This window comes from Lepus europaeus, chromosome 14 (genome assembly GCF_033115175.1).
Source record: "Lepus europaeus isolate LE1 chromosome 14, mLepTim1.pri, whole genome shotgun sequence".
Lineage (NCBI taxonomy): Eukaryota > Metazoa > Chordata > Mammalia > Lagomorpha > Leporidae > Lepus > Lepus europaeus.
This window is the reverse complement of record NC_084840.1, coordinates 74,011,149-74,155,327: the sequence shown is the minus strand read 5'-3', so window position 1 is coordinate 74,155,327 and position 144,179 is coordinate 74,011,149. Positions and strand designations below refer to the sequence as shown.

Here is a 144,179-nt window from a genome sequence, read left to right as displayed (position 1 = left end):
TTGTGTCGTAGAAGGAGAAAGTGGTGTGGAGTTTCTGTTTACTGAGAGCTTCAGCTTAATTTCTCACACTGTGGGCTCCCATAGAAGGTTCTTTGTCGGATCACGGCTATCCTGTGTTCAGCTAACAATAGGAGTTTCAGGAGCTAAAATGACCAATGTGCTATATTGGTCAGGGTTCACTTGCAAAGAGCAAGGTCTGCTCAGGTTAGTTTAAGCAGAGAAGGATTTATTACAGGGTTTTAAATGGACTCACAGAATCATTGTAGGACAGAAGAAATTGAAGAAAGCATAGGGTGAGTTTTCAGGAACTGCTCTCAAAGCCACACCACAAAAATGGGCCACCAAGAAGCCCTAATTCTGGCATCATCTGAAAGTGACCTGCCATTGTTACAGGAAATCAACTGTCACTGCTTTGTCCAGTAGCACCAAGATGCCTTCTCCTCGACTCTCCTTTCTCTTTATCAGTTCAGAATTCCCAGTTCCAAGCAATTGCTTCTGATTGGTAAAACACAAAATATATTAGCTATGCTCTGTCAGGGTTCTCAAGAGAACCAAAGCAAATAGGATATTCATGAATTGATTAACAACAGAGATAGATTCTGAGAAATGCATAAGTAGTCAGTGTTGTGTTCTTTTAAAAAAATTATTTTATTTATTTGAAAGACAGAATTACAGATTACAGAGAGAGAGAGAGGTCTTCCAGCCACTGGTTCACTCCCCAGTTGGCCACACGGCTGGAGCTACACTGATCCGAAGCCAGGAGCTTCTTCCAAGTCTCCCATGTGGGTACAGGAGCCCAAGGACTTAGGCCATCTTTCACTGCTTTCCTAGACAACAGCAGAGAGCTGGATCAGAAGTGGAGCAATCAGGACTTGAACCAGTGCCCATATGGGATGCTGGCACTGCAGGCGGTGGCTTTACCAGTTACGCCACAGCGCTGGCCCCAGGTGTCGTATTCTTACACAAACTAATAGAGCTATGCTGTTGCTAGGTAATCTTATGGCACCACTAGCATATATGCACTTTTATCATTGTTATGTGGCACACAACTATAGAGAGAAATGATTTCTTACAGGGATTTGGTGCATGTGTTTATGAAGGACTGGCAAGTCCAAATTCTGCAGGGGTGGGGTGGGGGGTCGGCAGGCTAGAGACCCAGGAGAGCTGATCATGTTGCTCCAGTCCAAAGGCCCATCTGGTGGTAGAATTCCTTCTTGCTTGAGGGGGATCAGACGTTTGTTCTATTTAAGACTTCAGCTGGTAAAGCCCACCCATAATTTGGAGAGCAATCTGCTTTACTCAAAGTCCACTGATCTGAATGCTAATCTCATTCAAAAGCCATCACAGAAACCTCCAGAATGATGTTTGACCAATGTCTGGTCACTGTGGTCCAGCCAAGTTGACACACAAAATTAACCATCACACGCTCATTCACAAGGGAGTCCAACAAATGTCTCTCCTACCCACTCCCTGAAGTGTAGGATGCAACCCCAGAGAGAGGCTAGAATAGGTGTTGTATGATGCTGGCATCACAGGAGGTGACTGAACCCACTGTGCCACAATGCCAGCCCCCTGGGTATAACAATCTTAATAATTAAGGTAATAATAATGTTAATTTAAGGTTGTAAGCTCCTTAGAGGAAGGAATACTGGCATTTATTTCTTTGTATTTCACATATGTAATGTAGAATGGGGTTAGCTAATGCCTGCGTGATAGGATAGTTGTCTTTGAAATAAGTGATCACTTGGGGCAGGCGCTTTGGCATAGTGGGTAAAACTACCTCCTGCAGTGCCGGCATCCCATATGGGCACCGGTTCAAGTCCCGGCTGCTCCCTTCCGATCCAGCTCTCTGCCATGGCCTGGGAAAGCAGTAGAAGATGGCCCAATTCCTTGGGCCCCTGCACCCATGTGGGAGACCTAGAAGAAGCTCCTGGCTCCTGGCTTAGGATCAGCACAGCTCAGCTGTTGCAGCTAACTGGGGAGTGAACCAATAGATGGAAGATCTCTCTCTCTCTCTCTGCCTCTCTGTGTGTAACTCTCTGGCTTTCAAGTAAATAAATAAATCTTAAAAAAAGAGAAAGTAATCACTCAAATACTTGTTCAATGTCTAAAAGAATGAATGAATGAATCAATCAATGATAGTCCTATAAGCAAGATGAAACAGGAGGATCATGGACCATGCCTGTTTCTGTTAAATGATTTTTCAGCCCTGAAAGCAATGCCCAGCTCTCAAAGCTTTGCCTTTCCCACTATTACAGCCACAACCCTTGCTTTCTATCTCAATGCCTCGGTCATCATTTTTGGGATACCCTGGATCAGCGGTTACTCCTCACCTCTGTAGTATTACTCACCACTAGAGCTTTAGGAAATTCAGACATCTGGGCCTCACTCATAGAGTGAGTTCAGCAGGTCTGAAATGGAGCAGAGTGTCTGCAGGTTTCATGGTATTTTTGATGCACAGGAAATGATAAAAGGCACTGTCCTAGGTACAAGACCAAGATCTCTGCTCTGTTAAAATTTTCAAGACCTTCAAAGTAGCTTTATTTTTGTTCTTATTCATGATATGCTTTATACTGATGGAAAGATGAGTCTATATTTTGTTTCATATCCTACAATGGGAGCACTTCCATCATACTCGCCCTAGTGAGGTCTTTCAGGGAGTATTTCAAACTCTCTCATCGGATTGGAGGTTGCCTAATTTTGATCACATTGCTGAAATACACAGATACTCACTCTTTGTCACACTGTTTTTACAGGATATTAGAAGGAAATTCTAGAAAGTTACAAAAGACCTGAAGAAATCCTAGTGTTTCCTCTGCAATTCAAAGCAATATTCCCTACCATCCACTGAGCTCCAACTGTGTGTTAGACCTTGTACTTGTCATGTAGCATTTTCTCATCTAAGCTTCATAACAATCCAATGGGTAAACTGTCATTTAATAAAGATTATTTATCTGAAAGGCAGAGTGACAAGGAGAGAGGAAGAGACAAAGAGAGAAGAAGATTTTCTACCTAATGATTCATTCCTCAGATGGCTACAATGTCCGGAGCTGAGCCAGGCTAAACCCAGAAGTCTGGAACTCCAACCAGGTCTCCCACAAGAGAGGTAGGTGCCCAAGTACTGGAGCTACTTTCTACTGCCTTCCTAGGCACATTAGCAGGAAGCTGGATCAGAAGCAGAGGAGCCGGGACTCAAACCAGTGCTCTAGTGTGGGATGCTGCGGTCACAAGTGGAAGCTTAACCTGCTGAGCCACAGCATTGGCCACTAGTGGGTAAGTTGCCTTATCCTCTTCTTAAAGATGAAGAAAGATAGGCTCTCCAAGCCTAAGTAATTTAACCAGGGAAAAAGGACACATGGCTCTAACTCCAATGCCCTTAACCACTCTGCCATAACTATTGCCTACCTAAAATTCTACTGGAAGGAGAAGCCAAGCAAGTATTAACTCAAGCTTCTTTTAGATTTTCTTTGGAGTTTGTTGTCCCTTTCTGTTAAGTGAATAGAATAGCAAAAGCAAAGCAAAACAAAAATGTGTAGTGCTCTAGTAAGTGGATAACTGTTGTGAGTTGCATGTTGGACCATTCTTCTATGGAAAGGGATTCGGACACCATCCTGTTATTTTCAGATTAGGACTGAATTTGAATTAAATTCCAGCTTTCCACATAGATCCTATCAATCAGGAATGTCTCATTGACACTTGCCAAGGTCTCCAATTTTCACGTAACTAATTTCTTTATAGTCATCTTCCTTAAAAGACAAAATATACTGAAGGTTTGCAACTGGTCTTGGCATCAGCACATCAGGATAATGGAAGAACACACAGAAACTTGCCAGTGGAAGTATTTTTTGGTGGTTGTTTATTTTGATGCAAAGATTGATGTCTCATCCACCAGAGACATGTCTATGAAAAAAAGACCTCATCCACCAAAGACATGTCTTAGAAACTGCCAAGCTCAAGAGGCCACAGCAGTAACGTAGACACAGCGCCAACCTCACAGAGCCAGAAAGAAGAGTATTGATAAAAGGAAGTAGATCACTCTTTCTAATGCAACCTATGTGAGAAATTTCACCTGGAAAACAAAATTATCAGCATCACTGCAATTGAAAAACAGTAAGTATTCAAACAAATGTCACTTCAACTTCACTGGATTTTCAGATACTCTGATTTCTTGCTGGAGTTTTCCCAGGACTAGGTAAATACCAGGTAACAAACCCCTCCAAAACACAGAGGTTGAAAACAACAAAAACACTTATTTTGCTCTTGAATCTGTAATTTGGGCAGAGTTCAGCAGGGAAGGACTTACCCCTGCTTCACTCGCTGTCAGCTAGGGCAGTTTGAAGGCTGGGGGCTGCAATCACATGGAAGCTCATTCACTCTTATGTCTGGTGATTCATGATGGTTACTGGCTTACACATGAGCTAGGCTTGTCTGCCAGAGCACCCACGTGTGACCTCTCCATGTTGCCAGGACTTCTTACAACATGGCGGCTGGATTCCAATGGTGAGTGTCCTGAGACAGAGTAACGAACAGAAACCATACCACTGGATACCATTTAGCCCCAGGAGTCGTGCCGCATCCTTTCCAGTGCAATGCAGCCCACAAAGGCCTGCCCAAATTCAGTGGAAAATGGAAATAGATTCTACCTCTTCATGGAGGCAGCAGCAAGGTTCTAGAAGAGCAGGTGGGGCTAGACACATTGCTGTGTACATTGTTGGAAAATACAACCTGCCCCAGGCTCCATTGTGCAAGGCCATGTGGAAGTAGCATCATTCTTTGATGGAAGATGGACACTCTGAAAATCATGGTAGTGTATTGCGCCATCAGTCTCCAAAGCCAATCTTCCATCTGTTCGAGGAAGAGCTTTATTCTCACAGTGGGTGTTGAACGTGTCTGTTTCTCCTCTTAGCTTCTGCTATGCCACCATAGTTCAAGGCTCATCCACACTACCCCCTAAGACTTTTCTGGTTGGTCTAGTTTACCACATTCTTTCCCTTCTCTGAACTTTTACTCTCTGTATCACTGACGGGGCCCTATACACATTTCATCCTATTATGAGTTAATTTTCTTGTGTGCATGTTTTCCTTTCCACTAAATACTAAGCCCTTAGCATCTCTCACAATGGTTTGCACAGAGTGGGTATTCAACACATAATTTTAGTTTAAACATTAATGACGTCACCATATAGTTAGTCTCCCTGGGTTACATATCAACAAAGAAGAAAATTGCAGCCCTATGACCTCTTATAAAAATGTGACATCTCACTTGAGTGATCAATTGCTCATCAAAAACAAGAAAATAAATGTCAGATTTGTCTTCTTGTTCTTCTGATCTTTTTGCAACCATGGCATCATATCACTGGGAATGGGAAAAATTGGATAGTTGCATAATTGCTTAAAGTTAGACATAAAACATACCGAGACATTTAGATCTGGAGGTGGTAAAAATGAAAGCAGCGGGGAAGGGTCAGAATTAATGGCATCTTGTTGGATACTCCTCACTTTCTCACTTTGTGTGGGAGAAGAACAGGTCATGGGAGGGTGGAAGGAATGGTTATTTCAAGTTGCTCCAAAAACTGGGAGTGGATGGGAATAAAGTCACTATTGGGTCAAGTTAGTATTGGTTAGAGTTAGTGAAATCAGTGAGGAAGGGCCTTGGCATTTATTTGTTTGGAAGGAGTTTAAAAGACCTTCCAACAAAGCACAGCTCTATCTAATGCAATGCTTATGATTTGTCACAAGCAATATCCATTGACTTACTGATGCTCGGATTTTTTTCCCTGTGGGTTGAAGGTTGCATGTCTTTCTTAATCTGAATAGCTCAATGTGGAGAGAATTTGTGTGCATTCTCCTCCCATGTCTTTGCTTAAGAATAAAACTCCCAACTGGTTTCAGTAATGCCTTCAGCAGAGGAGGTAACAGACACACCCTCTCTCCCACTCCCAAGGACTTGAAGAATGTGCCCTGCTTAGAAGTATGAAGCAGACCATGGGATGTGCTCAACAGCTGTGGACACCCTGGAGCTAAAAAGGAAAAGGATTGAGTATCTGAAATGAATCAGAACTGCAACCGACTTGTAGAGGAATGAAGCAATTATATCACATATCTAAAAGAGTGGAAAATCCAAACCTTGGTTCTTTTTGGTTCCAAATATAGTGTCCTATTTTCATGTCTAACTTTCCTTTTCAGGGTGTGTTTTACTTACTCAACATTACAATTTTCTTGGTATTGTCTAAAGCATACACCAACCTGTGGCAGTAAAATGCACCCTGGGAGTATGTTGGGCTTAGGAGAGATACAGTTTCATACCACCTGGTATCCATTCACAGATAGCAGTTTTGTTTTTGCTTTTGTTTTGTACCCTTAGATGACACACAATGGCTATGTGATTGATTAGGAGGGGGGAAAATATTTATCCTAATGTTAGATGCATCATTTCACTCCCTCCATACACAGGTATTTCTAAAAGTTCATAGAAAGATGGAATCAGAAGATAAGCTAATTTTAGTGCAAAAAGATTTGTAATTCCATCCATAGTTTTTCCATAATATGCATTTTCATGAACTTTTTGAAGACCTCTCCTATGCATGAATTTTACAATTTATTACATCAAAATAAACTTATCCTTTAATTCCATTTTCCACAAACTTTTTGAAATACCTTCATATTTTTCAATAGCAGATTGAGTTTTCAAAGAGAAGCCTCATTTGCTATTTTTCACTTTTGAAGGCAAGCTCCCTGAAGGCAGAGAGAATTGATGTCATGAGAAAAAAACTCTATGACATGTCCCACAACAGCACACAATAGCAGGTGTGTGGGCCAGAAGGACTCAGTAATGTGCCAAGGACAGCATAAAATTTCAACATAAAGTCTCCTTTTTTAGCCAAGAAACAAAAGCATATATTCAGTACAGATGAAGACAGAACTGGATTACACCATCCATCTTTCTCTTTGTTATTTCCCAAACCTACAGGGGTGGCTTTTGAGATCTTTATACTCTTCGCTGTCCAAAGGCCATGGAGTGAAATTCCTTGATTGAAGAATGTCAACTCTGAGGATGGCTGGTCCTTAGCAGTGATGTCTTGAGCACACATTCTGCCAGCTGTGGAGGCATGGCGTGTGCTCAGTGCTGTTACCATGGCACCATGCAGTGTTTCCATAACACAGCCTTTCCACATTCTGGGAAGCCAACTTGGACAGTTTACCCTGTATGATGCTACTCAGTCTGGAAAGTGAACAAGGACCCTCTGGGACTCTGATTTTTGTGTGTAAAGTTTAACTCTGGCTAAAACCAAGCATAAGCAAAGGCCAAGATCTAAAAGGGAAAGTCTTGAATATGCTCTACCCTTTTTCCTTTCTGTTGGGCTTTTATGAATTCAGGGTGTTTTGGGAGTCTTGGCAGTCAGGATTTTCATGTCCATGAGATTCTGGGAGAGTGGAATGAAAGAGAAAAGGCAGTGAGCTAATTACAAGTGGACTGGAAGGAATAATTTTTGTGGCTCAAAGTTTTAGAAAGTGATTTGCATATTTTCCTACTTTACTTTTTCTACAAAATAGCACTCAGGAATTCAGAAACTTAATTTGCACTTGAGTTTAAGGAGATCTTTTGTTTCTCGACAGGGGTCAGTCACCCACCATCTGGGGTTTGTATAAGCCATTGAAAAGAGAGTCCCCAGCTGTCATCAGCACAGCCTGGAATGCATGTGTGGGCTCCTGTCTCATTGTAGTCCATGATTCTATTGGAGTACAAGTATCCAGAGAGTGACGTACTGCTACTCCTGATTCAGAACCAGAGAAAACTTTTACTTGGCTGCAGAGTCCCTCCGCTGAGCAAGGATTCCACCTGCAGAAGAGATGAGGCTTCCAAGAAGACAGGGTCAAGGTGTGGCTGGCTTCCATGGCTGCCCTTGCTGCTACTGTAGGAATATGCTACTACTTCTCTATGTGAGGGGTGACTTCTTCCCCAGCCAACCCCAACTCATCATTCCTCCCCTAGTCTTGCTTGACTCCATCATCTCCTAATTTCTGAAATGCAGGGGATATTTGAATATTTTTTCAAGCTTCCCCAGCTGATAAAGAATGAAATAACTGAGGCTGGTGTTGCGGTGCAGTGGGTTAAGCTGTTGCAGGTGGCACTGATAGGTACCCCATAAGAACTCCAGTTTGAGTCCCAGTTGCTCTGGTTCCAATCCAGCTTCTTGCTAATGTTTCTGAGAAATCAGCTGAAAATGGCCCAAGTGCTTGAACCCTGCTACCAGTACGGGAGACCTGGATGGAGTTCCAGGCTCCTAGCTTCGACCTGGCCCAGCCCCTGCTGTTGTGGCCAATTGGAGAGTGAACCAGAAGATGAAAGATATTGCTCTCTCCCTCTCTGTCTGTAACTTATAGACTCAAATGAATAAATAAATCCTTAAGAAAAAAATGAAATTGTATATTTGCCTTTCTTATCCATTTTCTAGTTCATTTTCTGCTGCTAACACAGATTGAATAATTTATAGACTTATTCCTGGGTCCCATGCTGTGGTGTAGTGGGTAAAACCACCACCTGCAGTGCCGGGTTCCCATATGGGCGCGGGTTCGAGTTCCAGCTGCTCCACTTCCAATGCAGCTCTCTGCTGTGGCCTGGGATAGCAGTAGAAGATGGCCCAAGTCCTTGGGCCCCTGCACCCACATGGAAGAAGCTCCTGGCTTTGGATCAGCGTAGCTCTGGCCATTGTGGTCATCTGGGGAGTGAACCAGCAGATGGAAGACCTCTTTCTCTCTAACTCTTTCAAATAAATAAAATAAATCTTTTAAAAAAGAACTCATCTCTCCTTCCCTGTTAGTTATCTAGCAATCCCAATGTCATTTAACACCTAATCTTTGTTTCCACGTATTTCATGGGTTGGTTGTCTCACCCAAAAAAAGATAGATTGGTGTTCTAACCCCTAGTACCTTGGCATGTAAATTACTTGGAAATAAGATTGTTACAAATGTCATCAATTAAGATGAGGTCATACCATAGTATGGGCTCCTAAGCCAACATGACTAATGTCTTCCTAGGAAGAGGGAAAGAAACACAGGGATGACAGCTGTGTGAAAACAGAGGCAGAGATTGGAGTGACACTGCCACAGGTCTCTGGGGTCCACCAGAGATTGAAAGAGGCCAGGAAGGATATGTTGGCGACAGCCTTCAGAGGAGGCGTGGTGCTGCCAGTGCCTGGCTTTCAGGCTTCTGGCCATGAGAACCGTGAGAAGGTCTCTTTAAGCCCCATGCCTACAGGAGGTATGCTATGGCACACCCAGGAAAGTAATACAGAATGGACATGGTTTTGGATTTTTGGTCTATTTTCTTATTCCTGTGCCTTAATGCTACATTTTAATCTTTTTAAAGATTTATTTATTTATTTGAAAGTCAGAGTTACACACAGAGAGAAGGAGAAGCAGAGAGAGAAGTCTTTTATCTGCTGGTTCACTTCCCAGTTGGCCGCAACAGCTGGAGCTGTGCCAATCTGAAGCCAGGAGCCAAGAGCTTCCTCTGGGTCTTTGCACAGGGGTCAGGGGCCCAAGGACTTGGGCCATCTTCTACTGCTTTCCCAGACCATAGCAGAGAGCTGGATCGGAAGTGGAGCAGCCGGGACTTGAACCAGCACCCATAAGGGATGCCAGTACTGCAGGTGGCGGTTTACCCGCTACGCCACAGTGCCAGCCCCACTACATTTTATTGATCAACAAATGCAGTTAGAAGAAGAGATGTCCAGCATTCCCGTTTGTCCCAACAGAAAATTTTTGAGATAAAATTTCACATCTTGATACCGAAAGTACTAATTCAGTAGCTGCTATTGGCTATTGTAAATTTTTTTGAAAGATTTATTTATTTATTTGAAAGCCAAGCTACAAAGAGTGAGGGAGAGACATACAGAAAGAGAGGTCTTCCACCTTCTGGTTCACTCCCCAAATGGCCTCAATGGCTAGAGCTTGGCCAGACTGAAGCCAGGAGCCAGGAGCCAGGAGCTTCATCTGGGTCTCCCACGAGAGGAGAAAGGGCTAAGTAGTTGGGCCACTGCCTGCTGCTTTTCCCAGGTCATTAGCAGGGAACGTGATCGGAAGCTGAGCAGCCAGAGCTTGAACCAGCGCCCATGTGGGATGCTGGTGTCTAAGAAAGTGGCTTTACATGCTCCGGCACAACGCCAGCCCCCACTGTAAATATTATCTTATTTTCTTGAAGGTCTGTGTCATGGAGGCCCCTGGCAGCCCCTCTTCTTCCTTGATGGCCCCAAACACTGAGTTTCTTTCCGCTGTGAGGCTCAGCTGCCAGGTCTCTCATGAATCGATGGAGGTTTATACAACGCAATGGCATACAGCCGATGATTAACAAACTTACCATCCACAGAGCTGAAGCCTGCGTTAGTGCCAATCAAAAGCTTTATTCCGTGGCTTACACCAGCATTAATTGTTTTTTAAGGACTGTTGGTGGAGTTAGAGAAAGAACGTGCCAATGCCAGGTTCTATTTCACTTGAGTGAAGAAAATCAGATTAAAATAATGAATGACAACCCAGGAACCGGGAGGCTTCCTGGGGGAGATGGTGACGGTCCTCTGGGTCTTAGCGTGAGACCTCCTCTGTAGCACAAATAGGGATGCATTTCATAGCAGCCCAGTGTCAGCAAATGTGCTTTCAATTACCACTTAAGATGTAACCTGTCAGAGATATTAGTATCACTTGGGTTTAATGAGAATTGATTTTCAGATTGCATTACCCAGGAAGCCTAGGATAATGGAAAGCCCCAGTTCTTTCCTGAGACCTTTGGTCACCGCATGTCTCTCGGTGCCCATGCTCCCCCACATCAGCAGCCACCGGATACCTGAGCTGCCACATGTGGCCCAAGGCAGAGGCCTGCTTTGCTTGAAAGCGATTTCTGATGAATGAGATTCCACGGAGCTGAGCCTGGCATGGGAGTTTTGTTGCAAGATGAGGGAGTCTCAGGAAAAAAAAATACGAATTAAGGGGTGAATTTTTCACTGGTGTCCACAGACTCTCCTTGTCAGTGCAAGGATACAGGGCAGCAGCCGTATCACCCTTGTGCCAGATGCCCACCTCTGGCTCCCTCTTCCTTTTCTGATCTGGCCAAGCAGGTCCAGGAGGAGAGGCCGCTGTAGATATGAATCAGGTAGTATAGGGAAGGAAAACATGTTGGATTGCTCAAGCGTTTCCCAAATTCAGATCATTCCTACACGAGCTTATTTTTTCCTTCCGTCATTTTTATTGGTCACAGACTTAGGCTACTTTGACAGTGTTGTACCTCATATTTTCCTTCACACTATCGTGGTTACCTGCAGACGTTTATTTTGCAAAGAGACCTTGAATCGCTGCTGAAAACTGAGTATTCTTACTGGCTGGACAATAGAATGTTTTGGGACTGGAGCTCCTCTTCAATCCAGCTCTCTGCTATGGCCTGGGAAAGCAGTAGAAGATGGCCCAAGTGCTTGGGCCCCTGCACCCACGTGGGAGACCTGGAAGAAGCTCCTGGCTCTTGGCTTTGGATTGGCCCAGCTGCAGCCTTTGTGGACACTTGAGGAGTGAACCAACGGATGGAAGACCTTTCTCTCTGTCTCTAATCTCTGTCTGTAACTCTACCTCTCAAATAAATAAATAAAATCTTTAAAAAAAAAATAGAATGTTTCCAGTTGTAGATGGCTCTTACAGATGGTTGGGAGGCAAGGACCCTGTGATTCCTTAGTTATACCAGGTAGTTGAGAGGTGTTCAAGGTATAGTAACATGATCTAGGGCCTTCTGGTTTTTTCTTGTCAGAATCAGGACTAGAAAAGAATTAAAGAGGCACTGTGGTATAGCAGGTAAAGCTGCCTCCTGCAGTGCCAGTATCCCATATGGGCACTGGTTGAGTCCTGGCTGCTCCACTTCTGATCCAGCTCTCTGCAATGGCCTAGGAAAGCAGTGGAGGATGGCCCAAGTCCTAGGGCCCCTGCACCCGAGGGGGAGACTCAAAAGAATCCTCCTGGCTCCTGGCTTCAGATTGGCAGAGCTCTGACCGTTGCAGCCAATTGGGGAATGAACCAGCATATGGAAGACCTCTCTCACTCTGCTTCTCCTTCTCTCTCTCTCTCTGTGTAACTCTTTTTTTTTTTTTTTTTTTTTTTTAACTTTTATTTAATGAATATAAATTTCCAGTGTACAGCTTATGGATTACAATGGCTTCCCCCCCCCCCATAACTTCCCTCCCACCCGCAACCCTCCCCCCTCCCGCTCCCTCTCCCCTTCCATTTGCATCAAGATTCATTTTCAATTCTCTTTATATACAGAAGATCAATTTAGTATAAAGATTTCAACAGTTTGCACACACATAGAAACACAAAGTGAAACATACTGTTTGAGTACTAGTTATAGCATTAAATCAAAATGTACAGCACATTAAGGACAGAGATCCCACATGAGGAGCAAGTGCACAGTGGCTCCTGTTGTTGACCCAACAAATTGACACTCTAGTTTATGGCGCCAGTAACCATCTTAGGCTGTCGTCATGAGTTGCCAAGGCTATGGAAGCCTTCCAAGTTTGCCGACTCTGATCATATTTAGACAAGGTCATAAAAGACAGAGTGAGGATAGTAACCAATGATCCTAAGAGTGGCATTTACCAGGTTTGAACAATTATACAGCATTAAGTGGGGAAGAGGACCATCAGTACACACATGTTGGGAGTAGAGCCATTGGTGGTAGAGTAGAGGTTATGATTACAAAGGAATGAGGCCCAAGTGCACTAGACAGGGCCTAGAACAAAGGACAGAGTCATTATTAGAGGAGCTAAGAAAGGTGCTGTCTAAGCTACAATTAAGTTTTCTGATTGAGAGGCAAATAGAACCTGACAGAAGCGGCTTGATAATAATCTGGTGGGCTTTAGGCCTTGTAAATTCAGAGGCCCAGACCTATCTATCTCTTCACATGGGGTATATCCTAAGGGAGGTGTGAACCTCCTAGGGGAAGGCACTCTGTTGACTTTCATTACTTGGCTGGCCTGGGAGGAGAGCTGGCCAGGTAAAGGCAGGTGGCATCTCTAACAAGAAATTTACAGTTCTGCCTGCAATGTTGCTGACCCTACTTGACCATCCCCTCAGCTGCAGTGGTCACTTTGGAAGTTGGGCTGAGTGAAGGGCTTTTCAGCTTAGAGCCAATAAGATCTGTGGCTCTGACCTGGGCATCCTTCGACTCCAGGGCAGGTCCATTTCCAGTGATCCAACTCTTGGCAGAGCTGCCAGGGCTCTTCACAAGCTGACTTCTGCTGAAGCCCAGGCTTACCACATTGAAAGCCACTGCAGTGGACTGGCCTGTTGGGTCTCCTTGAGGGCAGATCACTGTACAGATCAGCCATTAATAGGCCTGCCACCCATTGCTTCTGATGCCGAGCTTTCCTTTCCTCCTGGTTTGTGTTAAAGCAGACCAGAGGATGCAAGTCAAGGGAGTGCCCGTTTCCCATCTCTAATCTTCGGTGGCCTGAACTACAAGTCTATAGTCACAGGCATGTTCTGTAGTAGTTTTTCTAAGGTAGACAATGCCCATGAGGAAAATTATATTCTCACTTTAAAACTTTCTTTCCCTTTGGTCTGAAAGGGAGGTTTTTTCTACTTACTGTATACTTCGCTGATGGCGAAGTGAATCTAGCTATGAGATTATTATTTGAGTTCTTATTTTGGCTATGCTATTGCAGAAAAATGTTAGCCATCTCTTTTATAAGGTCTAAAGATTAAATTGTGCATCCTACAGATTCCTTCATAATAGAATTAGTTTCCTACCTTGAAGAGAATAGAGAAATGAAAGAACAAGTTGGGCTTAGAATAGAGAAATGAGGGAGCAAGTCCTAGATCGCTTGCTGACAATAGCAATATCACATGAATACTTAGCAAACCGTTTCAACCATTAGATAACAACTTAAGAAAACATTTACCAGAAGGTCCAATGCCTTCTATAAATTTTAAGAATCATGTATTTGAAAACACCTCTTAAATATCTAACATGGTGTAGTTTGTTTAGCCAGTAAACTTAAGCACGACCATCTAAAATATTTTTAGTTTCTTTCTACCAACAAGTCTAAAACATATGATACACAGATTCAGGTCCCACAAATTAAAATGTATCTTTGATTGATTTTAGCAGCTTAAATTTATGGACAATCTTATCTATAAGCCATTTAAAATAAAACTCTTAATAAAATTTTCCCATGTGGACATACAATATGTACACACATATAATATAGCATAATAGACCAATATAGCAATTTTAATAATAGCTTTTAAAATCTTTAACTCTTTTTGTAGATTGCCAATTGATTTGAATTGCTTTTTCTTTTTAGTAACCTCAGTTAACCATACTTTCTCTCAGTTGGTACTGTTAATACATTATTGGCTTCATCTGTTTATAGAGCCATCCCAAAGTACTGAATACAATAAAAGTGGCTGGAAAAAGTCCATAGGAACCTATAGGAGGACAGCTAAACACAGAACCAACAACATTTAAACAACAAATTTAAAGATTAAAGATTAAATCTTAAAGGTTTATTTATTTATTTGAAAGTCAGAGTTACACAGAGAGAGGAGAGGCAGAGAGAGAGAGAGAGAGAGAGGTCTTCCATCTGATGGTTCACCCCCCAATTGGCCACAATGGCCGGAGCTGCATCGATCCGAAGCCAGGAGCCAGGAGCTTCTTCCAGGTCTCCTACGTGGGTGTAGGGGCCCAAGGACTTGGGCCGTCTTCTATTGCCTTCCCAGGCCATAGCAGAGAGCTGGATCAGAGGAGGAGCAGCCGGAACTAGAACTGGCACCCATACGGGATGCCGGCGCCTCAGGCCAGGGCGTTAACCCGCTGCACCACAGCACTGGCCCCAATAAATAAATCTTTAAAAAAAAAAAAGAATTAAAGAGGGAATAACTTTTCACTATGATATCCCACTTTATTAACTTCTGTGTCTGCATACAACCTAAAAGAATGGTGGTGTGTGCCCCTTGATGTGGGAAGCAAAGATTAATCCAGGCATAATTGTGTGGGGACCATACTGAAAGATTATGCAGGAGGAAGTTAGAGGAAAGTGGCCAAAAAAAAAAAAAAAAAAAAGAGGAGACAAAGAAGCAAGAGCCAGCAGGCCCTGCTGATCAAAGTGTTGCTTCTCTCCATTGTGTAAAAAAAATTGGAATGGGCATAGGGTACAATGGTTTGGACACCTCCTGGGAGATCAACAGATCGTACTAGAGTGGCTGAGTTGAAGTCCCGACTCCATTTCCAATTCTGGGTTTCTGCTAATGCGCACCCTGGGAGGCAGCTAGTGACAGCTCAAGTAGTTGGATCCTTAACTTCATAAGAGAGCTGCATTGAGTTCTAGGCTTCTGATTTCAGCCCGACCCAGCCTCAGCTATTATGAGCATTTTTAGGAGCCATCAATGAGTAGGAGATCTCTCTCAGTCTGTTTGTTTCTCTGCCTTTCAAATAAAAATAAATAAATAAATAAATAAATAAAAAACACTGTGGGGCCGGTGCTGTGGCACACTAGGTTAATCCTCTGCCCGCAGCACCAGCATCCCATGCCGGCATGCTCCTCTTCCGGTCCAGCTCTCTGCTGTGGCCTGGAAAAGCAGTAGAAGATGGCCCAGGTGCTTGGGCCCCTGTACCCACGTGGGAGACCAGGAGGAAGCACCTGGCTCCTGGCTTCGGATCAGCACAGCTTTGTCCTTTGTGGCCATTTGGGGAGTGAATCAACGGAAGGAAGACCTTTCTCTCTGTCTCTCTCACTGTCTGTAATTCTACCTGTCAAATAAATAAATATATATATTTATATATATAAAAGAAACACTGTTCTTAAAAGAAAAAAAATGATCAGAATCAAGGTTAGTCCTACCCATGTCTTTCAGTCCTCCACTCAAGGTTGTTTTTCATCCACTTGGTGGGAATTAATTGCCTCCAGGTGTCAGATACTGTGTAAGACACTGGGCACAGAATTGCTGTCCTTAAGGGCTTTGACTGGTTCAAAAGACAGACAACAGCATGGAGGGTGCATGGAGAGCTACAGGATCTACCAGGAAGTCATCTGAAGTAGATTCTGAGGCAGGACCCAAGAGAATAAAGAGGTTCTCGGGGTTCCACCATAATGGAATATTCTGATTCTTGGAGAAATGGAAATTAGTCCCCATTAAGTGAATACATTTGGTTTTTTTTCTTTTAAACGTTTATTTATTTATTCAAAAGTCAGAGTTACACAGAGAGAGGAGAAGCAGAGAGAGAGAGAGAGAGAGAGAGAGAGAGAGAGGTCTTCCATCCGATGGTTTACTCTCCAGTGTGCCACAATGGCCGGAGCTGCACTGACCCAAATCCAGGAGCCAGGAGCTTCTTCCATGTCTCCCACGCAGGTGCAGGGGCACAAGGACTTGGGCCATCCTCTACTGCTTTCCCAGGCCATAGCAGAGAGCTGAATCAGAAGTGGAGCAGCTGGGATACGAACCAGTGCCCATATGGGATGCCGGTGCTTCAGGCCAGCACATTAACCCGCTGTGCCACAGTGCCGGCCTCAAGTGAGTACATTTGAGAAAACAGCACAGTTTATGCCTCCTGACTTCCTTAACAGATGGGAAGGTATTATTGCTTACTGTAGCATGTTTTTTGGACTGTATAAAGAGATATTTGGTATTTGTAATGAGGTGGTACTGGTCATTAAAATTTGAAAGCCCCGACATAATGATGTCTCAATAATTTGAACTTTCAACTTTCCAGACAGTCTCATTGAAGAGCCTAGCATGAGTCTCTGAGTGAACACACTGTGGGTATTGTCAGTGACCCTCAATGGGCCCATTCTGCTCTCTCAAATGACACTCCCCAAGCTAAGACCTGAACTGAGCAGTGGTTGAGAAGGTGGCCACCAGCCTTGTCCTGCTCAACCCCTGCTGGATTATGGGAAGAACCTGGGTGGCATTTCTGGCGGTTCTATAGGTTAGGATTGAAGAGGATGTGGGGTTTAGCCACGAGAAAGGTTGGATCTGGCCAGTGCATATCCTTTAAGCACTGATACATATTTAATGTCACTGACATATTTAATGTCACTGACATTCAAACCATTCTCACATCCATCAAGCAAACTTGTACTGATCCATTTTACTTATGGATTTTTTTTTTTGGCAAAACATAATTTAGGGCAGCAAATGAAACCTCAGTAGAGTTCATCTGAGGCTGGGAGAATTTCATGGATTTCAGGAGTTACCTCTTTCCTCCCCTTGCAATGAGTATTTGAGAATTGCCTGTGCTGGCTTTTGATTTCAAATCACTTGCCCCAAAGCGCCACTCCTCTGTTTGCCATATGTAAATTTGAGTCACATGCTTAATATTCATGTTCCTTCATGTTTCTGACAATGGGCAGAAGCAGAAGGGGATTTTGGCTTCCCAGGGAGAGGGCTGCTCCACCGTCAATGCCTGAGCTCCAAGGATTGATTCTACTCCATTGTGGTGCGGTGACTTTGCCTCCCTGCCACAACGCGTCAGAAGGTTTTATTGGACTGCATCCCAGACCCTCAGCTGGAGCTGATCCTAAGGATGCACAGTGTGTTTTTCCTTGTCAACATAAGTGCCTACAGAAAGATTTCTAAGAACAAAATGGAGTCACACAGCCAGGCACGCAGGCCAGGGCAGGAAACTGGTCTTATGATTCTCTCAGCACAGGATAGGGTGGAGCAACAGAACTATGCATTATCCTTTGCAAAAATATAAGTTTCTCTAGAACATTTGACTTCTTCCAGGACCTTAACACAATATTATAATAAACCCTTCAGGTTAAGAGAGAACCACTGAATGTGTCTACAAGGCAGAGGGTGGACCACATGAGCTGCAGATCTGTGATGTCTTATACAGGAGTTTGCTCTGTTTGTCTTCAGAGTATTCCCCCTGGAGCATGTATTTATCCTAGTTTTCTGTGAAATATCTGGAAACTTGGGTCACTCGGAATGCTGTCCTGCTGCTTCCTGTCCTTGAGAGCCAGCCACCAAATAATGGAGACACAGAGGGAAGTTTAGACTGTGAGAAGACTGGTGGATACCATTTGTGTGGTTCAATTAAAGGACAGGAAATGGAAAATAATCTGTCTTCATTTAAGTCCGAAATGCATCAGTGATAGGAAACAGAATGATTCCTTGGGAACTGATTAGAAGGTCAGGATATTTTTGCGTTATGCACCTTACCAACCATCATCTTCCCCAACCCCAAGTATTTTCAATCAGAAAATATGCCTCCGTTGCTATAGCGCAGTGGGTTAACACCCTGGCCTGAAGTGTCAGCATCCCATATGGGCGCCGGTTTGAGACCAGCTGCTCCACTTCTGATTCAGCTCTCTGCTATGGCCTGGGAAAGCAGTAAAAGATGGCCCAAGTCCTTGGACCCCTGCACCTGCGTGGGAGACCTGGAAGAAGCTCCTGGCTCCTGGCTTCGGATTGGCGCAGTTCTGGCCATTGCAGCCATTTGGGGAGAGAACCAGCAGATGGAAGACCTCTTTCTCTCTCTGCCTCTGCCTCTCTGGAACTCTAGCTTTAATGGACATGACAAGAGTCCAAGCCTCCTGATTCCTAGATGAATGCTTTCTTTCTGTGGTTGGTTGCCTAAAATGCTGCTGGCCTCAATATTCCATGAATTCCATTGACTTAGAGATGTAGAGGCTTGAGTTATAACCTTACAATGGAAGCTAATAAGAAAGTCATAGCAGTACATATGAGAAGTAGGCAGGAGGTTCATGGAGGCATCAAAGCTCTAGCTGTAAGAACACAACTAAGAGCTCAGTGACTTCATTCATACAACAGAAATGCATGTGATCAGGTAGAGCCCAAGTCAGGCACAGATAACAGGGCTTCAGTGTACCTGTTCATACTCTTTCTCCAATCCATCCCACTCTCCCCAGTTATGGAGTGTCAGGTTGTATGTATTTCTTCTTTGCTGATCACTGGACAATAGATCTGCTTAGTCCTATCACTGGATCTTGGTTTCTGCTGCTGGCCGCAGTATCATTTGGAACAATATGTGGGGATAAAGTATCTTCCATAGAGCTCAGGGCAGCAGTGATCCAGTCATTCCCCCCTTTGTGAGAGGCACATTCTAACTCTCTCTGGCATACAGTCCAGAGTCATACTTTTCACATCCAACAGAGCAGAAAGACAGAAACATGATAAGGCTTTCTCCTCCTCTACAATTCACACCTTTCCCCATTTCCCAAGCATCCGATAACAAGAGGCAGGATCATGTATTTTTTTTTTTTTATAAATAGACCATCTGGGAATGAGCCGATCACTCGTTGGATATACTCAGGTCTTTGTTGTTGTATTCAGAAAAGTGTTAGGAACCAGTATCCTGTTTACCTAAAGGCTTTAGTGATGATTTAAGGGGTATATTATACATGTTTGTTTGGTAGAGAAGTTCAACAGATGGAACGTGTGTTGCAGAAGTAGTTATCTCTTTTAAAAACTTAATATACCCAGTGTGGCCCCAGACCCTCTGCTTGTATTGGCTCATTGATTCCTCTCTATAACTGAGAGTCAGGCTCAAGAGCTCTATTGTTCAAATGAGGAATCAGATGTTTTCATGGCATTAAATGACTTTCCCAGGTTGCATGGTCAGTTATTGTCCAGCCAGGACTAGGATGCTGGTCCTTCAATGCTTGTTGAGGGCACTTGTCAATATGATGCCTTATTCTTTCTCTTGAGGATCAGACATTCACTAGTAAGGTACAGGACCCATCTCCCTTTGTGATAAGAAGAAAAGCCAATAATAGTAGAGTACCAAGACCCAGGATTTTCTGTTTTGGCCAAATGTTCTGATTCTAACTTCGGAGAATGCATTTCTTGCTTCCTCAAACTTTCAGAAGAAGTATTTTATTCTGTAGACATAATCTTCTGGAAATAGACTCTCGAATCTTTTTTTGCTTGTTTCAAAGAGGACCCAAAAAAATAAAAAAACTAAAATTCAAAAGAAATTGGTTTTTGTGGTCTTCTATAATTTCCAATGTTCTTAAAATTTTTAAAATTATTTATTCAAAAAACAAAGAGAGACAGACAGTCAGAGATCTACTATCCACTGGTTCATTCTCCAAATACCCACATTGGCCAAGACTGAGCCAAACTGAAGCCAGGAACAGGAACTCAAGCCAGATCTCCCACATGGACAGCAGGAATCCAGCTACCTGCATTGGCAGGGAGCTGACACTGGGGGCCGGAACCAGGTATTGAACCTCCGTACTCCAGCTAAGAGTCAACCATGTCTTAGCTGCTACGTCAAGATTTTGCTTTTTAACAATGAATATGGGGGCCGGCACCATGGCTCACTAGGCTAATGCTCTGCATGCGGCGCCGGCACACCGGTTTCTAGTCCCGGTTGGGGTGCTGGATTCTGTCCCGGTTGCCCCTCTTCCAGGCCAGCTCTCTGCTATGGCCCGGGAGTGCAGTGGAGGATGGCCCAAGTACTTGGGCCCTGCACCCGCATGGGAGACCAGGAGAAGCACCTGGCTCTTGGCTTTGGATCGGTGTGGTGTGTTGGCCTCAGCACACCAGCCGCGGTGGCCATTGGAGGGTGAACCAACGGAAAAGGAAGACCTTTCTCTCTGTCTCTCTCTCTCTCACTGTCCACTCTGCCTGTCAAAAAAAAAAAAAAAAAAAAAAAAAAAAAAGAAGAAGAAGAAGAAGAAGAAGAAGAAGAAGAAGAAGAAGAAGAAGCTGTTTGCAAAGGTTTAGTTGCAGTGTTGCAGTGTTTTGGGTTTATGAATGGAGTCTCATTCGCATCCACACAGATACATGGAAGCTTTGCCCTCACAGCAGTGTGTTAAGCCAGTTGCGGACTGCAGGCCACATCAGAAAAGTGGAAACTGGAAAAATTATACCAAGCAGCTTACATGCAAGCACGCTGGTGACTTATCAAGGTTGGGAGCAATGCAATTGGTAAGGACTTGGTGAGGAGAAAACCATTAGGAGGGGGAAGGGAGAATGGATACCTCGTCCCAGCCTACAGGGCAGCTAGTGGTTTCCTTTTATAATTTAAAAATTAGTTTTGGGTATTCCTTTTGCCTCCTGCCTCTCAAGAAATTATCTTTCTTTTTTTAAGATTTGTTCAATTATTTGAAAGTTAGAGTTACACAGAGAGAGAAGGAGAGGCACAGAGAGAGAGAGAGAGAAGAGAGAGAGAAAGGTCTTCCATCTGATGGTTCACTCCCCAATTGGCCACAACGGCCAGAGCTGGGCTGATCTGAAGCCAGGAGCTAGGAGCTTCTTCCAGGTCTCCCACGTAGGTGCAGGGGCCCAAGGACTTGGACCAGCTTCTACTGCTCTCCCAGGCCACAGCAGAGAGCTGGATCAGAAGTGGAGCAGCCAGGACTCAAACCGGCACCCATATAGGATGCCAGCACTGCTGGTGATGGCTTTACCCACTACGCCACAGCGCAGACCCCAAGAAACTGTCTTTAAAACAATCAAGGCTCCCACACTGGTGACTCTCAGACAGTGTGGACAGAAGGTTACCACTTCTATGTCAAACTAAACCATGAGTCACCAACATCCTGATAGCGTGTGAGGTTCTGGGCTCCACCCCACCCCAGCCGGTGCACTGGGATTTCCCAGACTGAGAAACATCCCATGGTCATGGCCTAGCCCTCACTTCTCAGCTAGCTTTGCCTCCTCATTCTCTGTCCTATTTAGTCAATGAGGATTTCAGCCAGAGTCAGGAACTTGGGATTTTAAAAAATTGTGACAACTGTGCACTTGCTCCCCATGTAGGACCTCTGTCCTTAATGTGTTGTACTATGAGGATTAATGGTAAAATTAGTCTTGAAACAGTACTTTATACTTCGTGTGTCTGTGTGGGTTCAGACTGTTGAAATCTTTACTTAGTATAGAGTTGATCTTCTGTATATAAAGTTAATTAAAAATGAATCTTAATGAAGAATGAGATGGGAGAGGGAGTAAGATATGGGATGGTTTGCGGGTGGGAGGGTGGGCATGGGAGGAAGAACCACTATAATCCAAAAGTTGTACTTTTGAAATTTATATTTATTAAAGTTTTATATAATAAAAACTAAATAAAAAATTGTGACAAAATACACATCACATAAAATGTACCATTTTAAGCATTCTTGTGTGTTATTTTCTGAATGTAGAGTCTCTGAGCTATAATTTAAATGAACATTTTTGCATCAAAGTTTATAAATAATGTTTGCCTACCAGTTTTTCTCATTGAGCAATTTGTCGGGCTTTCTGTATCAATATGGTATCGCTTTTCCCCCAATTTTTACTGTGGTTAAAAAAACCCAAGACCATCTTAATCAGTTTCTTATGTTGATTTGCTTACTTATTTATTTGAAAGGCAGAATGACAAAGAGAAAGAAAGAGACAGAGAAAGAGAAATCTTCCATCTGCTGGTTCTCTTTCCAAATGGCCACAACACACCAGGTTGTGAGCCAGGCTGGAGCCAGGAGCCAGGAACTCCATCCAGGTCTCCCACAGGAGTGGCAGAGGCCCACATACTTGAGCCATCTTCCACTGTTTTCCCAGGCACATGAGCAGCGAGCTGGATCAGAAGCTATATAGGATGCTGGTGTCCCAAGTGCCGGCTTCACTCACTACACCATAAGCCCAGCCCAGGGCGTTAAGTAGGTAAACATTACCGTAAAACAGGTACCTTTTTCACCTTGCAAAATTGAGACCCTGTACCCATTCAGCAGTAGTTTCCCTTTCTGACTCCTACAGCCTCTGGAAGTCCCATTCTACTGTGAATTTGAGTGGAATCATCTGGCATTTGTCTTTCTGTGGCTGGCTTGCTTCACTTAGCATCATGTCCTCAAGGTTCATCTCTGTGTCACAATGACTCTCCTTTCTAAGAATATCCACGGGATGAATAGACCACATTTTATTTATCCATTCATCTGTGCAAAGACTTTGGGTTGCTTCCTCTTCCTGGTTGTTGGACTAACGCTGCCATGAACATGGGTGTCCAAAGGTCCAAGCATTCATAACTGGATAACTCAGTAAACGACACAAATTCACACTATTGTGGATGGACACCAAAGACTTGGAGATCAGCCACGTAAGTCTGAATTCCACCACGCAGGGCTGTGGTCCTGATCAGAGGCCTAGGAAGGGAAATGTGGGTGTATTTTTCAGGCTGCCTGGGAACTCCCGGGAGGTTTCTCCCCAGCTTCTCTGGGAGAGTTGAGCAACCAGCAGTGTCCCAGGAGAGTGTCCCTCTGCAGGCTCTGGTCATGACCGGAAGCTGTTCAATCTGCAGCATGTTGGACTTGGGTCCTCCTTACTACTCTGCTCACCACCTGGCTCCCTCTTCCTCTCACCCCAGCAACAGGACCCCTCGGGCTGTGCGCTTTCCCATGCATACCCTGTCTATGTATCAGCAGAGCCAGAAGCTGAATGGCCCAGCCCTGGGGGTCCCGAGTGAAGCTGGCCTCTCTCCTGCCACTTTGCAATGCTTCCTCCCAAGCCCCTTTCCCCCACCCCCCAACGTGCCTCCCTTCTCCACAGGGTGCGAGGTTTCCGGGCTGGATCAGGGGTTTGTAGAGAGTGGCTCTGAGTTTATCAGAGTTCATCAGACTGTCTAACAGCAGGCGCCAGGCTGCCAGCATCGTCCGACTTGAATTTCAACCCGTTTTCTCTGCCTAACACCTCCCTGCCCGCCCCCCACTCGGCCCCCACATAATAAGCTCCATTCTTTCCCAGCCAGCTCTGCAGCGACAGCAGCCAGGGACCTACCATGTGGGGACAGAAACTGGCTGAGCTTAACCCACTGGATTTGTTTTCTCTCTTTCTTACCTGTACCCTCAGCTGTAATCCTAGCAGGTCTTGGCCAAATCGGGGCAGCAAGGTGCTTTCTTCCAGGAGGAACGAGCGGGGAGCAAGGCACTGATAACTTGGGCTTTGCTTTGCAGGGTCTGTGTGGTCATCGGGGGTCACTGGGTGTGAGCTTCCACAGTGAGTCTATAAGCAAGAAAGAATAGACTCCCGTCTACCTGACCTCACAGGGAGGTCTTGGGAACTGCTTTGGCCTAAACGTTACAGTACGGTGGAGAAAAGCAATTGAAGAGCTCAAGGAGAAAGACAAAAACTAAAAGAGCAATCATCGCTATTGTGCAGGGTTCAGGCTCTGTTTGCTAAAAGGGGAGGAAAATTGGTAGTAAACTGGGCACTGAGGGTCAGTCCAGGACCTGTGCTGGGTAATGTAGGCTTAAAACACAACTCAGGGGACCCAGGTTTGGCCTTATGGTGTGTGGCTGACACCAGGATATGACAGCAAAGGCTCTTCTGCTTGGATAGCTTTAGCAGGAGATTGTATGATTAGGACCTTCCCAAGGCCTGAGCTGCTTTGTGTTTGATTTCGTTTTGCTTTGTTTTGTTAAAGGGAGACACTAGATTTCATCTTTATCAGCAGCTCCCAGTGTCCAGGACTGCAATGACATGGTGCATCAGGAGGACGAGCTGTCAAAGTCTCCTCCGGGCCTTTCAGCTCCTGCTCCCTGATGAACTGTGAGTTGTCTCTTACTCCTTCCAACATCCTTCTCCCTTCTCACCAGACTCCAGGACTGAGGTGCCAGGAGTGGCAACAGCCAGAGCTGTCGCCCATGAGCCAGGAAACCAGACAGAGGGCTAGGACCTGAACCACCTCCCAGATAAGGGCTAAGAAAGACGTGATGGGACAGAGAGAACATCCATCTTGCATGGAAATCAAAGTCAGGCCTTCCAGTAGATCTCCAGAACCTGGCTCTCTCTTCTAAATACGGGCAGATTCCAATTCAATTTTGCTTCCTTCATCTGAGTGGCCTCTGGTGATGGAGAATGTCCCCAGCAGGTTGGACAACGACCCCTGGGACTTGCTTTGCAAGCATTTTACTTTAGGATCATGGTATTCTTGGCAGCACCCTCCGTAGCTCCTTCTTCTCCCTTCATTAGAAACTCACTCTCATTTGCCCCAGCTCCAGTCTGTGCTCAGTTCCTTCCTCACTCCCTGCCAAGCTCCTGTGTTTTCCCTGGGACTTGCCTATCTCCTCCACAGAAACTAGGCCACGTCCCTCCAGCATAGCAGCAGGGTGTCAGACAGAGGAAAGGGGAAGTTCCTGTGCTTCTACCTCTTTGGCCCCATTCTCTCTGCCAGGTGCAGCCCAGCTGCCTCATTAATCATGTCAATAGCTGCATTGTCTGGGCGTCTCCCAGGAAGACAAGTGACATTTAAAAGCCACTCAGTATGCATGTGAGTTCTTCCTGTTTCTGTGTGTCTAACCCAGGTTCAGGGGTGTTACCAGACCAGACAAGGGAACACCCCTCCCCCATTCTGCCGCTGCATCTGTATTCCCATCCCCCCACTCCCCAGATGTGCTTCACAGCCTTCCACCTAATAATGGGTTGCATTGGGAAGCTGTTGGCTGTGATTAGGTACCTAAGTTTGTGTTTCAAAGGAAAAGGGAGAAAGCTCTGTGGTTTCCAGACCTCCTGAGGTCTGAAGAGTCAACATGGACAAATTCAGCCCAGCAGTTGCTCCAGTGGAGTCCTGACCACTGCACAAGACTCCCCCATTGCACACCCCATTCTCTTTCCCTTCCTAGCTTTGTCTCTTTCCAAGGAAAGCCTCATCCAACAGTGAACGCTTGGAAGATGGTGGCCCTACATGCTAATGAGGCCCATGGTGTCCACTCATCCGAATTCCCTGCCTCCTTTGCAATCTTACCACTGGCCGAAGCAGCACAACTTTCAATACACTGGACACGACTTTTAGATGGAAAAAGGCAATATTGAAGTCGTACCCACTGTTTTCTTTTCCCACCTTCTGGAGCCTGTGGTGAACAGTTGATGGATGACGTGGTATCCTGTTCTTGGGAACCAGCGATGCATGACAGTCACAGTAGAAGCTGCTCTTGCTGTGTCCAAAGTATCCCAGAATCACGGAAAGAGGAAGGGCATTGCAACCTGGTCAGTCTAATCCTACACATGAACTTTGTGATAAGGCAATGATCTAATTGCCTTGAAATTTTTACATCAATTTTATACAATTTATTTCCCTTTTTATATATAGTGGTTTTTATGAAGAATAAATAAGTTATTATACAAAATGCTCCCATGTTTCCTCATCTAACCTGTTTCTACAGGAGCTAGATCAATTGCCAGCTCCCCTACAGCCCCAAACAGACAGCAAGCTCTTCCTTTTTAAACCTCTATCCATTTTATGTGAGCCTCTACAAGACATAATGCCGTCCATCTCATATCTTAAAACAGGATTCCATAAAACATTATCTCCAGGGCTGGATAAGAAGGATGGCCATTTCCTCCATACAGTTAGTGGTCACTAAATATTACTTGAACGAATAAATGTGTTTGTTTTTGAAGCATTTCCTCAGCTGGAAAATTGCTTGAACAATTTAGATAATTATTGTCATTCAACAGTGTATGGACTTTGGGAGAGGGCATATAACCTCTTGTTAAGATACCTGTAACCTATATTGGAGAACCTGGATCAGATTGCCAGCTCTGACTTCTGACTCCACCTTCCTGCCAATGCAGGCAAAGGGAGGCAGTGGTAATGGCTCAAATAATTGGGTTCCTGCCATCCACGTGGGAGACCTAGACTGGACTATTTTCCTAGCTCCTTGGCTGAGCCCCAGCCTATGTGGGTGTTTGGGGAGTGAACCAGCAGATGAGAGCTTTCTCTGTGTCTCTGTTTCTCTAACTCTCAAATAAATGAATAAACTTTAAAAAATAATAAAGTACAAAGTTTTATCCTACTTTTTATTGTAAGTTCTCAAAGTGTTTTACTTCTGAGCATGCAGAGGAAAAGATTGAGAGGAATAAGTAGTTGCCTACAAGTTCTAGAACTCTTAGTTCCAAGAACATTCCCTGGCTCCAGCCTTCTGGCTTAAACTGTTTTGTCTAATTTATTTCTTCTATAGCTTTCCATATGGTCCTTCAGAACAGAAACTAGACTGCAACACTGGGTAATCTTTTATTTTTTAACATGTATACAGCTTATGTTAATGTTCATGTTCACGGCTAGAGGATCCTAGACATGTGAGACAGACGTCTAGTTGGAAATTTAACAGGATAAACAGGTGCATGGTTACCATTCATGCCTTCACCCACACTCAGATATCTGGAGTATTGTATTTTAAATATGTATGTACACATTTCAAATAAAATTTATTTAAAAAGCATACTAAAATGTATTTACAATGAATTTTAGACTTGTAGTTAATGGGCATGTCAATAAACTTAGTACATGTGATTTTCAACTTATATAACCAAAAATTCCCAGGGAGCCATAAGAACATTGGGTCTCATCTTGCACAAACACAGCTGTTGTTTGGAGAAAATAATATAATTAACAGATAGTTTTCAGGAAGAATACTGTCAATAAAAATTAATCGAAGTATTGGCTTCCTATGAAATTTACCAAGTACACAATTATATACTCCCACCTTTATTTGCAATATCCAAATAGAAAAGATGGTGCTGGAACTCTCTCTCCTTTCTGCCCAGAGCTACAACCTTACAAACCTATAAATATACACACTTTGAAGATGGAGAATTGGCTTTAATTCCTGAGTTTTGAGATGATGCCAGAATAACTAAGAGGAAGCAACTTCTGTAGAGGAGTCCACACTGTAGACTATATTCAAGAACCATCTATGTATGAAGAGGCAGGTGCAGAAACCATGAAGTAAAAGCACCAAAGGAGAGTGTAGAGAAGACAAAGAAGCAATCTTAGGGTATGGCCACAGGTTGCTTAGGATGAAAGAAGTTCATCTAAATGACTAGAAAAGATGTAAAAAGAATCACATTTAAAAAAAAATGCAAAGGGATCCAGCATTTCAAAAACTAGGGAATGGCCACCACAAACATGGAGTAGAGGCTGGAGAAACACTGGTCACTAGAAATGGGCATGGGGAATGGTGATCTCTCCAAGGTACGGTCCCCGTGAAGACAGACGCTAAATCTGATGGCTTCAGCTAGTGACTGGAAGGTGGAAAAAACGATGACTCAAATATCAACCACTGCAGCCAATCCGACACCAAAATAAGAGAAGATTAAAACTGCAAGGGAGCCCAATCAAGGGAAACTGGTTGTCAAACTAGAGAAAACTGTTGGACTAGGATTTGAAATTCAGAAGTATCTAGTAGGGAACAAAGTCTGGAGGAAGTAATGGAGGCAGCCACACAGAGGAGGTGAGCGGCTGTGGGATCCATACAGGGGTCAACAGTTACACTTGGGAAGAAGAGGTTGCCAAGATGATGGAGCCATGTGAAGGAATGAGAAAGAGTAAGTGAGGAAGCTCATCCCTCAGTTTTCTCAGCAAAATAGAAGCAGGGTTACTGGAAAGCTGTGGGGCTTGGTGTCCTAGCCAGCCAAAGCAGAAGGGAGTAGCCTTGGAGGCCAAAGCACTTGAGGAAAAATAGATGATTGGAGTTTTGCCGAGTGCCATCAGGAGCATTGCTCACTGAATGGTCAAGTCTTATGACTTTTCTCTAGGCATTCTCTGTGATTCATAAGTACAAACGAAGGCAAGAAACAATGGAGATGCAAGCTAGATACCAACCTGAGCAGGTCAAGGGAGGGAGGAAGCTGGGACAGCGCCAAACATTCTCTGTTGTGGGATGTCAGACACCATGGACTCTACAGTGCTGTGTTTGAAACTAACTGGACCTCCTCCCCGCCACCATCCCCTGCCCACACTGCGGAGCAACGGGTTAAGCCGCTGCCTCTGGTGACAGCATCCCATATGGGTGCCATTTTGAGTCCTGCTGCTCTGCTTCCAGTCCAGTTTCCTGCTAATGCTCTTGGAGAAGCAGCAGAGGATGGCCCAAGTGCTTGGGCCCCTGCACCCACATGGGAGAGCCTGGCCCAGCCTGATCATTGTGGCCATTTGGGAAGTGAACTAGCAGATGGAAGATCTCTCTCTCTCTCTCTCTCTCTCTCTCTCTCCTCTCTCTTTCTCTCTCTCCTCTCTCTGTGTGTAACTCTGCCTTTCAAATAAATAAATCCTTTAAAAAAGAAAGAAACAGACTGGAGTAAGGAAGGTTCTAGTGTGGAAGCTGTTCCTAGTTGCCTAACGTGATAGAAAACATGTCTTATGTGGATGCTTCTATATATTCGCTTCTTCCTTGCAGCTTAACTCAACTCCCCAACTTTGGAATGGCCTCCTGACCTCCTTCCTACCTTCATAGCTGCCCCTCCTCTGTGCTCAGATGGCAGCCCTCTGCCAAGTTCTCCTACAGTATCTATCACACTCTCATTTAACCCGTGCATTCCTTCTAGGGCCTGTTCTAAACTGAACTCTGTGGCAACATGAACTGTTCTCTGAGTCCCTGAGCCTCGCACTCATATTGCATGGCAGTCACTGACTGAATAATATTTATTTAACATTTATTACTGGGGTGTTCAGGCAGTACCTTCAGCTGAAGGCAGAAGACAAAGATCATAGGATTACAGAAGTTCTCTGCTCTAGCCTTTTCATTGTATGACAGGTTGATTTGAAGTCCTTGACATCACTTACTTGCTTGCTCTCTGCAACACAGCCGACCAGTGATGTCTCCTGTGTGTTCCGTGTCTGTTTTGGTTCCAATTTCATAAAATTCCATTGGAATCTAGACAAGATCTGGCAGGACCACATAGAACTGGAGGTAGGAATGCCTGAACCACAAGCTGGCAATAATACCCATGGAGAGAAACTGACCCTCAGAGCAATGGAGGAAGCACCAAGCCACACCATGGGCAAGAGGTGTACAAGTGAGTGACCCAATAAACAGGTAATAAAAGTGTGGGATGCCAGAGTGCACAGACAGTAATGGACCAGAGGTTTAAAATATTCCCATGTCCTTGCTACTTCTGTGAGAGCACAGGAATGGGTGCTGTATTTGGTTGTTTTCTACAATATCTGTTATTTTAGCATTATTCATCCAATACTACTAATCCATTTACAGACCATTTATGTAATTCAGAAATTCCTACAAATGAACAGCACAGTTAGAATCACCACTTCTTATTCTCAAAAGCCCTGATTCCCCCATAAAATACCAACATGTTTGTTTTTAGGCAACCATTCTCTCACAAATTTTTGTGGAAAATTATCTTGAATATGAAATGTCTTATATCTATTACTTTAAAATGACTAAATAGATATTTAAAGTTACATGTCTAAGTATTTGCCTCACTGCGCTATTTTTGTTGTTTAATTTTAGCTGGATCATGTTCTTGTAGTTCCAAGAGTTCTTCAAATTGCAATAACAACATTGTTTGTTTACTTTCTGGGTAGCTTGAAGCAAGAGGAAAAATATAACTTTAAAGGATTCGGTGTCATTAGCTCAGGCGGCTGCGACTTAAGCAACAGAAATTTATTGATCACGGTTCTGGAAGCTGAGAAGCTCAAGGTCAAGGCACCAACAGATTTGGTGTCCAGTGAGGACTCTCCTCCTGCTTTGCAACTGGTCATCTCATTGTCCTCCCACATGCCAAGAGGAGAGAGATCATCTCTCTCACGTCACCTCTTAGAGGGACACTAACCCCATTTATGAGAGCAGAGCCCTCCTGACCTAAGCACTCAAAGTTCTCCCTTTAAGTAGCAATGCATTGGGGATTTCGGCTTCACCCTATGAATTAGGGCAGAGCACATTCAATCTACATCATTCAGTTTAAGCCAAGAGGTGTATTTAAAATACTAACTCCTGTTCCTAATCCACCTAGAAAGATACCCGATTCAATTCAATATTAAATGGTACCCCTCTTAGGAGCCAAGAGTCTCTCTTTCCAGTTCACATCCTCGCGAAGGCTGCCTGGCTGTCACGGAGAGCAGTTGTTCATCCTCTCAAATGTGCCAAATCAAAATCATCAGGAGGTCAAATGAAGGGAGGCAAAGCATCTAGCATGGATGAGTAGAGAATGTTCTGTCCACTGCATGGTGGGGAATACAGAACTTTAGAGAAGACCATGAAGATAACCCATTCCGATGCCTTTCCTTCTCCAATGAGCAAGAGGACTGGACCCCAGAGATGTGGACTCCCTCTAGGAACCAGTGGGTCAATTGTTATGATTCACTAACATTAGCTATTATGATAACAATGAGGTTTATCATTTCTCTCCTCTAACTGCAACATTTTTCTCAATGTCACTCAGTTACTCGCTTTGAAACCTTCCTTCCTTACTTATCAATGCTCAAGGATGAGAAATGGTGGAGCAGATGGTGACATAGAGTCACAACTCACAAAATGGATTCTGGAGATTAGTCCTGCTCTGCCTCTTAGATGACATGAGTGGAAATCACTCAAGTGCACTCTGCCTCAGTTTCCCCATCTGGGAAGTGAAGCTCTCCTTCCGTCTGCATTTAAAGTCCTTGCTGTTCACAACACACATGGTCAATAGATAATGCAACATTTTTCAATTAGATGAAAAGTTCCTAAGTATAACATTGGTGTGGGATTTCAGGCTCACAAATCCCAATATTCAGCTAAAACAGAAAAGTCAATAGTTAATACCTTTTGCAGAGAGAGAGAGAGAGAGAGAGAGAGAGAGAGAGAGAGAGAAGCTACAACAAAAGAGGAAGAGAAAGAAAAGTGGCATTTGTTCAAAGTAAAAAATAATTTTTAAAAATACAAGCTCAACTTTGACACTTTATTTTTTTCTGGGTAAGAGTACTGATGGGTATCTCATTGGGGTATTTTTTCTGCTTCTAAATAAGGCAACAGCAGAAGCAGTAGGTCTTGCCTAGTAACAGCCCCCTGGCTGCAATGTTGGGGGTTGCACCTGCAACAACAGATCCTTGCTCCAAGTGCAACACAGTGTCCCAGGCCTCTTGGCTCATGGGCTGCGTGCCAGCTGGGATTTATATAATAGGAAGGTCCTCTGTAGCCTGACCAGGCCCTGGCTGGCCCTCTCTCACATTCCTCCTCTTTCTCTAGGCCCTAACATATGGAAGTACATGTCAGCAGTTTGGGTTGGTCATCTTTGCGTCTCTGGCATGAAAACAGGCAATTTAGGAAGATGCGAGTCAAATAGCACAGCTAACAGACCATGGTCTGGTGGCTTCAGGGAGTGGGGAAGAGACCAAGACTCTAAAATGGGATTGTAGGGTCACCAGCACTCACTCCTGAAGCCACTGAGTCTGATACGTGGATGTCATTTGCTACTCAAACGTTTCCCTCAGGGAGGGAAGTACACTCAACAATGTCTTGACTCAGATTTCTCTCCAAGTGCTAAGCATGCCTTCACATTTCATGCACAGGCTCCTCCGGCATCATCACCTCCTGTGAGGCCAACATCAGAATCTTCCATTCTGGCTCACATCAAATTATTCTATTTCCCTGACCACAACTGTTCTTTCCCTGCTGTTTGGCTCAAGGGTTCCCATCCCCACATCCATCTGCTTCCTGATTATACTCTTCACGCCAAGTGGCCCTGAGAAGACCAAGAAGATCAAAGAGTGAGAACTTTGTGAGTAAGGAGCGGGGCTGTAGGGCCCTCCCTAGCCTCACTTCTCTTTGACAAGGCTTTCCAGGGGGTGTTCAGAAAGGGGAGGGTGACACTCATTGGCTTTGGAAGCCCTTTCAATTGCAATCTTTTTTTTTTTAAGATTTATTTTATTTATTTGAAAGACAGGTGCAGAGGAGTCTTAGAGACAGAGAGAGAGAGAGAGGTCTTTCATCTGCTGGTTCATTCCCCAAATGACTGCAATGGCTGGAGCTGAGATGATCCAAAGCCAGGAGCCAGGAGCTTCTTCCAGGTCTCCCAAGCAGGTGCAAAGGCCCAAAGACTTAGGCCATCTTCCACTGCTTTCCCAGGCCATAGCAGAGAGTTGGTTCAGAAGTGGAGCAGCCAGGACTCGAACCGGTGACCATATGGGATGCTGGCGCTGCAGTCCAAGGCTTTAACCCACTGCGCCACAGTGGCAGCCCTGACTGCAATCCTTTCTTTAGGGGATGCTTTTGTCCATGTTCTAGAACCAAAGCCTCTTGTTCATGCTGATTGCCAGGCTTTTGTCTGTGGGAAACAGGTGAAGTCTTTGTAGATTTCTAAGCATATACCCTCTTCCTGCTGAGAAGCAGCAAGTTGATGCTTCCCGCAAGCAGGCTGATGGGCTCCCTCTGTGTTCTCTCCACCACCCCAGTACCACACACACACATAATTTATCATCGCCTGGAGGGCTACAAGCAAAAAAGCCTCCGGGAATTATGACAAAGGCTGAAGAACTCCAAGTAAAAGGCTTTGTCATTCCGCTGGCCAACTCTCTAGCACCAGACAAGCCAGTTAAAAAACATCTACATGGAGTTGTCCTGTTTATTAAAAACACTTCACTTATTGGAATAAACTGAAGAAAAGCCGCTGGCAAGTGAAGTGGTTTACAGAGATCGGTATCTGGGATGCAGACTTTTTAATTTCAATCCCCCCCCCCTTTTTTTTTTTTTTTTACAAGAGGAAAACTAACTTCTGAGAGCAAGATATCATAGCCGAAGAAAACCATGTCCTAAGAAAAGCTTAATGATTTACAGGGATCACATTTATTTGATGTTTTCATGACCGGTGGTGTGGGCTCCATGGGAGAGTCCTTCGAGACAGAGGTTGGCTGCACATCTAGAGAACACCAAAAGGAGATTCCTAAGCCTGAACATGAGGCAAAAAGCGGATCACCCGAATTTGGCCATTTCCACAGAGAAAACAAGCTATGCGGCAATCTTCCTTCATCAGGAAAGCTTATTTCATGGCAGGCTACAAGATGCATAAGCCAACGGATACAAGAGATAGACTTTTTTGCTTTTAACCGTGACCCTTTTCTCTTTTGTGCTAACACATTTCTCTACTGTAAATGGGGGAATGAGGGGTGGAGAAGCAGGAAGGGAAAGCGGAAAGAAATAATAGTTTCACTCAAGCTTCCTGCCCCTGTATTTCATTCAAGCAGACGTCATACCTATACTCCATCAGGGTAAGCTCATTTCCAAGAGACCAGACATGCGCGAGAGACAAGAAGCGCTCTACCATGGGGTCTCCTAAAATCACCTCGCTGTTGTGCACACTCATCGTTAAGGCTGCCAGTTTCAGAGTCCCCTAGATGTTCCCAGTGCTGTCTCTGTGTCGAACGGGTGAGATGCCAGGTAATCTTTATACTCGCCATCAATCAGTTTGGCTGCATTGTTCCTGGCAAACCAGCAGTCTATCTGCTCTTCGCCATTGTAGATCTTCCTTTGTTTCCAGACCACAGGGACTCGATGCCCTTTCACCTTTAGAATGGTCTCAGATCTTCCTTCTGCCTGAGGGAGTGGAGGATGTGTAAGATTCTTGCTGAGCCCTGCAGGATCCTCTATGAGTTTGGCATCTTGGTTCAGGAACTGACCTGGGAGGACAGAGAAGCATCCTGTGTAAGGACAATGCAGACCATGTCAGGTTGAAGTCTAGTTTCAATGCTATCAGTGGCAGGAGGGGCTGTAACTGACACAGTTCTAGGTTAGACTCCCTAGAAGGCATTCACACATGGTCCAGTGCCAGTGACAGATCCACGTGCCCCGGAGCATACACAGCAGAGAGGGCTGACCTTTCATTCACTGTGGCTGCCTCTTCTGGAAGCTGCCCAGTTGCTAATGCTGGCTAGTTACCTAACCAACCAATGGAGATAATCCGTCTCCCACAGAGTCTGGAGGACAGGTAAGCAGGGAAGCGGGGTCAGGGGTTCCCTCTTTCCTCCCTGGTTAGAAATCCCTCTCCCTAGAATCCATTTGGTGGGCCTGCACCAGGACACCGTCAGTAAAATTCATTGCTAACTCTCATCCTCAGGATTCTCCAGGTCAAATAAGGGCATTGCTCAGGCTAAAAGAACACAGATCTGCATCTCTGAGTGGGAGCTAATGCTTGGCAACCAGGCTCGCAAAACGCATCCAGCCCAAGTGCCAGGAAATCCTGCTTTCTAAACTGAGCCCTGGCAATGGCTCACTCTCTATTTTTGGGAAAGGGGCCCACATGAAATTGCACATTGAAAAAAGCCAGCCAGAATGGCCTGCCTGCTGCTGACGGCCATGTGGAAGGGATCAGCAGATACCTTTCATGCTGGTGCTGGGCTGTGGGGTGCCCTTTGTCTGTGCCTTCTTGCTGAGGGGTAAGGAGCCAGACCTTAAGATGATTGCTCTCCATTCCTGTCTTTGCTTTCCCAGGAGACCAGGGAGAACTAAAGCCCACTTCAGTTCCAGAAAGTCATGGGAGGCAACAAATCTAATTCACTATTAATTACTATGAATACAGTTGGCCCTCTGTATCTGTGAGCTCCCCATCTATGGATTCAATAAATATTATTCAATTAATATTATTCAATTAAATCTTATGTTGTTGCTGACATGTACTACATATTTAGGTCTGCAATGGTTGTGTCTGTACTGAACACATATAGACTATTTTTCTTGACATTAGTCTGGAGATGATTTAAAGTATTTGGGAGGATATCCATAGGTGACTTGCAGATATCACATTATTTTACATAAGAGACTTGAGTATCCTTTGAGTAGTTGGGGGGGGGGGGGGAGGGCAGGTGTCCCAGAACCAATATCCTACATATATGAACAACTTTATATATATATGGACCCCATTCTTACCGAATTTCTCAGTCAAGCTAAACATATTGGCAATATTAGCTTCACTGTGGGGGGGGGGGGGTTTGATTCTGTCCTCTCAACCCAACGTAAAGAAGAGAGCAGCTGCCTACCTAACAGTCCATGGCAGTTGCTGGAAAGGCCTTTGCTGTTGGAGATGTAGAAGCCCAGGTGGTTTCGCTGGAAAGGTGCAGGTTTTTTGTAGAGGTGGATGAGGATGACGAAGGCAATGGTGCCCTGGATGGTGACGGTGACATTGGCATTGGCAGACACCGACACCTCCAACCCCCGACTCCCCACCACCACGCTCTGGTTGCAGGGGAGGACCAGCCTGTCCCCACCATCCAGGATGACTCTGTTTGGTGTGATCTCTAGATAAGACCTCTCCGGCTTATTGATGAGGATAGTGATGGTGCGGAAGTAAGTGCGCTGTTTCTTGTGACCGTTGGGAGGAGCGGGGGCCCCGATTAGTTCTCCATTCACTGTCACACCTCAAAGGTTGAGGGGGAAGAGAACAATGGTTACAAAAACTATCTCCATTTTCCTGCTGATGGCAGCTAGTCAGGATTTCCTTACTCATTCTTGTTCCTCTAAAACAATGAATGATGTCTAACTCACACACAGAGGATTCTTGGCAGTTATGGAATGAGTGAATGAGTGAAGCCATGAGTGAATTCCCCCCTCTCAGCACCCGATGACTGACCAGTCCATCGGGGTAGGGAAAAGAAGATGTCAAACAAAGTGGCTTCCATGTGTGTTAGCTCTCAGTCTAGTCTGGTTTCAAGGTCAAAGTCTTATGCTACCCTGAGGTGTATTTTGTAGCTACCAGTTTTGAAATCTGGGGATATCATTGAGCAGAGTGGTAAAATGCAAAGGTTAGACGTTTGTAATCTGAAAACTCAGTTTTTCCTCTTACTAGGTATTGATTCTCAGAGAAGTCCTTGAAAAACAATTGAGCCTTGATTTCCTCATCTATGAAATGTTAAGAATGTAAAACCTAATAAAATCTTTTTGAGGCTCCCAGGAGTCTATGTGTAAGCTAAAACTGGCCATCAAATGTAACTGCTTTATTTTTTCCTTCATCATAATGAACATAACTGCACTTTTCTGGACTTCAGCAAGGCCTATAAGCCAGCCCCTAGGGGTCCACGCTGCCCAGCTGAACAGCAAACAGATGGCAATTGCACAGGAGATGTGCCGGAATGAATTTGATGATGCATAGAAAATGTGTTTTTCTGTCAGACAAAGAGGCAATTTGCAATAACAAAAGATCAGCTATTCTTATTTTCCCTGCTTTGGGGCTAATCTTCCTAATAAATCTTGACTTATAACTTCTTAGACACCCAATGAGAAAAAGGCCTTCCCTTGAGTAAGAGGTCAAGACAAGAAGAGAATTCCCCCATGAGCAGAGCCCCTGATCTTCAACCACAAGGCTCCAGGCATCATTGGGCTCAGTTCCCATCAAGGACATCTTGCACAATGCAGAAGCCATGGGCACTGCCCCTAGGAGAGGTGTACTTCCACAGAGGGGTACAGTTGGGCCCTGACCTTCTTCCTAAGTCCTGCAAAATTGGAAACATTAGACATTTGGCCCTGAGGCTAGATAACTCTGCAAGAAGATAAATGGCAAAGGAGTCCCCAGATCAAAATTTAAAGTTACATCACAATGTCACCCAGCTGGGGACCCTTGGCACATGACCTTTCCAAGATACCCATTTTCTCAGCACTGAGAACTGTCAGTACATTTGCACAGAGCCAGGTCAGGTGGCTGTCTACATGGCCAGTCCCAGGTGTTACTATCTGCATTGAACTCAAAAAACTCTACAGATAGAAGGGAACCAGGGCCCCTTATATTTGGGTGTGATCACGGCCCACAGCTGTGTGACTAACATCTGGGCCTTCCATCTAACTCATCAAGGAGCTGAAATGAATCAACTTGAACCCTTGCTTCCCCCCTCACACAGCTTTCAAAAGGAAAAACATAAGGAGAATGATGTCATGAATTTGTATAGCATTGAGCACCTATAAGGCAACTTCATATCCACTGTTTAATTTGATCCACTTTATAACAGCCCTATAAGGCTAGCAGAGTATCACTATCTACAACTGTACCTCTTACGGCATATGCTCAAGGCCAAACAACACTTAAGTCATAAAATATCAATTTAAACGTGTCATTCTGACTTCAAGTCCAGTTCCTTACTTAGTCATCTACAGTAGCCACGGAGCATCCATGAGGTGCCCTTATATGACTTGGACATTCATCTGCAGAACAGAGAGGGATATAATATCTACCTGGTCCTTGCCAAGGATGCCACAGGAAGGGCAGAACTCACCGGAATCCATGTGGTCAGAGACTAGCCGGAGGATGTCCCCGGGCTCTCCGTCAATGTTAAAGCACACTGTGAGCTTGCTCAAGGGGAAATCCACCACGAAGTGAGGATCCCCGTCCACTGTGGGGCCGGGAAAAAAGGGGAAGAAAAGAATGACATTTACTGCATGCATATCTAATAGCGTAAGTACCACCTGACATTTTCTCTGACATAGCATATTTAATCCCAATAGTCCTAGAAGGGTGGCATCCTTAATTCCTAAATGAGGAGAATGTCCCAGTTAGCATGTAGTAAAGGAAAATAATTGATTCCAGGTCTTCTAATGCCTCTTCACCATACCCTAATTAAATACAGAAAAGTAAGCTCTGAGAGAGGTGAGAGGTACTATGTTTGGGATATGGTTTGAATGTGCCCCTCAAGGATTCGTGTGTTGGATGCTTGGTCACCAATGTGGTAGTATTAGGACGTAGTGACATCTTTAAGAGGTGAGACTTAGTAGAAGGTGGGACACTAGCTCTTGTGAAAGAGAGTGGTTATAAAAAGAGCAAGAAGGAGTAGGTGTTGGGGCACAGTAGCTAACATGCTCCCTAAGATGCCTGCATCTCATACTGGAATGCCGGGGTTTGAATCCTTGCTCCACTTCCCTTTCAGCTCCCTGCTAATGTGCTACCTGGAAGGCAGCAGGTGATGGCTCAAGTACTCGGGTCTTCCGCATGGGAGACCTGGGGAGTCCTGGATGGAATTTTGGGCTACTGGCTTTGGCCCAGGTCAGCTGCAGTTGTGGGGAGCTCTGGGGAGTGAGCCAGATGGAGAATCTCTCTCTCTTTGATGATTTGCCTTTCAAATAAATACAAATAAACAAACAAATAAAACTTTTAAAAAGAGCAAGACTTGCCCCTCCCTACTCTCAAGGTACATCTCACCTTGAAGCCTTTCCCTCTCTCACGCACTCCCACCATGATGCTACCCATCATGTGACAGAGTCAAGGGGGCCCTGACCAGGGGCTGAACAGATGAGACCGCCTAATATTGAAACTTCTGCCTCCAAAACAGAGAGCCAAATAAATCTTTGTTCTTTGTAAGTACCTAGATTTATAAACACCCAGTATTTTGTTACGATAACAAAAAACAGGCTAATACAGAAGGGTATGAAAAGGAAGAGTTGCTACCATCTACCCTCAACTACTACTGAGTCCACGTTCTTCAGTGGCTTATGTGGATTTGCCATATCACTCTTGTTGACCTATAACTGCCCCTGTGAAGGGATCTGAATGGGCACCCTTCCTTTCGGACTACAGGAGCTCAAGGACACTTCTCCCAGGAAGCTGTAGGCCATCTCGGGAACATTCCCAGCATCAGTGGCACACAGTCCTCACAAGCAAGCTCTAATAGCCAAGCCCAGTGTGGGAGCAGTGACAAATGAACCATAAGGAGTCAGCAGGAGGTCAGTCAGGAGAGTTGGTGATGGTGGTAGAAATTCCTCCTTGGCGTCACACTGACTTTACTGCTCTCAATGTTTTTTTTTTTTTTTTGCCCAGATGAGAACACCAAAGTTCAGCTGCCCCATAGTTCTTGTCCATTCTCCTCATGTTTCTCTCTGTTGAAGAGGAACAGCCTTGCTTCTACCATACAGACAGAATATTTCCCAAGGGTCTATATCAGTTGTCTTTTCCTACTGGGTTGGAGATTTCATTTCTTTCTCATTTGTACACCAACTGCACCATGTCCCTCAGTGTGTGTCTACTTCATGTGTATGTGCACAAGTGTGTACGTGAGCCTGTGCATGCCAGAGGTAGGGGCCATGAGTAGTCTCATCTTCTCAAGCTTGTAACTGCTGGAAAATTCCTTCTCTCCAGCATCACTCAGTAGGGCCATTGAGAGAATCTAATCTGGCTGCTCTGTTAAGTGCCTCAAGCACTCCGTGAATGGCAACACATCAAGAAACACAACATAATTATTTCTCTTCATGGAAAAACAAATGACATCTGGCTGGAGGAGGCAAACATCTCACATCCATAGGCCCTCTTTAGGTGTGATTGCAGCTTAGCTGACCATTCTGAGAGTTTCTATGTGTGCCTGCCACATCATTTTTACTCAAATCATCCAATTCACTGTAACAGGAAAAATGTTGCCTGTTCCAAAAAGCGGGGGAGGGGCCTGAAAGTCATGACTCCAGGCAGTGTCCAAGAGGAAAGCTTTCTTGCATTCCATAAAGCATGTGTGTTTCCAAAAGCATGATATGCTGTCCACTGGAGACTGCAGTCTCTACCCCGTAGCTAATCCCAGGGATGTCCCCGACTTTAAGAACACGCACGTGCAGCCCATCCGCAGAAAGGGGATAATCGGACTTAACAAGGGAAGATTTGGACCCTGCAAGAATAAAACCCAGTCCCATACGTTACTGTTCCATCTGGACTTTTGTTATAACCCCAGGAAGCTGGCAAGAGGAAATGTTTTGACATTTTGAATCGCTCTTGCGTTCTAAAGCCAAGGACTTAAAAACAAAAACATATCCTGCTTCTCACACCAGGCATTTTGATTTTCGTAACCATCTTTTCAGACGTAACACCAGAGGCTGGACACATGCACACTTCAGATCTCTAAAACAAACGTCTTTTAAACTCCATAAGGATCAAAATGCGCCTCTCTTATCCACCTATTCTCCTCTCGGGCTCTTGCCAGGTTCCATTGGGATCATGTTGTCTCCTTGGTGTTTATGTAGTGGCTTAATGATGGCCCGGTTCTTAGCATCTGCTTGATGCTGGCGTGGGCTAATTAAATACAAGTATGGGTCAGGAAGCCTTGTCCTGTGAGCTGGCGTTTTAATCGGCTTAAGAGAATTCCTGGGGGCTCTTTGTCTAAGCATCCCCTGTGGTCCATCCACTCACAACCACATCCTTTCCTTTACCTGATGTTTTCGAGATTTTAATTCTTGGGTCAAACGGTTTCTTGACTGTAGCTCCTGGAAAAGGAGATGGAAGAGAACACCACTATTACTTATGTAAAGAGGATTCAGTGAGGGGTACGGGGAGAAATCAATCAAATACAGATTTTGTTGTAACTTAAGAGAGCAAAAAAAAAAAAAACTGTTTTAAAACATCATTTGTGCTAAAGAGGAAGCATTATCTCAAAACACAAATATTGTGGAAAACATGGATAATGGGTTACTTTATTCTTTGATAAATTGGGTAGTATGTCTCTTTCCTGTGATTTCTATATATGTAATAGTGAGAAATATTCCATCCCACTTAAGATATGGTTCTGAGATGAGGGGGGAATGGAGAGTTGTGGTCTAATGGGTATAGTTTCAGATTTACAAGATGAAAAACTTCCAGGGGCCAGTGCTGTGGCATAGTAGGCTAAGCCTCTGCCTGTGGTGCCGGCATCCTACATGGGCACCAGCTCCTGTCCTGGCTACTCCTTTTCTGATACAGCCCTCTGCTATGGCCTGATAAAGCAGTGGAAGATGATCCAAGTGCTTGGGCCCCTGCACCTGCATGGGAAACCCAGAGGAAGCTCTTGACTTGGCTTTGGATCAGCCCAGCTCCAGCCTTTGTGGCTCTTTGGGAAATGAACCAGCAGATGAAAGATAATTCTCTCTCTCTTTCTCTCTCTCTCTTTCCGGTTCTGAATTTCAAGTAAATAAAATGAAAATTTTAATTAAAAAAGTTATCATGCCCATTTCACAGGTGAAGGATTGGAAGCTCAGAGAGGTTTGGAAACCTGCCCAAAGCCCAGCATCTGGTCAGGATGATGAGCAGATGTTTACGTCATGCTCTCTCTACCATATCTAGATGCTTCTCAGAGTTTAGAGTGTGAGGAATAAATGCAAAGGTACTAATGGGTGCCTTGTGAGCCCTTCAGTTCTCTCCCCTAGAGAATGCAACCTGACACAGCAAAAAGATGCTAGTTTCCACAAATGACTGCTACACAGAATGCCATCCTCTGCTTTAGTCTAAATGCCATTCTTTTCTCCTGCCCTTGTCTCTGCCGATTCCTCTCCCATCACCCCCAGTCAAAATCGCACTGACACAGACTGTGGCTGCTTCTGTTGGATTCTCAGTGATTGGTTGCAAAGGGTAGATTATCTCTAGAGTCCTTGCTTGGTTCTCCTCACCGACATCCCAAGAAAATAAAATTGAGCATACACATAAAATGGCATAACTCCAGTGTACTCAAAAATAGAAAAAGACACTAAAAATCAGAAATCAGCATTTTTATTTGTTTGGTCATCTTGGTGCCTCCAATAATCTCTGGCGTGTGATAGGTCCTCAGTGTATTGATGATTTATTGAAGGGCTGACTTTACTGGGCAACATTTCTGAGCCAGATGCCATCTTGTCTCAGTTCTCTAGAGAAACAGGCTTTCTAACAAATCAAATGCAACAATCAAAGATACTCTGAAGAACTATAAGCTGCATGTAGGGTTGCTACAGTGTGATAAGATAAAAGACTCCTGCTGGGGCTACCATGGCCTTACAAGGAGCTCAGGTTGGCATCTGGGCCCCACATTCGTCCCATTTGGCCATCGCTGGGGCTGTCTTACCTGACTGTGCGCCAGCTCCTCGCAAGCTCTGCATCACCGTTTCGGGTCCCATGGCCGCCGACATGCCATGAGTGTCCTCTAGGCCATCCACGTGAACTGCTGACTTCCTCAGCTTCATGGAGGTGAAAGGGGTGAGGAAGTGATAGCTCAGTGCCAGGGCCTGGGCCCTCTGCCTCAGTCGCTCTTTCTCCTGCTCATCATCACTCTGCAGCCAGGAACTCTGCAGCTCCTTCACGGTGAGATAGCTCCAGAGACGCTCAATGTGATTGGACCCCCCTTCACCATCCCCTGGAGGCCTGGTGCTTCCTGGGACGTCGCTCCCCACCTTCCGGGGCCCCACGGGCACGTCCTTCGTCAGGATGACGAATTTCTTACTGTTGCTGGCCGTGACCTCCACATGCAATTGATCCAACTTCTTGTCTGCCAGCTTCCCAGCAATGATGATCTCTGAGCCATTGAAGTAGTTGGGAAACAGAGTTTTGGTGGCCTGCTCCACCAGGCCAGGGGGATAATCCATGCGGATGTCAGAAAGGAGAGGGGTCCTGATCTCGTCGTAGAACCTGCAGTGGAAGAATAGCAAGAGAGAGAATAAAGGCCTTGCTCTGGCTGCAGGCAAGGTAGAGATTACTGACTCTCGGGGGGTGAAGCTGATTTTAGAAGTGATCAAGTCTAACAGTGTAGTTCTCAGAGGAGATAATTCGGCAGTAGCCTCAATAACACAGGTGAAAATGCACACACTCTCTCTCAAGGGTTCTGAACCTCTTTTTCTTTTCTTTCTTTTTTTTAAGTTTTTTTTTTTTTTTTTTTTTTGAAAGTCAGAGCTATGGGGTAGGGAAACAGAGAGAGAGAGAGAGAGAGAGAGAGAGAGAGAGATCTTCCATCCACTGGTTCATTCCCCAGATGGCCAGCACTAGGTTGCACCAAATCCAGGAGCCAAGAGCTTGATCTAGGTCTCTCACATGGGTGTCAGGGGCCCAAACATGTGGGCCATCTTCCATTGTTTTTCCCAGGCCATTAATAGTGAGCTGGATAGGAAGTGGAGCAGCAGGGATATGGATTGGCACCCATATGGGATGGCAGCATCCCAAGCAGTGGTGTTAGCCATGACGCCACAACACTGGCCCCATCTGAGCCTCTTTTTCAACTCCTCTGCTGATGAGAAAGAACCACCATAGACTAAAATCTTTCTCCCAGACAGGATTAGTTTGATCCACCTTCAACATGACAGCCATGTACATGCTTAGAAAGCAGTGCTGTAGGTTCCTTGAAGTCGTTTTATACAGCCATATCAAACCACAGTTGCACAATAGCCTATTTTTCACATGCTACAATTTCAAGATTCTTCAACTAGTTGGTAAATTTCCTTTGTACTCACCTAAGTTTCCCAAATAGACTTTAATAATAATATTTTTCTGGGGACAGCACTGTGACACAGCAGGTGAAGCCACCTTCTGCAGCACCAGCGTCCCATATGGGCACTAGTTCGAATCCCAAGTGCTCCACTTCTGATGCAGCTCCTTGTTAATGTGCCTGGGACAGCAGCAGAAGATGGTCCAAATGCTTGGGCCCCTGAACCTACATGGGAAACCTGAATGAAGCTCCTGGATCCTGGCTCAGCCCTGGTTATTATGGCCATTTGGGGAGTGAATCAGCAGAAGGAAGATACCCCCCCCCCCATCGCCCCCGCCATCTCTCCCTCCCTCACTGTAATTCTTTCAAATAAATAAACAAATAAGCCTTTAAAATAATAATATTTTTCTTAGAATCAAATACATACAATGGTACTTCATGGAAAATATGTATTATGAAAAATATCAAGGATTTAAATAATTTTTCACACAAAAATAAAGTTATTTTTTCAGCCCATTGTCCATGAACTCTTTGAAGTTCCCTTGTGTCTTAAGCAGCACATTATACTTGAGAAATCTGACTTTGATGGACCTGACACTTTTGGATGAGGCAGCATTTGCTTGCATCAGTTTTTTCATCATTGTGCTCCGTGGCTGCTTCTTGTCAAGTAAGTAGACCACTAAGCCCCTTTCCAAAGATCTGGAGAGCATGAGCTGTGGCATCACACTTCCACCCCAGCCCTTTGCTTGTCATGTGTCCTGGGACATGTGGCCTAACCTCTCTGAACTTCAGTTTCTTCATCCATCAAATCAGGTGTACACAGTACTGCTTTGGTGGTCTCTTAGATATCCTCTCCTTCTTTTATGATGACTGAATTCTAATCGAGCACATGCCCATCCAGCTCCTAACTAATTTCCTAGCCTCCAGCTTGGCCATATAAGGCCAGGTGACTACGTCGTCACTGATGGAATATGAATAGAAGTGATGTGTGCCCACTCCCACAACACTTGCTCAAGAAAAAATGTCTTGTATGGGTTTTCTTTCATGTGCCCCTTTGAAGGCTGAGAAACAGAAGTGATACCGACCTAATTAAGGACAACACTAAGGGAAGCAGAACAATAAGATGGAATGAACCTGACTCTGAATATTTTTGTGGGACAGAAGCCAGCCTGTCCTGAAGAGAACTATTTCGTCATTTTTAGATGGCATGTCTTTATTGCACACCTTAGAGACCTCCAATTAGATTTATCAAGAACACATTTACATTGATTATAGCTATGAAGTATCCATAAATATACCTAAACCTCACTTTTCCTTTTAGATCTGTATCATACGTGCCACAGTGCAGACTGAAGCATGCAATGCAGAACTTGGAATTGGCACTTCACTGATTCAACAACAAAGAAATAGACTATTGAACAACATCACTGAGTTCTAACTGGGAAAATACTCCAGAACCTAAGTTATAATTTCTGCTGGGTAAAAGCATGGTCATTTAGCTAGTACTCAAAATGGAAATAACACTACCTCTCTTACCTCTCTTACCTCTCTCACAGGGTAGAATAAATAAAACTAGAAAGAGCTTTGAATTATCAAGAAGGTAATCTTCACCTCAAGAGCTCACTCAATCCCTGATACAAAGGGACTTCAAAAAAGTTGTGGAGGCCGGCGCTCACTAGGCTAATCCTCCGCCTTGCAGCGCCAGCACACCGGGTTCTAGTCCCGGTCGGGGCACCGGATTCTGTCCCGCTTGCCCCTCTTCCAGGCCAGCTCTCTGCTGTGGCCAGGGAGTGCAGTGGAGGATGGCCCAAGTCCTTGGGCCCTGCACCCCATGGGAGACCAGGAGGAAGCACCTGGCTCCTGCCATCGGATCAGCGCGGTGCGCCGGCCGCAGCGCGCCAACCGCGGTGGCCATTGGAGGGTGAACCAACGGCAAAAGGAAGACCTTTCTCTCTGTCTCTCTCTCTCACTGTCCACTCTGCCTGTCAAAAAAAAAATAAAAAATAAAAAATAAAAAAAATTTTAAAAAAGTTGTGGAAAATAGAGCTAAAATATAAGCTTATTTTCTTCTTAAAAAAAAAAAAACCTTGAAATCCATGCATAGTTTTTCATAATATTGATTTTCCATGAACTTTTTGAGACCCTTTGTTTGTGATAGCCACCGTGCCATACTTTACACAGAAAGATTTGTCATTGATTTTTGCCATAATCTTCATTTGGCAGATAAGGAAACTAAGGCACAGCCAGTCTTAAAATCTTGCCTAACAGCCCAAAGCAGGACCAGAATTTGAGGCCTCCTCTGCCTGGCATCAAAACAGTGCAATGCGCTATTTTGATCATTCCTGGCAGACGTGAGGTTAATGAGCAGTGCAACAGGCTCGTCTCTGGGTTTCTCATGGAAGCCAACCCTCAGCCCCTCAGAGATCCTCTCACTGTCCCTGAGCGGACACACACAGACCCGATGAGCTGTGCGCCTGCATTGTCCTCCTCGTGAACGCGCCGTGTGAGGCCACAGTTCTCCAGCGACAGCTTCTCCAGCAGTTTGAAGTCCACGTCGTTCCCAATGCCGATGGTGAAGATGCAGACCCGACCCTGGGCAGCCTCCTTAGTGTTATTGAGAATCTTGAGGGTGTGGGTCTCCCCGACAGTGGGTTTCCCATCTGTTAGGAAGACGATGAGGGACACGCTCCGGTCTTCAATGTCGTTGTGAGCCACGTAGTTGTTGAGCAGCCTGATGGCTGTCTGGAGGGCCCCACTGATGTCTGTGCCTAGAGGACAGCAACACAGGTCAGTTCAGGCCTCCACACTTCTACAGCAAGCACCCGAATGCACACCCAGAGCTGCAGTCAACGCTCAACTTTCACGATGGACAGGATTGAGCTGTGTGGGAAAAGAAGTCAAGTGCACCTATGGAATGCATTGCACATACATTCCAGAGTGTATGGCCTGTCTAAAAAGTTGACAAGGGTATGCTAAATGAATATAAATGGCACAGGATTATCCCACTATATTAAAAAAAAAAGAAAACCTTCAGGATTATCTATGCTTATTGGAACCTCACAATGGAGGAGCCATTAAATTTTACACCTTCTGACCCTACCATTCCTCCTTTATGGTGCTTGTTATTATCAGCTCTGATTAATGTGTCTGTTGTATCTGTAGCAGGTGCTGAACAAAAATTTGACTGGTTGGTTGAGGCTGAAACTACCAGCTAAAATGAGGTTTCTGGATTAGCTAAGAATGTCATTCAACTAAGCTACCATCACTAAGCAAAACTGAGAATTCTTACTGTTTCCTTCATTATTGTCTGTGTTGTTTAATGTTTTAAAATAAGACTGACATACCAAAAAATCATCTACTTTAACTCCAGTGGATTTTATTTATTTATTTGAGAAGAAAAGTGACACAGAGAGCAGGAGAGAGAGAGAGAGAGAGAGAGAGAGAGAGAGAGAGAGAGAGAATCGTTCGTCCACTCGTTCACTACCCAAATGCCTGCAATAGCTGGGGCTGGAGCAGGCTGAAGCCAGGAGCCCAGAACTCCATCTGGGTCTCCCAAGGGTGGCAGAGACCTAAGTACTTGGGTCATCACCTTCACACCAGCAGGAAGAAATGGATCAGAAATGAAGGAGCTGGAACTCAAACTGGCACTCCAGTATGGGACATGGGCATTTCAAGTGGTGGTCTATTCCACGGTATCACAGTGTCCATACTGATGGTCTTCATTTCATGGCTTAAGACAAAGCTTGCATACCAGAAAAATTACCCATTTTAAGTCAATTCACTATTTTTAACAAGTTTATAGAGCTCTGTAACTATCATCACCATCCATCATGCTGACAGTGATTTTTATCTGTCTGCAAAATATACCACGTTTGAGGGAACCAGATCATTTTCCCCACTGCTTTACACTGCCCAGAATTTCTGGCTAAAAAACCAAACCAAACCAAACCAAAACAAAACAAAACAGAGACAACAACATCTGTGACAAACATGTTCATAATTGCTGCTAAGATGCACACAGCATCCAAAGGGAAGGGGGAATTACAGCTGAAGCAGGATTTAACATTTCTTTGGGATCATTAATTTGTCTTGCTTCATGTCCAGCCTAATTTCATGTTGCCTCTCGATGTGCGGGCATAGATTAGCCAGCAGGTGTTTGTCTTCTCTTTAGTCTGCACTTAGCAACAGTGCCAAATCTCTTACTCCATTGTACAGCCAAGGAGAATGCAGGCAAAGCAATGAATTTGGCTTCCTGATACCACCTGGACAGCAAGGCACTGCAGGTCTTGGAATCAAAACCATGGTAAGTGGGGGTATCTCCTGCCCACTCAACAGCCATGAAGAGCTCTCCACAGGGACAGTCCTACAGAGCTTCCCTAACTACTTATTCCATCAAGAGCTCACTTAGAGGCATCAAAGAACCAAAACATGAGCAAAGGGGATTACTCAAGTGGGTAAAAATAATGGTCACCTCTGATGCTTAAAGAGGGCATCCTAAATGCCAGCACCATTCTAGGAGCATTCAACATTTCGACTCCTTTCATGCTAACAACAACTCTATTGCTCTCCCCATTTTGCAGATGAGAAACTAAGGTGTGTAGAGGCTAAATGGCTCGCAGTTAATGGAGCTGAATTCAAATCCAGGCAACCTGGCTTCAGAATCGATGCTGTCAATACTGATGCCACTCTCCTTAGAGAAAAGCAGATTACATGGCTGTTCACCTGAACAGGTTGGGGCAGTGAAGTGCAGAGAAAAAAAGAAAGGCAATCAATGGATTTCTAAGGTTTGGATTCCAAAAAAACAAACTACATATCAGCGTGCTTCTAAATGTGTTTATCATCCCTTCCCACCATGCTCACATCATTCTAATAGTCAGCAGCACCATTAAAATAATTTGACTTAATCAATGCAGGTTAAGCACGCACTACATGTCAGGAATCATGTTAGGTACACAATGGGCTTCCAAAAAATTAAAGAGGAGCTTCTTCCCTCAAAGGCTTTACAGTCTCATCAACTTCCTGTGGGAGATCGTCATCATAATATTAAACCTAATCTTTTATTTCTCCCATCAACGAATAAGACAGTCCCCGACCTACCTACTGTCTTGGAGACTGGTTGAAAACCCTATTGTAAGTCAAAGCACTGGCTGAGCAAGATCAAGCTACAGATGAAGTTCATTTGGGAAATCAGGGCTTTGTTGTGGATAAGAAATAATAAATACAAGGAGGATGGAAAAATCCCAGAGGGAAGAAGACTGAACTGAGAGTTTTATGTGTTTCCAGATAATTAACCAAGATGACAACTCTGGGAGATGGTGTCTGTGTAAAGGGCCTTAATAGAAGAAGCCAGGGGGTCAGGTCCCGTCCCAGTAAACACTCCAATACTAAGCACCGCTAGTGTGTCCACTCTGCTCACGATGCAGTAACAGGAAGAATAAGACCCACGCTGTGAGTTGGAGGAACTTACACCTGGCTCAGTGGGGTAACACACTATTCTGATTCTCTGATATTCTCAGAATTCTTTACTATCTGTTCTCTCCTTTCATAACTTTCTGCACCCTTACCTGAGCAGCATACCCAAGGCAAGCATGAGATCACTCAGAGCCCAATCACACTTTGCATCCACCGCACCTCCCAGGCTACCAGGGATTCACATTTTCCTCACTCTGCTGCAGCCTTGCCAAGGGTATACCTATTTTGCAGGGCAGTTCCATTCACTGCTGCCTGCAGTGATGGGGCCCAGGCACACAAAACACTGGGTCAGTCATCCATTGCCCTTAATTCTCCACCCAAGCACAGTTTGCAAAAGCAGCTTCATGATCCAGGATCCATCAGACAAATCAGGCTTCCAAACACCCACCAGGTATTTTCCCCCATAACTGGAGCAACAGTGAATTTACAAAGTTGGAGTTCAGAGGAACATAAGTTCCTGGGAGCCGGCGCCGTGGCTCAACAGGCTAATCCTCTGCCTTGCGGAGCCGGCACACCGGGTTCTAGTCCCGGTCGGGGCGCCGGATTCTGTCCCCGTTGCCCCTCTTCCAGGCCAGCTCTCTGCTGTGGCCCGGGAGTGCAGTGGAGGATGGCCCAAGTGCTTGGGCCCTGCACCCCATGGAAGACCAGGAGAAGCACCTGGCTCCTGGCTTCGGATCAGCGCGGTGCACCGGCTGCAGCACGCCGGCCGTGGCGGCCATTGGAGGGTGAACCAATGGCAAAGGAAGACCTTTCTCTCTGTCTCTCTCTCTCTTTCACTGTCCACTTTGCCTGTCAAAAATAAAAAAAAAAAATTAAAAAAAAAAAAAGTTCCTGGGAAAGCTCTCACCTGATATCTTCTTTCCTGCAATCCTCAGCTTTCGAATCCTGGTCTCTTGGTGGAAAATTAGCTACTATCACGTCAATGCTAATGTGAGAAGAAGAAATTCTTTTTACCTCCAGTGGGCGACATATGGTGAATGTAGATTTTGCCGTCCCTGATACTGTTAGGAGTGACTGAAATCAAGTTGTCCTTCCACACTTTGATTCGGTTGGAAAATCCAATGATATTGAAACGGTCTTGGGGTCGGAGGTCATGGAGAATAGTGAAGAGGGCATCCTTGGTCTAGGCAAACAGAAAACCAAAACGGGTCATATCCAATCACATTAGTCCACTTGCCCACTGTCTTGTACACTGCCCACTAGGAACAACCTCAGGGTTCAGGTTCAGGGACTACTATAAAAGGGCTCTTGGGTAATTGTCAAGGAACTTGTTACCTGGCCAGGAGAAAAATGACACCAGTATATAATAATTTTATAGAAAATATGAACAAGAACTTAGCATATGAAATTTGGCTTGCTGCTACCAACCACTCTGTCTCAGGCCTCTGTGTCTTTACAACTGCTCCTCTCTTGAGCTGGAATGTCCTCTCCTGCTGCCTTATTCCCATCGTTCCCCGACAAACTCCTAGCCGTTCTTTAAAACCCAAGTAAGTGTGCTCAGTTGTCTAGCTGAAACTTTTTGTAACTTCTCCAAAGAGAGCCAACCGTTGCCTCCTTAAAGTGGGCACTGTCCTTTCTCCTAAAAAGTGCCAATCACACAGTAACGATGATTTGTTTGTGATCCGTTTCCTTACCAGATTGTAAGAGCTTGGTAGGTGGGTCTCTTTTATCTTCAAATCCCCCAGTGACATACAACAGATGCTAGACAAAGGTGTAGCAAGTGAACAAATGAATGGAGGGGCGTTTCATGAATTACAATTGAAGGCACAGATGAAAGCTAGTATAGGAATCTAAATGACTATGAAATCATTGTAGACTGGAGGAGATGCGAGATGATTTTACATAAAAAGAAGAATCTGAAGACTTAAAGGAGTTGGACAGCTGAAAAGACCAAGCAGGGCACTCTGAAAACAAGTGAAAAAGTAAGACAATTTCCACAAGGCAAAGAGGTGATACAGGTAAGTTCAGGTGGGACTGACTGCTTAAAATGTGTCCGTTTAGGTGAGACACGAGTCATGGGAAGAATCTGAAACATTCCAGGAGCCTGGACAATAGTTTCTGTATCAATCCACCAGATATCATGAGAAAACCCTGTCTTCCTACAACAACGTTGCTGTTAGACATTTAAAGTGATTTGGCATATGAGGTCAGGAACTTCCATTACATAATTGCTATGACAGTGACATCTAGCACCCATTTTCAGTGGTTAGAAGCAGAGACTTCATAGCCAGACTGTTTGGACTTGAACTTGGTCCTATCATTTACTCTCTGTGGCGTCTCTTGTGGGACGGAAGTGGCCCTCTCGCTTCCCCAAGCCTGAGCATCCCAGACAGATAACCTGGTACTGATACCCACTCCAGCACTAATTCTAATTTTCATCTTAGCCCTGAGGAGACTTATTAACTTCTCTGTCTAGGAACAAAAAGACAAGAGAGGATAATGATTTGTTGGAACTGTTCCTATGGTCCTCAAGAACAAATGTAATTTTCTGACCTCAAAATGTAGCCCCTCTCACTGATCAGACCTATGCCCACAAGTGTATCCATCTCCATTGAAACTCAATGCAATACTTAATTTTGCATACAAAATAACACATCATTAATTTTATGTGTCTATGGCCAAGGAAAACATTTTTAGTCTTCTATGATCACCTATGCAAAAAAAAAAAAAAAAAAGATTGGGGGCATCATTGCTTTGTCCAAGTAGTGTGTGTGGGATTCCTTGTTTTTAGTATGTAAGTCTCCTATGATGGAGTCCAGAAGGGATGAGGATGAATCGCATATGGTCATTAGTGTACATTAACACAATTCATTCTAATTGCGTAGCCCTGTATAGTGTGCCCCGTCACTTAGTCTCACCTTTCGTATCTCACTGTGCCCAGGTTGCCCCATCTGCAAATGTAGAATGCAAACAGAACCTATCTTGGCAGGTTGTCATGGGGATTAAATCAGGTACCAGATGAAACACACTCCAAACTGGGTCAGGCATGCAGTAATATATATATATATATATATACACATACATACATACATACATGTCTGGTGGGAATCAGGAGAATTTAGAAGAAACTCAAGTCTGGGGTAGTTGTGGTAAGGAAGTATTACTCTGAAATTAGTAGGTCTTTGCTCAGATCTTATGACTCTTGGCCTTGGCTTCCTTTTATAGATTCAAACAGTCTTGCACCTGCTACCTCTGTTGCTTTGAAATAACCACCTCATTTTCATATTTTTCTTTTCTGAATTGTCCCTCTTCTTCACTCCTCAGACTTGCCTTCCAATCCTGTATCTAACTGCTCATTTTCATATCTCATCATCATATTCATGAATTGCACAGGAGCCTCAAAACCCATCTTGGAAGATTATTCTGGACATGTCTGCTTTTAGACATGTACATGACATTCTTTCTAGGAGGGCTTAATAAAGGAAGTTTCCAACCTGAGCAAACATTCACCTAACACCCACTGCATTGGTCCTTGTTGAATTAATGCACTACAACTTCCCACCATTTCTTCATCTCCAGATTGAGAAAGCAGTGGAGTTTAATATCACTAGATATATGCTGCTGATGACAATGATGAAGTCACTTCTTCGGAGCATCTAACCCCCACATATTATGCTGAGTTCAAAGATGGGGGTGACTGACTTACTTAATCCTGTATAACTCACAGAGGTAAAGTGACTTTCACTATTCCCATTTCACCGAGTAGACAACTGAGGCATAGAGGGGGTTAAGTAGCATGCCCATGACAGCCTGGATTAAAACACAGGAAGTCTGAAATTTTTACCAACTCCAGGGCCAAATTTTTACCAACAGCAGTGGAATCTGCTGGAGCTGAGAATACCTGGAGTTGGCATCATTACAATGTGCAGCTCACTTGGGGCATCCCTTCTGGGCCCATGCATGTTAATAACAGACTCTGTTTCTTTCTTCATTTCTTCTACTTCGTTTCCAGCAAAAATTAATAGATTCATCTCCCATAACATCCTTGCCGAGAGCGCTGTGTGTATCCCACGTCCACCCAGGGATGAGAACAATGCATCTGCTTTATTTAATCCATTTTCACATCCTACAGAGGGGGTTGCCTCCCACCCCCAGTTCTCCCAGGAGAAAAGAATGGCAATGGGAGTGTTTATTTCCCTTTGTCGGGCCAGTCCCCCAGCCCCACCCCGGATTCTATCCCTTCTCTTTCTGGCACCGTCTCTCCTCAGAGGGGACTCGCGGGGCAGTAGAGCTTCCTGTCCTCCCACAACCTGATGTCCATCCCCAGGAAATGTGTCAAAGCGTCCTGTGATCCATGCCCAAAATATATCAGCACTCTCTCAAGGACATTCTATTTATTTATTTATTTATGAAAGGTAAAGAGACAGAGGGAAGAGACAAAGATTGTGAGATCTTCCATCTGCTGGTTCACTCCCGAAATGCTTGCGACAACAGTACTGAGCCAGGCCAATGTCAGGAGCTCAGAACTCCATCCAGGTCTCCCGTGTGGGGAGTAGGGACTCAGCTACTTCCTACACATTAGCAGGAAGCTGGATTGCAAGTGGTGTAGCTGGGACTCAACCAAATGCTCTGATATGGGATGCAGGCATCCCAAGTAGGTCTTAGTCTCTCTAGGCCAGTTGCCACGGAAGACATTTAAGATATCTATGGATGCTCAACCAAGATACCTGTTCCTCTCTCCTTGACATGCTTCCTGTTCTGCTTCCTGGGCACATCTTGGGTCTCCCCCCTCTTCCCAGTGCTCCTGATGACATGGCTGGTCCTCCTTCTTGACCTGCCCTTCAATAAGAGAGTCTCGGGGCACTTTTCTCAGCAGAGAGCTCAGCCTGGCACTCACACCACCCTCTTCCTCCAGGGGAGTTTATCCATCCCCACAACACCTCTTGCCATCATTGTCTTGCTGCTTCTTCCAGGCTCATTTTAAGTCTTTTCTCTCATTAGAGCCACTGCCACCCATTTTTACCTCCATGTCCTACAGATAGCTCAGATTCAACACACTGAAAACTGGAAACTATTCTCTGACCAAAACCTGTCTCTCCTTGCTGCAGGGGTTCAAGTCAGAAACCTGCACACCATGTCCGGTCTTCTTTCTGCCCCCTTCCTAACCCTCTGATCCTTTAGCACCCAACCATAGAATTCTAATTCCCCTTCAAACTATCCCTGTGGTCATAATCTTTGCTATATTTATTAGTATAAAATATTATTTTTCTATAAGGTCAGAAGATAAACTCACAAAATCCCACCCAGCCAGAGACAACTACTATTAAGATGGTGATATACCACATACCCCTTCAGAAACTTTCTTTGCAAATGTGGGTAGATACATGTGCATGTGTATTATGTGTGCATACATGGGTACATGTGTGTGCCCGAGTGTGATTTTAAAGGAAAGGGGATCATAAGTATATCATGCTATAAAGTTTTTGTTTATCATGTACAGTTCTCATGTCAATAGGTAAATGTGCAAGGATATTCAAAAATTAATAGAAAATATATACTTATGAAAAAATTGCACGGATATCATAATTTTTACACCAAAATATATTTATCTTTTAATCCTACTGTCCACCAATCATTTAGAGTACCTTCATGTGCCACACCATTTTAGTGGTAGCAAGATATTTTACTGCATCCACATGCCTAACTTTAATATTTCTGAATGCTTCCTGCCATGAAGCTCATCATTCACATATTTGTGTTCACGATCTCCTTAGGGTGAATTCCCTTACATGGAATTGGAGTGACAAAGGGCTTGCACTTCTGGAAGGACAATGTGTTCTGTTGCTGCCAGAGTTAGATTTTCAACCTCCTTCCACTGCCCTCAGCATAAAGTTTAAGCTCTCTTTTTAGACACAAACTCCTCCGTAACATTAATAGTCCCCATCTATTGTTCCAGCTTTTATTCTCTGCTATTTCCACTCCCACTATAGACTCTGAAGTCTAGTTTCCCCACTGTGCCTTGACACATCATGATCTCCTGCCTTTGCACAAACTGCTCTGCCCTCTTTCCCCTCTTCTCCAGCTGCTCAACGATGGTTCTGTCCTTCAGGACCTGTCTGACGTATGCCCTCCTTGGTGAAGCCATCCCTAACTCAGCCATGAAGACAGGTACCGGCTCCATCCTCTGCCCTCCATCACCGGATGCACACATGCACTGTGGCACTTCGTGTTGTATTCGCAATGCTACTTCATGTGTTTTCCCACCTCGGGAGTTCTGCATCTGCTATTTGATGTCCCTGGAATACTCCTTTCACGGAAGCTGCTTCCCTCTCATCCTTGAGATCCGAGTCTACCTTTATATTCCAAGGGAGCCCATCCTTGTCTCCCCACCCCTCTGGGTTCTGTCTCTATGTCATGGGTCCCCTGTTCTTTGAATCAAAATATTGATTAAAAGAATGCACTTCTCTGTGCATTCACTCATCTGTCCATCTCACGTCTATGCTTCTGAGCGCAGGGTTTTTTTTTTTTTTTCTGTTTTGTCAGTCATTCCATATATAATACCCAGCAGTGCATGGCCTGTAAGAAAAGCTTGATAAATGTCTCCTGAATAAGTGAGTGGAAAATAAATTGCCCATCTGTCCCATCAGCTAGGATGCTCCTCAAAACTGCTGTCCTCTGGCTTCTCGCAATTTCCTGAAACAGAAATAAAGATGGAGAAGAGAAACAGAGAGGGAGGGAGAGAGAGAGAGAGAGAGTGGAAAGACTCCAAGATAGACAGAGAAAGGGGTGGGGGTCTGTTGGTGCAGGCAAAGAACATGAGGACAACCCAGCTGGGTCCTTAGATCCTAAGATACTTTCCCCAGACGGAGAGCATGCAGGAAGTTCATAGTGACAGCAGTGATCCACCAATAACTCAGCTCAGTGCACTCAGTTGATGCCGGTGGGGAGCTCCAGTGTGGCCCCAGGCAGCCTCAGCCAGGGAGCCAGCAGCACTGGGCTCCTGGCTCTTCCTTCCACTTAGAGCCAACCTGCTCCTGCGTGAGCATCGGGCGGACTCAGTCTCACCCCTTGGCGAAATGTGTAGATCCCAGGAGGTCTCAGGCCCGTGGTGGACAGGGGCACGCAGCAGAAGCTGTCTGTGAGGCAGCACTTCCTGGAACCCTGTTCTGAGGCTCTGCTGGGACCCAGAGCTGGCTGGGCTGCCCAGGGCGGGGCTGGGGAAGGGGGCCCTTGTCAGAGACTGCTTTGTAGTCAGCAGCTGGCCTCTTTAGGGAGCCTTAAATAGTGTGCAACAGACCTGGAGAAGAACCAGCCGGGCTCCTCTGCTGGTGTTTCCCCCATCGTGTTGGACACTCTGCTTTGGGAATGGTTGTTCAAGCCTCTACCCCTCCTCCCCTCGGCTCAGCGACTCCAGGTTCCTTATGACCTTGTAAGGCCTCCACTGTGACTTATCCTCATGTGCACCGAGGGAAGGCAGGCTCTCACTTGCTCCATTTCCCATTGCATTAGAGCCATTTGGATGGCCTCCCGCCCCTGATCCCAGAGGGACCCAGGCAGAAGCTGCTGCTGTTGTCGCTGTCTCCACCCTCTATTAACTCTTTTTTTTTTTTAATTTTAATTCATTTTTAACAGATTTAATGTCATCTGTAGATACAATTCTAAGAACATGATATTCCCTCCCTCCCCGCTTCCCCCACTTTCCCTCCCTCCCTCCCTCCCTCCCCCTTCCTTCTCCTTTGTTAACTCTTGGCTTGCTCTTCTCTAACCCTCCATGGACTGCTCAGCCCCAGAGCTCTGCCTTCTGTCCAGGGCTTCAGAGGAATGAGGAAGGCGAGTGTCCACGCACCAGAGTCGAGGGGAGGGAGCTCCTGCTGATCTTCCTGCACACTGTGTTTACGTGCCAAGGTTAACAGAACCTACTCAGAGTTGTCCTAGAGTACAGTCCAGAGGATGGAGTAAGCACATTCCAGAAAGATCAGAGGAAGCTCAGAGAGGCAGTGGATGTGTAATCCAACTACTCTGAAGACCTGAACTGCCCTGAAGCAAAGGGGCATCATGGGAGAGGTTACATTAGACCCCCTTTAACGCGTTGCCCCCAAACCTGAGATCACAGAATCACAACCAAGAAGAGCCTTAGACATTTCCAGTACAGGCAGGTGGGCCACTTTCCCTCAATGCCCTTTCCCAATTAAGCTTGCGCATACCCCAGGAAGCCATACACCTGGGACTTCTTACCCTATCCCCAAGGCTCCCTCTAGTGGCCTTACATACTAGAAACAAGGAATCCCACACACACTACTTGGACAAAGCAATGATGCCCCCAAATTGTGTTTTGTTTTGTTTTGTTTTGTTTTGTTTTGTTTTGCATAGGTGATCATAGAAGACTAAAAATGTTTTCCTTGGCCATAGACACATAAAAGTAATGATGTGTTATTTTGTATGCAAAATTAAGTATTGCATTGAGTTTCAATGGAGATGGATACACTTGTGGGCATAGGTCTGATCAGTGAGAGGGGCTACATTTTGAGGTCAGAAAATTACATTTGTTCTTGAGGACCATAGGAACAGTTCCAACAAATCATTATCCTCTCTTGTCTTTTTGTTCCTAGACAGAGGAGTTAATAAGTCTCTGGCACAGTAGGCAATTGTGAAGAGGCAGGAAAATCAAACCACGTGCCTAGGGAAACAAAAATTAGTATGGCATGAGGGGCCTTGCTGAGAAGGAAAATAGGATTCTTAAAGAGATCTACAAGCCAGAAGAAGCACAGTGTGTTTCCCCTTTGGACTGTGTGCCCAGTCCTGGGGGCACTCACCCATGGCCGATGGGAATCTACCTACTCTCTATTGATGCAATCTGCAAACAGTGGTCCTTATATGTAGTCATAAGACAGCTTTAAAAAATTCCAGATTGTGTTTGGGAGGAGAGAGAAAAGGTACATCAACACAAGGATACATGAGAAGGGTGTATTTCTTATTATTTGGGTACTGAAGAAGTACCTTGGCCCCAGAGCAGATCTTGGACAAGATTCCTTCTAATCCCAGCTATTTAGAATCTCGAAAGATAGGGATTGTTTTCTGCTTAAAACTAGCTTATGGTGATGAATTCCTCTTCTTATATGTACTTTCCTTGGATTAAGTGGAGAAAAGAAGTATTTCTTTTAAAAACAGTGTCTTAGAAGTTCATTCCAGCTCTGCCTTAGGTTTACTATTAAGTCAGTCTTTTAATCTCTCTTCATTTAAATTCTTCCAGGCACAAAGTGGGACACAAATAAATTAAATTCTCTCCTGCAGATTCTCCATCCATGCCACATTGCTGGCAGTAGTCTTTCTTGTTCTAGTGGATCATCAGGAAGGGAAATTATAGAGTCATGTCTAATGGTGCCTTTAGACAGAAGAGCTGAGCTCCAGATACGCAGTCACCATCCCATTCTTCACTCCCAGGGAAGGGAGTGTCCTGCATTAAGCAGTATCAGGAATAAGGGATAGAATCTTCCCTTCTCTTCCTCTCTGTCTTCCCTATGACACTGTGCTAAAGCAACTAGGTGAAGGCTCATGGCATGCAGGCTCATGGCACAGCTGTCAAAGGAGTGAGTGTTCACTGTCAATCACCATGTCGTGAGTGATGAGTGAATATTTCCTGAGTAGAGGAGCATTATCTAGCAAGACCCTCAGAGAGAGAAGTCAGTGGAGCCCCTGAAAAACCCAGCTGTCCCCAATCTTTCCTTCCACTTCTTCAGGCTACTCATGGATGCAGCTTTTCTCAAATACCTCTGTGTCTGTGTCAAACCACACTCAACAGGAACTCACTCTGACACAAAAGACTTTTGTACCACAAACCCTATGTTGCTGGGCACAGGCAAGGGAAGCCCATGATGTCATAGATGAACCCAAGTTCAAGTGAATTAATTATTAGTCATCCCATGTTTCTAGCACAATGATGGAGCTGTTCTAGGGAGTCCAGTCGCTTGCTTCATTCTAAAATGTTTACTGAAGAGTTGACATTTTCTCTTTCATGTGTCCACACAATCCTTTTGAATGAACCCAAAAGAAAGATCTTCTAGGATGAACAGTTTGAAATAATACAACAAAGGAATCAAAGACCTTCTAAAAGTCTGATTTGGTAGATTAAAGAGAATCACGAAGAACAAATACACATCATGAAAACAACCCCAAGTTTTGGAGAGACAATGTTGGAAAATGGAATATTCCCAGGAAACCTGAGGCTACATGTCAGCCCTCACCCTTTCAAAGGTGAGCAGAAACAACAGACAACAGAGAGAAGAGACAAAAATGAATCTGTGTTGTCCTCTTGATGGCCTCAGAGGGGAGAAAATGGTCTTGCCATTGAAGGGACAAACTGTGACCCCATCAAAGTTTGCAACAAGAAATTCTCCGTACAGCTTTAAACTACTTGCAATCAGTAGAATGCAAATGTCTGCCTCCCCAGAATCAGCTGCTTCACTCCTCCATACAGCCCACTGTCACTCACACACAGCATTAGGGGCTGGCGCTGTGGCACAGTGGGTTAAAGCCATGGCCTGCAGCTCTAGCATCCCATATGGGCACCGGTTCAAGTCTTGGCTGTTCCACTTCAGATCCAGCTCCCAACTAATGTACCCGAGAAAGCAGCAGAGGATAGTTCAATTCCTTGGGGCTCTGCATCCATGTGGGAGATCTGAAAGAAGCTCCTGGCTCCTGGCTTCGGATTGGCCCAGCTCCAACCATTGAGGCCATGTGGGGAGTGAACTAGAGGATGGAAGACCTCTCTCTCTATCCTTTTCTCTCTCTCTCTCTCTCTCTCTGTGTGTGTGTGTGTAATTCTGTCTTTCAAATAAATAAAATAAACCTTTAATTTTAAAAAAGCCACCTTCAGCAGATGATTGCCCAAGTGCTTGGACCTCTGCACCCATGCAGGAGACCTGGATGAAGCTCCTGGCTCCTGGCTTTAGTCTGGCTCAGCTCTGGCTATTGCAGCCATTTGGGGAGAGAACCAGTGGATGGAAGATTGTTTCTCTCTCTCTCTCTCTCTCTCTCTCTCTCTCTCTTTATTTTCAAATAAATGACAAACTTTCTTTTTTAATCTGGGGGGCCAGGCATTTGCTAAGACATTGGTTAGGACGCCCGTGTTGCACATCGGAGTACCTGGGTTTGATTCCTGGCTCTGGCCAATATGAGGCTGTGGCGGGTGGCACTGATGGTTCAAGTAATTGGATTACTGCCACTCACATGGGAGACTTGAATTCCTAGCTCCCCACTCTGGCCCTGGCCAAGCCCCTGCTTTGCAGGTGCTTGTAGAGTAAACAAGTGAATAGGCGCATTTTCTCTCCCCATCTCTCTCTGTCCCCATCCCTCTCAGTTCCTCTGCCTCTCAAATTAAGGAAATATTTAAAGATTTTTTAAAGTTTTTTTTTTTTAAATACTATACAGATTCAATTCAGAGAAAAAAAACATTCAAAAACTACTATTCCAATGACTGCAGGATAAGTAGCACTGAAAGGGTTGTGTGAACTCGTGAGGGAAATCAATGACAACACAATCCCTAGTTCCCTCCTCTAAATATCTTCTATTACAAAGTGCATTCTATTAAAAATGTAAATTTCAAATGATTGGAAATAGAAAGTAATAGAAAAAATTGTTTTCTCTATAAAGAAAGAGTCTAATTGGAAGAAACAAAGTATTTTTTGACCTGCTAAACTGTTCTTTTTGTAGAGATGGCAGAAATGAATGAGCTTTCTTCATATAAATGAAATATTTATGGACTGAAGTCATCGTGTCTTTTGGCATTTTAAAATAGTTTAATAACTGCCAAGTATTAACTTGAAATTTTACCTAAAAGTAAAGGTAGAAAACATTTTTCTTTGGTCTCAACATTTTAAAATTCACACAATTATGAAAAACATATTTCTTAAACTAAGCAAAATCATGAGGTTCTTGTATTTGAAAATATATTATTTTAAGCTACTATATTTTAATTTACTTATTGTTTGAGTCCAAATCCAAAATGCTCTTTCTGGCTATACTAGCTAATATTGCAACTCTAAACCAAATTTTCCATTTACATTTGCCCAATTTGCAGAAAAACATAAAACAGTTATTTCTTCTGAGCAACATGAAAAGCATTTTATAGTAAAGGTTCAGATCTAAATAACAGTCTCACTTCGGGATTGTTTCTAAACTACAACTGTTAAAAGAGTACGTTCTGACCAACTTTAGCCTTAACTTTATAAATGTTCAAAGAAGTTTGAATAGGTTTAGCGATCAAACATGTTTGCAAATGTAAACATAACTAAATTCCACTGGTCTTCATGTTTGGATAACATTATTCTAACTTGAGAAGCAAACTAGGTCTCATCTTAACATTCTGGCTCATGTTAAGATTAGCGATCTCAATGTTTTGACTTTGCTTTGACAAATATAGCAAACATTTACCTAATAATGTCATTGTATTTCTAAAATACTATTTGCCAATACTATTTCTTTGATTCTTTATCATGTATTATGGAAAATATTTTATGTACTTGATATGCAAAAACTCAAAGCTACAGTGGATGTTGGAAGTAAAAATGATCAGATGGTACTTGGAATGCCTACATTCTATATCAGAGCACTGGGTTGAAGGCCAGGCTCTGTTCCCTATTCCAGCTTCCTCCAACTGAACATGCTGGGAAGCAGTAGATGATGGTTCAAGTAGCTGTGTCCCCTGTCACCCACATGGGAGAGCCAAATCGGGTTCCTGGCTCTGGATTCAACCTGGTCCAGCTCCAGCTGTTATAGGCACTTGGAGAACAAACCAACAGATGGAGATATCTCTCTTTCCCTATCTCTCCCTGTCTCTCTCTCTCTCTCTCTCTCTCTCTCTCTCTCCATTTTAAGTAAATTTAACTAATTATTTAAATAAAAACTACAGAATGCTCAAACCAGATTTTTGTCCATTTCTCTTCTTGTTGAAGGGTAATACTTCCTAGGATTTATACTTTTTGTCAATCCTTTATTTTCCATTCTAGCTAAAAATTTAACCTTACCATATAGCCTTGGTTGTTTTACCATTAATATAGCCTACCTCTATCTGCAGGCTCCAGGTGGTCATCCACCAGTACGACTCTTGCTCTAACAAGAAGTAAATAAGAGGATGTTGACCAAGCAAAGTTCACCATGAGTTTACAGACCTCCTCTGTAACTCATGTTCTCTACCCACTGTTTTAAAATGGTGACTGAAGTAATGGCATTCTTGGTCCCCAGTGCCTGCTACATTCCAAAGTTGATATTGCCCAACTACACGCTTGGACTTTCTGGCACCCTCTTTTCTTCATTCTACGGATTTTTGAGTGTCTGACTCTCTGACTGCCTTTGACCCATTCAACTTTCCCATAAGTCTGTTCTCATAATTCCTGTTTCTTTGGCCCATGTCTACTCTATGCCTCTCACTATAAATCCACAGGACATGTCTTGACAAATACCAAGAACATAAAACAAAAAGCATGAAGAGGCTGTGAAAAAGTCATGCTAAAAGTAAAATTGTGGAACAAGTATGGAAGAAGTAAGCACAGTTTATCAAAAAATATAGATTGTATATACTGATTCAAGAAAATATTTAGAAGAAGTAGAGTCATCCTCCACCAGACAAGAAGAGTAATGATATCCCCATATCTCTTTCCATCTTCCCATACTCTTAAAGTCACCATGAGATTGGAAAGAGATTTTTGTTGTAGGAGGGAAGGAATATAAAACCAGATGAAGTTAATTGTTGGGAGTTGGGGAGGATAGGTTGGCTGCTACCTATTGTCTTCCTTATTTGCACTAGGAAATTGGATCCATCCAGTTAGAGGATCCATAAGAGAGAAAATACAGATTGTCTTGGATATCTGGAAAAGGGGGCATATGTGAAACCTTGCATCTCTTCCTATGGTGTCTGGCCCAGTTTATCTGGAGAAGAAAACCAAGATGGGCATTTGAACAAAGCTCTGATTAGCCATAAAGGTTGAACATGGGCTGAAGTTTCAGATATGGTGTGTGCTCCAGAGAGCTGAACAACCAGAGAGGATGCACAGGGATAAATAATTTGAAATCCCTGACTTAATCTGATCTCTGAAATCCCATTTTCCACCTCTCTGAACCCACAAATCTAGTTCTGTTTTCTTCTAAGTGTTTTCTTCCAGTTCAGCTCCTTCCCCAAGTGACCACAACTCTCTTCGACACATCTCTGCGTATTTGGTCCCAATAGCTCCCCACTTCCCTCAGTTTTGCACAGGCATAGCACACCAGCAATATGTAAACCTAGTCTTTCTTTTTTTAATATTTATTTATTTACTTGAAAGACAGAGATACAGAGAGAGGTAGAGACAGAGAGAAAGGTCTTCTATCCGCTGGTTCACTCCCCAGATGGCTGCAATGGCCGGAGCTGCACCAATCCGAAGCCAGGAGCCAGAGCTTCTTCTGGGTCTCCCACATGGGTGCAGGGGCCCAAGGACTCGGGCCATCTTCCACTGCTATCCCAGGCCATAGCAGAGAGCTGGATTGGAAGAGGAGCAGCCAGGACTAGAACCGGCACCCATATGGGATGCCAATGCTTCAGGCCAGGGCTTTAACCCGCTGTGCCACAGCGCTGGCCCCTGTAGTCTTTCCTATCTTGCTCACTTGGGCTTACTGCCTTCCATTTTGAATCACAAATGTGCTAGGAGAAGTGATTGGTACATCACTAATTACCTGACTTGCATTTAATTCTTCAGATCATTATTCTGTGAGTTAAGAATTTGACATGGCCTGGGCATATGGGATTAGGCTGAAATATGTCCCCTCAAAATCCATAGACTCAAATTCAAATCCTGACCCACAGAGTGCTAAAAGTCGGCACCTGTGAGAAGTGATTAGGTTATGAGTTCAGAACTGTAGTGTTTAGGCTAGGTCTCTTTATCAGAAGCCCCAAAGAGGTAGCTAACCCCTTCTACTATGTGAAGTTACAGTGAAAAGACACCTGTCTATAAGACAGAGAGCAGGCCCTCACTAGACACAGAATCTGCTAGATCTTGAGCTTGGTCTCTCCAGCCTCCATAACTGTGAGAAATAAATTTCTGTGTTTTTAAATTGCCCAGTTTATGGTATTTTTGTTGTAGCAGCTCCAACAAACTAAGATACACACTACAGTACAACTAAATAAATTCTCTGTTACTAGTGGGGGAAGAGCTCTTAAGTATCTTCTTTTTATTTTAAGTTTACCCCCTTTCTTCATAAATTCCACTAATCCATCTTTATCAGCACTCTTGAGGCATTAAAAATCTATGTAATTTGCCAGACTGTTGAAATTTTCATTATGACCACATCCAGGGAAAAAATGGGCTATTTCAGAGAATCAAAGAAACACTGTGTCCAAAACAGTGATTATAAGAACTTCCTTTCCTTCTCCCTTAACTCAGAGGGCACTGCTGGAAGTCAAGAATGCCAGATGCCAAGGGTTCCTCTAGGGAGATGACAGCATTGCCTTCACAGAAGCAGATTTCCCAGAGCCAGACTCCATGTGAGTTTGCCATGCAATTGTTATATCATAAATGCAAATGTTCTAAGAACTGAGACCTCATCTTTGATATTTTTTTCTCTCTCTCTCGAAGACATGAATCTACTGATTTGAGGCTGAACATTTTTATCAGCAACCTCTAACATATCCCCCGCCCCACTGCACCCAGTCATCAGATACAGCAGACAACACCAGACATGGCGCACACTGAAAACCCTCTGCACGTGGTAGAAACTGCCTCCAGTGGCCCTGGCAGGCGGTCACAGGAGTGTGCATGATTCCCAGTCCCATGATGGGAATGCTGTCGACAGGCAGACTCCATCACTGAACAGAAGCTTTCATTGGTGAGAGGGACTTACATTATTGTGCTGAATCCCCTCAACGACATCTTTCTCCATTGATTCCTTTCATTCTAAAATTGTTTATCGTGTGCGTGTCACCTCTTTCTCTTAGTACACAAATCTGACATATTCCAAGGCCTGAACCTTGACACTCTCATCCTCTCACTCCCTCTCCTCATCCTCGACTCGCCTCCTTCCCTTAAGGGATCTTATCCATCCTTCAGCTACTGCTTCTGCTTGGGTCTTTCCCAAATCCACAATTCCAGGTTGGCACCTTTACCATTCTACCGTCACTGCCATCTTAACTTGCTGAAAACACAATGTATAATATCTTTTATTTCCAATCAGCTTCTCCTCTAGAATTCCCCTACTTCTATCCATGGATCCAATGCTTTAATAATCTCTCCTTTGACTCTCTTGCTCCTCTATACCCAGTATGTTTGCATTGTTGGTTTCTGAACCTCCTTAGAGAAGCTTCATCCAGGAGAATCCTGTGAAGCTTGGACTGAAGCCATGTCCCTCCAGAAGCTTCTCCCAGGCACCTCTGGTTTATCAGTGGCCCCAACCTCTTATAGGTAGATTTGCAGAAAGTTCCCAAATTTCATACATTCAATCTCGAATGTCTTCCAGTCTGTTCTATTTCAGTTCCTTAGTTAAAAGAGAAGTCTTCCTTCATCACCCAAGCCCACAGAGAGTTGGGTAAGCATCCATGTTGTCTTTGCACATCAGGGAGTAGAGTTTTCTTCTGCCTACTATTTCACTGATGATACAGTTCTTCAAAGGAACCATCTTCAGGCAAGCATCTCAGGCTCAACTTCCCACCAGAGGATACTCATCATCTCCTTTGCTAGTGGAGAAAATGTCAGGCCCTAGGACATGGAGACTGGCAGCTCTCCTGCAGGAACATCACTTAATGCAGGTGCACCCACTTCTTTTCAGTTCCTCTTTCACGCTTAGGTTCTTCACTTGCTCACCAGCTCAGTACTGATAAGACTTATTCCAATTTACCTGCCCTTCTCGGTGTTCACATCAGGAAAGGTTCCAAGTTATCTAGACCAAAATATTTCCTGAAGCTTCAGAATATCACATTATGCATTTTTGTTTCATGACTTTTTGATGTTTGTCTCCAGTTAAGACTCAATCATTTCTTTTCCACCAAGAATCTGTGTACAACCTTCAAGGATGAGTTCTTTCCCATGGTAGCTCTGTCACTGATCTTGTGCTACAATAGCTTGTTCTATTCCCTAAGTTCTTTCTACCATCTATGTGTCATGTTGGATTTGAATAAAGTGAGGTCATTCTGTGTTTCTTTTCCCTAGCAAAGCTGCCTAAACGCCTTAATTATGAGTGTAGAAAGCTTTGTCATTCTGGGGATTGCATAGCTTGGGCTCACTGACACTGCAGCTTGGTAAAATTCCTAAGAGGTGCACATGCCAGAAAGTGCATGAAAGTGCTCTCCTTGTATGTATTTTTTCCTCTTGCCTCCGTGTGTTTTGCACATGCTATCCAGCTGTGTGTGTATGTGTGGATCCTCTCCACCTCTCCTCATCCCACTTACTCAGCTAACTTCTAAGAAACCTGTGTGATCTGCTCAGCTATGCCCTCCTCTGAGACGCACTCATCACCCCCTGCTCCTGCTGCTCCTACGAGCTGATCACCACCCCACTGCGCAGTGGCTGCACCTTTCCCATAGCTCTGTCACACGGTGCACTTTGTGTACAGTGTTTGCTTTTATCTTCTTCCTCTCTGGCCTATTTCAGAGAAAAGTCCCTGTCTTCTTTATCTTTGTATCCCCCAAGCCGAGCATCTCTCCCTCAGTGTACAATCAATATCTGTTTTCTTCCTGGGGAATCTGAAATCTAAAGTCAAAGCAAAGATGGGAACCCGAAAGAGAATCGAGTGTCCTGCACAGCACACTTTCTGTACTTTCATGCACTTTCTGGCATGTGCAGCTCTTAGGAATTTTACCAAGCTACAGTATCAGTGAGCCCAAGCTATGCAATCCCCAGAATGACAAAGCTTTCTACACTCTGATAAGCACTTTCATGTTGGTTATCATGTTTAATTCTCTTGGACTTACAGTGTTTATCTCATTGTTACTTGAAGCAATGCTTCCTTTCAGCCCCTATCTAGCCTTTCACAGGAAAACTTGGCCAGTCCCAGTTTGAGAGTTGAATCAAAAGTTAGGAAACCAGAAAAGATGAAGTGGGCTTTTCTGTTATTTACTGGTGCCATGCCTTCACATGCTTCCAACAAGAATGCAACCTGAGCAGACAATGCAGGAGCAATCCGTACTCCGTATGGCTAAGCTTTCCTTTGTGTGATCAAGGCACACTGTGCCAACAATCAGAGATATTCAACCTTTTAAAGGTTTTTGGTTGATATATAATAATTGTGCATATTTTGGGGGGTACAGTGTGATAATTCAATACATGCATACAATGGGTAAGGATCAAATCAGGGTGATTAGCATTTCTATCTCTCTAAACATTTACCATTTCTTTGCATTGCGAAACTCTTAACTCCTCTCTTCCAGTTCTTGATGAAACATACAATAAATTATTATGAACTGTAACTATCCTACTCGGCTATAAACTCTTAGAATGCATTTTTTATGTTACTGTATTTTAAACAAGAGTTTAAAAATATAACTTCATTTAGATAAATCTTAAACAAATGTTAATGGGTGCCTCAAATTTATTTAGAATTATCAGTTTTATCATGGTTGGAGAGCAATCTTTTCCTGAAACTAAAAAATCCAAGTTCTCTTGGATGGCCTAAGAGAAAAAATATTTTGTCCTCTGACCATAATTTATTACCTCATATTCTGAGTCAGAGACCAGTTTTCCCCACTGTCCTCTGTTCCCTGCTCCTAGTCCCAGAGCTCTGTTTTGCAATGTACTCATGCATCAGCTAGTGGTGACATTTTCACAAGGGCAGCTCAGTAGGTAAGAAGTACTGGCAACTGAGTGACCTCCAAGTCATACACCAACAACTGCACAAGGGATCGGCAAACTAGGACCTGAAAGCCAAGTCCCAACTGCTGCCTGGTTTTCTAATAAATAAAGTTTTATTGGAACACAGCCACACCCATTCCTTTTCTCACTGTCTATGGCTGCTCAGCAGAATTGAGCTGAATAGTTACAACAGAAACCACCTGGCCTGCGATGCTTAAGATAACACTGTCCCTCTGCTGAGCCTTGCTTCAGAAAATAAGAAAGGAGAAAGTCAGATTCTTCTATTATTTCCTGGGATCCTGCTTTCTAATGCTCATGGGCCCACTGAACAGATGATGCTGGTACGCCCAAACCAGTATACTGTCCATTTTCATTGACATGATAGCCAGATGGTGCTTACAGTCTTAACCTTCCAACTTCTTTTGACATGATCTCCTTGCTATGTTTGCAGTTCTCCTCCTTTCTGAGCACCTTCATTTGTCCACAGAGCTCTCTCCTCCTAGCCCAGCTGCAAGTCCTCCTGGTTCTGCAGCCTGTGCCCAGCATTCCCCTGGGCTGCTCAGCGAACTTCAGACTGCCTCCTTTGCTCCTTGTCCACTAAGAATTACTTCCTCCACACTCTGATGTCTCTCCAGAACCCTCCCTTTAAAAATGTGCAAGTCCACACATTTTTGAAGAGGGTGGTGGAGTGTCCTACACCATGAGACACCACCGGACTTCACAGTCACTGGCCTTTCCTCACTCTGCATCTCTGCCATCTCCAGGCTTGGATTCACCCTGTCCAGTCCAAACCATACAGTGGAGAAGCCCGTACCCCTGTGCTCGCGCAAGGTGTGCCCAACACTAGCTAATAACAGTCTATGCATCGATTCCATGGGTCAGAGCAGAGTAGTTCAGTAAGTTTGCTACCACCCTTAGCTGCTGTCTGAAGCCTCAGGGAAGGTGCCTTCTGCATGCACTCACCTGAGATGCACGGCATTCTATACCACGTCGCTTGGCAACAAGAGCAAGCAGAGCCTCAAAGCTTGAGAGTTGGTCTAGAGTTATATCATGGTCCACATGCAATGATAAGGTGAGAAGCTTCAGGGTGGGGTCATCTTGAGCTTGCATCCTAACTTTTCTACTTACAACCTTGTGTTATTTAGCAGAATTATATCACTATCCTACCTATCACCTTCTCATTTATAAAATGAAGATACCAATGTCAACTTCCCCAGATTGCTGAAATATTAAACTTTTAAAATGGACATAAAACCCTCAGAGTTCTTGGTAAGTACTGGTAACTCAGTGGTTTCTACTGTGCCTTAAAATATGCAAGGTACAGGTGGTTTATGTGCTTTTTGTTTGTTTGTTTTTTAGCGAAACTCTATACTAACTATGTGTCAGGTACAATGCTAAAAGCTCAGAATGCATGCTAAAATTATCAAAACCAAGATGCTCCCCAAATTCGTGGAGCTTAGAGATTCTTCACTGAAACACTGCACATAAAATGTCCTTTACAGCTACTGGTAGCCCAATTTTAAACAGTGAAGAGGGGGCCACCATTGTGGCATAGCAAGCTAAGCAGCTGCCTGAGATGCCAGCATCCCTAATCAGAGCACTGGCTGCTCTGCTTCCCAACCAACCACCTGCTAATGTGCTTGAGAAAGCAGTGGAGTATTGCCCAACTAATTGGGTTTCTACCACCCAGGTGGGAGACCAAGACAGAGCTCTGGGCTCTTGGCTTTGGCAGGAACCAGCTCTGACTGTTGTGGCCATTTTGGGGAGTGAACCAGTAGATGGAAGATCGATCTCTATCTATCTATATATCTCTATTTCTCTCCCTCTCCCCTTCAAATAAATAAATCTTTAAAAAACAAAACAGTAAGGAAGAAAGTAATGTCCTAGAGCATAAAGTGAGCCCAAGAGTGATCCTTCAATCAATCCTTCAGTTAACCCACATTTCCCCTCATTTAATGAAACATTGTCCTTGGTTTTTATCCTACAACACTGTTGACCAAATTAAGCAGAGAAAGGAAGAGAGCCTTCCTAAAGCTACGGGAGAACCTAGTATTGCACCAAATGGCACACAGTGTGGGAACAATTCTGGAGAAAGTTACAGCATGAAAAACACCTGGTGAATGATCCATTAGTCACTTCCCAGTTGCCAAAGAAGGTCCCAGCCAAGCTCCAAGGGGGACCTGTGCCGTGGCTCACTTGGTTAATCCTCCGCCTGCAGCACTAGCATTCCATATGGGCATCGGAATTCCATATGGGCATCCCAGTTGCTCCTCTTCCAGTCCAGCTCTCTGCTGTGGCCCAGGATAGCAGTAGAGGATGGCCCAAGTGCTTGGGCCCCTGCACCCACTTGGGAGACCAGGAAGAAGCACCTGGCTCCTGGCTTCAGATCAGTGCAGCGCCGGCTGTAGTGGCCATTTGGGGAATGAACCAAAGAAAGGAAGACCTTCCTCTCTCTCTCTCTCTCTCTCTCTCTCTCTCTCTCTCTCACTGTCTATAACTCTACCTGTCAAACAAAAAGAGAGAGAGAGAGAAGAAAGTATGTTTCAGACAAAGAAAAATGTATTTAATAGACAAGATAGAATCCTCAAGGTTCCTTTTTGATGCTCTTCTCGGCTCCTGTTCTCACTGAGTCATTTTTGCAAGCTCAAGTCGGGATGCAGAAGTCTCGCCTGACCCAGCCCCAGAAGTAACTCTCAACATACTGATCTGCAGAAGCATGTGCGAGAGAAACAGCCAGGCCACGTGCCAGCAACCGCAGGAAGCTGTGTCGCTGTTCCCAAGCTGGGGAATCCTGGCTTCCAGGCTCACATTCTAACTGGGATTAGGACGAGAACCAGAAAATGCCAGATGCACACAGCTTCAGGGGCTCCCAAGTGCTGAGTCTACCAGGGACTGGGGTTGGGGGGGGGGGGTGTTTAAGGCTAAATGATCTTTACAGCTCTTTATAAATCAATTGCTCAAGTAATTACTAAACACCTCCGAGGAGCCTGTCACACACAAGGGGAGCCAAGGACACCCAGAAAAACAGTGGATGATTCATAACGCAATCCAAGCGGGCCTGGGGCAAGTGTCTCCTGTTGCCAAGCCTGTGGATACCCTAGGAAAGTCTTGTGCTTGGGGTGATTGTCCTTTCCACCAGCAGACATGAGCATCTTAAACAAGGGGCTATGAGGGGCCAATCAAGCATTTGTGAGTGCCTCAGCCTGCGAGAAGCTGAGAATTGCTTTAAGAGTCAGCAGTTTTCAAAACCACCCAAGGCAGTAAGGGGCTTTAGACATTGCTCAGACATGTGTTTGGCTGGTCTAGGGTGGTTCTCCTGGAAAGAGGCCACGCTGTAGCTCAGAAGCCAGCAGAGTGGATGCCAGACTATCAGTGACTACCAAGGAACGGGATTTTCATATCCAGGAATGAAGGAAGGCGGGAGAGTAACAAATGGCCAGATGTCAATCAATGTAACAGATGTCAATCTGTCGTTGTATTGCTCTTGCATAATGCAAGGGGATCCTTGTCCTCTGCAACACGGCACTGGCAAATGGGTCTTGGAATGCAAAACTGCACGGCCCCTGAATCCATCCGCGCTGCTCTCTGCAGCATAGGACCGCGCTGCCTTCTCACACACCGCCTTGCGCAGAGGAACCATAGCAGCCAAGCGTGGCTCATGAGCTGTGGAATCAGACCTGAGATGCAAGCCTGGCCCTGGCATTTACTAGCCAAGTTATGTGCCTTTGGGAAGCCTCAGTTTTTCTATCAGGAAAGTGGGAATCACAACCAAATTGTTACAAAGACGAAACATCCTCATGCTCAATAATTCATGTACTGCCCTTACCATAGCACCTACCATGTTGAAAATGCTCTATGTTATAATTTTTAAGTGCTCAAATTATTTTAAGATTAAAGGCAAACTTAGAAGACCATGACTTAGTTCATGGATTTTCTCTGTAATCTGGGGCAGGGTTTAGCTTTCTGAGAGTTACTTGGCAAGAATCTCCTGGATCATTCTCCTGTCCAGGTAGAAGACCCCTGTGCACTGGGTTAAATCCTAAAATGATGCAGGCACCTGAAGATGTGAGGCCCTCAAGCTGTGATAGCATTTGAGCTACTAGGAACCTTTCAATAAATATGCAGTAACTGACCAGATATTTTCCCATTTTGGTGTTTCTTAATAATTACTGGGAAATAGGGTGCCGGCATTGTAGTATAATGGGTAAAGCCACCAACTGCAATGCCAGCATCCCCTGTGGGTGCTGGTTCATGTCCCGGCTGCTCCATTTCTAATCCAGCTTCCTGCTAATGGCACAGAGAAAGCAGCAAAGGATGACCCAAGTGTTTGGGATCCTGCCACCCACATGGGAGACCCAGATGAAGCTCCTGGCTCCTGACTTTAGCCTGGCCCAGTGCTGGCCATTGTAGCCATCTAAGGAGTGAACCAGTGGTGGGAAGACTTCCCTCTGTGTGTCTCTCCCTCTCTATCTCTCTGTAACTCTGGCTTTCAAATAAATACATCTTTGTAAAAAAAATTACTGGAAAGTAATTTAAATATTATAATTTTGTCATATTCTACAAGTATACACTATTTGAATTATCACTATAAGCAATTTACACTATTTAAAGCTTGAAAATATAAAATAAATATTGTATTTCCTTTCATTTGCATTTTAATTACTAAATCATTTACCCTATTTTCATAATCTTAGAGAAGCCTTGTTTTGTAGATTGCTCATTTTCTCTTGCTCATTTTCTTAAAGGATTAATTTAATTGATCTGGAATGGTTCTTTATATATTACTGATAAACTCCTTTCTCTTGCATACAATTTTCCAGTGTTTAATTGGCTTTTTTGACCTTTCATGTTTTTATTAACTTGGATTACTTGTTTTTTTTAAGATTTTATTTATTTGTTTTAAAGAGTTACACAGAGAGAGAAGGAGAGGCAGAAATAGAGAGGTCTCCCATCCGCTGGTTCACTCCCCAATTGGCCACAATGGACAGGGCTGAGCCAATCTGAAGTCAGGAGCCAGGAGCTTCCTCTGGGTCTTTTCACAGGGGTGCAAGGGCCCAAGCACTTGGGCCATCTTCTACTGCTTTCCCAGGCCATAGCAAAGAGCTGGATCGGAAGTGGAGCAGCTGGGACACAAACCGGCACCTGTATGAGATGCCAGCACTGCAGGCGGTGGCTTTACCCACTATGCCACAGCAACAGCTCCAACGTGGACTACTTGTACATATTTCCAGGGCTCAGTATGATATTTCAGCACCTGGGTCCAACATAAAATGAATAGGTTGGGTAATCAGCATCTCTCCCGGCCACATGTGGAGCCTACCAGCTCCGCTCCTCCAGCTCTTTATGCAGCATGTAGTATGTGATCGTGAACTCCAGCCACCCCACTATGCTGTGCAACACTAGAACCTACTATTTCTTTTCAACTTTGATCCAATCTCCCTATACCCTCCCACTTCTACCCTTCCCAGATTCTAATAATCTAAGTTCAGATTGATTTTTTGTAAATTTCCACATGTCACACCTTAGAGCCAACATGTGTTTTTTTTTTTATTTTCAGCACAAGTTTATAATTGTTATGTAGCCCAAGTTGCTGGGATTTTGTTTTTAGGATTAGAAAGTTTCCCCACACTTCAAAACTAGTTAAATATGTACCTTTATTTTCTTACATATTTGGGGGTGTGGTTCCAGGGTTATTACCTGTAATCCTTTAATTCATTTGGAATTGTTACTCTGGTAACCATTTTAAATGTCATAAATTGGCATAGGCTTTTTAGAAAAATATTGCTTTGACATGTATCAAAAACCACAACTGACTCAGTATCCTTTGCCCCAGTATTTCTACTTCCAAGACTCTGAAAAGAAAATGGGTACGCAATCAATGATTTCTACATAAAGATGGTCACCCAAATGGTGTTTTTAACAGAGAAAGGAAGAAAAACAGAGGAAAATGGTCATGATCCAGTCTCTCCTGGAAGCGTAATGAGTAAATGGCCTGCAGCTACACTGTCCCATATGGAAATCGTTAATCACATGAAGTTATCTACATACATGCACATTTATTTAAATAGACTCAAATCTAAAACTCAGCTCCCCAGTTGAATTAGCCACATTTCAAGTGATCAATAGTTACAGTATGTGACTAATGGCTTCTAGATTAGCACAGGTACAAAACATGACTCTTCTCGTTTAAGTTTCTATTGAAAGCATTGCTCTATGGCTATTAAAATCTAATTTTTAAAGAATATTTAAGGGGGCCAGCACTGTGGTATAATGAGTAAGCTGCCTCCTGTTACACCGGAATCCTACATGGGTAATAGTTTGTGTCCTAGCTGCTATACTCCAATTAAGCTCCCTGCTAATCAATATTTTCATCAAGTTATGTTTATTCAGAAGAAACACAAACACTGTCCTCTTGAAGCTTGCTATTTAAAGAAAGAGAGAGAGAGAGAATAAAGAAAGAATATGTTAAGATTAATAGGCACATAGGAATTTAATGAGATACATTGAAAAAGTCTAGCAGCATGGTACCTACTTAATAAGTGTTCATTCAAAATTCAAATGGGAATTGTCACACTACATCAAATGAAAGACCTAATTAGCACATATTCTAGGGTCAGCAGTGATTTAAAAAAATACAAAAGCTATTATTTAATAGATACTAAATTGATCTTTTGTATATAAAGATAATTGAAATAAAAAAATACAAAAGTTATAATTATCCATCAACATCTATTATCCAGCCACAGAAGTCACAAAAACAATTTGCTCAACAAACAATACTTAAGAACCTATAGTGCATAAGGTGAAAAAAAATTTAGAGTATTTAGTAAAATGGAAAGGCCATGAGGCTTCCCAAACATCAATAAAGAATCAGCCAGAGCCAGTGCGGTGGCACAGTAGGTTAAAGCTCCAGCCTGCAGCACCAGCATCCCATATGGGCATCAGTTTGAGTCCCGGCTGCTCCACTTCTGATCCAGCTCCCTGCTAATGTGCCTGGGAAAGTAGCAGAAGATGGCTCAAGTCCTTGAGCCTTTGCACCCATGTGGAAGACACAAAGAAGCTCCTGGCTCCTGGCATTGGATCAGCTCAGCTCCAGCCGTTGGAGCCATTTGGGGAGGGAAACAGTGGATGGAAGATCTCTATCCCTTTCTCTCTGTCTCTGCCTCTCTCTGTAATGTGTCTTTTAAATAAATAAAATAGGGGTCGGTGCTGTGGCATAGCGGGTAAAGCCGTCGCCTGCAGTGCCAGCTTCTCATACAGGCACCAGTTTGTGTCCCAGTTATAATCTCGGCTGCTCCACTTCCGATCCAGCTCTCTGCTTTGGCCTGGGAAAGCAGTAGAAAAAGACCCAAGTCCTTGGGCCCCTGCACCCATGTGGGAGACTCAGAAGAAGCTCCTGGCTCCTGGCTTTAGATCAGCCTAACTCCGGCTGTTGTGGTCATCTGGGAAATGAACCAGTGGAATCTCTGTCTCTATGCCTCTGCCTCTCTGTAATTCTACCTTTCAAAGAAATAAATAAATCTTTAAAAATAAATAAATAAAATAATTGCTTTTAAAAAATAAAAATATATAAATACATAATCAGCTGTTGTGAAAGAATGCTTCACTTTGGTGTGATTAAAACTTTGGTGGATTCTGTAAAAAAAATTTTTAAATTAAGATAAAAAATAAAACTTTGAGGGAAAACTTGGAAATTTGAAAGTAATTTGGACACAATCTTCCTACAGAGAACAATTTTAAAAAAAAAGATAAACAAAATGTATTTTTAGAAAAATCTTGAAAGTACAGAGAATTAACCAAAAAAAGATCTAGTAAAAGATGAAAATTTAAGGAGATCAGCATTTGGGAATGTTTGCTAAGGAATGTTTACCAAGGCCGCAGCGATATCTGAGAGTCTGAACATCACTTTGTAGCTTAGGGGGCCAATAGTCAACATCCAGAGTCTTCCAAGGACTGTGGAACACTCTTCATTTTGTGCAAAACAGAAATATACCAGCTCTTGAAAGGACTTCGACCATCTGGGATATCTAGAAAAATCCCAAGGCCTGAAAATGCACTAACATGAGTCCAGACTTTAATTCTCCCAGGTACCTGACAGAAACTAGCCAAAATATTCTCTAGAGGAACAGGCCTCAAACTATTTCTACAAAGAAATTTTAAAATATAGTGATCCTCTTGCAATTGAAGATAACACATCACAAAAGAAATAAATTCAATAAAACCATCCCCTACAGAGCTCTAAAATTTGGTTTATCAAGACAGACTTTAAAATAACTGCTTACTATGCTTGAGAAAATTAAAAAATTATTAAACACTTTTTAAATGTCTGAAAATTCTAAAAAGTGACAAATTTGGAAAAGAAGCAAATAAAATTTTGGAGCTAAAAAGATAATAACTGAAATAATTTATGTATGAGTTTCACAGTAGATTTGACATATCTTAAACAGACTATTTGTAAACTGGAAGATAGATTTGGAATAAAGTATGAAAAATCAGAAGTTGGCATATATTGAAGAGACCAAGAGATATAAAAAGGAGATTGAGGCAATTTCAGAGATAATAGCTGAGGATTTTCTTGTGAATCCACACATTCATGAAGATATAGGAGCCTCAGCAAGAATAAATACACACTCAGAACCATCAATTTAAAACTACAGAAACTTAAAGTCAAAGAGAAAGTAGCCAACAATCAAAGATTCACTTTAACCAAACAATAGTTAAAAATCGAACTGACTTTTTAACAGCAACAATGGAAGCTAAGAAGCAATGGAATCTATCTTCACCATACTGAAGAAAATAACTGCAAGCTAGAATTCTATATATAGTAAAAATATCCTTGGAGAATGAGGTAAGGTAAATAATTTTTCAAGAGAACCAGAACTAGGAGAATTTCTCAAAATACATTTATAAGCACAAGGCATTCATAAGGATGTTCTTCAAGCTAAAGAAAAGTAACTCTAGAAGGAAGTAAGAAATTCAGGCAAGAAAGAAGCAACTCAAATGGAGGAGCTGGCAAGCTGAACTTGTACAGGAACATGATTTTGGAGAGCTACAAGCAGCTGCTTTACAAGCTGAGGTTATCTTCTTGCTATATGAATTAGAAATTACGTTTGGCTGTATTCCGAAAGAATATAGTTAAACTCTATCCTCACATCACATTTTGGAATATATTTTCTTTCTATTTTGGGGTAGAGGAAAACAAGATATCATAAATAAAAGATATATGAGTTTTACTATATTATTCTTATAATGTAAATGGACCAAGAAACCATTTATAAAGTGGTAGACCGATAAAGAATATTTGCAACAGTTTATCAGCTAGAACCAGGTTCAACCACATGTGTGGTAGGATCTACGGGTGGAAACAGGTGGGATAAAGGGCCCTTAAGAGCTTAGAGATACTATTTTACCCACTAAAACACATATGTATTATTGACAAAAAAGATAATGGATTTTAAAAGGTAAGCTCAAAGATCTCAGTCTTTGATGAATGCAGAAATATTATTAATCTGGCAGCCAAAACTCTCACTTTCCAACATGTATTTCTGATTCCAGAATAAGATATGTAAAAATCTTTTCTAGTGGTTTGTAAGGGAAAATGTAAATAATATTTTGGGAATAATTCAATTTTTTAGCATAGACTACATGTCCTTTTGGTGTTCCTTTCAGCCCTAGAATTTCAAAATTCATCCTAGGGGCTGGCATTGCAGTGTAGTAAGCTAAGCCTCTGCCTTTTAGCACCAGCATCCCACATGGGCACCAGTTTGTGTCTTGGCTGCTCCTCTTTTGTTCCAGCTCTCTGCTTATGGCCTGGGAAAGCAGTAGAGGATGGCCCAAGTGCTTGGGCTCCTGTACCCACATAGGAGATCCAGAGGAATCCCCTGGCTCCTGGCTCCTGGCTTCAGATCAGCCCAGCTCTGGCCATTGCAGGCATTTGGGGAATGAATCAGTGGATGGAAGATCTTTCTCTCTGTCTCTCCCTCTTTTTGTCTGTAACTCTACCTCTCAAATAAATAAATAATATCTTTTTAGAAAATTCATCCCAAATTCTATGAGTATAACTGTTCTGAATTAGTGAGACCCAGGTTCCTGTTCTAAAGATAGACCAAGAAGGCTGCTAAGGATTCTCCTCCATTGTTCTCAGAGGACATCATCACTGAACAGAATTATTCTGTCCACATCAGTGCTGAGTCGCCCACTCAGTGCATTCTGATCTCACTCTACCCACCTGTCACTGCCCTTTTACTTCAAGGTGTTTCTATAGTTTGTCTCTCTGCTCTATTAAAACCATAACTCTAAAATAAAAGTTTATATCAATGGCTTAACTGAATGGCTTCAGGAATGTTTTCTGTAGGCAGGACTAGCTGGATGATAACGTGGATATTTGTCATGAACTCAGTTTCACTCACAAGGCAGATCATTGTCCCAGGCAAAAGTGAGACAAGAAAAAATGGACAGCTGGCACTCACTCACCTGCCGGAGTTTGGCTCCGACCATAGAGGCACTGCTGTCGAGCACAAACACCACATTCTTGGGCAATGGAGGAAGGTCTTTAGGAGCAAAGTAATGCACAAAATATCCATTTAGAACCTAGAGAGGCAAAAGGAAGCAAAAATGGCAATATCCAAATTAGGGAGGATAAATACCGAAAATGGGTAGTGTATGGAACTTCAAAAGGTCAAAGACAGAATGAAATGGAGTCTGGGATCACATTCCACACCCAAAGTAAAATTATCTATGATCCTAATCCCTCCAAGAGAACTAAATGCTAATTTAATCTGTACAAGGAAAGACTCACACTTTGAAATGTAACCAGGACTATAAATTTAATTTTGATTCTCTACCCCATTCTGATCTTCGCTATCTGTTTTTTTTACAAGTTGAGACATCAAGGCTGTCTACATTCCAGGTGCACATTAATACATTTTAACATTCCCACCCTGTCTCCAGAGTAATAAAACCTAGAGGGAAATGAGCCACAGAGTAATCTCTTTTAATTAAAATTGAAGATGAACCAAAATTCTAACCTCATCTAAAACACCATAGGGAAAATTACAGGACAGATTTCATTTGCTCTCTGGATTACTGGAGCAGGAAATAGGTGCCCTCAGCTTCCAGCTAGGGAACACCAACAGTGTCTTGGAAGCATATTTTCAATTCAAAAAAGTTTTTATTAAGAACCAAAAAGTTCTTTCTCCTTAAAGTAGGTACAGTTCTAAATCTGACTACAAGAGTCCAGTAACCAGTAGGAAATAGCAGCAGCAAAGCCCTTACCTGGATGTCCCCAATGCTCTGTTCCCTGTTGACATCATATCGAATGACGAAATCTCCCAAAATTCCATTCTGGGCAATCCTGGCTTGCTGCACCACACTAGGCTTAAAAACAACTTTAGCAAACGTTTCATTTTGGTTGATAATAGTGGAAGGAGGAGGCCCAGAATCCTCTGCAAATAAGATATAAACATAATTAATAACTGAGTTTATAATATTTTCCTAAAAAAGAACTGTTTTGCATGGACACAGTGGGTAGACATCCATTTATTCCATGTTTGTATTTCATATGAAATTCTGAGACTTTTGTTGATAATATATCACAGTGCAAAAGATATGTCATATATTTTACATTTATGCCTCCTATTTAGCCTACTCTTATGAAAATTTTTAAAACACACAAAAGTAGAGAGGATACTAAAATGAACTCCCATGCAAACATCACCCTACTTTAACAGTATTCAACTTTTTACCATCCTTTTCTATGCTTTTATCTTATCATTTTTTTAAAGATTTATTTATTCACTTGAAAGGCAGAGTTAGAGAGAGACAGAGAGAGAGAGAAGGTAAGTCAGAGAGAGATCTTCCATTTGCTGGTTCACACCCTAAATGGCCCCAATGACAGATTGGACAGGTCTGAAGCCAGGATCCAGGAGGTTCTTCTGAGTCTCCCACCTGGGTGCAGGGGCCCAAGGACTTGAGCCATCCTCCTGCTGCTTTCCCAGGTGCATTAGCAGGGAGCTGAATCAGAAATGGAGCAGCCAGAACTCAAACCAGCAACCATATGGGATGCTGGCACTGCAGGCCGTGGCTTTAGCCCACTGTGCCACAGTGCCAGTCTCTTATCTCACCATTTTAAAACATATTTTAAATCAAACCGCAGACATCATATTTTATCCTTAACAACATCAGTATGTGTCTCTAAGAACTTTTTTCTAAAGCCAGAAAATCATTATCACAAGTAACAAAATTAATGCTAGATGCCTTATTATTGTTATAATATCCAGCCTGTGTTTAAATATCTGATTCTTGAAAACCTGTTATAGTATTGCTGATGTCTTTGAATCAAGATCAAAACAAAGTTTCTGAAGTCTCTTTTAATCTACAAGTGGCCTCCCCCACTCCCAGCTCTTCTCTTTTTTTAAAATCATCAATTAATCTATTCATTTGACAGGCAGAGAGAGCTCTCCTCTGCTGGGTCACACCCCAGATGTCCACAATGGCTGTGGCTGGGCTAGGGCCAAAGCCAGGAAAAGCCAGGAACTCCATCTGGTCTCCCTGGCAGGAACCCAAATATTTGCCATCCCTGCTGCCTCCCAGGGTCTGAATTAGCAGGAAGCTGGAGTTAGGAGACAGAGTGGGGAAGTGAACCCAGTTTCTCTGATATTGACTGCCTATTGCTGCTCCCGCACAAAACCCACACACGCATTTGCTTTCCAACACTACATATGTGTTGTAAACCAGCGGCTGCTTGTCCTATGTAATTTCTCACAATCTGCATTTCATGCCAAATCCTTTAACTTGCTCCTCCCTTTCCCTGGTTTCCAAACTTGGTTTATATCATAACATCTGGGGGAGCTATAAAAAAATTATTGACTTTAGACCCAGAGATGCTCATTTCAATGGGACACAACCTGAGCATCAACGTTACAAAATTTGCCCATTTGATGCTAATCATATGCAGTCAAGGTTGAGCCCCAAAGGCTCAACCCTCTGTGTTTTCTGGCATTCTGGTAGATGGAGCTAAAAGCATGGTTAGATGCAGGTTTAATGCTGTTCAGCTACGTCATAGGTGATGAATACGTCAAAGGAGAAGCATCTGTAGAATATCTCATAGGCGAGGCTGAGTACTTACCTACTTTGTCATATTGCAATATACAGAGAGGCTGGCATTGTGGTGCAACGAGTGAAGCCACTGTTCACCATTCCAGGCATCCGACCTGGGAATGCCCGATCAAAGCCTGGCTGCTCCGCTTCCCATCCAGCTCCCTGTTAATGCACCTGATAAAGCAGCAGGTAATGGTTCAACCACTGGGCCCCTGCCACTCACATGGGACACCGGATGGAACTCCAGGCTCCTGACTTCAGCCTGGCCCAACCCCAGCCATTGCAGCCATTTAGTGAGTTAACCACCAGAGGGAAGTTCATTCACTCTCTCTCTCTCTCTCCTCTTTAAATAAATGAGGATTTAAAAAAAAAAAAAAGAGAAGGTACAGAGCACTTCAAGATCTACCTCTAGTGGTAGTAAGACTGACAGTGGATGTAGGTGTTGTCAGTCTGACCACCCTCCCCACCCTTTATGTATTTCCCACAATATTTTGCTTAAAGTTTTATCACTCACAGATGACATTATATGCATTACTTCATGAGAGTTGCAAAATGTTGATTTTTAATTCTATTATTCCTTCCATATGGAATTACTCCATAAATCATTTGGTTGTCTTAACATGCTATTTGTTTAAAAACTTTATGACTTTTGGGTCGGCGCAGTGGCGTAGTGGGCTAAGCCTCAGCCTGTGGCGCCAGCATCCCATATGCATCCCAGCTGCCCCTCTTCTCATCCAGCTCTCTGCATGTGTCCTGAGTGCTTAGTTCCCTGCACTCACGTGGGAGACCCAGAAAAAGCCTCTGGCTCCTGGCTTCAGATCAGCCTAGCTCCAGCCCTTGTGGCCATTTGAGGAGTGAACCAGCGGATGGAAGACCTTTTTCTCTGTCTTTCCTTCTCTCTCTCTGTAACTCTACCTCTCAAATAAATAAATCTTTTTTAAAAATACAAACTTTATGACTTTTAAGAAAACACCATTTACGAAAGCTTTTCCCAGCATGACTCTTAGGAGATATATATATATATATATATATAAATATATATATATATAAAATAATTATAGAAAGATAAACAGATAAATGAATTTTATGTGATTTATGAAAATCTAATGTGATGAAGATTAAACAAGAGCATCTCATTTCTCACTCCTGAACTTCTTTTCTTGTTAGAACATAGAGAATTACGTAGCAGAATACTCATCTTTATAAATCCAACCTATCTATGCACTTGGCACTAAAAATCTGAAGTTTAACATCTGCATACACCATTAATATGAAAATAGGGTCAGGCATTTGCACTGGTGGTTAAGACACTGGTTAGGATGCCCACATCCCATATTAAAGTGCCTGGCTCTGAGTCCAGACTAAGGCTGCTGTCTCCAGTTTCCTGATGTTGCAGACCCTGGGAGGCAAGAGTGATAATTCAATTTATTGGGTCCCTGCTACCCTGGTGTTGTCTTCACCCTCAGATCTTTGAGGGTACTTGGGGAGTAAGCCAGCAGATGGCAGCTCTCGCTCCCCCCACCCCACCTCAGGGGAGAGCGGGAACACAGTCCCCCACTACCACAAACTATGCAGTCGAGTTTACCACATTTGGGGAAATCGCAGGGGTCAGCATATCCGAGTGCAATGGATGAGCCTCACCCTGGGAAAACCACCTTGGTGATCATGGTATCTCCCCTGCCAGGTAAGCAGAGCTCTCTATTTCAGTCTCCGTCTATCCCTCTCCTCATTTCTCAAATAAAAACTACTTTAAAATGTGACAATAAAATCAGAATTCTTAAACATAGGTTGAGTTCTTTTTTTTTTTTTCCACACAGGCACAAATCAAAGCCAAAGCTGCTGTGAAGTAGCTGATTATCCTTTTATATCTGCTCAAGTTGAAACCATGGAATAGGCTGACCAGCAATTTCTGATCTCTAATTAGCAGAATTTAAAAGGAAATGAGACATAAATGGCCATAGCAATTTGTATTTAAGGATAAACTTCCTTCTGCTAACAGTTTACTAGACACCAAAGTCAAAGGAAGTTTAAACATTTTCTTCAACAGAACAATTACTTTTCAGACACAATTTAGTTGTAACATTAACAGGAACCACAAGGCAGAACTAATTCTTCTATTATTTGCACATATCAAGGGCAGGAATTTTGGAGGTGATCAGAGAGCTAGAAAATGGAAGATTACTTTTTAATTTTTTTTTAAGATTTATTTATTTTACTTGAAAGAGTTATACAGAGAGAGAGAGAGAGAGAGAGAGAGAGAGAGGTCTTCCATGCGCTGGTTCACTCCCCAATTGGCTGCGATGGCCAGAGCTGTGCCGATCCGAAGGCAGGAGACAGGAGCTTCTTCCAGGTCTCCCAGGTGGGTGCAGGGGCCCAAGGGCTTGGGCCATCTTCTACTGCTTTCCCAGGCCATAGCAGAGAGCTGGATAGGAAGTGCAGCAGCCGGAACTCGAACTGGCACCCATATGGGATGCTGGCACTGCAGGCGGTGGCTTTACCTGCTATGCCAGAGTACCAGCCCCTACTTTTTTAGAGTTATGTAAAAGACAGCAGGTTTCCAATAGTTCTACTCATTTGAAGGAGTCAGGACAATCAAGGTGGCACGCAGGTTGACAAGTGTCACTGTCAGGTTCACCAGCATGGCTGAAGATGCCTTGAAAAGTCCTTGAAAGCAAAGGAAACTAAGTGCTCTCTAGGGTCTATCTCTCCTTGGTAGACACTGGCCAAGCATCAAGAATGAGAAGGGTAATACAGCAGCTAAGACTTGGGATCATGAGTCAGAAGGCTCTGCATTCAAATATTGGTCCCACTTCTTCTTAGCTATGAGACCATGGACAAGTTTCCAAATCTAGGTTATCGCATCTCTAAAACAGACTGATGGTAGTACAGGGTGGGTATCCCTTATCTGAAATGACTAGAACCAGAAGTGTTTCAGAGTTTAGACTTTTTCAGATTTTAGAATAGGTGCATATACATAATTACATATCTTGGGGATGGGACCCAAGTCTAAACACAGAATTTGCTTATGTTTCATATACACTTTACACACATAGACTGAAGGTAATTTTGTACAGAATTTTTAATGCATCTGCATTTTTTAAAATATTCATTTATTTATTCGAAAGTCAGCATTACACTGAGAGAGAAGGAGAGCAGAGAAAGAGAGAGAGAGGTCTTCCATCCGCTGGTTCACTCCCCAATTGGCCGCAACGGCCGGAGCTGCGCCGATCCAAAGGCAGGAGACATGAGTTTCTTCCAGGTCTCCCACGCGGATGCAGGGACCCAAGGACTTGGGCCATCTTCTACTGTTTTCCCAGGCCAAAGCAGGGAGCTGGATAGGAAGCGGAGCAGCCAGGACTCAAACCGGCACCAATATAGGATGCCGGCACCGCAGGCGGTGGTTTCACCCATTACACCACAGCGCCAGCCCCTGCACCTGGATTTTGACTGTGACCTATCACATGAGGTCAACCATATAATTTCTACTTGTGGTGTCATGTCTGCACTCATAAAGTTTTGAATTTTGGAGCATTACTGGTTTTTGTTCAAGGATGGCTCAACCTATAGTAACTATTTCATACTACTGAAAAGATTAAATGATGTAACGTCCTTAGCACCATTCTAATTCATGGTAAGCAGTCGTGCTAGCCACTATTATCAACCTTAAATGTATACAAAATAGAAGGAATTAAATATAAGCCAATAAAGCATGTCAGACTTGGGATAGTATATAGCAATAAAAGTGAAAGAACTACTATGCTACTTTCAACGTGGTTGAGTCTCATAGTCACATTAGGTGAAAACATCAGATACAAGAGTGTGTTCTCTAGGATTCTATTTATGTAAAGTTGAAGAGCAAGCACAACATAACCATGGTGATCAGGGTAGAACAGTGGTTACCTCTATGGGGGTGAATGCTGACTGGGAAAAAGCACCAGGGAATCTTTTGCAGTGATGAAAATATTCTATGCCTTGACATGTAAGACAGTTTCATTGTTGTACTGTATATAAAATTTCCATCATGCTATATACATTGAATAGAGTACTTTATTCTATGTGCTCCCAATTGTTTGCCACAATAATATTGGCATCACAGACTCCTATCTGTTCTCTTCTTGGGTTGAATATGTTTCTGTAGGCATTTATATGGGGATTAGGTGTATCCCAAGCAATTCCAGCTGGCAGAATTAGGACCAGGGATAGAGTTACCAGGAAGCACTTGTCAGGGCAGTATTGGTAAACTCTAAGATTAAGGATGTTCTATTGGTGTGGACAGCTTTCACAAGTCATCTTACTGGAAGAGTTCAAATCAAACCTTCAATAACAACTTACAGAGAAGGAAGATGTAGAACAGCTCTCACAGTATGGTCTTGGGCCAGCAATATAGGCATTGCCTGGAAAACAGCTAGAAATGCCAATTCTCAGGCTCAACACAGAAACCCTGAGTCAGACAGCCCAGGGATGGGACACAGTGATGTGTATTTTAACAAGCCCCCCTGGTGAGTCTGGTCTCTGCTCACAGGAAGTCGGTGTGTGTCTTACATACAGTCTATGTGCCTTACATATAGAAAATTGGTAATAAAATTTCTTGTGTGTAATTAGGCAACCTTGAGATTCTGAGATAACACAATAATTAGATTTGCCTCTCTTTATACTATCAGCATGTACCTACTTTGTCTTGCCTTATATCTCTCTCATGAAAATGCTTTTTACAAGTACCCTGAATTAATACCATTCATGGCTGAGTGAAAGCCGGGGTGATTAAAAAGTATAATTTCCTTTTTCATAATGCATTTGACTAGCCTCTTTGATATAGACCATGAGAAAGGATAGTGCATTATTATTTTGGTTTCCTATTGACCTCTGGTGTTTGCTGGTTCATGATGAAAATTCATGAGATTCCTCTAAATGGGCTTATTTCACAGACCCGAAGACTGGGTGGATTAGAAATTTTGTTACTCACCAAGGAACCTAGAGTATGATGCTGACTTCCACCCTCCAAATACTGAAACTAAATATGACCCCATGCATTTTCCATTATCTATTCTTTAAAAAAAAAAAAAGTTTGCTGCAGAACAATTCCAGAGTAACATGTCTTGAAAATAAAATCTTCTCTTTATTAGAATAAAGTAGCTTAAATAGGTTAGTATAGGCTATTCCACAGTTGTTGACTAAAATCCCCAAGCAGAAGAGGGGTGTTTGGGTTTCCTTACTGTTAACTGGGGCTCATGCTGCTAAGCGCCACACAATATTTCAGAAGCACAATGGATTGTATCAGCAGAGTCCTCAGAGTCATGGCATGCGTTCTGAAGATAATGAAGAGTGCAAGGGAAGAGTTTGGGAGCTGACCAGAGAGAGGCAGAATCTGACCTATTTTTCTAATGAGGACCCACGTGTCTTTTCCTCCTCTTTGTTTTATTTCCTTCTTGCCCACTTGGTCAGAGGATAGGAGTGAACTGTGGTACCTGCTCTGATCTGGGAGAGGCTGAGTCTTCTAATGCCATCTCCTGTTTTCATTGAGACATCAGTGGGTTCCTCTCAAGCAACATATTCTAAGTAAACACAGGGGCCTCTGGCTGCCCACGGGGAAAAAATGACCAACCACTGCTTTTCCACTACTGATTCCTCCCTGCTTCTCAGGCCACCGGGGTCCCCATGAGGCTCTCTTCCTGTCTAAAGCACAGGCTTGTTGAGCAAGAAGCGATGTTATCTCTTGAAGCCAAAGACAACCAATGAAAGTTGACTGTGGATTCTGACAGACTCAAAACAACTAGCTTGGTATTTCTGAGACTCAAGTCCACAGTCATAAGACCAGCATCAGGATTAGCTGAGATCACATACATAAGGTGCCTGGCACATAGTAGGTACGCGCAATACTTAGTAGTTCTCATCCTCTTCTCCCTCGGCAGTAGCTTTTTTTGTTTGTTTGTTTTTCAACATTTATTTAATAAATATAAATTTCCAAAGTACAACTTTTGAATTATAGAGATTTTCCCCCCACAACCTCCCTCCCACTCCCTCTCCCATCCCATTCTTCATCAAGATTCATTTTTAATTATCTTTATATACAGAAGATCAACTTAGTATATACTAAGTAAAGATTTCAACAGACTGCACCCACACAGACACACAAAGCATAGAGTACTGTTTGAGTAGTAGTTTTACCATTAATTTGCATAGTACAACACATTAAGGACAGAGGTCCTACATGAAGAGCAGGTGCACGGTGACTCCTGTTGTTGATTTAACAATTGACATTCTTATTTATGACATCAATAATCACCCGAGGCTCTTGTCATGAGCTGCCAAGGCTATGGAAGCCTCTTGAGTTCACCAACTCCAATCTAATTTAGAAAAGGCCATATTCAAAGTGGAAGTTCTCTCCTCCCTTCAGAGAAAGGTACCTCCTTCTTTGATGGCCCATTCTTTCCACTGGGATCTCACTCACAGAGATCTTTCATTTAGGTCATTTTTTGCCACAGTGTCTTGGCTTTCCATGCCTGTGAAACTCTCATGGGCTTTTTAGCCAGATCCAACTGACTGAAGGGCTGATTCTGAGGCCAGAGTGCTGTTTAGGGCATTTGCCATTCTATGAGTCTGCTCTGTATCCTGCTTCCCATGTAGGATCATTTTCTCCTTTTTAATCTATCAATTATTATTTGCAGACACTGGTCTTAATTTATGTAATTCCTTTGACACTTAATCCCATATTTTTGATCAATTATGAACTTAAACTGATCACTTTAACAAGTAAGATGGCATTGGTACATGAAATCTTGATGGGATTGAATTGGAATTCCCTGGCACGTTTCTAATTCTACCATTAGGGGTAAGTCCGAGTTAGCATGTGCCAAACTGTACATCTCTTCTCTCTCTTATTCCCACTCTTATATTTAACAGGGATCCCTTTTCAGTTAATTTTAAATGCCTAAGAATAATTGTGTGTTAATTAAAGAGTTCAGCCAATGGTATTAAGTAGAACCAAAAAAAAAAAAAAACACTAAAAGGAATAAAATAGTAAGTTGTTCCTCAACAGTCAGGACAAGGGCTGATCAAGACATTGTTTCACAGAGTGTCCATTTCACTTCAACATGTTTCCTTTTAGGTGCTCAGTTTGTTGTCACCAATCAGGGAGAACATACTGGAAAACATCATGCTGAGTGAAATAAGGCAGTAGCTTCTTTACTCTTTATCTATTGCAAAACATAAGCTATGAGGGGAAAAATCCCCTGTGACATATAGTTTACAGCACTGAGTGCAAATAAAATCAGTTATTATTTGCAAAAGCCAGATATAGCATAATGAGCATTTAGCATAGGTAATTCACTATATATTTTATATAAATAACAATTTTTATAAAGTACAGTGGAATTAGTAGCTATCCAAGAGTCCCCTAAAGTTACAAGCAGAATTTTGCATGTAAGAGCATATATACATTTTTTATGAAGATGAGGTCCATAGATTTTGCAACATTTTAAGGAGTCTAAAGAAAATTAAGAACCACACACTGGGACCAGCACTGTGGCATGGTGGGTAAAGCTCCCATCTGCAGTGCCAGCATCCCATATGGGCACTGGTTCAAGACCCTGCTGCTCCACTTCCGATCCAGCTCTTTGCTATGGCCTGGGAAAGCAGGAGAGGATGGCCCAAGTCCTTGGGCCCCTGCATCCATGTAGGAGACCCAGAAGAAGCTCCTGGCTCCTGGCTTCAGATCGGTGCAGCTCCAGCTGTTGCGGCCATCTGGGGAGTGAAATAGTGGATGGAAGACCTCTCTCTCTCTCTGCCTCTCCTTCTCTCTATTTGTACCTCTGACTTTCAAATAAATAAATAAATCTTAAAAAAAAAAAAAAAAGAACCACACATGTAAGAATCCCTCTACCTGACATGACAAAGCATTTTAAATATCATACATGAGGATTGGAAGAAAGAAAACATACGTCCTCCATTGTCCCCTGGAGCAAACAGATGCCTTCCTCCTAGCCAACCTCAGAGGGAAAAGAGGAAGCCAGTTGCTCTGTAAAACATCTAAAGGTGGAAAGACTTAGGAACAAAGAACCATGTTCAAGAACCTCAGCTAGAAGCTACATCCCTTCTGGTCAATGGACAGAGGGATTTCCTGGCCTGCATTTCCTGTGGGCCTGGGGGCTGGCTACTGTTGGGAGAGAGAAACAGCCAACACCTGGCACCTTACAAAAGGATTTCCAGACAAACACTGCCTGCTCATTTCCTCTTGGAAAGATGCTAAATTGTCTGTTTGTTTATGTAACCTGCTCACCTGGGAGCCTATGAGATAATCTCTCAAATTTAGGGCAATCAAAAATACTGTGAAGAAATGGGCAACTGACCTTTGGTGAAAGCAGTAATGACAAAATTCAAGCCAATCAGCATGAGAAAGGTTGAAAGAAAAACAGGTAAAGCCAAAGCAATGAAGAAGAGAAGGGTTTTGTTCAAATACTTTCATAACTCGTTCATTATAAATAGTTTTCCTATGATATGCTGCTATTGATGTTCACTATTTAAGTCCTTTTAGAAGATGGCATCCTTTTAGAAGATGTTGTAGGATTACAACATACAGCAGAGAATATTAATGCAAATTTACAACTGAAGGGATTCAAAATCAGCTCTACCATTTCAGAGTTAGATGTTTGCCCTTAGCTAACTAGCTGTATTCACTACTTAAAGAACCATTTCCATGGAATAATACATTATGAAGTCCCAAGTTTCCATATTTGATTGACTTACCAAGAGTACATGAGAACAGTGCAACTACCTCACCAACAGGTACATGTTCTGAAAGCAGCTAACCCCTAAAAATACACATTATCCTTTCTTGATACATTTTGTGTTCACTGAAGATCTCAAATACTTGCTGCTCTAAGTATCTGAAATGGAACCAAGTGGAATTCACTAAAAACTGTGCCAGAGAAGCAAGAGAATATGAGGAGGAGGGACTTCTGTTAAATTCCTTTACATTGGCCTCTGGCATGCAGGCAGACACAGTCTAATAATTGAGAAACAGTGGGTGACATTTTATGAATTGAACCTTACAGGGAATCTTACTATTCAAAACTGCCAACTCTACATATGGATTAGGAATATTACTACAAAACAAAAACAGAAAATAACAAGTGCTGGCAAGAATGTGGAGAAATTAGAACTCCTGTGCACTGTTAGAGGGAATGTAAAATGGTATAGCCACTATGGAAAACAGAATGGTGTCCTCTCAAGAAATTAAAAATAGAACTCCCAAATGACCTTGTAATTCTACTTCTCATTATTTACCCAAAAGAACTGAAAACAGGATCTCAAAAACATATCTGCACACTTAAACATTCATAGCAGCATTATTCATAAGATCTAAGATGTGGAAGCAGCCCCGTGTCCCTCGATGGATAAATGGATAAACAAAATGTGGTGTAAACCAACAGTGGGATACAATTCAACCTTGAAAAGGACATTTTGACATATCCTCCAACATGGGTGAACCTTGAGGACATGCTAAGACAAATACTGTATGATTCTGATTATGAGCCAAAGAGGGCTCTAATCAATTTCATGGAGACAAAATAGAATGGTGGTTGCCTGGAGGAGAGAAACAGAAAGGTGTTCAATGGGTACAGAGTTTCAGGTTGGGAAGATGAAAAAGTTCAGGAGATTCATTGCACAACAATGTGAATATACTTAACACTATTAAATTGTACAGATAGAAATGGTTAAAATAATAAATTTTGGTTTTTACCCCACTTAAGATTTTAAAAATTATTATTTTAGCCTACATTTTTTCTTTACACACATATATTAGGATATAACCTAGATGATTTTTTAAAAAAAATATTTTATTTATTTAATTATTATTTGAAAGGCAGAGTGCCAGACAGGTAGGACCAGCAAGAGAGAGAGAGAGAGAGAGCGAGCAATCTTCCATCTCCTGGTTCACACCCCAAGTGTCCACAGCAGCCACAACTGGACCAGGCTGAAGCCAGGAGTCTGGAACTCCATTTGAGTCTCCCATATTAGTAGCAGCAACCAAGTACTTCAGCCAGATTCCACTGCTTTCCCATGTGCAGTAACAGGAAGCTGCATCAGAAACGGAGGAGTCAGCATTCAAACTGTCACTGCTGTCCCACAATGCCTGACCCTAAAACTGTTTTAATTGCTGGTGTGATTTAATAACAGTAACCATGTCATAAACACTGTTAGTTTGCAGGCATGAAGCACAGAGTCAGGCATGTGGCAGGAGCTAGGACAAGCTTGTTGATGTTGAATATTCAATAGAGAGAGAACTAATCCTATCATCACATAGTTGGGCCAATGGATGGAGGAGCTAATCAAGGAAACTGAAATGTTCCATGTAGCAAGTATCTGGGTGGGTGTGGCAAGTGCTCTTGGTAACCTGCTTCACTTCCACTGGACGCACCTCTGGTTTCAGACACAGCTATGTGGACTATGTTATACACAGTGCAACATGCACTGCGTGTACCAAACCAAGACACGAGGGGAAAAGGAAACAGAGAGAGGCCCCACAGGGAAGAGTAAGCTGCTCCTCAACAGCAGGTGACAGACAGAAGGGTGAATCTGTGCCACTCTTCCAGGTCCCTCTGACTGTCCTGCTCAGAGATGACCTTAACCCAAAACTACAGCCCATGTCAGGACAAACAAGATAATGTGGCTTTTCCTACTGTCATTAAAAACAAAACAAAACCAACCACAGGGCCAAAATGATTCATACTTGAATAATTTCTGCACCGAACAATGCTGGAAATCCTCACATAACAACCAGATTGTTTCCTGGCAAATGTACAAACATCTCACCAAGGCCAAACACGGTCCCTTCCAGCTGCTGAGTGGAGACTGGATTAGGGGGAAAACATGGAGCTGGGGACTCAAAAGTGTCACAATGTAGCCCTTTAATAGGATAGAGTTGCCAAGTGTAGCAAATCAAAGAACAGGATGCGAAGTTACGTGAATTTCTGATAAATAATGAATAGTTTTTCAGTATGTCCCAAATACTGCATGGAAATTATTTTTTAAATCTAAAATTCAAATGTAACTAGGCATCCTGTATTTGATCCTGCCCCATTAGCAAAGTGGAATTTAACTAGATTTTTGTAACCAAAATTTCCTGGCACCAAAGGTGAATTTTTTACTCTGTCCCCTAACCCCGCCAATATAATAAAATAAGAGCTAGATCTGAGATCTGGCAAAATTAACCAAAGTAAGCCAGGAAAGTATTGAAACTCTAATAGCACTTTATTTACTACTTAGTTCAGTGAACGAATCATTATATTTCAAAAGATTTATTTGTTTATTTGCAAGGCAGTTCAGAGAGAGATACCTGGTTCACTCTCCAAATGGCTACAATAGCTGGAGCTGGACCAAGCTGAAGCCAGGAACTCCATCAGAGTCTCCTACGTGTGTGGCAGGGGCCCAAGCACTTGAGCCATCTTCCACTTCCTTCCCTGGAACATTTTCAGGGAGCTGGATCAGAAGCAGAGCAGCCGGGACTTGAACCAGAGCTCTGATATGGGATGTTGCCTTCATAGGCAAGTGGCTTAACCCTTTGTGCCACAATGCTGGTCCCTGAACAAATGATTATTGAACACCCATTCTGTGCCAAGCACCCAACAAGGGACCTAAGAATACAACCCTAGGAGGGCTTTCACAGCCAAAGGCAGAGTCATAATGTCAACAGATCGAAGAAAAACATAAATAAGATTTTTTTTTTTTTTTTGACAGGCAGAGTGGACAGTGAGAGACAGAGACAGAAAGAAAGGTCTTCCTTTTTTCTGTTGGTTCACCCTGCAATGGCCACTGCGGCTGGCACACTGCACTGATCCGAAGCCAGGAGCCAGGTGCTTCTTTCTGGTCTCCCATGTGGGTGCAGGGCCCAAGCACTTGGGCCATCCTCCACTGCACTCCCGGGCCACAGCAGAGAGCTGGCCTGGAAGAGGGGCAACCGGGACAGGATCTGGTGCCCCGACCGGGACTAGAACCCAGTGTGCCAGCACCGCAGGTGGAGGATTAGCCTATTGAGCCGCGGCGCCAGCCTAAGTAAGATATTAAAACAGATTAAATACAGCCCTTTATTGGGTATCTACTGAAATACAAGGCACTGTGCTAGTCTCATTTCCAAGGTGACTTGATGCTGCAGGATGTGTGGCTGGTCACATTTTCAAAGACAACTACAACGGCTGGCACTGTGGCGTAGCAGGTAAAGTGGTTACCTGCAGTGCCAGCATCCCATGTTGGTGCCATCTCGAATCCTGGCTGCTCCATTTCTGATCCAGCTCTGTGCTGTGGCCTGGGAAAGCAATAGAAGATGGCTCAAGTGCTTGGGCCCCTGCACGTGTGAAAGACCTGGAAGAAGCTCCTGGCTCCTGCCTTCAGATGGGTGCAGCTCTGGCCATTGCAAACATCTGGTGAGTGAACCAGCAAATAGAAGACCTCTCTCTCTCTCTTTCTCTCTCTCTCTCTGCCTCTCTGTAACTCTACCTTTCAAATAAATAAATTAATTAAAAAAAAATAAAAGGCAACTACAGTTACCCTCCTCATCTTCTGATACGAAAGGTTAAAGAGCTGTATTTTGAGTAGTTCCCTTCTTTCCAATTAGGCTTCTTTGGTTCTTGGAATAATTTGGAAGTTGAAATTTTATATGAAATGCACACAGGGGTGATACACCTAAAAGCAAGCCAGAACCTGGGTTCTACCTACTGTCTTATTGCTTGCTTCCCCAGGCATGTAAAGGACTCATAAGCAACTGCTGGAGACATAACACATTTACATTGAGGGCGTATGGAGGGAGTAGGTTTCTTTTTTTGTTTTTTTAATTTTTTTTTAATTTCATAAATGTGAATTTACAAAGTGCAACTTTTGTATTGTTGTGGCTTCCCCCCCAACCTCCCTCCCTCCCATGGCCCTCCCCTCTCCCTCTCCCATCCCGCCCTTTATCGAGTTTCATTTTCAATTACCTTCATATACTGAAGATCAACTTAGTATATACTAAACAAGGATTTCAACAGGCTGCATTCACACAACCGCACAAGGTATAGGGTATTGTTCCACTAGTAGTGTTTTTAAGTTTCATAGTAAAACACATTAAGGACAGAGATCCTACGTGGGGAGCATGTACCCAGTGACTCCCGTTGTTGATTTAACAATGGCACTCTTATTTATGACGTCAGCAATCACCCGAGACTCTTGCTATGAGCTGTCTAGGCTATGGAAGTCCCTTGAGTTCACCGAGTCTGAACTTGTTTAGTCAAGGCCGTGTCACAGTGGAGGTTCCTTCCTCCCTTCAGAGAAAGGCGCCTCTCTCCTTGATGGCCTGTTCCTTCTGCTGGGTTCTTGTTCACCAGAATCTTTCATTTAGATTGTTTTTGCCACTGTGTCATGGCTTTCAAGGGAGTAGGTTTCTAACAACCCAGAATGTAATGTTTTGTTTTCTTTTATTTAAATATTTATTTATTTATTTATTTATTTGAAATGCAGAGTTACAGAGAGACAGAGGCAGAGAGAGACAGATCTTCCATCCACTGGTTCATTCCCCAAATGGCCAAAATGGCTGGAGTTGAGCCAATCTGAAGCCAGAAGCCAGGAGCTTCTTCTGGTCTCCCACATGAGTGCAGAAGCCCAAGGACTTGGGCCATCTTCTACCGCTTTCCCAAGCCATAGCAGAAAGCTGGATCAGAAGTGGAGCAGCCAGGACTCGAACCGGTACCCATATGGGATGCCCGCACCACAGGCAGCAGCTGTACCCACTACGCCACAGTGCCAGCCCCTCATTTTCTTAAAAGTAAGGTGAAACTCACAAAAACCAAGATCAGTTCTTTTCAAGTGCACAATTCAATGGCTTTGAGTGCATTCACAGAGTTCTGCGACCACTACTAGGTTCCAAAACATTTTCTTCACACCCAAAGAAATTCTTACAGGCATGAAGCAGTCATTCCCCCTTCCTTCCTAGTCCCAGCCCCTGGCAACCACTAGTCTGTTTTCTGTCTGTGATGGATTTGCCACCTCTGGGCATTTCAAATAAACGAGACCAGGGCCGGTGCTGTGGTGCAGTAGGTTAAGCCTCTACCTACAGTTACGGCATCCCATCTGGGCACCAGTTTGAGTCCCTGCTAGTGCACTTCCAGTCCAGCTCCCTGCTAATGACCTGGGAAAGCAGTAGAAGAATGGCCCAAGCGCTTGGGCCCCTGAACCCACGTGAGACCTGGAAGAAGCTCTTGGCTTCTGGCTTCAGATCGGCCCAGCTCCGGCCATTGCAGCCATTTTGGGAATGAACCAGAGGATAGAATACCCCTCTCTGTGTCTCTCCCTCTCTCTCTCTGTCTCCATAACTCTGCCTCTCAAATAAATAAATAAATCTTTTTTTAAAAAAAAAATGCTCAAATTAATGGAATCATGCAGTATATGACCTGCTGAGTCTGGAGTCCATAGTCCATCATTTAGCAAATGATTTTTTTTTTTTTTTTGACAGGCAGAGTGGATAGTGAGAGAGAGAGACAGAGAGAAAGGTCTTCCTTGTTGCCGTTGGTTCACCCTCCAATGGCCGCCGCGGTAGGCGCGCTGCAGCTGGCGCACTGCGCTTATCCGATGGCAGGAGCCAGGTGCTTCTCCTGGTCTCCCATGTGGGTGCAGGGCCCAAGGACTTGGGTCATCCTCCACTGCCTTCCCGGGCCATAGCAGAGAGCTGGCCTGGAAGAGGGGCAACCGGGATTGAATCCGGCGCCCCAACCGGGACTAGAACCCGGTGTGCCAGCGCCGCAAGGTGGAGGATTAGCCTGTTAAGCCACGGCGCCGGCCTAGCAAATGATTTTTAAGGTCCACCCATGTCATAGTGCACCAATGCTTTCTTCTTTTTGGTACTTAAGGTTCCATTGTAGGTATATAGCATATTCTGTTCACCTAATCATCTGTGAATGAGCATCTGAGTTGGGTCCACCTTGTGACTACTGCAAATACTGCTACAGTGACCATTTCTGTACAAGGACTGAATACCAATTATTTTGATAAATATCTAGAGGAATTGCTGCATCATCCAGTTTAACTTTTTGAGGAAATCCCAAATGCTTTTAACAGCAGCTGCACTTTGTAACATTCTCATTATGATAGTTCCAATTTCTTCTTTGTCTATCTTACTCAAAAGAAGGCCTATTCCAGTCATCTATCCATTTGACTGGATTCCTTGTCTTTTTTGGGTTGAGTTGTAATAAAGAATTCTTTGTGGGGCTGGTAGGCTTGTGGCACAACAGGTTAAGCTGCCACCTGCAGTTTTGGCATCCCATACGGGTGCAGGTTTGAGTCCCAGCTGTTCTCCTTCCAATCCAGTTCCCTGTTCATGCACCTGGGAAAGCAGTAGAAGATGGCCTAAGTCCCTGGGCCCTTGAACGCACAGGGGAGACCCAGCTGAAGCTCCTATCTCTTGGCTTCAGACCGGTCCAGCTCCAGCCACTGCAGTCATTTGAGGAATGAACCAGCAGATGGGAGATCTCTGCCTCACTCTCTACTAACTCTGTCTTTCCAATAAATAAAATTAATGTTAAAAATAATATATATATATGGCTTCTTTTGGGGGGGATTTGTTTATTTATTTGAGAGGCAGAGTTACAGACAGAGAGAAGGAGAGACAGAGAGAGAGGTCCTCCATCCACTGGTTCACTCCCCAAATGGCCACAACAGCTGGAGCTGGGCCAATCTGAAGCCAGGAGCCAGGAGCTTCTTCTGGGTCTCCCACATGTGTGCAGGAGCCCAAGCACCTGAGCCATCTTCCACTGCTTTCCCAGGCATATTAGCAGGAATCAGAATCAGAGTGGAGCAGCTGGGACTCGAATGAGTGCCCATATGGGACGCCAGCATGGTAGGCGGCAGCTTCACCTGCTATACCACAGCGTCGTCCCCTATACCTGGTTTCTATACACAGCTATTCTGATTTAATTGGCATGGTGAGTCCTGAGCAAAGGATTTATAATAGCTCCCTGGATAATTCTTATGTGCAGCAAAGTTGGGGGAGGACTGAGATTAGCAATGGTGCTATGCCAAACAGCAAGGATGGAGGGTGTGACACTGAGGCAGACTGAAAGGAGGTGGGGTTAGAGTAGGGAGGACTGGAGGAAGAACAGCCCCCACGAGCCCAGGAAGCCATGGTGGGAATCCAGTGACTCAGAGAAGCTCTTCTTTGACACCGAAACTGTCCTGAATGACCACGCTCATCCTTTCCAAGAGAGGACAGAATAGCCCATGTTATGAACTTCAGATTATACTACAAAGTCTGCACCAGCCACACTGGGATTGCCAGTTGGCACTTGCCCATCTCAAGTTTCAGTGTTGGTGAGCACAAGCTGGACATGGGAAGAGGTTATTTCCACCAGCTGTGTGAGTAACCGTGGTGGCCTGTGTCCAACAGCAAACAGGTGTTGGTGGGAAACAAGAAAGATGCACATATTAATAAAGACCCAGGGGCTGGCACTATGGCATAGTAGACTAAGCCTCCATCTGTGGCGCCGGTACCCTATATGGGCTCTGGTTTGGGTCCCAGCTGGTCCTCTTCCAATCCAGCTCTCTACCTATGGCCTGGGAAAGCAATGGAAGATGGCCTAAGTGCTTCAGCCCCTGGACCCACATGGGAGACCTGGAAGAAAATCCTGACTCCTGGCTTTGGACAGCCCAGCTCCAGCCATTGCAGCCATTTGGGGAGTGAACCAGCAGGTGGAAGACCTTTCTCTCTGTTTCTCCCTCTCTTTGTAGCTCTGTCTCTCAAATAAATAAATAAAATCTTTAAAATAAATTAATACCTAGAGAGTATTCTGAGGACCTCATGCAATTAAGAGAACAATCTTGTTCAATTTAAAAGCTGCTTCTCTAAGTCACATTCCTGGCACAGTTAATGCCCTAATGGTTCGCAATCTTTACTGAGCATCAGAATCACCTGGGGGTAGGGGGGGAGGTGCTTTTACAAACACAGCTGTCTGAAATCTGTAGCCACAGCCCATGAATAAGTGGTTGCCTTGGGCCAGGGTGGGAACCACGAATGACCACAAATGAATGCAAGGATCGTTGGGGATGATAACAAATATTTTTATATTTGAATTATAATAGTTGAACCACTTTGAGAATGTAATAAAAATCATTGAACTGTATACTTACAACAGGTAGATTTTATGGTTTATAAACCAAGTCTCCTTAAAACTGTCTATGAAAAAAGCAAGGAATATAAAAGATAAGCTATGAAAGCCATAGACCCATACCTATTTAGTGGCAGAAAAAATATTGAACATTATTCTTTAACTTGACAAACACCAAAAATTTTTTTTAAATATTAATACATTTTAAAGTTTTTCATGTAAATTCATAGAAAGGATTTTCTTATAAATAAATTTTTGTTGGCCGGCGCCGTGGCTCATTTGGTTAATCCTCCGCCTGCGGCGCCGGCAGTCAAGGTTCTAGTCCCAGTCTGGGCACCGGATTCTGTCCCGGTTGCTCCTCTTCCAGTCCAGCTCTCTGCTGTGGCCCGGGAAGGCAGTGCCCAAGTGCTTGGACCCTGCACCTGCATGGGAGACCAGGAGGAAACACCTGGCTCCTGGCTTCGGATTGGCACAGCGCGCCGGCTGTAGCAGCCATTTGGGGAGTGAACCAATGGAAAAAGGAAGACCTTTCTCTCTGTCTCACTCTCTCTCACTGTCTAACTCTGCCTGTCCAAAAAAAAAAAAAAAATTGTTGCCAAAGAATAAATAGGAAATTTGTAATTTAGGTGCATTGGGTAGGACAAAAGGAAATTGAGATTTTAATATAGGGTGCAATAGCCAACCCCAAATTAGGGCACAGTATCCAGAAGATCACACATCCCAGTGACATCCCAGGAAAGGCTTCATTTCAAATACTCTGTTCCAGGGAGACACTTGATACAGCAGTTAAGATGCTGTTTGGGACCCCTGCCACCCATCTGGAACGCTGCGGTTCAAGTCCCAGCTGTGATTCCACTCCAGCTTCCTGCTGATATGCACTGTGGCAGGCAGCAGGTGATGGCTCAAGTGTTTGGATCCTTGCTCCTGTGTGTTAGATCTGGATTGAGTTCCTGAGTCCTGGTTTCAGCTTGACCCTGCCCTGGCTGTTATACTAGATGGGAACTGTGTCTGTTTTATTTTTTCTATCTCTCTGTCTTTCAAATAGATTATATAAATAATTTTTTCAAGATTTATTTACTTGTTTGAAAAGCAGAGTTACAGAGAGGGAGAAGCAAAGGCAGAGAGAGAGAGAGAATCTTTCATCTTCTGGTTCACTCCCCAAATGGCTATAATGCCCAGGGCAGTGCCAGGCCGAAGCCAGGAGCTTCATCCAGGTCTCCCATGTTGAGGCAGGGACCCAAATACCTGGCTGTTGCTTGCCCAGGTGCATTAACAGGGAGCTGGATTGGAAGTGGAGCAGCCAGGAAACAAACCAGGGCCCATATGAGATGCTGGCGTCTTAACCCACTGTGTCACAGTGCCAGCCCAATTAAATAAATGTTTTTTAAAAAACTCTGTTCTATGGAGCTCATGAAGCATCAGAGTACTTTAAGGTAGAGCAACTGGGGGAGCAGACAGCAGAAAGAGGAGTTTTGTCTTTCATTGTATACCAATTTGTATTCCCTCAGATGTGAACAATGTACACGTGTTAACCGCTTCGATAATCCTGAAATTATAATACCATGTCTTCCAAATTATATCTTATAGAATTGGCACAATGGGAAGGAAGTCCATTAGTGTACAATAGGTTTGGGTCCAGTTTGGATCCCCTCAACAAGTCAACCAAAGCAAAGATATATTATACTCCTTTTAGCTTTGCTTTTTGTTTTTATACCTAACTAGAGACAAACCTATAATTTGAACTCACACTCTCCAGTAGTTTGAAATCTTCTGTTTAACAAGAAGATAGTACAGTACAATGGTTAGAACATGACCTTAAGTCTTAGATGGATGTTGAAATTGTTTCTATGAGTAATTAAATATAAGACCTTGTCCATATTGCTGAACCACTTGGCTACTTCATAAAGGAAATTAGATGTTAAAAACAACCTAAGAGCATTCTTATAAAAAGAATGAATAATACCACGTGCGAAATACTCAGTCTAGTACCTAGCCCATAGTAATCCTTTTCCAGGATTGTATCCTTAACCATGAAATGGGTCCAGTGCTCAGAGATTTGCTTAGACAAATTCCAGAAGTCTGATTTCTTAATGACAGCCAGCTCTATCAGAAGAATGTACTGGCTTGGGCGACATTCATATAGTTAACAGCTCATGTTCTGGTACAAGCCCAGTTCTAGTTTGATCTCTACCCTGAGTATCTTGGCAACACGCAACAGTGTCCAGACAAGAATCACAACATCCTGTGCTCACACTGCTGAGGCTACCATTTTGCCTAAATAATAACAGCTGAACTCTAAAAGACGGGAATGGGGAAAAGCAAAAAAGGGACTCAGTCCACTGCACCTGGCTTTGGAAAACACTTGTGAAATCTGTGTGTTCTGGAAGGCAAAGTATTCGCTCTGGTGCAAAGAACCAGGAAAACAATTTTCTTGCAAATAAACAGATCCCAGGAGATCAATGGTCTGGAAAAATTCCTCTGTGAGACTAACAAGCCCTGAATATAAACAGCGAGCAATTTTTCAGCTAACAATCGAAATCCATACCCCTACAAATACCACACACACACACACACACGCACACTGCACAAGACACATATTTCTCATAGGAGTCACAGTGTGTATCCATCCCTGGCACATTTCACAGATGTTCTGCCCTCTCTATGCAATCCGACCAGCTCTGAAAAAAAAAAATGCTTCTTTCATGCCACTGGATATAGGAAAATTTCTCTCTAGATTTAGAAGTAAAATTCTAAAATATTCATTGTGTCTGTGTATGTGCTTTTATTGTCTAATTTAATTTAAAATTCTCTATTAGCTATCTACTGTTGAAAAGGCATTGCAAGGAGACAAAGTTTAATCAGACACACTCGTGTCTTCAAAGGCATTTAGGATCTTACTGGGAAGATCGATTTGCATGTAGAAAAGCCAGTATAAGACAATAAACATGATACTTAACCATCATGAATCTCTTACTCTGGATCAAGTGCCTTACATCCTAATATTTCACATGACCCAATCATTTAGCTATTATGTCTCTTTGACAGATGTACAAGCTGAGTCTTCCAAGGTTATAGTCAGGAATTGTCCTCAAATCCATTAGCCCTATGATTGCCACTTACGTGATGTAAGAATGGTCTATTTTATCTCCATCCATATCTGAACATCAAATACCTTGATTTGCTATGTATTGAGAATGTGCAGCTCAGGGTTAAAGTCCACATGTAACAAAAGACCCAAGTCTACCCAAAGCCAGGGCACACTCCAGTCTTGGTTGTATGGTTTCCCATGTGCAAAGTCATTATCTAATTAAAGTCATGGGCAAATTTCCCACACTGTTTGCTCTTCCAGAGACCAACTCCAGGAACTTGCCAATTTTTGCATTGTGCCAAATACCAACATTCTCTTATTCCACTATCGAGTTATTTCTCTCCTCTCTTCCAAGCTCATTCCTAAATTCCTGTGTCCACGAAAACTTCTTGGCCACTCTAGACTCTCCTTGTAGCCACAGGCACTGAACTTTGAATTGGACCAGTCACTTACTTAGCATTTTCCCACTCAACATGTCACAATTATATGAAATTTTGTCATTCCAATCCTGTTACAATTTTTTGAAAATATCTGTCTCATCCAACATGACATTATGCCTTACTGGTATATTAAGTACAGAGCCCAAAACAAGTGAATAATTAATATAAACTGTTAGTTAAAATTAATATAGTAATTAAAAATAGACTATTAAATTTTTCAGAATCATTTCAACAAATGAAAGGACATTTTAAAAATTAGAATTTGAGAAAATTCTAAACTGAATGGTCTTGCCTTTTTATTGTAATGTAAATTTAAAATACATTATCTCAAAAACTGAAAAAAAGGAGGCTAGGAGGGAGGAAGTGAGGGAGGAAGGGAATATTATTATGTTCTTAGGGGGCCGGCGCCATGGCACACTTGGTTAATCCTCTGCCTGCAGTGCCGGTATCCACTATGGGCACCGGGTTCTAGTCCCGGTTGCTCCTCTTCCAGTCCAGCTCTCTGCTGTGGCCCGGGAAGGCAGTGGAGGATGGCCCAAGTGCTTAGGTCCCTGCACCCACATGGGAGACCGGGAAGGCAGTGGAGGATGGCCCAAGTGCTTGGGTACTGCACCTTCATGGGAGACCAGGAAGAAGCACCTGGCTCCTGGCTTTGGATTGGCGCAGCGCCGGCCATAGCGGTCATTTGGGGAGTGAACCAATGGAAGGAAGACCTTTCTCTCTGTCTCTCTCTCTGTCTATAACTCTACCTGTCAAATAAAAAAAAAAGAATTATATCTACAAAAAGTACACTGAATCTGTTTAAAAAAAACTAATAAAAATCAAAATTTTAAAAATTTTAACATTTTTTTAAAAAACAGATAAAAGTGTACATTTGTCAAAAATAACAATTTGAAAAAATCTAAACTGAATGGCTTTGGTGATAAGCAAAAACGTTCAATCTTAAATCTACAATATATATTTTTCATTATTTAATTATATTATGTATATGATATATTGTTGAGTGCTTAAAATCAGATTTTTTAAATGATCCTATAAACCTATATTCCCAATATAAAATGACTAACTTTCTAGTCTTTCATCAGCTTTAAATTTAACACAGCATTATAGTATATGTATAGTATGTGCATAATGTGTGTGTACATATATATACGTACAGTGCATTCTGCCCTTTATTTCCCTGTGACATGCAGAACTGTTTTTATATTTTACTAATCACTCTATGTCATTGAAAATTTAAGTTCATACAATGTTTTTGCTACTACAAATATCAGCAAAAAGCTTTGTGCATATAACACTCATAATACTGTGTCAACCAAGTTAAACATTTGAAAATCTTCTGATGGAATATGACTCTTTGTGTTAGAAAAGGAGGGAGGGGGAGACAGAGAGAGGGAGAGAGCGAGCAAGACAGAGAGAGTGAGACAGAGAGAGAGACAGAGAGAGAGAGGGACAGAGAGAGCGAGAAACAGAGACAGAGAGAGAGAGAGAGCGAACCAGAGAGAGAGAGAGGGACAGAGAGAGCCAGAGAGAGCCAGAGCGTCAGAGATAGACAGAGACAGAGAGAGACAGAGCGACAGAGATAGAGACAGAGACAGAGAAACAGAGAGAGAGACAGAGCGACAGAGATAGAGACAGAGACAGAGAAACAGAGAGAGAGACAGAGAGAGAGAGACTTAGTGGAAGGGGTGCTGAAACCCAGAACCACCCGAGTCACGGCAGCAGATGTGAGTCCGCCCACAGGTGCACTCACCTTCTGCCCGCCCACTGCCCTTCTGCCGGCTGTTGCGAAGCGGCAGCACCTCCAGCGACGCGATGCCCGACCGCTCCAGCAGAGTCACGTCCAGGGTCAGCCTCCCCACCAGCTGCTGGGGGCGCACGCTGATGACGTGCTCGTACTTCCCCAGCCGTCTCTGCAGCAGCTCTTCATAACTTAGGAGGAAGGAGGCTTTGTCCTTGCTGGGAAGCACTAGAGCAGCTCGGAATGTTTCTGTCCCCTCCTCCCTGTGGGGAATTGAAAAGGGACCACGAGTAGGGTTTAGAGCAGGATGGAGTCAGGCTCCCTCAGTCCCCTGGGCCAGTGGCCACACTCTCCTTACCAGCTTAGCAGTGAGTCAAGTGGGCAGCAGTGTGAGTCCTTAGGAAGCAAAAATAAAAATTAGGGGCCAGCGCTGTGGAGCAGTGGGTTAACGCCCCGGCATGCAGTGCCGGCATCCCATATGGGTTCCAGTTCAAGTCCCGGCTGCTCTACTTCCCATCCAGCTCTCTGCTATGGCCTGGGAAAGCAGTAGAAAAAAGCCCAGGTCCTTGGGCCCCTTAACCCATGTGGGAGACCCGAAAGAAGCTCCTGGCTCCTGGCTTCGAATTGGCACAGTTCCGGCCATTGTAGCCATCTGGGGAGTGAACCAGTGGATGGAAGACCTCTCTCTCTCTCTCTCTCTCTCTCTCTCTCTCTGCCTCCTGTAACTCTGCCCTTCAAATACATAAATAAATCTTTTTTAAAAAATAAAATAAAAATTAGTATTGGAAGGAGAAGTAAAGGTATCTACTAGATGGTTACCAAGAATCAAAGGATAATAAATAGGAGAGGATGCAGACTACTGACTTCACCCACCTCTGCTGCGACAGCCCCAAAGACCATAACCATATTTGTTCCATGCAACAGGGAAAGGGGACATTTACGTGGGTAATCTGCTGGAAGAGAGAGCTTTGGAGTCAAGTCGTAAGCTGTGAACTATTTTTCTCTACAGATATGGCCAAATGAATGCTATAGTTTACATAGCTCTAAAATAGTTAATATATTGGGTTTTTACAACTTGGTAAGGGTTGGTAGATGTGTTTAGGGAGAAATAAAATAAAGGGTTGTGAAACTTATAGAAACGCAAGCCATTCTGAATGCTGTCCATACTTGGACTGAGAGTGCTCTGATTCAAGAGGGTAAACTGATCACCAAAGGATTAAATGCAAGGGAGATGTGTAGGAGGGGCAACTATATGTGGGTAACACATTTTCACAAAGTTTCTAGAAGACTTTGGGGGGCCAGTAGAGCAAGAACTCTGCATTCAGAACATGCAGGAAGGGGCTGCAGCAAAGGAGAGCATCAAACTATCTGGCAGATGCCACAGGCTCTGAAATCAGTGGGCACCACGAGATGGGAGCAAGCAGGAGAACCAAAAGCAAGCACAGGGGGATTATTCCAAGGTCCAAGATGCATGAATGAGTAAGCTGATTAAGCTGATTAAGGCTTCCCATAATCCTCTTTCTCAGAACTAAAAAGAGACATGAGTATTGAGATGGAAAAGTTTCACTGAGTGCTGATTAGAATGAATGAAAAAAGATTGACACCAAACCCCATCTTTATAAAACTTGAGAACATCAGATAGAGGAAACATGTCAAAGGAATGCTATTAGGTCACATTAAATGCATCATTAATATGCTAGATGTTATAAGACACTGAAACAATGCCTCAAAATTCAAAAGGAAAATGATTTTGACCTTAAATTCCAAATCCAGCAAACTACTAATAAAGATCTAAAAATTACCTCTCACACATTTATTCTGCAAAAGTTACTTCATAATATACTTCAGCAAAGTAAAGGAGAAAACCAAGAAGAAAATACAGAATATAGGAAATAATAAAATGAACCCAGAAAAAAATGAAAAGAAATCCCAGGCTTAAAGTTCTGTAACAAGTCTGCAAAACAATGACAGCTACCTCGTGGATCTGGAGACATGCAGGTTTTTACATCTCTGAAATCAGAATGTCTCCCAATTTGTCATGTCTTTCAGTTGCTATTGGCCAGGTATTGGGGTGACTAGGATGGCATCATTTATCAAAATTTGATCATAGGTGTTTGTTTTGTCATCACTCCAAATGATTTGTATGTCTTACTAGATGCTAATTGTGACAAAATTTAATTTTAGCTCACACACACACACACACAAAAAATGGAATAGCTATGGAAAAGCTATTAGTAACTGTAGGAAACGCCCCTATCAGGATGGATATTATCAAAAAGACAAGGAATAACAAATGCTGGCAAGGAAATTGAGAAAGGAGAACTCTTATAAATGGCTGGTGGAAATGCAAATCAGTGCAGTCATTACGGAAAACACTGTGATTTCTTCAAAAACTGGAACAGGACTGTCATATGATCCAGCAATCTCATGACCATGCATATACTGAGAAGACATAAACCCATTTTATCAAAGAGACAACTTTTCTACCATATTTACTGCAGTACTGTTCACATTAGCCAAAATATGGAATAAACCAAGGTATGCATCATCAGAGGAATGTAAAAAGAAAATGTGGGGGCTGGCACTGTGGCTTAGCGGGTAAAGCCGCCATCTGCAATGCCAACATCCCATATGGCGCCAGTTCAAGTCCCAGCTGCTCCTCTTCCCATCCAGCTCTCTGCTATGGCCTGGGAAATCAGTGGAAGATGGCCCACATGCTTGGGCCCCTGCACCTGTGTGGGAGATCTGGAAGAAGCTTCTAGCTCCTGGCTTCAGATCGGTGCAGCACTGGCCATTTGTGGCCAATTGAGGAGTGAACCAGCGGATGGAAGACCTCTCTGTCTCTCTCTCCTCCCCCCCCCCACCTCTCTCTGTGTAACTCTTTCACATAAATAAATCAATCTTAAAAAAAAAAAAAAAAACTTTGACTTTGGTGCATTATCCAAGCACATTATTTGTCTATTCAAACAGAATATAGGCAAGTTAAAAAAAAAAAAAAAGAAAGAAAATGTGGTATATGTACACAATGGTATGCTATTCAGCTCCCGAGAAGGGATGAAGCCCTATCAGTTGCAGCAAACTGGATGGAACTAGAGGACATTGTGTTGGGTGAAATACAAAAAAGATAAACCATCTGTTTTCCCTTTATATTAAAAAAAAACTCAATCTTAACACAAAATGCTGATTATATTGCTACCTCACAGTTTTTGTTTTATAAATTCAAAACTATTCTGAAATAAAATGTTGAGAGAGAGAGAGAGAGAGAGAAACTCCAGGAAAAATAGAAACTTACATGCTACAACCCAACGAAACTAAATTACCACATGATTCTGAACAACTGGGATAGACCACTTGGGACACACTTATAGTCCAACAAAGACAGACTTTAATAACATGGTGCAGCAAGGGAGACCACATACCAGAGGGACCATGCGGCATCTCACACAACAGAGAGAGGGCTATCATGGGATCGGGGAAGGAGCTGAGCGCACATGTTTGGCCAGGCTCAGAGCAAAGCAGGGCCATGTGTAAAACCATTCTTGCCAGGCTGAGCTGAGAGCTAGAATCAGGGTTCTGTGTCCTCGGGAATGACAGCAATAAAATAAACATGGGATTCTGTGTCTGAAAACCCCTTACAGGAAGCTCTGATTCTCATTACTTTTTTCTGTCAAAGTGAACCATGGCTCAGGTCTACCGGGCAAGAATGAGAAGTTCTGGTCTCACTAGCAGGATTCCCACAGCAGAGTTGCTGATGGTCTGTGATTTTAGGGAACCAGCTTTCTCAATCTGTTTACTTTTATTCATGAATAAAAACAGTGTTACAGGCTCACAGCATTTTATCCAGTAAGATCACTTTTCAGCAGACAACAGAGTTCTTCATGCATAAAATATGGTATTAGTGTACTAGGTGGCTCTGCAGATAATACTGATCAAGCAGTCACTAAAAAACAGTACCATTTATTGACTAAGTGTTGAGATTCAGTTTATAGAGAAAATTTTTTAAATGTAAGTATTGTTACAGATCAGAATTTAGATATTAATAACTCTGACAATTCAAAAATAAATGTTCAGGTAACCAAGGATGAGTATAAGCAAGCAATAAGATACTAAGGATACTCTAAACACTGTTTAATTGTTGGCAGAAGAAATAAAAACTAATATAAAAATTTGGATAGCAACATTGCAGGCAGAACTGTAAATTTCTTGTTAGAGATGCCCCCTGCCTTTACCTGGCCAGCTCTCCTCCCAGGCCAGCCAAGTAATGAAAGTCAACAGAGTGCCTTCCCCTAGGAGGTTCACACCTCCCTTAGGATATACCCCATGTGAAGAGATAGATAGGTCTGGGCCTCTGAATTTACAAGGCCTAAAGCCCACCAGATTATTAGCAAGCCCCTTCTATCAGGTTCTATTTGCCTCTCAATCAGAAAACTTAATTGTAGCTTACACAGCACCTTTCTTAGCTCCTCTAATAATGACTCTGTCCTTTGTTCTAGGCCCTGTCTAGTGCACTTGGGCCTCATTCCTTTGTAATCACAACCTCTACTCTACCACCAATGGCTCTACTCCCAACATGTGTGTACTGATGGTCCTCTTCCCCACTTAATGCTGTATAATTGTTCAAACCTGGTAAATGCCACTCTTAGGATCATTGGTTACTACCCTCACTCTGTCTTTTATGACCTTGTGTAAATATGATCAGAGTCGGCAAACTTGGAAGGCTTCCATAGCCTTGGCAACTCATGACGACAGCCTAGGATGGTTACTGGCGCCATAAACTAGAGTGTCAATTTGTTGGGTCAACAACAGGAGCCACTGTGCACTTGCTCCTCATGTGGGATCTCTGTCCTTAATGTGCTGTACATTGTGATTTAATGCTATAACTAGTACTCAAACAGTATGTTTCACTTTGTGTTTCTATGTGGGTGCAAACTGTTGAAATCTTTATACTAAATTGATCTTCTGTATATAAAGAGAATTGAAAATGAATCTTGATGCAAATAGAAGGGGAGAGGGAGCGGGAGAGGGGAGGGTTGCGGGTGGGAGGGAAGTTATGGGGGGGGGGAAGCCATTGTAATCCATAAGCTGTACACTGGAAATTTATATTCATTAAATAAAAGTTAAAAAAAAAAATTTGGATTGCAAAGGAAAAATAAGAATATTATAATTCTGTAAATTTGCTAAATCCTCTTCACAACAGAGTCCACAGATGCTTTATGTTTATCAAAAATTCAAGCTGGTGCTGCAACTCAATTGGCTAATCCTCCGCCTAGTGGAGCCGTCACACCGGGTTCTACTCCCGGTTGGGGCGCCAGATTCTGTCCCGGTTGCCCCTCTTCCAGGCCAGCTCTCTGCTGTGGCCAGGGAGTGCAGTGGAGGATGGCCCAAGTGTTGGGCCCTGCACCCCATGGGAGACCAGGATAAGCACCTGACTCCTGCCATCGGATCAGCGCGGTGCGCCGGCTGCAGCGCGCCAGCCGCGCTGGCCATTGATGAGCGTGAACCAACGGTAAAGGAAGACCTTTCTCTGTGTCTCTCTCTCTCACTGTCCACTCTGCCTGTCAAAAAATAAAAAATAAAAATTTAAAAAATGATATTTAAAAAAAAAATTCCAGAGAAGTAATGAAGACCTATCACAGAATTTAGAGTTAGGGAGATAACCATCAAGAAAAAGAAATTGAGAACCATGAAAAGTGGATGAGTCTAGGGAGTCAGAACTGAGGGATACACAGGGTAAAGGTTTTCTTCTCACTGTAAATGTTGATCTACTAATGCTGTCAATGGTTATATTACTTAGAAAAAATACAAAGAAGAAAATATTTGGGGGAAGGGAAAAGAGCCAGATGAGTAGGCAAAGGGGTAGAGACTTCAACCCTTAGCTGAAATGGAGCTTTAATTCCTTAACTAAACAGTACTTACCCACTATCTTCCATGGTTTTATTCCTTTTCTCTTTTACCCTGTCACCATTCTTCTTTTCTCGCTCAGCAATTTCACCCTGATATACCTTGTCTCCAATAAGCCTGAAAAAAAAAAAAAAAAAAAAAAACCACAAGAGACAGCTGTGTTACCCATTTGCAGTTCCAAGACAAATTCAAACATGGCTCTCATAGCCATGACAACCCTAGAAAATATTTTTCTATGCATCTTGGATGTGCAAAAAGAACACATTCCACACCAGGGCACTACCCTTGAATCACTCATTTCAATGTAGGGCAATATTCAACAGGTCCAAAGGGGACACCCCAACCCATGGTGCCTGTGATTTTCCATGAGAAAATTGTAAATCTACTAAAAGACCATAGTTTCACAGCTTAGTTCTTGCCCAAACCAAAAATTAAACCCAAATATTTATCCTGTTCTGCATATTTACCTCTTAGAAAAAGAGGAAAAGGGGAGGGTATTTTGTCTAGTGGTTAGAATACTGGTTAAGATCCCTGCATTTCATATTGGAGAACCTGAATTCCAGTTCTGACTCCACTCCTTATTTCAGCTTCCTGCTGACATCAATAACAGGAGACAGCAGGTAATGATGGTTCAAATAGTTGGGTCTCTGCTACCCACTTAGTAGACCTGAATTGAGTTCCAATCTCCATTCTTCAAGCTGACCATTGTGGTCATTTAGGGAACAAACCGGCAAATGGAAGCTCTTGCTCTTGCTCTATCTCTCTCTATCTCTCTCTCTCTCAAATAAAGAAGAGGAGGAAGAAGAGAAAGGTGAGGAGGGAAGAGAAAAAGCATCAAAGCTTTCATGCTGCCTCATTCTTCAGTCTCAGTCATGGCCTCCTCTGAGCTGCCTCCATGATTTCTCGACCCAAAGAAGCCTCTCCATCCTACTTGCTATCTCCATAACATTCACTGTCTGAAATTATCTCATTTATTAGTTTACTTACTTATTGACCATTTCTCCCTACTGGAATTTCTGGAGCAGAGTAATATTGCCCTTTTCATAGAAGTACATCAATCCCCTGGTAAAGGGCCCATTGTGGACACTCATTTGTTGGAGAGAAGGAAGGAAAGACAAAGGAAAAGAGGGAGGAAAGAGGGCAGACATTTTGCCTGGCAGTAAAGACACTGGCTAAGACACCCACATTGCATTTCAAGTGCCTGAATCCAACGCCTGGCTCTGGCTTCTGATTCCAACTTCCTGCTGATGCAGAACCCTGGGAGGCAGCAGGTGATGGCTCAAGTACTTGGATCCTTGTCACCCACATGGGAGGACCAGATTGTGTTCCTGGCTCCCAACTTCAGCTGCGCCAGGCATTTGGAGAGTGAATCAACAGATGGGAACATTCCTTTCTCTCTCTCTCTCTCTCTCTCGCTCTCGCCATTGCTCTCTCTCGTAAGTAAATACAAATATATATTTTTAAAGGAGGAGGAAAAGACATAGGAAGGAAAGAAGAGATCATTGAAAGCAGAAACAAAAGAAGGAAAAGGGGAAAGAGAGGAGGGAGCAAGGAAGGAAGGATTGAGTCAACCTTCTGATCCATACACCATCCATGGAGAAACAAATACTTAACAGACCGTGGACCTCACATCACCTCAGTTTTACCCTGACTACCCCACATAGAAAGCATCTCCCAGCATGTCACCTACATGGTGAAGTTAGTGATGAAAGCCGCAGCTGGAATCTGCATCTGAAACTCCGTTTCCTGGTCCTCAGAAGCTCTGTTCAGCATTTTGCAGGAAACCGTAGTGAAGGCATACCGAGAAATAATGGTAGACTTCACCGAGAATTCTGTCATCAAGGGCTTGGTTTTCTGTTGGAATTAAAGCACACAATACTCTCTGTGAGGCAGGAAAGCATGGTTCAGACAATTTGGGGCTGGGGGTGGGGGTGGGTAAGTGCAGGTCTTTTATTCATGAAAAAAGCCTTTGGCACCTGATTCCTGTCTCTTCTTTGCCTTGTTCTGATTTCCCAGTTTTTCACTCCTTTGACTTGTAAAATCAACCTTGAGTGAACAACCAATTCATGACATAGGAGCAAATCTTTAACCTAACTTTAATGAATGAACACAATGAAGATTTTCAATTTAATAGAAAATACACATTGCTTAAATATTCAATAAGTTATATGAATTTAGAAGCAAAGTATGTGACATGCACAATACTTGTTGTTATCAACTTTTAGATCACATTTACAGGATCGCTGAATTAATTGAAATATCAGGATATGCTAAACAAATTCTCTTATGCTCAACTTCACTTCAGTACCCACTTAGATAGACTATACACTAGGGCTTCCCCATCTGAACTACAGATTCATCTGAAACAGGAATCAATACTGAATTCAAGAGTGTATTTGAAGAGATAGATTCTAAAAAAAAGAAAGCCCAAGAGTGTGCTAATTAAATTCATCCCAAAATCTTGTTATATGAATAGTACTTGATGGTACAAAATTTGAGAATCCAATAAAATTATTCAGTATTATTTTCCCAGCCTATACAATAGTGCTACATCTGATGACAGCTGGTAGCATAAACCTCAAGAAAGAAAGAAACATTCACGAAGAAAGCCACTACTAACCAAGTGATGCTCTGATTCCAGGAACTGGCTAAGCAATTGACAGCATGTTATGGGTTGACTATGCCCCGCCCCCTACTTCGTATGTTGAAGTCCCAATTCCTAATGTGATAATATTTAAAAGTGGGAACCTATAGAGGTAATTAGAGTTACAAAAGATCATGAGAGCAGCGCCATCATAATAGGGAGGTACTAGATAGAGAGCTGGGTCTTCCTTTGTACTCAACCAAGCAAAGGTCATGTGAGTACACAGCAAAGGTCATGTGAGTACACAGCAAGAAAACGACCATCCACAAGCCAGGAAACACGTTTCCACCAGAAACCAAACCCTGCCAAACCTTGATCTTGGACTTTGCAGCCTCCAGAATGGTAAGAAAATTAAATTTCTATGGTTTAGGCATTCAGGTCTATGGTAATTTGTTGTGGAAGCCGAAGCAGACTAAGACAAAGCGCTAGCCCATTACAGTCTTGGGATACATACACGAAGTAGACATTTTATTCCGACTTCATAGATGGAAGGAATTCAAGCTCAGTGAGGGTATCTATTGGTTTTGGCCAGCAAGTAATGGAGATGAGAGTTGAATTCAATCCCTCTTGCTCCAAAATTCACTCTCATCACCATTATGCAAGACCACTTGGCTGCCCCTTGGGGACAGACCCTACTCATCTTTGCAGGCTCAAATCCCAGCCTGGTCTTTGGCATACAGTAGACCCTCAACAAACAATGAATGGAGCTGATTTACTCTGATAGGACTCTCCACTCTCCTGTTTGGTCTGTGGTCTACCAGGGGCAATGTTTATTTCAATACTCCTCTACTTTATTAATTTTCTTTTGGCCTTAGGCTCATTTTCAAAATAGATGCAAGACTATGACCTGCTGATAGCAAGGCACATTGCTTCCTGAAGTAAAAGGTGATCAAAAACCCTGCTTCAAAAGAATGACCAAAGAAGCTTATTCCACCAAACAAATATTTACTCAAAACGTTGGACTCAAATCACACTCTGCCCAGAAAACCACAAAAAGCTTAGGAGATATTTTGCCGAGGCTATTAGAGAAGTGAATCTAAATATCACGCAGATCTGAGAATATATTCAAATATTCACAAGAGCATGAGCTGCAAGAATCATGGCCAAACCTGTGAGAATATCAGAGTACAGCTGATCAATACAAAGTGCCAGGACTCTAGTAACTCAAAAAAAAAGCCAAACAAAATAAGGATATATGTCTCTACCACAGAGCTGGAAGAGATAAAAGCATGCAGTTCAGTTAAATAATGATCCAATTTTTTAAATAAATCTGAGCATATTAATATTTGAAAAATTTTTGCCCAAAAGAGGAAAAGAAACTCTGCAGTTTGGTCTGAGAAGGAAATTTTTCAACACAGTGGTTCTCAAAGGTGGGGTCCCCAGACCATATTACCCAGAAACTTGTTAAAGATGCAGATTCTTGGACTCTGTCCAAAATCCAGAGAATCAAAAACCTAGAGGAGGGGCCCAGCCATCAGTGCTTGGACAAGCAAGTGGCTGTGATGTGTGCACAAGTTTCAGAACTGATTCTAAAATCAGTTAATAAGATGGACCTCTTCATACATTTTTCATCTGCCAACTGAGGGCTTAAATAAATCACCACAATGACATCCACTTCTGAGATCCATAGACCCAAGACAGAGCCAAAAGCAAGAATTAAAATCTTAGGGCTTAAGAAATTATTCCTGAATTCAGAAATAATTGGATTGTACAATATTCTTTTATGAAAATCTAGCCTCCTTAGGAGAAAATCTGTCTCCCTGGAAGTGATTTGGATTAAAAAGAAGTTCCAGATGGAGTTTAACCAAATGTTTCTGTTAAATGATCTCATTAAAAACACTTAATGCATTTCAGTAAAGACAATAAAGATTAAACTTTCTTTCACAAAAAGAATCCTAAGGTGACTAAAACCATAAATTGAGATGAAATGTTTACTTTTATCTGTGCCCTTCCTTGAAACAGAATTCATCCTGTTTCAAATTCATGCATGATTAAATATATTTTAAAGGTTTATGTATTTATTTGAAAGGCAGAGTTACAGAGAGAGAGGAAGAGACTCAGAGAGAGACAGACAGACAGAGATCTTTCATCCATGAGTTCGCTCCCCAAATGGCCACAATGACTAGGGCTAGGAATGCCAAAGCCAGGAGCCAGGTATTTCATCCAGGTCCCCCCTTTGGGTAACATGGATCTCCTGATGGTTTCTCAGGCACATTAGTAGGTAGCTAGATCAGAAGTAGAGCAGCTAGGATGCACTGATGCTCATATGGGATGTAGTGTCCCAGGAGCTGGCTTAACCCACTGCACCACAGTGCCCCTAAATATGACTTTTAGCTCCAAATCTGCATTCACTTTGATTTCAACAGATACATTGAAAAGTGAATAACAATAATGGCTACAAGAGAAATCCAATGTACTCAGAAAATTCTAGTTTTATCACTTTCCACTTTGTTTGAAATTTAAACTATGTGGGCCAGTGTTGTGGCATAGTGGCTTAAGCAGCTGCCTATAATGCTGGCATCCTGTATGGGTTACAGTTCGTGTCCTGGCTGCTCCGCTTTTGATCCAGCTCCTGCTAATGGCCTGGAAAAGCAGCAGAAGATGGCCCATGTGCTTGAGCCCCTGCCACCTACATGGAGACCCACAAGAAGCTCCAGGCTCCTGGTTTGGGTCTGGCCCAGCCTCTCGACCCCCCATTTTAGCCATTTGGGGACTGAATCAGTCAGTGGGTGGAAGATCTATCTCTGTCACTCCCTCTCTCTGTAACTCTACCTTTCCAATAAATAAATAACTTATTTTTTTAAAAAATTAAACTAGTTATTTATTTTTTAAAGAAAAGTATATCTCATTTCTTTTTTTTTTTTAAGATTTATTTTCCTAAAATCCACAAATGACAGAGAGATAAAGACAGAGATTTTCTACCATTGGTTCACTCCCCTATTTTATTTCTTTATATTTTTATTTTTGTTTGTCAGTTTCTTGTTGCTATTGTTGTTTCCATTCTCTTAATTATTTTCATGTTAATGCGATATTAACACAAAAGAATAGATTTAATATAGTTCATAGATGCAATTCTAAAAGCAATGAGAGGGAGGGGAGGGAGGGAGGAAGGGAATGTCATTTAACTAGCTTTTATAAAATTACTAAGCAATATATGCACAACAAAAACTCCAAATTACTCTGAACAAAAAATGAAAAGTCAGTCTCCCTAGCATGCTGGATTCACAATCCCGTTCCCCAGAGGCACTATTTCACAGCGATTGCTATATCCTTCCATAAAGAGAAACTGTCCTGGTTTGCATCTCACATGGTCGCTGGTTCGAGTCCTGGCTGCTCCACTTCCAATCCAGCTTTCTGCTATGGCCTGGGAAAGCAACAGAAGATGGCTCAAGTCCTTGGACCCCTGCACATGTGGAAGACCTGGAAGAAGCTCCTGGCTTCTGGCTTCTGACCAGTGCAGCTCTGACCATTGCAGCCATCTGGGGAGTGAACCAGCAGATGGAAGACCAACCTCTCTCTCTCTGCCTCTACCTCTCTGTAACTCTGCCTTTCAAATAAATAAAATAAATCTTTTTAAAAAATAAATAAAAGTAAATCTTTTTTAAAAAATTAGCCAGAAACAAAAAGATAAATACTGGATAGTTCCACTTACATGAGCTACCTCAAGTAGTCAAAATTATGGAGAAAAAAGTAGAATGCTGGTTTCCAGGAACTTGAGGTGGGGAGGGGAAGTAGGATTGTAATTGGTATACAATTTCAATATTGCAAGATAAAAGAGTTCTGGAAATGGATGGTGGCAATGGTTGCCCAATGATATTAATGTATTATTGCCACTGAACTTCACTCTCAAAAATGGCTAAGATGGTAGTTATATGTGTTTTACCACATTAAAACATTAAAAGAAAAACAATACTTGTTTAAAGTCACAAATTGTTTACTTCTCTTCCCATTGAAATGTGGAGTTTAATTAATTTCTTCTTCATTTTGAACCTTAGTGGTTTGCTTCACTTATAGAATGTACTAGAAGTGATTTTCCAGGATTCTAAAGCCAGGTCCAAGAAGCCACACAGCTTCCGTCTGTGTCTTTCTGAACACTGAAAATCTTGTATTACCATGTAAGACATCCAGCCACTCTGAGATTGCCACACTGGAGGGGCCATGTAGTTACAGCTACTGCTGAGCCCACCTTCAGTCATCCCAGCTGTGAGTGAAGCTGCACTGACCCCTCTAGATCAGCCATCTGCCTTCAGAATACCACTGAGTAACCACCATCAACATTATCAACCAGAAGAACCACCCAGCTGAGCTATATCCAAATTCCTGCTCCACAAAATGATACAGTAAAAAGCTGCTTCTTTCACCTGTTCAGTTTTGCAGGTGATTTTTATACATGAAAAGAAGCTTGGAACATGAATGTCATCTTTGTAGACATTTGCATTTACAACCCTACCTTGGTGTGGCTTGCCCTTGCATGGAATTGAGGCATTTTATTAATTATTTCAAGTTCTACATTGTTTCTGATCATTTTTATGCTTTGTAAACTAGACTTCTGCACATCAAAAATGTCATTGAAATCCTTTTGGAAGAAGTTACAATATAAAGAAGAAATATAAAATAAAAAGAAAAAGAGACATTCAAGTCCAATCCCTTCACTTCACCAATATAGCCAAAGCTACTTACTGTGTGATTTCCCCAGGTCATAAGATCAGAGGCAGTGAATCCAAGACCCCAGGCAAAACCTTTGAAGGTTATAAAGGTGATAACTCCTAGATAACCAGTAAGATGTAAAGCTCCAAAAGTAAACCAAATATGGTCTTTGTTTCTGAGTCAGAAGTTTCTTGTGAGCCTCCCTTGTCTTCCATTAAATTCTAAACACTGAAGCCATAGGTCACTAAACTGAATGTATTCTAGATAGTTGTCATACTCTGATGTGGTATTTAACTCTTTGACACAAAAGTAGAGTACTTCTGAGGGGAACCCTTGCGAAGTTTCATGTTAGTTGAACAGAAGTTGATGGTTCTAGCTATAGAGCATTCCAAGTAAAATTTAGTTCCTTCATTGTAGTCTTTGTCCAGGTCTATTTTAAAAATAATTGAAAATGTTATTCCTTTGGCACACAGGAACTATTGTTGATGTCATGTTGCTTTGTTCTTATTCATGAGATATGCAATAATTCCACGAATTTACAATGTGACAATTAAAAGATACCTGCAAAAATATTCAGTTTATTATAGTAACCTTATGTCGTACCTTAAGCTTATGGAACAAGTAAGATTTTCTACAATGTTCCATCAGGGAGAATATGAAGCATAATTTATGGGCCCGAGAGACAGACTGAGGAATGTTTCAAGAAACTATTTTAGTTTTACTGCTTCTGCCCAGTTACTGTTTTCCCAGGAGTCCTTGCTTTTACCATAGCCTTGCCCTTCTGGTGCAGTGCTCTTAATCCAGAGTGCCAGAAACAGTTATGCAAAAATCTTTAAGAGCCCTGGCTACAGATTCTCTACCCCTACTCTGTCTGTATCGGAAACAATCGGAGAACAGGAAGCCATGACTTTTTTTCATCTTACCCACAGCTCTTAGCATAAAGAACAACTTTTAAAAACATTTACAAACCTGAATTTTCTCTTAGACAATTAAAGAAAAACATTTATCCCCCAACACACACAGAAAAGTCATAAACTAGCATTTTTTAAGCACTGCTATAGACTGAAGTTTATGGAGGTTTGGGGAGAAACATTACAGATAGCTCCTTATCTCAAGGCACTTATAATCACATTAGGGAGAAAAATGCAAAACATACTAAACAACATAGGAAGAGATAGGTAGGAAAATGCAGAGATATATATAAATATATATATGTGTGTATATATAATATATGTATATATATATATATATATATATATAAGCTTTCACTATTACACACACGTACAGAGAGAGAATAAGACTTTGACTGCAAGACCTTCTAAAATCTTGAAGCAAGATAAGTCAGAGGAGCCTGTAAAAGCAATAAAAGACTTTAAACTAGATGTCGAATTTCTATTTGGTGAAAGAGAACAAAAAGAATGTTCTAAAATCACAAAAACGAGGGAAGTGGAAATGGACCAGAGCACGTGCCTGAGATGAGACAGTGGATAGAGCAGCTTAGTTAGAAAGGAGAGCACATTGTGAGGAGTACACTGGACACGTAGGTAAAGCAGTCAGGAACACAAGCACAGAACTTTGGATGGCAGAGGTTCATCAAAATTTGTCATCAGAGGAAGGATATGAGACAATTGCCTCAATTTTCCCAATGCATAATTATTAAAAATGCAACATGTTTCCTGTATTTATATCTAAGTAAAAAATGTTGTTTTGGGATGTCAACTGGAAAATAGGGAGCAAAAAATATCTTCCTATGACATAATAGGATTTCTTCATTAATCTTTCCTACAAAGGCAAAACAGATGGGAAAGTAGTTTGAGGCAGGGAGAGTCTTAATTAGCTGCTTAATGGACCAAAGGTTTTTTTGTATGACTCATGTTGAGTCATTTAAAATCAAGCCACCCAGAGGATGTCCTGAATCACCCAAGATGCCTTCTGGAAATGTAGCTGGGGAATGAGTAGCCCTCAGTGTCTCTTCCTCGAAAATTAACCTTTTGTAGTTTTGTTTTGGTCTAACAATTCTTTCGTGATCACTAGAAGAAAGCATGCTGGAGGCAGAAGAGAACCTTAGACATCATCTAACTCTATTCGCCCTCATTTATACAAGAGAAGACCAGAGTGTGGCATTTTGCTGACTCAGGGTCTAAAGATCATTAGTAACCTTAATGCCTCTTCTTCTTGAGAAAACCAATATGCAGAATCAACGTTATTACATAAAGCAAAAGACAAGGACACTTCCCTGAGAACTGTACTTACCACTTCAGGGAAATCATTTCACTGCTCTATAGACAGAAGATGGCAAAAACTCTCAATCAACTTTTTATGACAATACCTTCTCCTTAGCAATATTTCATGATATTTTGAGGAGAAGAAATATAAAATGCAATTATCATCTTTATGTAGAAACAAACCCACTCTACACATCTGAAAAAGATACACCATGGTGGTTAGAATTGGGTCTCGGGAGTTAGATACATAGGCAACTAGCACTCTGACAGGTGACAAAGCCCAGGGTCATGCAGTACTGACCATGTTTCTCATGTTCTTGATGCTCTGGCATTTGGTGCTTTGACCCAGGAAGGACTGCCTGTTGTAGAGCTAGTTCACTCCTAGAAGTGGCAGACAGCTCCCCAGTGAGCATGCCTGTAAGTACAAACCAAGCACTCAAGAGCCCATACCCCAGCCATCTCATCTTACAAACTACACCGCCAGCCACCTCCTCTTATCAAACTCTCTCTCCCTCTAAATCATCCCAGGGCCAGAAACTGGACAATGAGGACAACTCCTACAGCCCAGAGCCTGCCAATATGACTCAAACTATCCAAACCTCCGCTTACTCAGTATTCCTACGCTTCCTTGCCCAATCCTGCCCATGAAAACCCTAATGAAAGTGTGAAAAGCCACACTTGCCATCTGCCCCCTTCTGCCTCCTGAATGTCCCCTGCTGCTTCCCCTGATGGCCCTGCATCCTATGGCGCAGCTCCTGTTTCTAGAGATCTGTGAGTATAAATTTCCTTCATGACAACCACTGTGCCTGTGATTCTTACCATACCTGATTAAAACAAATCCGGGGCACAAATTTTAAAAATCCGCTCTGAAGAAGCTGTCACCAAAAAAGCCTGCTATCAGGAGGTTAACCAGTGGCCAAGAATCCTTTCAGGAAAACCAGGCCAGTATCTGTTAAGCACCATGGAAACTCAGACACGAAGATAACCCTGCTTTTCAATCTATAAATACTGTGTGTGTGTGTGTGAGCCAGGGAACTTCATGAAAGGGGTATGTAATCAATTAAGAATAAAATCAAGCAAATCCCTATGATCCTGGCAAAGGAGAGAGAGGACCAGCTGTTGCCACACACATTTTATTCATTCACGGAAGTATGGAACATTTGGAGAACTCCAAGTAGTGGGGAATGGCGAGAGCACAGATCAGAAGAAGACTTCAGAGTGGATGGAGGCCCAGGGAAAGCAGAAGCCAGACGGCTCAGGACCTTAGACTTCTTGGGGTTTACCCTACAGGCAATGGGGCCTCACTTAAGACATTCACGCAAGAGAGTGGTGGTATGCCAGGTATACTGGGGGAAATATCATTCTGTCAATAAAGTTCATGCTAAAATGTAAATGTGAGATTTTAAATTAAAAGAGATTTCTGAGACAGTCTAAGCCAAGGGAATCAAGAAAATCTTTGTGACTCAGGAACTTAAAATATGGTGGGAGTGGGCGTTTGATGCAGTGGATTATTAGGGGCTTGGGAAGCCCACATCCCATATCACAGTGCCTAGGTTTGATTGATTTCTGCCTCTGCTCCTGATTCTACCTTCCTGCCAGTATGCACCCTGGAAGGCAGCAGGTGATGGCTCAAGTCCTTTGGTCCCTACCAACTACATGAACACCTAGATTGAGGCCCTGGTTCCTGGCTTCTGCCTGGCCTAGCTCCAACTATTGTGAGATTTGGTGAGTGAACAAGCAGATAAAAGATCTTTGTCTATGTACTTCAATCTCTTTTATTCTCTCCACATTTCAAATTTTTTAAAAAAAATGAAAACTAAATAAAAGAAAATTTTACATGGCAAATAAAGTTAATAGACAAATATTTTAGTGGGAAAATTTTATAATCCAGAAGACAGAGCATAGCTATAACATAGAAAAATCTCTGACAAATTGACAATTGGGGGATAAATAGCACAACAGAAAGATGGTCAAAGGATCTAAAAAAGGACATAGAAGAACTACTCTGCACATCTAACAAATATATTTTAAAATGTCCAAATCTGTAAGTCATCAGGGAATTGCAAGTTAAAGAAATAAAATATCACTTTGTATTTAACAACTAACAAATCAAAAAGAGTAATTACACTGATGGCACGTAGCATCATAGCAAAATGCATTTTCATCATTACTGATAGAAATTGAAGTAATATAGATAGCATTAGGAGTAGTCAAAAAGTAATCTGACAGCATCTATCAAAATTTAAAATGCACCTATATACTAAGCCATAGAACTAAAAGCATCCACAGGTTAGAATTTTTTTGAAGTTTTTGGCAGTATTGCAAAAGAGGGATAAAACTGAAAACAAACTGAGAGCACATTTATAGTAGAAAACTCAATAAACTATGGTATGTCACAACATGAAATATTATTCACCATTTTTTAAATGCATAGAGCCAGGTAAGGTATTGTCGGAGAAAATAATAAGGAATAAGGGGGCCATTATCGTGGCACAGCAGGTAAAGTCCCAGCCTGTGATGTCGGCATCCCAGACAGGTGCCGGTTCGTGTCCTGGCTGCTCCACTTCTGATCCAGTTCCATGCTAATGGCCTGGGAAAAGCAGCAGAAGATGACCCAAGCGCTTGGGCCTTTGAACCCATGTGGGATATCTGGATGAAGCCCTGGGCTTTGGCCTGGTCCAGCCCTGGCCATTGTGGCCATCTGGGGAGTGAACCATCAGATGGAAAATATCTCTCTCTCTCTCTCTCTCTCTCTCTCTCTCTCTCTCTCCTCTGCCTTCCAAATAAAATAAATATTTTGAAAAAGGAAATAATAAGAAATAGAAACATATGTATAACTGAAGTGGCAGTTTGGGGTATTAGTGACGAGCATGGCCTCCAAAGCTGCACTGTTGGGACTCAGTCCCGACTCTGCCACCTGTCACCAACTGTGTAATCTTGGGAGAGTTACTCAAGCTCTCTGAACCTTGGTTTTATCTTCTGTAAAATGCCTCAAAAATTGCCATAAGAGTAACTGAGTTATGACACACAAAGTACTTGGAACAATGGCCGGCACATAGCACACACTCAGTAAATCTTTGCTTTCCTTCTAAACCCACCCTGTTTTAAAGCAATGATCAGAAATCACAGATACACAAATGTCTCTGAGATGCCCCTCTCTATGTTTCACTGCTGCTCTATTTTTCTCTGTGGCACTGGTCATCTCCTCAATTAAAAGTTTGTCTCTGATGGGACTGGGAATGGGAGAGGGAGGAGGAGGGGAGGCGGGAGGAGGGATGGGAGGGCGGACGTAGTGGGAAGAATCACTATATTCTTAAAGTTGTACTTATGAAATGCATGAAGTCTGTATTCCTTAAATAAAAGGTTTCTTTGGGGGAAAAAAGAAAAAGAATTTGTCTCTGATGTCTGTCTCTGCCCCTTTTAGAATTCAGCCTCCATGGAAGATAAAAGTCTTTTATATGTTTTGTCATTGCTGTATCTCCAATACCTAAAACAAGACTGGACAGGCAGCAGGCAGTCAAAAAATATTGTTGAATGAGTGATTAAATGAATGAGTAGATATGTATGAAAGAGCTTCAGAAAGCTCATGGGAAAATGCCTGTTATCTTTAACCCGATGCTTCCATGAACTTTGTAAGTCCTCCTATTTACAATCCTACATCACTGAACTACAGGGATAACGCTCAGAGAAATGAATCTCTTGGCAATTCCATCATTGTGTGACCATCACAGAATGTACGCAGATGACTAAGATAGTTACCACGTCACTAGGTGATGGAACTTGGAGACCACAGTCACATGCGCAGACAGTTATTAACCAAAGCATTGTTAGGTGTAGATGCATTCTTGGGAGGCTGTTCTCTATAAATCGGATATTTCTACACATTTTATGAGCAGAGACTCTAGCTGCTTTTGCTCTGAACTCTTTCAGAATGTTGGTATTGTGAACAGCCTTTGAAGTCAAGCTATGTCTCTGTCTGGAGCAGAGGGCAAGTTGTCCCAAATAATAAAGAGAATATCTCCCCCCAGGGCAAAGATCAGGCAGGTTGTTCTTCTAATGTAATGTAACCAGTTGCATGTGGAGGTGTCACCTGGCCCTCTCTTGATCACCATATGGGAATGGCACCAATGGTTCTGTCTACCAAGGCCCTGACGACTGTTATTACTGTGAATAAAAGTCATCCTTTGTCTTTGATCCAGGAATCTCCCACTTTCTGCCAGCATCCACGAAATGGGAACAAACTGTCTTACTAGCTTGAAATCAGGGTAAAAATCTCAGATGCATCACAATTCTTGACATGTGTATGTACATATATGTTTACAATTGTGTGGACATGGAGAAAAACATGAAAGAATGAATGCTTGGCTAACAGATTTGAGGTACGGGAAGGAAGAAGGAAGAGGAAACCAAGCCAAATACAAAAAGAATATAGGGCCCCAGTCCAATATACATGTTAATGACGGTGACATCAGTAGTGGTGAGAAACTGGAATTGACTCAAACACCAGCCAGAGGTAGGGAAGGCTTGGGTAACTCCTCACCAGAACCTAAAGGCATGTCACCACATTTGGCTCCTTCACAGCACACACTGTCATAAATGGTTTCAGAAAAGCCTTGGAGTCCCTGCACATTTGCCAAGTTCCAATCTATCAGCCTCCACATGCAACTTTCATCCTCCGAAGCTTTACCCTATAAATGTGGATTCTGATTGCTTTGGTTTAGTTTACAGCTCACAGTGAAACCTGCATTTCCTGAGTAACGGTGTCAGTTTTTAAAGGTTATATTTAGAAAGTTTTTTTTTTTTTCAAAAATCTGCAAAACTCCATGTTTTGTCCTTATAGTCCTGCTAAAATAATCAGGTCTCTTTCCAGAAATAAAAAAAAAACCACTTAACAAATCCTTATTTTAAAAAAATCAGCCATGCAGTTTCAGAATAGGATTCTTCTACAAGCAACTTGAAAAGCTTCAGAAGACCTTAAGCAAAGCTGGTACTGGGTTCAAAATAAAGAAAAGAATGAGCACACTGAACTTTGCATTGTACCCTGAGGATACCTACCAGCCTTTGCAACAGCCTCACTTGCCTGGGGATCCTGAGTCCAACCTATGAGAAGAGAAGAGACATGAAATATGATTGGGAAGTCATCCTTAAATGGCTGTATAAGGAGGTACAAATAAATTCAAATTCACCCATCCTGAAAAGTCATTCTGACTTTCTATCAGTTTGTTCCCAGCCACAGTTAGAATTCATCTCACTGAGACCTGGTTGACTCTTAATCCATGAGATCACACCACCTCCTCGGCTGAGCATTCTTAAGTCTGTTAGAGGAGAATGTATGAAATGACAAGAACAAAGAGATAATTGGAATATGTGTATTTGATTTCATTTTCTTTTTCATCTTGAAATTAAGGCCTTTGCTATTGTGTCTTCTGCAAAAAGGAAAACCATCCAGCCTTAATCCGATAGGCTCACTATTCAACTCAAAAACACTGGGAAAAATTCTGCAAGCAAAATTGGACTTACCTTGATTTTTCTTATTGTGTCTTTTTCTGGATTGTTTGTTTTATTTTATTGCATAGAAGGGATACGGGAAGGTACTCAAATCATCTTTTTTTCTTAAAAAATCACGTTAATAATTAGCCAGTCCCCTGAAAACTGTTAGTGGGGTTAGTGTTTGGTACAGTGGCTAAGATACCTCTTGGGAGGCCTGCATCCTATATTGCAGTCCCTGAGTTTAAGTTCCAGCTCCACTTACAACTGCAGCTTCCTGCTAATGCACACCCTGGGAGCTAATGACGTTGGTTCAAGTTAGTTCCAGAGTCCATGGCACTCATGTGGGAGACTCAGGCTGAGGTCTAGGCTCCTAGCTTCAGCCTGGCCCAGCCCTGGTTGTTGTAGGCATTTGGAGAGAGTAAACCAGTGCATGGGTGCATGGAAGATCTCTCTCTGTGTGTCTTTCTCTACCTCCCTCCTCCTTCCTTCTCTCTCTCTTCTTCTTCCCTCTCTCCTTCTCTCCCTCTTTCAAATTAGTAAAAATCTTTAAAGGGCAAGGAACATGTTTTAATTAAAAAGTAAATATCTTAATGGTTGTTGAACATTACTCTTGACAAATCTCTGTTTAAATAATAGAAATGTAAAATGTTAATGCTACAAGTACTACATTTTATATTTTGGAGGGCAATTTGACAATGTAGATCAAAACTTGGAAAAATATGCTTAGACACTATGCATATTTTCAAAACGGTTTTATGAGCTATAATTTACACACAATAAAATTCATTCATTGAAAATACACAAATGTTGTTTACTATGTATCCAGAGTTGTGTAATCATTACCGCATCAATTTAGAACATTTTTATTACCCCAAGAAGTAATCCTGAACCTGTTTATCTACCGTCTCCCAGTCTCCTCATGACCGCAGTCTTGGGCAACCGCTAATCTGCTCTGTCTCATGGCTTTGCCCATTTTTTAGTATTTCATATCATACAGTATGTGGCCTTTTTCATTTAGTGTAATGTTTTCAGGGTTCGTCCATGTTGTAGCATGTATAAGTGATTCATTCCTTTCTATGTCTGAATAATATTTCATTGTCTGGACATACAGTACTATATTTTATCTACTCACAGTTGATGGACATTTGGGCTACTTCCACCTTTTGTTTATAATGAATAATATAGAACTTGAATGAACACTGAATGAACTCTCACAAGCAATCCTTTGTGTTGGAAATATGTTTTCTGTTTTCCTAGAAGTAAGATTCCTATGACATATGGTAAATGGAACTTTTTAAGAAACTGCCAAATTATTTTTCAAATAGACTAACATTTTATATTCTCACTAGTAAGCATATTTTTTTAATTTATAAATTCTGCTTACAAAAAAATATGTGGGGGAAACCAGTAGAAAAAATTTAATGAACAAGAACATTCTTTGTAACTTTTCAAACAATTGCTCACAATTGGAAACATCCTAGAATGTCCTTTAAAAGTAGTTTTGTTAAAGGCTTGTGTTGTGGCATAGTGGGCAAAACTGCTGCCTATGACTCCAACACCCTATGTGGGCATGAGATCATGTGCCGGTTGCTCCACTTCCTACCTAGCTCCCTGCTACTGGCCTGGGAAAGTAGCTGAGGATGACCCAAGAGTCTGGGACCCTGCCACTCAAGTGGGAGACCCAGATAAAGCTCCAGGCCCCTGGCTTCAGCCTGGCCCAGCACTGGCCACTGCAGCCATCTGGGAAGTGAACCAGTGAATGGAAGAGCTCTCTCTCTCTCTCTCGCTCTCGCTCTCGCTCTCGCTCTCTGCAACTTGCTACTTAAGAAATTGAGGTTAGTTTGTCACACCAGCACATCTATCTGTCTCTCCCTCTCTCTCTGTAACTCTTACTTTCAAATAAATATGTAAATCTTTAAAGAAAAAAGTTCGTTAAATGATCATGAAACATTGATTAATTTCAACACAGCTGTTAAAAATAATAATGAGGGCCGGCACCGTGGGTTCTAGTCCCGGTTGGGGTGCCGGGTACTAGTCCCTGTTGCTCCTCTTCCAGTCCAGCTCTCTGCTGTGGCCCAGGAAGGCAGTGGAGGATGGCCCAAGTGCTTGGGCCCTGCACCCGCATGGGAGACCAGGAGGAAGCACCTGGCTCCTGACTTCAGATCGGTGCAGTGCCGGCCATAGCGGCCATTAGGGGAGTGAACCAACGGAGGGAAGACCTTTCTCTCTGTCTCTATCTCACTGTCTATAACTCTCTCTCTGTCTCTCTGTCTCTCTCTCACTATCTAACTCTGCCTGGCAAAAAAAAATAATAATAATGATGATGATGATGATTCAGGGGCCGGCATTGTGGTATAGCAGGTTAAGCCTCTGCCTGGGACACTGGCATTCCACATGGACACCGGTTCAAGACCTGGCTCCTCCGCTACCGATCCAGCTCCCTGCTAATGCACCTGGGAAAGCATCGAGTGATGGCCCAAGGGCTTCGGCCCTTGCACCCACAGGGGAGACCTGGAGAAAACTCTGGGTTCCTGGCTTCAGTCTGGCCCAGCCCTAGCCATTGAGGCCATTTGGGGAATGAACCAACAGATGGAAGATATCTCTCCCTCCTCCTCTGTGTAACTCTGCCTTTCAAATAAACAAATAAGAAATCTTTTTTTAAAAAAAGAAAAATACTGATGTAGATCTATATTTATGATATCAACAGATGTTCACTTTCCTGGACTTCAATGCTGTGCACCAACTATTTTTCTAGCTCTCTGCCAGGAGCATTTACCCTCTTGTGGGTAGGTGGGGCCATGCAACTCGGTCTGGTCAGTAAGTGATGAATGTTAAGTAGCATCCATCACTTCTGGGACAAGTATCAAATTGCAGATGTTGGATTCTCCACAACTCTTCTCCCTCTGGCACAGTAATTAGCAATATTTAAGTGGGAGCTGCTCCAACAAGCCCAAATTCACGAGTGACTGCAGTGTGCATATTTGCTCCCGTGCCAACCCAAAACAGACAAGTTGTATGGGCAAGAAATAGAAGTTTGGTATTTAAGAAATTGAGGTTGGTTTGTCATACCAGCACATCCTAGCCTACCCTGACAGATATATTCACAATACGTTCAAAAGTACTGAAGCAGATAACAAGATGCTATATTCAACATGATCCCATTTTTGTGAGCATACTTTTTTGTTGTTTTTTTTGTTTTTGTTTATTTTTTTAAGATAATTTATTTGAAAGTCAGCATTACACAGAGAAAAAGAGAGGCAGAGAGAGAGAGGTCTTCCATCTGCTGGTTCACTCCCCAGTTGGCCGCAATGGCCAGAGCTGTGCCAATCTGAAGCCAGGAGCCAGATCTTCCACGTGGATGCAGGGGCACAAGCATTTGGGCCATCTTCTACTGCTTTCCCAGGGCATAGCAGAGAGCTGGATGGGAAGTGGAGCAGCCAGGACGCCCATATGGGATGCCAGCACTTCAGGCCAGGGCATTAACCCGCTGCGCCACAGCGCCAGCCCCGAGTATACATGTTTTTAGTTGCAGAATGTGTATTACCTCTGCTTTTGATAAGTTAGCATATATTACTTCCGTAGCAGAAAACAATGATAAAGATACTTCCATTCTGAAAATTGACACTATAATGTAAAATGTTTTAATCCCATTCTTTTGCTTCTCTCCCCTGGGGAAAAGAAAAATGCACACTATTGATCTGCAGATGTTATAATCCTGAGCCATCCTAGGGCTTCCTACTTGATAGAATGAAAAGAGAGTGAAATAGTACAAGGTTTAGCTTGACAACCAACCCTGTCTCCAAAGAAGAGTCAAACTCAGGAGGAGGCTGTTTTCTGGTTTCTAAAACGAGGTAAGCTCTATAGGAAGCCCACATAGGAGAGCCAGGGGAAAGATTCTGGGAAAATTCCTCGCCAGCTCTGGGGCCTTCCCCTCCTTAAACTTGTGGAGAAGGCTGGGGACCACCTGTAACAACCACCGTCAGAGGACAAGCCCAGCCCCTCTGCAGCATTAAGTTCTGGGGTTGAGCTAAGAGATTTTCTTTGAAGCTTCCTCCCTTGTAAAGTAGATTTTCCAAGAAAGTGAGCAAGCTTTGAGCAGAAAGAGAAAAGTTGGTTTTTCATTTTTGAGATGACTATCTGACGTCTCTGGGGATTCTGATGGCTACACTTCAGTCCAAGTTTAAACTCAGGCTGACCCAGGTGCAAAACATCCTGGTGCACACAGATTTCCTGGTGCCAGTTAGAACTGGAAATAGAAATGGCACCAATGCCATCATCTTTTTTTTAGTTAGGAATTCCTGTTCCTTTTTCTATTGTTTGGGTGCTTTCCCACTGCTTTACAAGAAACTGGGGGCAGGACTTGGGGACAGAGAAATAACAGACTTCCAGCCCTCCTGGTATATTCATCATAGAGCTTCCACTCACTTGCTTGGGGCACAAAATCCTAGACTTAAGAGATGGCTCAAATAGGATTCTTTGGTTCCAGCAAGCTGAACTTCTTTATCCAGCATCAAACCACAATGTTTATTAAGAAATATATGCCACAATGTTGCACCAGGTTAAGCTGGCCTCCCATTAGATTGCTGGTTCGAGTCCCAGCTGCTCCACATCTTATCCAGCTCCCTGCTAGTGTGCCTGGGAAAGGAGTGGAAGATGGCCCAAGTGCTTGGCTCCGACCACCCCGTGGGAGATCTAGATGGAATTCCAGACTCCCAGCTTCAGCTTGGCCCAACCACAGCTCTCGGCACCATTTGGGGAGTGAACCAGAGGATGGAAGATCTCTCTCTGTCTCTCCCTCTGTCTCTATAACTCTGCCTTTCAAATAAATAAATAAGCCACAATATTCAATATCAAGGACCATCTCACTTAACTTTAACATACATAAGCATTTGTATGTATATGTGTTTGTATATATTCAAGATAACATAATAGACAAGGTAATTTTTTTCTTTTTTTTTTTAAAGATTTATTTATTTATTTAAAAGTCAGAGTTACACAGAGAGAGAAGGAGAGGCAGAGAGAGAGAGGTCAGTCTTCCATCTGCTGATTCACTCCCCAACTGACTGTGATGGCCAGAGCTACGCTGATCCAAAGCCAGGATCCAAGAGCTTCTTCCCAGTCTCCCACATGGGTGCAGGGGCCCAAGCACTTGGGCCACCTTCTACTGCTTCCCCAGGCCATAGCAGAAAACTGGATTAGAAGTGGAGCAGCCGGGACTTGAACTGGTGCACATATGGGATGTCAGTACTGCAGGCAGTGGCTTTACCCACTAGGCCACAACGCCGGCCAGGGTAAATTTTACATTAGAAAGAAAATGGGAAAAAAGAGACTTCACTATATTCTTGAGTGACCAAAAAGTCTTTATGACAGAGACACATCTAGAACTGACTGTGTGGATGTTTGCTGGGGTGGGATGAAAGGGATAACGAGGGTTAAAGAGAATCAGCTCTGGACAGGAACTATGCTCAGAAATATTTAGCTCATACCTCTGCCACTGCCTCTTTACCTCCCATGGACCAAGCAGCATTTGGAACCAGAAAATAAGGTTGCCTTTGCACATCAGTGATACTTACCAGGACTGTGGAGTTTCAAATCCCCCTGTTCATCCCACTGTCAATTAGTACAACTATAGATTTCAAAATTTTGCAAGTGCTGCTTCAATGTTTGCATCTGAGCAATAGAGGTTCTGTTTTCCCCCAGGATCTGTCACAGTGTCAGAGGGAGAAAAGCAAATGTCCTTAAAATATTCCCAGAGTCCATCAAGAAGAAAGAATGTGACTGGAGGGACACTTAGTGCCTCTGGGTTGGATGCTTTAGTGACTTAGGTTGATAGGAAGAAAGGTAAAGGCAGAGTGTATCTCTATTCTTTTTGAGCTCCATTACTAGGTTCATGGCTCTAGGTCCCATTACTGAGCCAAGAGGTGCTACAGTTAGGCCAGCCTCAACACAACTTCTCCAATGGACTAAAGTTCTGAGCTCCTGTTGGGTTCCCCGTGGGAACTCAATCGGCCAGTTGGTCCCCATTCTTCTAGGACATTCTAACATTCTGAACCCATGACCCAGCACCAAAAGAGTCTGTTACCTTAGAAAGCCACCTTAACGACCTGGAACAAAACCAAGGCTAGATGCTGGAAAGTCACTTGAGATGCCATTCATCATCTGTGTGGAAAGTAGCTAGTGTGGGAATAGTCCCAATTAGGTAATTCTATATCACCCACACAAAACTTTTCTTCCTCTGGAATAATGTTTCTGCAAGTTATTCAGCTGTTAACCATTTGCAATATGGGGTGCCTATCACCTCAGGGATGGAAGAAGAAATTTCAAATTTGAACTAAAATTCCAAACAAACACCAATCAGGAGATTAAAGTTAAAAATAAATTGGCCTTAGGTTGCCCTGTTGCTTTTATCGAAAAATAAGAGAAATAGACTTTGCTTGGAGAAAAATAATGTAGTGGTTCAGGACGCCACTTCCCTTTGCCCCCCAAAAAAATCCAGGTCTTCATCCCATGTGCACATCCTCCTAAATCAACCTTGTTCTTCCTCAAATACTGAAGCATTGCAGGCAGTCCTGACCACAATTCTGACAGCACATTAAACAAAACTTCCTTAAATCTTAGCACGCAAAGCTTCAGGGAGGGAGCCAGTTAGGAACACGAAGCTGCATACAACTCATCACCCAGTTGCCAGGACTCCCCCACCCTTCTCCGCCCCCAGGAAACAAGCTATGGCTGTTTGAGGAGTGAGAAAATCCCTGGAATTTCTCCCACAACATCCTCCTTCCCCATTCAACTCTCCAATTCCATTTGAACAATCATATCTGTGCACATAAGGGAGACATTACTGAGGGATCTGGTTTTCTTTTTAAAACAGCTAGAAAAAATAGTTGTCTTAAGTCTCCATTTTTTTTTTCATCCAAATGCAAAGATTTCTGAGTGGGAATTTACAAGAAATTAAAAATCCCGAATTTCTCTTTCAGGAAATTAGATTTGTCACAAGAGGTGTTTAAACGATGACAAGTAGGTATTGGTCTATAGACCAGGAGCTACACTATCTATGTGGCTGGAGCTGCAAATAAAAATTGTATTTAGACAAATTAAACTAAATTATATATCTGTATGTGGTCTGTTATCTGGAGAATTCATGGAGAGCTCCAGCTTTGGCAGTCAGCAAAGCTGGGCACCAATCCAGGCTGTGCACAGAGTAACTTTGGTGTGTCACTTCCCCAGGGTGGACCTCCCTATCTTTTATAAAGCACACTGAGACTGTGGTGGTGGTCACAGCTTTAGCTACGATGCACAGAAATATTGAAAAGAGCTAATACAACCTTGGAGCTTAATACCTGCGAATGCTGTGCCTCAGCTTACTCATTTAACCTTCATGCAACCATAATAGCATATAACAGGGTTAACGATTTTTATTGAATGTTCTATTATTATAACTTAGAAGCTAAGAAAATATAAGTTTCAGAATCTATGACTTGTCACAGGCCCCGAAAAATGGATGATATTTGTAGGATTTGTCAGATTATCCAAAGGTATAATTTTTAATGCATTGTTTCTCATTCTAAATAGATGCTCACTTTAGTATCTAATTTCGTAGTCACCATTTGATATTCGTGTTCTTGAATAGGGCCCTGCACACTGTAGAAACTTTACTCCCTTCCTGAAACCTAGAGGCATCCCTGCCTGAGGTAGGAGTTACAAACCACTCTATCTCACAAATGTGAAGACCGAGACCTGGGTAAGTTAGGTACATGCCCAAGTACATGTAGCCAGTAAGTGCTGGAGCCCGCACCTGAACCCAGGCAGCCTGGCTCGACTTGAGTGCTATGAGCCATAACACTTTACTGCTTCTTATTACCTTTACATAAAGCCCTTAGCAAGCTCTGTGGGACATAAGGGACACTCAGTAACCAGTGGCTATTACTATTTTGTGTACTTAAAATTGCTTTTGGAATAACATGAATACAGCTAAGCTTATTTGGAGGAATCATAAACTTGAAACTTACAAAGCAGACAAATCAGCAGACTGACTTTATCCAAGGAGACTTCCTCTACAACACTAGTCTCCTGAAAGACTGAAATCCTGAAAATGATGTTATCCAATGTGTAGTTTGTGCATCACCTACATTAGAATCATCAAGATGCCCACCCCAAGCTCAATGGATCTACGTAGATTGGAGTGGGACCTGGGAATCTGTGAACTCTCTGAATAACTTTTGCACACTGAAGATTGCAAAACCACTACTCTTCATAATCACTCCACTGTGAATAATAATATTTATTGGCAGGCTGACAGTGAGGATTGGAGGGAAGAACTGAATCCAAGGTATTATTGGTATATTTCCAATGAAAGGTAGATGGCAAAAGTAAATTATACTGCAACATCATAAACATATTCAGCTACCTTCAAATACATATATCTTGTTATATTTAAATTTATCGGTTTCTTTACATTTATGCATTTGGAAGGCAGAAAGGCAAGAAGAGACAAGGATAGGGAGTGATCTTCAGGGCCAGCACCATGACTTACTTGGTTAATCCTCCGCCTGCGGCGCCAGCATCCAATATGGGTGCCGGATTCTAGTCCTGGTTGTTCCTCTTCCAGTCCAGCTCTCTGCTGTGGCCCAGGAGGGCAGTGGAGAATGGCCCAAGTGCTTGTGCCCCTGCACCCACATGGGAGACCAGGAAGAAGCAACTGGCTCCTGGCTTCAGATGGGCACAGCACGCCGGCCGTAGCAGCCATTTGGGGGGTAAACCAATGGAAGGAAGACCTTTCTCTCTGTCTCTCTCTCTCTCTCTCACTATCTAACTCTACCTGTTAAAAAAAAAAATGAGGCCGTTGCCATGGCTTAACAGGCTAATCCTCCGCCTTGCGGCACCAGCACACCGGGTTCTAGTCCCAGTTGGGGCGCCAGATTCTATCCCAGTTGCCCCTCTTCCAGTCCAGCTCTCTGCTGTGGCCCGGGAAGGCAGTAGAGGATGGCCCAAGTGCTTGGGCCCTGCACCCGCATGGGAGACCAGGAGAAGCACCTGGCTCCTGGCTTTGGATCAGCGTGATGCGCCTGCTGCAGCGGCCATTGGAGGGTGAACCAACGGCAAAAAGGAAGACCTTTCTCTCTGTCTCTCTCTCTCACTATCCACTTTGCCCGTCCAAAAAAAAAAAAAAGAGAGAGTGATCTTCTATCCACTGGTTTACTCCGCAAATGCCTGCAAACACCAGGGCTGGGTTACACTGAAGCCAGGTGCCAGGAACTCATTTGAGGTTGCCCACTTGAGTGGCAGGAACCTAAGTACCTGCTGCCATCACCCTGCTGCCTCCCAGGGTACACATTAGCTGGAAGCTGAAGTCTGAAGCAGAGCTAGGACTTAATCCCAGGGATCTAACATGGGATACAAGCATCGCAAGTGGTGTCTTAACAACTATGCCAAATGCCTCCTCCCCTTCCTTACTCAATTACTGAAGAAACTTGTGCTCAATTTTAAAATTAAGTTTACATAGAACTTTGAAGACCATAATTACAGAGAATAGAACATTAACTACATTCCCAAGTTCTGTTCCAAGATTTAAGTATGTTAGTTCTTTCACTCTCCAAAATTCTTTTAGTTAAAAGGCTTTAATTAAATCCTTTAATCTCATCACCCTTGTTCAGAGATAGAGGCTTACAGACATTAAGTAACTCCCAGTAAGTGCTGAGCCAGGATTTGAACCCACAAAGTCTGGTTCTGGAGCCTGTGCTCTTAAGATCTATGTCAAAAAGAAAACTTTTAAAATAAGCTTTAAAAAGAAATTTTTAAAATAAAAAATTAAAAACCTAGGGCTAAAAGGTATGATTGCAAATTTTCATTGAACCTTACTCTCCCCACTGCCACCCCAGATAAATAAATACTGCTGTGTATTGAAGACAGCATGAAATCACTAAAATGGGTCAAATTCGTGTTTTTCCAAGGAGAGAAGTTGAGAGGGTTAAACCTCCTTGGGCTTGGGGACCTTAGAGCTTTCATCTGTCCTCCCAGTTCATAAACAGAATCTTTGTTTCCAGTTCTTCCCACACTCTCCTCCCTCCACCCCTCAACAAAGTCTCCATATCTTTACCCCACATTCCTTCCCTCATTGCTCCTGCTGCACAAGCCTACCAGCCACAGCCAGCAGACGGGCTGAGCCTGCGCTAGGCACATTAGGTGTATTAACTCCTTCCATCCTCACAGCCCCATTGCTTTTCCATAGTCTGCAGAAGAGGACATTGAGGTACCCAAGGAGCTGGTGAGTGACTGAATCAGGACTCAGCTCCAAGGAGCCTGGCATCAAAGCCAACGCCAATGCCCTTCTCCACTTACTAAAACATCTACCATTTACTGAGTGCCCACTGTATACCTGTGCCTTCACACAAACTCACTAAATCCTTACAAGTGTGGCCAACAGGAGCTGTCCTCCGTGCTGTGGCTAGAACTGGAAGAGACAGAGAGGAACCCAGCCTGTCTCTCTGGACCCCGAGGCTGCACTTTCCCTACACTGCCATGAAGCTGCCTGGAACTTTTAGCAGATTTTCCTTCTGATAACCCCGAGGGAGAACTGCCCTGACTTAAATTTTACAGATAAGCAAGTTAAAAGACAGAGGTAGCATGAAAATAACCATTTGACAAGCAGGCAGGTTCCATCTTCCAGATCTGCCCATGGAAACATGGGGCTGAAAAGCAGCAAAGTGGCATGCCTACTAACCTCTCCGCCCCATCAGGCAAAAACATGCTTTAGGCCAAACAATTTAAATATCATTTACATGACGGTGTGTGTGGACAGCACTGTGTAATGGCGATAGCCATTTCTCACGCAAGATCTTTGCAATCATTTTTGTATGAGTTTGATCTGCGGTTTTCAAAGAGCTTTCCTAGAGATTGCACGTGCACAGGATCTGTTCACCTGTGGATAAAGCCCTTTAAAACTCAAATCCTGGCAGATGTACCCAATTTCAACCAGCAGAACTGCCACCCGCTTTGGTTCTAGGTGCTGGCGCGACCCGGTAGCCACGTTTAACTGACGAATCGTTGATAAGAACCGAATGGAAAAATTCATATTCTCTAGTTTTCAGATGGGAAAAGCGGAGCCTTCCGGGAGTTTGGAACTTTTCCCAGACTGGCCTTTCTCCCGCATGAGCTAGGAGCAACAGTCACAACAGACTACCCCCCCCCCCCCCGCCCCGACACACACACGTGGTGAAGAAGAAAACTTGTAATGAACTTGGGGAGTTCACAAAACGACCGGCAGTAATGCGCACAGATAACAAGAGCCACGAAGAACTCTTAGTCTGCAGCACTTGGAGGTCCCAGGCACAATTCTGCAGAAGACCCTGGCATAGGGTGCAGAAGGGATCCGCAAGTGACTCAATCGGTGGAGAAGCTCCCGGGCAGAAGCAGGGGCCAGCGACTAGGGGCAAGGAGAGGGAAGGTGATGCCTCCTTCCTCCACATCCAGGACCCGTCAGGGGGACGCTGTCCACAAGCCACGGGGCCTGGGGACGAGGAGGGAAAGGGTCCTAGCTGCGCCCGGGCTCCCTGGCTCCATCGGGCTCTTCCACTTACTTGCTCCGAAGTGTCACCCCATCTCCGCGCCTCTTCCTGCAGCCCCGCGCAGAGGGGCATCCCCAAGCACAGCCCCAGCAGCAGGAGCATGGCTGGGCGAGAGCGCGGCGACCGCACTGGGGGCCGGGTGGGACGCGCAGGGCACAGCGCTCAGAGCACTCTGGCAGCTGCAGGACGTGCTGGGGCCCCGCCTGGCCGAGGCCCCGCCTCCTTAGGCAACGCCCACTCACCCTGGACCCGGCCTCCCTGCGCCCCCACCCCTGAAGCCCCGCCCCCGCCTCCGCGAGCGCGAGTCCAAGCCGGGCCCCCAGTGCAGGGAGCGAGAAGGGCCACCAGCCCAGGCCTGCCTTGCGGCGAGCGCGCGCACAGCTGGGGCCACTTCGGCTGGCCCCGCGGGACCTCCTCCCTGCCCTCCTCCTGATAAGGAACCAGACTCCTCCTCTGTGGAGCCTCCTGCTCCGTTTCCACCTGCCACCCTCTTTCCCTCAATCCTTTCTACCTCTCCAGCACGGTGCAAGATGCTTCTTTGTAGACTTGGTTGATTTCTGTCGCCCGAGAACGCGGGAAAGGCCAGGCTGGCCTTCCGTGTACAGTCTGCCCTCCCTCCCCTAATAACCTGAAGCCCACAGGAGACCCTGTTCCTTCCGGCCAGAGGACAACCACCTTGGAAAGTCAGGAATAAGAGATGCTAACTCTGGTGCAAAGAGTACCAGCAATATTGTCCCCCTTGATCCTGTGCTGGCATAAGCACAAGGTATGGTATTACCTTAATTTTTATGCTATTTTTTAAAAGATTTATTTATTTATTTGAAAGTCAGAGTTACACAGAGAAGAGGGAGAGAGAGAGAGAGAGAGAGAGAGAGAGAGAGAGAAAGAGAGAGAGGTCTTCCATCTGGTTCACTCCCCAATTGACCGCAACGGCCAGAGCTGCTCCGCTCGGAAGCCAGGAGCCAGGAGCTTCTTCCGGGTCTCCCACGTGGGTGCAGGGGCCCAAGGACTTGGACCATCTCTACTGCCTTCCCAGGCCATAGCAGAGAGCTGGATCAGAAGTGGAGAAGCCGAGACTTGAACTGGTGCCCATATGGGATGTCGGTGCTTCAGGCCAGGGTGTTAACCCGCTGCACCACAGCGCCAGCCCCAAATGCTATTTATTATAAGGGCGAATGTTATCGTACACCTTAGTTACAAACTGTTGGTGATATTTTCATCCTGCCGTAGATACAAACATCTACCAACCAGTCCCAGTGACATCTTTTTTTCTGGTGGATACATAAGATACCTGGAGCTGCTTGTTTATTTCATCTTCCAGAACGCAGTTGCCATGTGGACATTTTGATGTCTCTGCGATAATTCCATCTAAATAGATGAGGTGAATAATAAACCTCAAAGGCCAAGAACAGGGAAATGAGGAACCCAGATAATGGCTGAGCTAGCCCCTGAGATATGATGCATTATAACAATACGGAAATGTTGACTGTGTACTCCAAAGGAGAAAAGTGGATCTCAAAGCTGCAGCCACACAGTACAATTGTATTTAGATAAAAATACAGGGGCCAGCACTGTGGTGTAGCAGGTAAAGCCGCTGCCTGCAGTGCTGACATCCCATATGAACACCGGTTCAAGTCCCAGCTGCTCCACTTCTGATCCAGGTCTCTGTTGTGGCCTGGGAAAGCAGTACAAGATGGCCTAAGTCCTTGGGCCACTGCACCCACGTGGGAGACTGGAAGAAACTCCTGGCTCCTGGCTTTGGATGGGCACAGCTCCGGCAGTTGCGACCAATTGGGGAGTGAACCAATGGATGGAAGACCTCTCTCTTTCTCTCTGCCTCTCCTTCTCTCTCTGTGTAACTCTGACTTTCAAATAAATAAATACATCTTATATGCATGGGCACTGGAAAAAGTCCTGAAAATGAGAACAGCAGATGTGCTCACTTGTGGAGAGTGATTTGTTTTCTTCAAATATTTTTATTTACTCTTGTTGAAAGGCTGTTCAACAAAGAAAGTAGGAGAGGTTCAAAAAGCTCGTTGCTACCATGAAATTAATGAAAGGAGAATCTTTGTCCTTAGCAATCAATGAATAGACTAACCTCTGACTAATTAAAAAGCATATAATCAAGTAACTATAGCTGACCCAGCAAGGTTTCCAAAACAAAACCACTTCGAACATTTGCAGCAAACTGTCTGCACGTTCTGTCCTCATTTTAAAATAAGGGGAGTAATCCCAAATATTCGAAAGTCAGGATTTTTTGTGGACTAAAAATGGAATTAGATGAAGCCTGGTTATTTGAAAGGAGGCAGCAGTAGTAATTACACACAGAGAGAAGGAGAGGCAGATAGAGATAGGTCTTCCATCTTCTGGTTCACTCTCCAACTGGCCGCAACGGCCAGAGCTGCACCAATCTGAAGCCAAGAGCCAGGAGCTTCCCCCGGGTCTCCCACACAGGTACAGAGGCCCAAAGACTTGGGCCACCCTCTACTGCTTTCCCAGGCCATAGCAGAGAGCTGGATCGGAAGTGGAACAGCCAGGACTCGAACCAGTGCCCAGATGGGATGTCAGCACTGCAGGGAATGGCTTTACCCACTAAGCCATAGCGCCGGTCCCACCTGCTGTTATTTCAATCCTCCAACAAAACAAGGGCTCCACCTTCAGCTTCTCCATCCCAGCCCCAGCCCCCAGCTCCTCTCTCTCGTAACACTGGCAGGAAACATATTCAACTATTTTTGCCCTTGTATCTACTCATTTTTCCCAAATTTGTACTAACTGGGTTTTGCAACAGTACAACATTAAGAAAAGTGAGTTGTCTTCATCTTGGAGGACTCTGGGACATCATGCTAATGCATAGTTCTATCTCTTTTAAGGCTAATTTCTCCAACTGAGGACAAGCTTCCACAACTTATTGCATTATGCTAAATATATAGTTAGCACTTAAAGACCTCCTGATGAATGGAATTAAGAGACAGGAGGTGTAGGGGTGGAGGTCACAAGTTCATTGTGCTGGGGAAGGGGTAGGCAGGGCTGGAGTCCAAACTTGGCCACTAACCAGCTACATGACTTGGAAGAGTTCCTGAAATCCCCATTCTTTTCAAATGACAGTCTAATATTCCACGTAACACCTGAGACCTGAGCATCTGTATGATTAGTTACAGAGAGAGGGAAAGACTTCTTCAATCTTATGGTTTTCACTCCCCAGATGAAGCCAGGAGTTTCATGTGGGTCTCCTACATGGGTGTAGGGGCCCAAACATTTTGGCCACCTTCTGCTGCTTTCCCAGGCCATTAGCAGGCAGCTGGATCAGAAGTGGAACAGCCAGGACTCGAACTGGTGCTCATATGGGATACCGGCATTGCAGATAGCGGCTTACCCGGCTTCGCCACACGCCAGCCCCTGTGTAATGCTCTTTAAAAATTAGGTCCTTATAGTAAAACTGAGTGACAGTCTTCTGAGACTTCTGAAAACATAGGCCATGATTTAGAGTGGCCTTAAAAATAAGAATTTAAAAATTAATAGACCTTGAAAAAGGAGACATGACAATTTGCCTTTTGATCCCACATTTCTGATTGCACCTGCAAGAGGAGCTCATTTGCCAGTTAAAGATTACTGAGCACAGAGAATCTCCAAGCCAGAGAAGACTCTACAGGATGTCCAGCCCAATTCTGATTATTCTATGGCAGTATCTCAAGGGGCTTGTCCAGGAGCACGCAGCAGTGAGAGACAAATCTCGGGTGCTCATTGGCAGATTCTAAAGGCAGAGCTCAGTGACTGCGGGTTCAGTTTAAGAATGAACAGGAGGTGGATCATGTGGACCAGCAGTGTAGCTTGGACCCAGTTGTTTCTAAGAAGCAATTGAGCAAGGGGCCAAAGCATTCCAAGCTTTATCTTGGCCACCGAATTGAGACTACCAATTGATGGGCTCAGAGCCATGACCGAACTGATCAGGACTAAAATGAAAGAGCAGAAAGCAGGTTGTGTGTTTGTTTTCTTTTCCTTCCCCTCAAATTTACACCATGACATCCCTCAGCTCCTACTACATCCAGCTGCGGTGAGATTGAAACTCCAGCCCACTTGCTTTGGGTTCAGCACTTCCTTCTCTCTGAGTGTCTGTAAGGCCATTGTTCTTTCCTGGGCCAGCTCTTCCCCCCTCCTTGGTCTGCACCTTTTAATCTACTTATATGGCTTCGTGTTTGTTTCTCTTGGACTCCTGTCAACTTTGCAGAATTGCTACAGTCTCTTACAACCTTGGCTTGTTTCTCCCTCAGAGGGACTGGGAAGGGAATGGGTTCCTTCTGGCTCTATGATTTCAAAGGATTGCTGATATGTTGGGAGCCTTGTTATACCTGCTTTTTGTCTGTTTAATCACCACTGTATTTTACCCAAAGAGAAGATTTGTAAAAGAGGAAAGAGAGAACGCAATTTTCTAGCTGATGATTGGCTGAATTTAATCAGCTAGAAATTAAATTATAAAATTATAAAATGCGACACTTAGATTTTAGTTTCATTATCTGCTTGTAGATTTGGGATCCAAATTAGACTGATTCCTCATGAAAATGATTGTATCTTGCTCACGTCTATATTCCTAGCGTCTAATACTTAACTTAGAATACGAGTTCAGTAGCTATGCGATATGTTTGACAAATGAAGGAAACAGTGTATATCTGCCATTTTGCTACCCTGGGGAAGTTGTGGATAATAGAAATTGTAGACATGATCCATAATCTAGAAGAATTTATCATTAAAATAGGAGATGCAAAAATTTCAATAAAATGGACATAATGTGGTCTCAATTAAGATGTTTTAAGAGGAGACGAGGGTAAGATTGTGCTTGCAAACTAGAAGGCTTCATGAAAGAAGAGAAAACTGATTTTGGGATGAATCAGAGTTTTAAAGTCAAATAGCAGCAAGAGAGCAATAAGGAGATAGGGAAGGAAGAAGAAGGCTGAAGGTAGAAAAAGGCTCTGATGGGGCCAGCACTGTGGCATAGCAGATAAAGCCGCCATTTGTTATGCCAGCATCCCATATGGGCACCGGTTTGTGTCCCAGCTGCTCCATGCTAATGGCCTGGGAAAACCAGGAGAAGATGACCCAAGTGTTTAGGCTCCTGCCACCCACATGGGAGACCCAGATGAGACTCCTAGAGCCTGGCTTTGGCCTGGTCCAGCGATGGCTGTGTGGCCACTGAGAGAGTGAACCAGTGGATGGAAGATTTCTCTATCTCTGCCTCTCTAACTCTGGCAACACAAATAAATAAATCTTTAAAGAGAGAGAGAGAGAGGAAGGAAGGGAGGGAGGGAGGAAGGGGCTTTGACATTGGAGAAATGATAATATAACATACTGGGTAAAAGGTTGAGATTGGGCAGTCACCTGTGGAATCTTCTTTTTCTTTTTCATTTGAGAGGGAGAGAAAAAGAAGAGCACATCCCCAAGGGAGGTGTATATGTGGGGGGTGGGGGGTGTAGGTGATGGGTGGACCAGAGCCTTGGGAAGGAGGGACACAGTAGGGAGCATGTCTCATGGAAAGCCTCCTTACTGATTCAGAAATCCTGCTCGCATACCCCATCAGCATTGCCATACATGCACACGTTGTAAAAGTTGTTACTGTTGTCAACCACACTAGCTCTGTATTACCAATGCTGTAAAGTGAACTCAGGCATTTCTACTGACAGCAGTGCTACTGGCTCTCCAGTCAGTATTCATCTCGGCTGGCGGGGACACCAGTCCTTAATCGTATATGTGAGAAGCTCTGTCGATTGATGTGATATGCCTAATAATGAAAAGCCAGAGAGATGTCAGTCTCTGGAACAATCTCTATCAAATCTGCATATGCATCTAATCTTTGACCCGTCATGCCCACTTCAGGTGACCCATTGTACAAACAAACCTCCTCAAGTGCAAAACGATGTAGGTGCATATTTATTCATTGCAGAAGGAATTGATTTATGATGTCCAGAGATTGGAAACAATCCAAAGTTCGTTAGTAGGAATCCAGGTAAATAGAATGTAATATGATGAAGCTGTGCAAAAGAATGAGGAAACTTTCTATATATTGATACAGAAAGATATCTGTATTAAATAATGGGGGAAAGAGCAAAATATACTATGAATAATAATGCAGTCTATAGTGTCAGAAAGGGAGAAAGTGAGAAAACATATTCTTATGTGCATGTATTTGCATAAAGAGCCTAAGAAATACAACCAATGAAGAAAAGTGTTTGACAGAGACAAAGTGGTAAGAGGATGGAGCAGGGGGTGGAATCAACTTTTTTGTTTTGGGTTTTTTTAAAACTGTATACACTTAATTTTTATTTTTATTTTGTATCTAAGAAGTAGAGAGACAGAGAAAGAGCTCAAGATAGGAATAGAGTGAGAGTGAGAGAGATCTCATCCACTGGTTCACTCTCTCAGTGCCCAAAATGGCTGGAGCTTGGCCAGAGACCTAATCCAGTAGCCTGAACACAATGTAGGTCTCCCACGTGAGTGGCAGGAACACAATTGTTGAAGCCATCACCACCACTTTGGGGCCACATTGGCAGGGAAGGTGGAATCAGGTGCCAGAGGTGATTATCAAACCCAGGCTCTCCAGTGTGAAACATGGGCATCTTAACTGCTCAGTTAAATGTCTGCTCCCTTATTTTAGAACACTCTGACTACACTACCTACTCATGAATTCATTTATAACTGCAGGGGCCAGCATTGTGGCACAGAGGGTTAAGCTACTGCTTGGGATGCCAGCATCCCTACCCCTCCGCTTCAAAATCAGCACCTGGGAAAGCAGCAGATGGTGGCCCAAGTCCTTGGGCCCCTGTCACCCATGTAGGAGACCCAGATGGAGTTTCTGGTTCCTCACCGAAGTGAGGAAGTGCTCAGCTCTAACCACTGGGGCCATTTGGGTACTGAACCAGTGGATGGAAGATCTGTCTCTCTGATGCTCCCTCCATTTCTCTGTCTCTCTTTCACACAAATAAATGAATAAATTTTTAAGAAAAATAACAATTTGCTGAAAACTGGAATTAAAAGAAGTTTATTAGGGGTTAGTGTTGAGGTATAGTGGGTTAAGCCACCAACTGCAACACTGGCAACCCCTTAAGGCACTGACTTGAGTCTCAGATGTTCCACTTGTGATCCAGCTCCCTGCTAATGCACCTGGGAAGGCAGCAGAAGATGGTCCAAGTCTTTGGGCCCCTGTACCCACATAGGAAACTCAGATGGAGTTCCTGGCTGCTGACTGTGGCTTGGCCCAGCCCCAGCCATTGCCATCATTTGGGGAGTGAATCAGAAGGTGGAAGAGCTCTCTCACTCTCTCTCTATCTGTATCTCTGCCTTCCAAATAAATAAATAAATATTTTTTTAAAAAATTAACTTAAAAATCAAAATAATATAAATAAAATTGCAGCTGGAAGAAGGAAGAGAAAGAAGAGGAGTGGTGGTGGTGGAGGAGGAGGAGGGAGAGGAGAAAGGGAAAGGAGGGAAGGAGGAGAAAAGGGAGAAGGAGGAGGAAAAGCTGATCAAGCTTCAGGTCTCTCTCACGTGAGACTCAGCCTCTCTTGGGCTTGTTGGATGAGCACTCACATTAGTAACATATGGTGGGAGGGAACTGCACCCCATTTCCAACATCACCTCCTGGACATGTGCCAACACACACACACACACACACTATGTTCAGCTACTTCTGGTTTCCTAATCTTGTTCTTTGTTGCCTCCCTGCTCTACGTGGATTCTTCTCTTTCCTGGAATGTCTCCCACTGCCTCCCCGACCCAACCTGCACGGATTGCTTCCTCCAGGGTGTCTCTTGGATCTCTTCAGGCTGGTAAGGATGCCATGCCTCTAACAGAGAATTCAGCTCTTTGTCTTCAGATCTTTCTTTCCTATAAACCAAGACCCACTGAAGGTCAGGCTCTGTATTCTCATCTTGGCATAACTATTCAGCATCTTGCACCCAACTTGAGTTGAGAAATATTTGTTGAGTGAATAAAGAAGACTTGCTCAGAACTGTATGCTTTTTGATTTTCATGTTGGGCAATTCACTTGAAATTTCTATAGCACCAATCCACATAGCCACTAGATAGAAACAAAATATGTACCTCTCTAGAGGGAAACATTTTTAAAGGGCAGCAAAATATTGATTCCCCGTTGCCAAACCTTTGCACACAAATATCCATCTTTATTACT

The 144,179-nt window shown here is 43.3% G+C and overlaps 1 protein-coding gene and 1 non-coding gene across 2 annotated transcripts; both read right to left on the bottom strand.

Moving 5' to 3' along the window:
* Positions 1-26,929: 26,929 nt before the first annotated feature.
* Positions 26,930-136,139, bottom strand: ITIH5 (inter-alpha-trypsin inhibitor heavy chain 5). The gene is made up of 14 exons (XM_062210947.1): positions 136,016-136,139; positions 124,005-124,049; positions 111,124-111,287; positions 109,449-109,550; positions 103,545-103,795; positions 79,317-79,486; positions 78,516-78,632; positions 50,251-50,419; positions 46,283-46,592; positions 42,475-43,034; positions 40,838-40,891; positions 37,933-38,049; positions 35,710-36,087; positions 26,930-34,353 (listed from the first exon to the last, which is right to left on the bottom strand). The coding sequence occupies exons 1-14, from the start codon at positions 136,103-136,105 to the stop codon at positions 34,058-34,060; spliced, it is 2,823 nt and encodes a 940-aa protein (XP_062066931.1). The 5' UTR covers positions 136,106-136,139; the 3' UTR covers positions 26,930-34,057.
* Positions 82,670-82,832, bottom strand: LOC133774061 (U1 spliceosomal RNA). Its single transcript, XR_009868038.1, has one exon. It is a non-coding gene; the product is annotated as a U1 spliceosomal RNA (small nuclear RNA).
* Positions 136,140-144,179: the final 8,040 nt, after the last annotated feature.

What these genes read in the sequence shown, in the direction of transcription:
- ITIH5 (XM_062210947.1), bottom strand. Translation starts at nt 136,105, where the DNA reads ATGCTCCTGCTGCTGGGGCTGTGCTTGGGGATGCCCCTCTGCGCGGGG. An exon ending in AGAGCATTGGGGACATCCAG is followed by an intron (nt 78,633 to 79,316) that starts GTAAGGGCTTTG and finishes TTGCCTCTCTAG; the next exon opens with GTTCTAAATGGATATTTTGT. An exon ending in CAACTGCCATGGACTGTTAG is followed by an intron (nt 34,354 to 35,709) that starts GTAGGCAGCTGC and finishes CTGTCCTCCCAG; the next exon opens with GTCAGTTCCTGAACCAAGAT.